At 38.0% G+C, this 144179-nt stretch overlaps 2 pseudogenes; both read left to right on the top strand.

Annotated features, from left to right (window-relative positions):
• The first annotated feature begins 6939 nt into the window (after positions 1–6939).
• On the top strand, positions 6940–57874 carry LOC149207073 (protein unc-13 homolog; annotated as a pseudogene).
• A 271-nt stretch (positions 57875–58145) lies between these two features.
• On the top strand, positions 58146–58999 carry LOC149207074 (uncharacterized; annotated as a pseudogene).
• The last annotated feature ends 85180 nt before the right edge of the window (positions 59000–144179 follow it).

Below are 144179 nucleotides of genomic sequence, written 5' to 3' on the forward strand. Positions count from 1 at the left end.
TCCATGCCAAAAGAACATTTGGACATCTTAACAAATAATTTATGCTTGCGGAGCAGTTGCAAGAGCAGATCTACATGCTGAAGATGTGCGGCCCAAGTGCAACTATAGATGAGGATGTCATCAAAGAAGAGAAGGACAAATTTCCTGAGATATGGTTTGAGAAGGTGGTTCATAAGGATCTGAAAAGTAGATGGGGCATTACAAAGACCGAATGGCATGACTAGGAACTCATAATGGCCTTCAAGAGTTCTAAAAGCAGTCTTTCGAATGTCATCTTCCTTCATGCGAATTTGGTGGTAGCCTGAGCAAAGATCCAACTTAGTGAAGAATTGAGCTCCATTGAGTTCATCCAGAAAATCATGAACAACCGGGATGGGAAATTTATCTTTGACTATTAACTTATTGAGGGCCTTGAAGTCTGGACACATCCGCCATTCCCCATCTTTCTTGAGCACCATGACCACTGGTGATGAATAAGTACTAATGTTGGGATGAATGACACTTGCTTCCAAAAGTTCCTTGATTATTTTTTCTATTTCATTATTTTGGGTGAACGGATATCTGTATGGGCACACATTCAGTGGTTGGGCCCCTGGAACCAAGGTGATGCTATGATCATGTTCCCCTCGCCAACCATTTCTGCTATCCGCGGGATCCAAATCTTCAAGGTACATCAGAGAGGACTTGTTAACTGCAATTCCACCATTTGTCTCTATATTTACAGCCTTTCCCTTATCTTTTATGGTTCGCCAAGCAGCCCATGGGTGAGGTCACGGCATTCGGACCAATTTTTCTTCATGTCTACAAATTTCTGGTAGATCCCTTATCATCGATGCTATACTCTGCACGGTGCCCACAGCTGTCAACATATTCTTCAGAAAGCCCTGCATCTCTATTAGCCATATCACAACCCTCGGGCTTACTCCTTGAGCGTAGATAATGAAGAGTTTCATAGCGACGTGAAGGCACAAAAACTTATGATTCTTAGAAGCATAGCTTGTTCGGTGGATTCCCCCCTGTGATTTATATGTGTTTCAAAATTTAGATTCATTGGCTCCCACCTTTTCTAGTGCCATCATGTTAAGCCTGCGGCAGATCGTTCCAGAGCTGGCTCGTACCCTGTCTCTTAATTTCCCGCCGCTCGCTCCCTTTTGCCATAACTCAGACATCTTTTCATGAATAGTGACAACAACAGTCACCTCTCTGCTTGTCAATGTAGTAGCGCAACCCTTTCCATGAAACTATGACCCTTGTGACAAACCAAATCTACGCGCACCACGGTAGTCACGCAGCTTCCCCCCAGACTGCTTTATCATTCTGTGCTCTCTGTCAACTAGCTGGAGCGGTGAGACTATCCTTTGGTCGGTTAGTTAGGCAGTTGACCCACCCATGTAGAGCTTTAGGCGACTGCCATTTACTCTTCCCGCGAAGGGTTCTCCATTGAGCTTGGCAAGCTGGACCACACCTCCATCTGTAACTTCTTTAACGACATAGGGTCCCAACCAATGCATTCGAAGCTTGCCAGGGAATTTCTCGAACTTGATTTCATATAGTAATACTAGATCATTCTCCTTGAAAGTGTGCACCTTGATATGGCGATCATGCCTCACTTTCTCTCACTGTTTCTATACTTCCTAATGGAATCCGGCCAAAAACTGTTCCTCCTCAAGTTCCTCCAGTTACGCCAGCCATTCTTCCAAAGCCCCGCAGTCTGCCATGCCTGTTATTTCCTCGATTCACAAACTAGGTACAATGTATTCCATGGGCATGACGACTTCCTTGCCATAGACTAACTGGAAAGGTGTCTGGCCCGTCAACTTCTTGCACATGGTTCAGTATGCCCATAGCACAGTAGGGATGTGTAAGTCCCAATCATTTCACTGCACATTACAGACCTTTGTCAACGCAGTCTCCAAAATTTTGTTGAACGCTTCAACAATCCCATTCGCTTGTGGATGGTATGGCATACTCTGTTGATGATATATCTAGAATTCCTCAGTGAGTGCGCTGATAATTTCATTCAGAAAGTTCATTCCCTAGTCATTCATTATAATTTTGGGACATCCAAATGGTGTCAACACGTTCTCGAACAAAAATTTCGTGGCTGTAGCAGCCGTGCAATCCTTAACCGGCTTTTCTTCTACCCATTGGGTCAAGTATTCTATCGTGGTGATGATATAACATGCACCTGTCTTCCCTTGAGGTGTGATAGGTCCTGTAATAGCCTAAATCTACCTTAGGCTGAGAAAGGCAGGTCTAGGGTAACATCAAACCATGCTTAACCTGGTAGCTAGCCCTATCAGGTCGGGAGAGTGCTCTCTCCTTATCAATATCAAAGAAAATATGGCAATTAAGGCTTGAGATGACTGATATGAATACCAATTTTAGGCTAGGTATATGTGCAGAGGAATTTGATTTGATTTTAATGGTTGGTTACTGGATTAGATGAGGAAGGAAGCTTTGGGTCTGAGAAATCAACTCAGATTTGCAAATGTTTCTATGGGGCGAGGTAGGCAACTATTTTAGCACTCTGAAATGAATGTGATGCTGAGTCTAAAGACTGGTGAGGAGTTGGAGAGGGCATGCAAGTTTCATGAGTCCTCTTCAAATAGCAGAAAACAGAGCACTGAACATCAATGGATTCCACCCTTTAATCTTGATTCATTTAGTTATGAAAAAAAAGATATATGATGGCACATATACACATAATATAAACTAAATAACAGAGAAGAAAACAATGCTAATTCACATTACCACAAGAATCCCACAAAATGTTGCAAAACCCTGGTTCATTTCCTTGCCAAATTGCAGAAGTGATTTACAAAGTAGCTCAATGCATCCACAAGAGTCCAACCTTGACAAATGACTAATAAAGTAAAAGATATAGGCATCAAACCACCTATGCTAGCCATTAGGGGTCGAATCCATGAGTCAAGGAGCTATTTCAACAAGATCTAAACTAGGAACTGAAAAATAGGTAGTGGAACAACTTGCCTCTAAAACTATGGAAATTGATTCATTCATCCTCAAACCAACTCTAACTGATGTATCTACCCCCTCAAGTCATTTTTCATCATTTTTACATCATAGTACACAATATTACATCATATTACATCATCAATTTACCAAAGAGAGAAGAAAAAGTCAAACTGATAGCAAACTACGAAAAATTCTGAGTTTTTAGGCAAAATTGGAAAAATTTTGCCTGATGCGCAGTGCTCTGAGTCTGATGGGAAGTGCCACTTCAAGGCTAAGTTTGAAGGCTTTCCACTTCACCAAATCAAGCCCAAGATATCTTGTTGGAAAGATCCACCTGTCTACATTCTAGGATAACTGGAATTTTTGGATTTGGAGTCCATTTTCCCCTTCAAAAATTATTTATCTCAAGACTGGTTCCTGTGGGTCCAAAAAGTGGTAGAGAGGGCAATGTTTAGGTGTTTTTTCCCTTTAGGTGACCAGATCTCCTTCAAATTTCATGAAAATTTTTGGGTTTCATTATTTTTCCACGAGGAATCCAAAAATGCAAGCCATTTTGAAAAATTCCTAGCCAACTTAATGTGCAGCGCCATCAGCTGAAAATTCATGTGTTTTGCATTTAAAAATTGTGAAAGGACAAAATTTTCTCAAAATTGCTTCAAATTTGGCAAGAGGCAAGCTCACTAATTGCTTTGCCAAGCCAAGGAAGCTTCAGCCAAAATTTTAAGTTTGTCTTGTTCCTTTTTGGCTCTCAAGGCTCTCTTTAACTTAGCTTTTAGGCCATTTATCCTTGTCTTGCAAATTTTATTCCAAGCTAAGTAATGATAAGCCATGTGGCGCAACATTTTCTTCTCCTTGTTAGCCTTATCAAGTAGCTTCTGAAGGTGGATATTCACTCTTTCCAACCAATATTCTCGGTTAGCCTCAATTTCTTGCTCTAGTGATGTCATCGTGGTTTTTCTTCTTTTTTCCACTTACCCGTTTTCTCTAATTGTTTGCAGCTCCATAATTGTTTGTTTGTCCTCTAGTTGCTTGTTCTCTTGCTCAAGGAAGTTAAGGATCCATTTAGCCCTCTCAAGGTCAAGTGATAAGGCTTGGATTTCAGCCTCCTTCTCTTTGATGATCACATCCTTTAGTTTTGAGCTTGAGAGCCCAAATCAATGTCATCTTCCTCAACCAAAACAAAATCCCTATCTTTCTCTTCAGTAGGGCCTTCATCATGCACTTGTTGCTTTCCTTTGTCTTTGTCCTGTACCTGTTCAGCTGAAGAAGAAGGCGAAGCCCCTTTCACCCTAGGTGAAGATAGCATTTGCCTGTGATCCGGTGAAGAAAACGAGACCCCTTCCACCCCTGGTGGAGATAATACTCATTTGGCAGCTGCAAAAAGCCTCTTGGTGCCTTTCTCATAAGTTATAAACATAGGAATGTGAGCCTCTTCATTTTTTCTTTCAGGCTCTTTTTCTTGCCTGGGGGGTTCACCTTCCTCTTGGGGATCTGCAAAAATTTGATGCCCCTTGAAGCTTTCATGGGCAATGAAAGTTTCTCATGATACTTCCAATTGAGTGAGCTGATGCACAACAATAATTTTGATGACAACAAAGTGATAACAACTGTTGAGCTGCTGTGGGTATGGTTTTCTTTTTGCAATCACAATCATCCTCTTTATGTTTGTGCATATGAAATATGAAATACTCATCATTCTGATCCTGGTGAAGTGCATAAGTAATCTGATATGGTAGGCATAAATTTTGGAGAACCTACCCTCACATGTGAAGTATTTGATGATAAGTTTCATAAGTGGGACATATCGGTCCTCCAAGAACTTGAAAGCAAACACCCTCCTCAGTTTACCATGATATTTGGCCTTAATATATGGTTCATAATGCTGCTTGCTAATATTCTTCCTTTTGTTCCACTTTTCACCTACATCTGGCATTCTAGTGGCTTCTGCAATAATAGCTAGTGAAAGAGTGAAGTTGATTCCAGCAAGGTGCACCACATTATTATACATGTTTATGACAAATTTCCCTGCTAACTCATGACATGGTATTTAACCTTCTCAACCATCTCACAAAACTCAAAGCAAGACTCGTATCTGAAATAGGTGACAGCAAGGGGGCAAGCAAGGAGTTCAGTCGTGCTAATAGGTTCCTCTCTGATAATTTTTCCACCCTTATGAGGTCTCCTACGTTGTACATTTCTTTCTCTTGAACTATCAATTGGTGTTTCTTCTTCATAGCTTGACTCACTATTTCTTGACATGGAGCTTGGTGCTTGTCTTAGGGAAGTGATGTGATGATAATATGGTGGAAAATGGCAATGAGGGAGAACAAGGGAGATGAGTATGAAGAGATTTTACCAATGGGAAATGGAGTTGGGGAATAAAGGGATAGGTTTTTGGAAACTAGGGTTTTGTGAGGGATTTAGGGTTTGATGAAGGGAATGAGTTGTCTTAGGGGAGTGGGATATGGAAAATGGGATTAATGAATTGATTTAGGGAAATGTAAGATAGAAAAGGGGAAAATGATGCTGGTTTTGGTTATGGAGTGAAATTTGTACAATGAAATGGAAAATGCAGAAGACAAGCTAGGGTTTGATTTTCAAAATGCAAAACTCATGAAGAACACATGTAGAAGATCAAATTCAACTCAAATGCAATGAGGACTTACTTGTAGAAGAGAAATGCAGCATTTTTGAGGGTTATTGAGTGATTTGGAATGTTTTGGAAACTTCTGAACTGATGCACAGTGCCCTTGTAAATTAACACTGGTAGAAACCCACTGTTGTGCAGCACCAGTCTGATGTGCAGTGCACTGCCTCTGATGCACAGTTCCAGGCAGATTTTCTTGAAAAACAGGGTTTTCACCTCCTTTCACTCAATTTGCCTCCAAATCACGAGTTTAGCTCTCCAAGGTTATCTTGCATAATGAAATAGATGAATAGCACTCCTTTGAATTTATATATGGATGCCTTTTAATTTTCACTTATTTCAAACCCACTTTTCTAATGTCAAAGTCACTTTTGCTCATAAACATTTTTTTTCATTTGAATTGACTTTTCTTGATCACTTGATGAAAAAATGCATTGATGCTTTTGATTTTGTTTGCAGTGGCTGGAGTTGGCAAGGTGAGCAAGGGTAGCAGATGGAACTTATTACATTTAAAAAACACTTTAAATTACATAAAGTTTGTACATAGAAATAAAAAAACTCTCTTTTCACCTCAAAACAGAGTTTTGAGGTAAAAACCATTTATTGAGCATATCATCAGTGAAATTTTTATCTTATGAACTTATAAAACCTCCTCATGTGTTTGCTAACCTTTTATTTGAGTTTTGGAGGACCATGATGGCAAACCCTAGACCTAGTGAGAATAAAACCCTAAAACTGACTTTGGTAAATGAAATGAAACAAAATGACAATAAATTACCTAAACATGTGAAAACAGGCCAACAGGTAAATGCCATGAGGTAAATTGACAATGAACCACTACCATCAGTTGATCCGTGACCTAATGGAATGCAGCTGATCAGATGGGACACCTAGTATGCATGCAAAAAGAGAAATTCGATCATTGATGGAGGGATGAAGATATTGGCACTAACAGGTCCCATGAAGTTGATTGGCCACTTATTGAATAGTTGCAACATCATCTATGATATGAGCAGCATTTCATCCCTCCGCGATGGTTTCCTAGTCCTTTGACATATGTCGCATGCCTGACAGTATGCTTTCGAGTCTTGATGTAGAGTTGGCCACCATAGTCCTGCACGAAGAATCTTCTGTGCTGTGGCGTGACCCACATAATTTCCTCCAACAACCCCCCATGTGCTTCGGTAAGGACCTGTACTCACTTGAATTCAAGTACATATCTGCGTAATATTTCATCGTTGCCCATTTTGTAGAGGTGCATTGCAATAACAGAAAAATATGTTGCGCATATCACCAATTCCTTCTTTTGCTGAATGGAATATGCCTATGGGGCGGTTCCTGTGGTTAAGAAGTGGATTATATCCTCAAAATGGCCATTTGCGACGTGCGCTGCATACAAATATGCATCTGGTAGCCCGTCCTCTAAGTTTGTGGGCTCTTCGCCGGTCTCAATTCAGGACAGGTGATCTAGGCCTGCATTTAGACGTCCCGACCTTACAACCACTTCGAAGTCATATTCTTGAAATAATAGCAACCACCTACAAATGCGCCCCCCAACACAGGCTTATTTACTATGTATTTTAGCGTAGAATGGTTAGTATACATCTTAAAGTGTCCTCCGAGCAGATAGTGGTGGTATTTCTAGAGCGCGTATACCATCGCCAATCCCTCTCACTCAGTAGTGGAGTAATTCTTCTCAGCTTTTAATAATTGTCGACTTGTGAATGCAAGCAGGTGATCAATTCCCTCCACTCCTTCTTGAGTGAGTATCGCACCTAACGCGATACACAACGCCTCGACATGCATGTGAAATTCAATGTCCCATTTCAGAAAGACCAATATAGGGGCTGATGCCATCTTTTCCTTAAGCGGTTTCAGACTTTTGTTGCATTCCTCAATCCAGCAATAAGTAGCATCCTTCTTCAGCAACTATTCCATGGGTGTCATGATCTGTGCGTAGCCTTTTATGAACTTCTGATAGTAACCAGTGTGTCCCAGTGTGGCGTGAAATTGTTTGACACTTCGCGGTGCTTGCAAATTGAGTATGATAGTGATCTTTGCCGGATCTACCATTAGACCTTGCTTACAAACCACATGGCCGAGTAGGTTCCCGAAGGGGATGAGGAAATTACACTTCTTTAGGTTTAGCACAATCTGGTGCCATTGGCAAGTATCCAAGATTAACCGTAAGCTCACGATATGTTTCTTAACTAGCCTGAATATGGTCCAATCATCAAGATATACCTCTAAGAACTTATGTCTAAATTCCTTGAATGCAGCTACCTCAACGCATGAGAATATCATCGGCACATTCTTTAGTCCAAAAGGCATCATTGTATAATAAAAATAGCCCCATTGGGTGGCAAAGGTTTTTTTACTCTTTTCCTCTAGCGCAATCTTGACCGGGTGGTACCCTGAGAAACCATTCGTTAAGGAGTAGGCCCACATTTTCCAGTACCTCATCTATAAATGGCGTCGGAAATGGGTCGTTAACACATGCATCATTGAGCTTCCTGAGATCCACGCAGATGTGAATTTCACCCTTCTGTTCCTTCTCTTGCACAACCATAGGACTTACCCAGTTGGACTTCTCTACTGGTTCAATTATTCCTTCTGCAAGCATCTTGTCCAACTCTTTGTAGACCTTCGCTTTGTATTTTGGATTCAATTGGTAAGGCTGCTGCTTAACTGGCCTTGCATCCGGATTCAGGGTTATCTTCATTATTCCCAGGTCACCGAAGATCCTTTTTAACTCCGTGATTCTTGTTGGAAATAAATCTTGATATTCTCAAAGCAACCCAACAACCTTTTCCACTGTGGCATCATCCTAATACCCAAGCGTTGCATACTTCGGCTCTTCCTCCATTCCGATGTTTACTTGTTTTTTTTTTAGTGGCGCGGTGATGTCTAGATCCTCGATTGATGGTCCATGCACTTTGCGACTCCCCTATGTTTCAGGAATGTTGATGTTTCTAGGGTCTTCCTCATCATCTTCTACCTACACATTGTAACATTCCAGGGCCTTGCTTAGCTATCGCGGCCAGTCTGGCTGTGCGACTTCTTCTGGTTCCAGTGGTATTTTCAAAATAGCAGCATTCACAACCTGCAATGTGTCATCCATAGTATCCATTCATTGATATTCAAAGAGGAATGATGACAAAAACCCTTCACGCAAGATATCCCACTCACCTGTACCATGTCGGAGCTCTGTTTCAGTATACTAGTTCCTTGGAATGTCATCCAGGGTATGGTAAAATAAGTGTACCCACTCCAGTTGAGGCTCTTCTCCATAGGCTTGGACCCATCTGGTAAGGTGCATGCGAGTATCATCACGTCCATTGTATTTATCAATTATTCATAGTTCCAGCCCCCAAATCTTATCTGCATCATGCGCCTACAGCCATGCCAGTCTTTGAAGGTTCCTTCATGTGTGCCCCACCATCGCATAGGCATCACACACAATGCTCATCGCAACACATCAAACCGTTGGTGCTCTGGTACCATGCTTTCAAACTTGGTTAGGAATTCATCTACTATTATCAACCCATCAGACATCAATAGTTCACGATCCTGAGTTTTAACGAAAAATAGTGATTTAGTCATCATATTGTAGTGTAACATGGTTACTCCATTCAACCGGTTATGCCATCGTTCATCTTCTTCATCTAAATCGTTAGTGCAGGACTCTGCATGCCCCCATGATATTCTCCCTTCCTCCGTTGGCTTGACCCACTCTTGATTGCATGCAGAAATTTTGTAGATACAATCTAATTCATCGTCACTCCCTTCGTTGTGCACGAGTTCAGTGTAACATGGTCCTTCAGTCGAATCTAGTGGAATGACTACGCAGAGCAAATTCATCTCAAATATCATTTTCCACTTTTTAAATTAATAACCCCATTCATATCGATGGCCCAGTCTATCCCTAACAACGCAGGGTAAGGGCTACTTTCATCCACGATTTCTATTACTTCAAAGTCCGTCCTGGTGCTTGCACCTTCTATATCTACCGTAATTCCTTGCAGTCTTCCCATGGGTAGGATCTTTTGTTGGTTTGCCATTTGCAATTGAATATGAGACCATTGTAGTGTGGGCTTTCCCATGTGCTCCCAAGTCTATCTAGGTAGTACATTTGCATCTGAGCCCAAGTCTAGAATGATCTAATCCATCTCATAGTCAACAATCTGCGCCATTAATCACATTTCTTGCCCAGTACGTGAAGCATGTTTCCCCAATTTTCGGACCACGTGAGGTTCACTTGACCCTACTCACCTATTTATCAATTCTTGTAAGCTCCTAACTGCCATATTATCATGAAGCAATTTCATGCATGTCTCTAAAAAGGTAGTCAACATCGAAGGATCTCTTTCTGGCTCAGATTGATCCTTACTACCTGGGGTAGAGACCTCCACGAAGCTCTCCCTAGCTTCCAAACATGTCTCCTTGTGAACCCCGTCATCGTCCTTGGTTACTTTCCTCTTATCCTCCCCTATAGCTATGCCACTTCTGAGCACCATGTTTATATTGGGGTCTTCCTTGCACGGTTCGACCCTCATCATTTGGACATTTTTCGTTGTCGTAGGTTGTGCTTCCCTCTTCTCACGTATCTGTGCTATCAATGTGGGGAAATATATTATTTCATGATCGAACTGCTCGCAGTAAGGGCACGATATTCTGGTCGAGTTGGTACAGTCCCATGTGTAGTGTCCTGGTCCTCCACAGTTGTAACAGATTATCTACTCGCCATCCCTTCCTGACCCCATTCCTCCCCATCCTCGTCCAAGTACCTAGAACCCACAGTGCGCTATCGCCATGGCTAGAACCTAACCTCATGATTTAGTCTGCATTCTATAGGCAGGTGACTGGTCCATCAATAATTGATAACTACAGGAGTCTTGCTCCTTGTGGCCTACCAATTTGCAAAAGTTGCAAAATAGTTGCTGGGGGGTCTAATTAAATTTTGGTAGTAGATGACAACTATCCGTGTTGTGCTTTCCTCCCACCTGACAGATTGCGCTCCAGAGCGAGGGTGTCATGCTTGGCCCTACTTGTGCCTCTGGTCGTCACAGTGTTGGTCCCTCTGTTACCACATAGTTCGCAAAGACCGGACAGTGATCTTTATCATGGCCCTGGATCATACACTTTATACACCAAACTTCCTCCTCGACTTCTGGGTGGGGTGCCTATTCTTTTTTTAACTTCTGCATTTCTAAACATAGGTTTTGTATTTGCACGTGGATTTGTTGAACTCCCAACCCCGGATCCTATAGCAGAGTTTCATGCAACCTCATTGTTGTCTCTAATGCTTCATCTCGGGCTGAGATCTTTTGCTATGACAACGTCATCCTCAGATGTGGTGTCAATGACGCCACAAACCACACACAATAATACGCATCCGGCAACATCATGTTCGCCTCACGGAATGTACTTTTCAATCTCTAATATAAATCCCACGGAGTTTCACCAGGAATCATCATGATCTCCTTGAACCCTATGATTGAATGCATTTCTGATTTCGGCCGGCTAAATTCTCTTTTCAATTCGGCTTGGATCTCCATTGTTCCCGCATTCGAGTGATCGCTTGAGTACTTTATATACCATGTCAGGGGTTGGTCCTACAGTGCACTAACTAGGGTAGCCTTAAATTGTTCTGGACCTTCACTTCCTGCTCCTTTGAATACCGATAACTAGATCGCGCTCGTCATGGTTAACCTCTGGTTTGCGCATTGGTGGACCTAGTATAAACTCGTACCGCTCTTGATCCAATTAATCCTCAAACTCTTTCTCCATAGGGTTCTAGGGTCCCTACATCAAACATCCCTTAGGCCGATCCCGGTCCCAGCAACGGAATCATTTGTTGGCTTGTTGGGCCTTGACCCAAGTTCAGAGGAGTTATTTAGCCAAACAAATCCCGTAGCTACCAGCCCTTTCGGCAACAGCCCGTAGAGTGCGAACTGAAGTCTCACCCGAGGTAGTAGGGGAGGGTAATGGAACTAGGCTTCCACACCCTTGGGATGTCTCAATGTGGTCTGGAGGGTTCGCGCGCCGTTCTGTGGCCTTGCGGCACTCTACTTCTGCGTAGCTCCAGAACAAGGAAATTCCTTAATACTTATTATTAATGAGTTGTTATAGATTAGATCTACTTTTTACGATCTCTAAGCAAACATTTAATAGGGATAACCAGTGCACGCATCCAGAAAAACTCATAACATAAGCATAAGTGTACAGATCAAATAGATATATCAACCATAAATTAACTGGATCCACAATATTTTAGATTCAACACAGTGTTTCAGAACCATCTTATCTTTATTCAACTATTTTGCCAATACATCCAGATTTGTGCTGCGCACTCAGCTGCAGGGGTCCGTGCACACAGCTGCAAACTCTACCAAGTCTCTGCGCACACAGCTACAGAGCCTCTATCTACCCACCAACACCCTTGACTCAACTTACAGACACCAAAAAATACTGTCTTCACAGACCCATAGCCCTACGATTACTTCAACCCCAAACAAACTATTTTCTATCCTTAGCGCCTCGCTCTATTTATACATTCCCATGGTCCGTGGACCATGGGCAGGCCAACTTACTTCCTATTATTCTATATTATTTCTTGGGTGGACAACCCTTTGACTCAACCTATTATATTTCACGCTCCACATATTTCAAAGTTTTACAATATTTTCATCCTAACTTATAGGATTTAAGCCCCAAAACTGTTACGCGGGACCTTCGCTACCCAACACTGCACTACTTTGTGTCTCTTTATTATTGCATGTATTGCATATGATTATGTAGTTTACCTGTTGTTGCTTCATATTTGTAACCAATGCATACTTTTCACTAGATCACAACATTGTTTTTGTTACTGGTAATGTTGGACCTTGGTACACATAATATGCATGCATAAATGTTAACCTTGGAAGATCTACAAGAGTGGTGGCAGATTAAAATCAATAATTACCTAGAGAATTAGGCAAGCAAAAACAAACTATTATTTTCAAAAACTAGAGCACACTTATTCATAGAAGCATGTGAAAATTTATTGAATCAACTCCAGTTGAAATAACGGAATTCCTCGACCACATCATTAATGCGACAAACAAAACCTTATGATTAACTGAATGTAAAATTAACAAACTGAGGGAGAAAAAACTTTCATGAGAGTGTTGAAAATACATTAGATGACTTATGTGAGGAGCAAGAAATAGAAGAGAAAACTTCTATCGAAAGAATTAAGGCACAATTTTTTGATGATTTCCATGACAATTTCTTTTGCACTAAGCCTGATTTATTACATAAATTTCACCTCGACAAAGAACCCAGGCGTATAGTTGAATATTGATGACCCCTACAAGCACTAGAAAAATTTGACCTAAATAAGAGGCATGCCTACTGGGAGAAGTTTCTCGATACTTGGTGTAGAAGCACAAAAAAAGCATGGGATTAATTTTTAAGAAAGTAAAAATTATCATCGGCTCCACACTCATCGAGCAAAATTAAGTTGGTTTGATAATGGGGGCATAAATATTCATGAGAAATAAACAAAAAAGATAGAAAAAAAATAGAGAAGTATAAATTAAATTGGAAAGTCAAAATTAGAGGAAAACAGTCGATTACAAAGACATGGGAATACATGATTGAGGAAGAAACCCCATGGAGGACCCAAGCATGTTCATGTCAGTATAAACAATTGGTCGATATCCAATTGAGAAGAAATAAGGGACTTGAAATTTAACCAGAGATTAAGAACCAAAGTTTGAGAGCATGAGAGTGATGATGCATGAGACTCCATTGAATGTAGAAGAAAGCACCCATATATGAGAGGTGTAGAACCACCCACTCTGATAGGAAGTGACAATATACATTTAAGACCTGGGAAGCATGTAGTCGATATGGAAATTGATGGCTCTGGGCCAGTAATATTGTGTTCCACATTTGAAATAATATCAGTTATTGTTATTAGAGAATTCCTCCATCAAATACTTCATATTAATTCGAGTCCATCCATAGTTTGGTATAGAAGGGACAAGCATGGAAATTTGAGAGATTTCCTTGAAATAAAAATTCCCACAGCAAACCAAGCCTGGATAGAAAATTTAAAAAACGAGGATATACTTCTTCATATTTATAATATCATGAACCTACCCAATTGCCACAATTACTATATGTTTAAGAAGAGAGAGATATAAGTTGAGATGATGAATTGACATAGCCTTCTACAATTCATTTCATTGAATATATTAATAAAGGGTGTAAAACTAATGATACATTAACAAATTTCATAGTATTCAAATTGGATGAAGAAGAAAGTACTCCACACATAATGCACTTACTGGCTATTGAGACCAACAAGTGAGAGTAGTCAACCAGCCCTAATAAAACAAAAATAGTTCCACCTCAAGGAAAAATAGGGTTGAATCACACCCCTCTCCATTAAGGCAATGAGGACCCAAAGAAGAATTGGTTTGTCTACAGAAAATTCTAGACTTCCAACAATATTATCAATGAAGATAAACAATGACATATTTTTCATATGTTCTTCAAAAGAGAGTCCTCATATGCTTCATGAGCTTCACAAAAAACCAACCAAAAAAATGATATCAGGAACAAGTTCCTTTCCTTCTTCAAAGATCAAGATGTTAAGAATATTGTAGCCTAGAAATTAAAATAAATCAAACAATGTCTAGACAAAATAGTTAAGGAGTACAGTAAAAGGTTTAAGGATTTTCTAAGTCAAATCCTCTATAATGTTGATGAAGTACCACTAGTTCAATGGTAGATTGTTGGTTTGTTATAGAAAACTCGAGGGCCTTTGAGAATGCACAAAGTTCAATATTGTGAAGAAGCCTTCAAAATGGCTCAACAAATTGAGATAGACAAGAAAGGGAATCAATTTCCTTAATAAGTGACCAGGGATTAGAAGAAACTGAATAACTACAATAGTCCTTACTAATGTTATCCTTATAGAAAAATAATATTTTGTGCACTATTTGTATAAATGAAGGGCATACTAAAAACAATTTTAAACTCATTGACTACATTGATTAGGATGTCCAATGAGTCCAGATATATACATATTGTGATTATTTCTAGGTCACCTCAATTAATAACATTGTTGGTGTCCCAAATTGCTCTATTTTAACCCTATTCCCATAAGCCTTAACCTCTGTTTTATCTCTATTTAACCTTCTCATTCCTACACTAGTCCAAGATAATCATCTATTCCTACATATGCTTTGTATTTCATAATTAAGATTTATTAAGTGCTTTATTAATTAATTTAAATAGATTTCATACCTTTTAGTATCTCTTGTAACTTATGTTTAACTTTCCTAAAATTAATTGAAGAACTAAGTGTTAATCATTATTTAACGTGATCAGTGCAGGTAGATTCCTGCACTGCCAATGATGCTGCTTCGTGATCTCTGTGATAATTGAATATTTCCAGCGAACATTTTGGTCCACAACTCCTAGTTCAATTGTGAACTATCTGAGGATGGATATTGGCTACGTATAGTCAAAGATACTTGCCAAGAATATGGTCTACAACCAACAAAGTTTGTGCTTTATTATAACCATCATCCAGTTTTGCAGTGTCGTTTGTTAGTCCATTTGGCCGAAAGGCTTGAATAGGAAATGACTGTAATTAGCAAAATATGGCTAAGGCCAAGAGACTGTATATAATGTAGAATGTAGGTAGAGCCAAGCTAGCCATCTATGAGTTGAAAATTTATTTACTTTGTAATTTTGTATCGCCCTCAGTTCTAGGCTAGACTCGCATTATCATGTATATTTTCTGATCAAGTTAATACAAGGAACGCGCCATGTTTTCTTCACGTTGTGTTTAATTTTTATTTCATGCATGATTAAGTGTTGAACCATCTCATTTCCTAAATGGGAAACGAGATGGTTGGCTAGGGTACAACCAACCCAGCTCATTTACCTTTGTGCTTTCGCCATTTTAAAAGTTTTTGTGAACATTTATTCATTTGCAGTTGCATGGCTTGGATTTCTCTTATGTTTATTTCATAAGTTCCGAGTTAAATTCATTTCACAGTCAAGCGTGAATGGATCCATAGTTTGGAAGTTTAATTAATTTTATTTCTTTCTTGCAATTTCTTTCCTGCAAATGCTTTCTTGCAATTTCCTTCCTGCAATTTTTGTCTTAGTCTGCTTCCGCTTAGGCTGTGCAGGAAGATTCTTCCTGTATCAGTGCATGTAGTTTCCTGCACTCTGGTTTATTCATTTACTTTATAGCAAGTGTTACATTCCTTTTGCTGCTACTAATTTCATTTATTCCTACAATTAAATGTATTATTAATTCAAGTAATCATTCTCAATATACTTCTGAAGGATCTAAGAATGTCTACATGAATTAAGGAAGGACGTTATTACAAACATCATATTTTACACTTGCATTTTATGACTTAAGAAAAAGGGACACAAACATTATAAGTGAATTGTCGAAAGTTATTTGATGCATGCAAATTACTTTGACTACTGCTTGATTATTTCAAATTGTTTTTGCTTTATGATGTTTACTGTCATTGCAAAGTTAAGTTAATTAAAGCATTCTTTTTCATGTGTAATTTATCTTAGAATCTAGCTTGCAATTCCAATTCTTTTAGACACATCTTGTAATTCTTTCGAAAGTAAATCGGAAACTTTGGTGAAGGAAGCTCTGTCTCAATGAAAGAGTTGGTCTCTTGTCACAGGAATAGAGTGATCTAAGCGTTGAGGCTTAGAGCACCTCCATAAAAACATAAGTATTCAGTAAAGAAGGTAAACTATACTTTTTCACATAAGTATTGTGCCTACACTAGTGCAAACAGATTGCAGTAGTACAAGAACAAGTTGCTTGTTGTAGAAGGAAGATCAATTGGGAAACATGTAGTATACCTAGGGGTTAGTATGGGGTACAGAGGGAGTTACCCAAGGGAATAATGTAATAATGGGATGGGCCATAGTAATAAATGAGGTGGTTAACCTATATCATGTAAGGGACCACAAGTAGTTAACAATAATGTAATAAGTCCATGGTATTAGATAAATGGTATTAATGGAACCATGGTAATGACCCATGGTATTGTATGTATGAAGCCTATATAGATGTTAGAGACTCCCCATTGAGAGATGTCAAGGAATATTGTATCAACATGCATATGACTTGTGGAGTGTTCTCCTTCCTTAAGGAGTGAATGTATGGTGTTTCCCTACCTTAAGGTTTTGATATCAATAAAGAAGCATTTCTATCTATTTCCGTCTGATTGTTTTTGGGTATATTTGTATTTTCATATATTTCTGGGTCAGATCTATAACAAGTGGTACTAGAGCACTTTTTTGGGCAAAACAAAGATTTTTTTTAATTTTTTTGGGTGGAAAGTTTGCAGATCAGATCTATACATTCTGGTGCAAAATTTGTAGAATTTAATTGCATTTCTGAGTTTTTGGTGAAAATATACCCAATTTTAAGAAAAAAAATCAGTCGAATCAAAGTCTGGATGAGGGAGATATCGCTGATTTAAAAATCAGCTCTGTTGCAGACATTTTTTGGGGCGGTAAGTTTGCAGATTATATCTGTACATTCTGGTTAAAAATGCATAGAATCTAATTGTAGATCTGGGTTTCTTGTGAAAAAATACCCAATTTGAAAAAAATAATTGGCCTAATAAGAGTCTGGATGAGGGAGATATCGCTGATTTAAAAATTAGCTGTGTTGTAGACATTTTTCGGAGCGATGCCTTTGTAGATTATATCTGTATGTTTTGGGGAAACATTTGCAGAATTTAATTGCAGATCTGGGTTCTTTGCAAAAAAATACTCAATTTCAAAAAAAAAATCAGCCGAATCCAAGTCTGTATGAGGGAGATCTCGCTGATTTAAAATCAGCTCTTTTTTTGAGAAGTTTTTTGTGACAACAGGACAGTTGCAGCACGAATTAGAAATTCCAGTGCCCAGATCCTGATTTTTATCACATGGGAAGAAGAAGAATGGTTGTTTCATTTCACAAAACAGGTCATAATAGGGATTTTGAGCAATATTGACTAAATTGTGGCCATTTCAAATTTTCGCCAAGTAAGTGAATTTTTCTTCAAAACACTCTTCATGGCATTTCCAGATTTTACAGAAAAATATAATGGTCCTACTATTGAAGAACACATAAAAAAAAAGTCATTATGGGAAAAACATTGGAAATTTTGGGTAGTGGCTAATTTTAAAGATGAGGCAGGCACAAGGTAGGAATTACTTAACCAAAAGAAGTGTTCCAACTTGCCCGATGAAGAATTTGAAAAATTCCTTTTAGACAGATGATCTCATGCCAAAAAACAAGATAATAAGAAACATGTGGGGTTATTTCCTACTGATATCTCCTTATTGCAGGTTCATGGATTCATTTAAAAGGATAATATCATTGTGTCTATAAATCCTAGTTGAAAGTATAATTTTATCAATGTTAATTTGGCAAAAAAATTGCAAGTTCCAACAAAACACATTGAAAACACATAGGTTGATAATGAGGATGTTCAAGTTTATAAAGATTTGAAGCTTTCTATGGATAAGTATTTGTTGCATTGTGATTTTTATACTAAGATATGGATAACATGGATATTGTTTTGGGATATCCTTGGATGGAATCCATGGGTATTGTCAATAATAATCTGTAGAAGAAATTCCTGAAGCTCTGGTATAAAAAGAAGAAAATTACATTGCAGGATATTTCCATTAAGACCCAAGCAGAGACTATGCAGGCAGAAGCACAAAGGTCTAATGACAATGACACATCAGATGATGAGCCTTTGATGATCGACAATCAAACACAAACATCAAACCAGGTACCAGAAAAACAGGGAGAATCCACAGAGGCTGAAGCAGAAAATGTTACAGGTACTGATACATCAGATGATGACTCAGTGGTTGAAGTAATATTTGAGTATTAAAAACAACAACAAGCACCACAATATGTACCGGGTACCAATCAGGCTCCATTAGGTGGTGAACTAAAGAAAAAGACACTATTGGTTAAAACTTCAACATATCACCACCCACATCACCCCACAAGAAAACAACCAACAAGATGGCAACAAATTAGCCACAAGGACAACAACCCCTACATGACAGATAGAGAGGGGAAATGATCCACCTACTACACATCAACACAGAAGAGTCGCCAGGGTCAACTTCCATCTCAAGCGAGCGAGGCACCACCTAGATCAAGGGTTCACCTTTCTCTTAGATGACTAGATGCACGTGCATGGTACCAATGGACTACTCTTTTAAAGTAGATCTTATTATTTGTGTTCTTCTTATGTTTCGGGGACGAAACATTTTTAAGGGCGGTGGAATGTAGTATACCTAGGGGGGATAGTATGGGGTACAGAGGGAGGTACCCAAGGGAATAATGTAGTAATGGGATGAGCCATAGTAATAAATAAGGTGGTTAACCCATATCATGTAAGGGAGCACAAGTAGTTAGAAATAATGTAATAAGCCCATGGTATTAGATAGATGGTATTAAGGGAACCATGGTAATGACCCATGTATTGTATGTATGAGGCCTATATAGAGGCTAGAGACTCCCCATTGAGAGATGTCAAGGAATATTGTATGAATAGGAATATGGCTTGTGGAGTGTTCTCCTTCCTTAAGGAATGAATGTATGGTGTTGCCCTACCTCAAGGGTTTGATATCAATAAAGAAGCATTTCTATCTATTTCCATATTTTTATTTATGGGTATATTTGTATTCTCATATATTTCTGGGTCAGATCTATAACAACACATATCTTTTCAAGTGCTCTCTTGTTAAACTGTTAGCCATCTATACTGAAGATAAACATAGTATTTCATTTCAGCATTTAAGATTGCTTCTAGTCGTGTGAAATCTCCTTTGCTTGATTTCCTCGCAAATTATTCTTTTGCATTCTAGCACTAGAACTGCTTTGGTGTCGATTTTCTTTCATATTCTTTTCTATATATTCTACAACATTTCATTTAAGAAGTAGGATTAGGAATAGGAAAAGTTCATACCACTTCTAGCATTGCCTGTGCTTCATTTCTACATTTACGAAACCCCTAGGTTGACAATTAAGTGTTGAGGATTTTTCTTAAATGCAATTCCTGCACCCAACATTTTGGCGTCGTTTCCAGGGAGGTGATTTGAATTGGTAAGAATTCTCCATTTTTTTGCAATATGGGTAAGTCTACTATTGTTTTTTCTACAGTGTGCTTCTATTTGCTTAAAGGAATTTATAGGTGTCCAGTTATATTTAAGTTGCAACATTTTTATTGGAATTTTGTTTTTTCATTTTTTGAAATGAATGCCTAAAAGAGGTAGTGGTCTGAAGCCCATTAGGGGCCAAAGAAATACTGATAAATCTGAAACCAAATCTCATATTGGGCCTTCTTTTGTAGGCATAAAGTCCAAACAAACCCATACTCATCACGCATGAATAGTCCACTTGGGCTCTTGCAGCAGTGGTCTAGGTGTGACACAACCCACAAAGGGAAAGAATTGGACTATTAGAACCCATAGTCAGCCTTCTCAACCTGTTGAGAGCAGTTCGCATGGAAGAACAACAATGGCATATCAGGAAGACCATGTAGAAGGAACTGGTGAAAATCAGGTAAATGAGGAACAGTCCACTTTTGGATTCCTAATTGTGGATCATGATACACAAGTACAAATGAAAAATATTTCACCATCGGCTCTTCCTCATTTCTACGGTAAGGTACATGAAGATCTAGACTCTTTCCTATTTGAGTTTGATATTTTGTGTAGAAGTTATGATTATTCATCTGATTCCCAGAAGTTAAAGTTGTTTCCTACAACTCTCAAGGATGCAGCACTTCGCTGGTTCATGGGACTAGGAGGAAACACTATATCTTCTTGGGAACAAATGAAGAGAGTGTTTTTGTCAAAATATCAGGAATATTGTAAGACTATAGATATTCAAGATGAAGTCTTTACTATTGTGTAAAATGATGATGAGAGTCTAGAGGACTACTTGGAGAGATTCTTGTACATCCTCCAAAGGTCAAAGCACAAATTTGATGTAAGTACGATTAGAGCCTTGTTCTTACGGGGGCTTACTGACGATGCTAGGAATAATCTAAATCTGTTAGGACAAGGGGATATTGCTCAAAAATATTTTGATCAAATATGTGACTTGTGTAGGAAATGCTTGAGGAACCAATATAGATCTGGTAAAGGAATTCAGAATAGAAATAAGAAAACCAAATCTACTGATGCTATGATTATTTGATTAGAAAAAAAATAGACAATATGAAAATTGAAATAATGAATACTGTTAGTATATAGATAGACTCTTTGAAGTTTTAGAAAAAACTTGTAGAAGAACAAGAGTCATTGTCCATTTCTTGTCCAAAATGTAGAAGAAAGCATCTTTTAAGAGAGTGTCCTCTCGATATTAAAGAAACTAATAAATGTGCAAACTGTACAGAGAACCGTGCCATGGAAAAATGTCCCTCCATACTTGGGCTGAAGTCTGTACTTGAAGGAGGACAACTTGAACCTGAATCACTGCATTATATGGGAGCACGAAGAAACTGGCCTTACGTAACTGCAGGTACGGCTCCTGAACCTCCACCACATTTTTTGGTTATAATGCACATTCATATTCCTATACCAACAATAGTCACTCTCAACATTGGCAGCGTGGGAACCAATATCATTATGGATAACCCTCTCAATCTTGGCAACAAGGATGGAGGGGAACAAACAATTCATATCATTCACACCATTCCTATCCTACAGCTATGCAGTCATATCCTCCTACATATGCACCTTACCTAATGCAAGAGCATTTAGCTCAACAATTTAATTGTATTCTAGTAGACATAGGGGGGTGTTGTATTTTCAAGGAAGTTGGATTCCTATGTATGTAATCATTAATGTTTAAGTGATTAGGATAGGAATTAATTAGATGTTGTGAGGATGTTTGTAAATGCTCTCGAATGAAGGAGAACATGAATGGTTAATAATGACGAGAGAGTTAGAAGTCAATTATAACTCTTAAGGTAGTTTCACGATTCGAGAAACTAGGGAGAATTATTAGGGATTAACTGGAGTTAGAAGTGGACTTAGAGGACATTTGGGAGTCATTTCAATAAATTAAGGATTTGAACCAAAATTAGTTCAACAGAACCTTTCTAGTATAAATGTAAGCCTAAAAGGCATAAACAGAGTTAGATGGTTAGGAAGTAGATAGGGTGTGACTATAAGCCTATGGGCAGACTGTAATACAGAGGCCATTGATATTGAAGATCATATCTGAGAGACAAAGAGTCTTGATATGTAATTAGTTGTTGTTATTTATATAATATAGAGTTTTATCTTGAAACTATATAAATGTGTGTGTTTTTCGTATTCAATGATGTTTTATGAGTGAATCGGGATTCTGTATAATATATGTGTGTAGGCAGAGTTCTATAGAATACGCAGAGAAAAGAATGATTCAGAGGAATCATAATGGATCATCGAATCCAATTGAAGGATCAGAGTGAAGCTCTGGAGAGGCAGTGAAGTGACAATTCGTGGGGTTAAGCTCAGAGAGAGTTGAATAGCAGAAGAGTGGAAGATCGAAATCCTGAAGAAAAACCCAAAACCACGGGAAAAACACTCAAAAATGAATTAAAGTCAAAGCAAAGGGGTGAAGAAGAGGCGAGTCATCGATGCACATGAACTATTGGATCTCGGAGATCAACGGAAGAGTTTGTCAGATGATAAGCAATCATGATTAAATAGTGCAGAAGGGAATTAAGAAATGAATGGTGGAGACTAACTGGAAGTGTTGGTGGAAGAAGAATCTGGAGGAGCCATCACAGCCATCGATGGTAGAAGATCTACAGTCATTGGGCGTGAACAAGTCCGGATGTTAACCAAGAGAAAGGCGGGCTTATAAGCATAAGTGGTATTTCAGGTAAGGTAGAAACCATAAGTGCTAAAAAGGAGTGGTTACCCGATTCCTCTAACCATTCGACATGTAGCAGTTGAGGAGAGAGGAAAAACCGCTTTATCGGGTGGTTAACCATCGTGCTATTTTTTCACCCGATATTGTTGTAGACCATCGGATCCTCTAAGTGTAGATCTATGGTGGAGGATTGACGTGTAAGTTTGGTTGATCGGAAAAGCCATGAACCGTCAGATCAGATGGAGGGAGATCTATGGCGAAGAATGAGCCTGATAAAGGTAAGCATCGATAAACACACCAAGGCTATGGAAAAGCAAAAATGTAAGTTTCTATGTGGTTGAGTATATTACCATTACACGAGGGCTATAAGAGAATTAAAGGGGATAAAGTTTTATGGGTTAAGTTATGCATAACCAGAGTTAAGTGTGGGTATGGTTAATATGCGCCGCTAACGTTTAAACTAAGGTTTATGAGGGTGAATGAGTCCCGATAGAAAGGAAAGGATGGATTAAGGGTTAGACTTGGTTAGTCTATAAATTATTCTGCAGAGATTAAGAAAGGGGCCTTAACCATATTATACATGAATATTTGACTCGTTTGTGAGTTAAATTCATGGGGAAAATGTGCTTATGCATTTGACATGCATATTGTGGGTGTAAGCAGGGGTAACCCTATGTCATTTTTGTATCATAGAAGAATTTTAATTAAAACAATTGGTGTTAAAAAAAAAAAAAATCTATGTGAAAGAATTGAGAACAAAGTTATGTGTCAAAGATGTTTATGCAGACAAGGAAGAATCAGATTCTAATCTGATAGAAAGTAGGCACACAGAGGTGACGTGTAGCAGAAATTGCAGATGCAAGAAACAGAGGACAATCCATTCAAGGTAGAGGTGGAATGGTGGAACAAGATAATGCAGAGATCTTGAAGGTGAGGTGATATGTTCTGTTTTGATTTAATTGGAGAATGTGTGTTTGTAAATTGATGCACAAATAACAACAAAAGAAGGTGAGAAGGTTGCAACATCTAGAGCAAGGAGTGTCTAAATTGGTTCCAGAGGAAAGAACCAAAGAAATGCTAAGAGACTGAGCTCAGAAGAGGAGAGAAGCTTAGTGAGGCATATTAGCAAGAAGGAGACTTGTTACTATATACGTATTGTTGCAGATCACAAAAGTGATTCCACAGAGGATTTGGGTAGAATTGCTAAGTAATGAGGAAAGTTGGTGAGACTTTCTAAGTGAAAGAAGCAGTGGTCAGAACCAAGTATTTCATGGTGATTGAAATATAATAGGACAGTTGTGTTCTAGGAGATGCAGATGAGTTGAAGCCTAGAAGGAGAAAAGAGAAGTGCTCAAAAGAGGTTCCAGAGATAGAGAACCAAGGGCTTGCCAAAATACCAAGTACAGGGGAAATCTTGGTGAGGTAAGAGGCGGCAGGTAGAAATTGCTGTTGCAAAGGCTTTAATGTAGCTCATAGTAAGTGAGTAAGGAGCTCATTAAGATAGAGAAGGAGAAGATGGCTATTGATAGTCATAGCAAAGGTTTTGAGGAATACCACAACAAAAGAACTATGAAGAAAGAGGATGCCAAGGCAAATAGCAAGAGGATGAGTCAAGAGGAAGTTGATAAGGAAATTGCAGAGATGAAAGAACAACTCGATGTATTAATGATGATACTAGAGGAATGCTAGAGACTAGGTTGTGTCTTGACGAAGAATCCAGTGAAGTGACATGAGTTGTAACGAAGGCTACAACAGAGGCAAGTAAGGTAGCTGATGAAAAAACTCAGAGAAGCTGAGTTGGAAATGAAAATGGAAGTGTCTATTTGTGAAGCAGAACAGGGTGAAGTTCTAAGTGAAGATGAAGACTTGAAGACTAAAACTTCAAGTGAGGCCAAAGGGATACATGGGTTTAAATCTGATAATTTGTGTATGTTTGCAGGTGAAACATGTAAAGAAGGAAAATTTGCTGATATTTTCATAAAGGAGGAAGAAGACAAGCAAAATCTAAATTGTGTTCTAAAAGAAGATGAGATAGATAGGTCTCATATATAGTTGGGGAAACATATCAAGCAACCAAGTGAAGTGCTTGAAGAGATTGAAGAGGAGACCATCCTTGAATTTCTGAGTCATAAAGAGAACATGGAACAAAAAGGAGATATGATGACTAAAGTATCAAGTGAGACCACAAGGTCTTATGTTTTTAAAACTGATAGTTTGTGCATGATTGCAGGTATTGCAGAAGAAGAGCAACCTTTTGAAGATATCTTCAAAATAGATGAAGATCTAGAAGTAAAAGGTGACAAAGAAAACTTCTCAGAAGAAGAAGAATTTGACTAGATACAACAGAAAGAGTCTATGGATGAGTCTATGGAAGTTGTCATAGAGATGAAAGATTAGGATCTTATTCTGATGAAGAATGAAGGAATATTGTCTCAGGAAGGTAATCAAATGAATTTGATTAATTTTATTGATGAAAAACAAATGCAAGAGAATATTAATGCAGATGGTGAGACAAGGGTAGCTCTTAGAGAAGGTAAACAACAAGAGATTAAAGGAAAACTTGAAGAAGAGACTATGTTAACTGAAAACATAGTAAAGGATCGCTAGTTCACCATGATGATAGGCACAGTGGAAATAACCATGCAAGCTATTGAGATAGTCAGAAAAAAGAAGGACATCTATTAAAGGATGTTAAGAGGGAAGAAACCTATGCAAAGGATTTAACCTTGGGAGAATGGACATCTGATGATTGGTCACTAACAAAGAAGGGTTTTGCAAAGGATGAGAAACCTTTTGAAGTTGTCAAAAGTATGGAAAAGTATCTTTCAGAAGATGAATACTCTGGGGTAAAGGATAAGGGAGAATATCTCTTGAATGAGGAAGGCAGTGACTTATTACAGTAGAAAGAACTTAGTAATGAAACTGTTACAACACAGGTACAATTTCTTGTGGGAAAAAGAGATGAAGATCAGTTTGAAGAACTGATATGTGAAACAACAGTTGAAACTGTTGAGATTTGTAATTTTCAAGCTGACAATTCATTTGTAAATGGAGGGATTATAAGTGATGATGAAATACTTGTGAAGTATCATAGAGAAATTGGATTCTTGGAATATTTGCTGGGAAATTCAGAGTATGACAGTGTGATTGCAGAGGAAGGAGTTCACTACAGTGGACAAGAGTAGAGAGACATCATTAGAGCAGATGATGTGGAAGAGAGACTAGCTGGTAGTCTTAAGAGTTCTTTAGAGAATTCTTTAAAGAGGTTGAATCAACATATTGATGTGCTGACAGAGGAGAAAGAAATAGAGTAACAAACTAAATTGTTGCCAAAGGAAGATAAGGCACAGAAACCTTATGTTTTTTATTTTAACAAGTGTTTTATGAGTGTAGGTTTTGTTGCAGATGCTAGATTAAATTTGGCACAGATGAGCAACCAAATAAAGATGAAAGAAGAAGGATCTATGGAAAAGTTTTATCCATGGAACAAAGATATTATGCTACTGAGAAAATATGTTGGGATTGATGAACAACATAGTGTTGTATTTGAAAGGAGTCAAGTACAGAGGAAATTGGAGGACTATTTACTTTTTGAAAGTAAATTTACATAGGTGGAACAGAGGTTGTTTGGAACACAACAAGAGGGTAAGGATGAAAGGGTGGTGGTAAGAATCCAACAAATTCAAAGAGAAGACATAAATTATCAGTTACAAGATATACTGGATAGAGAAATTAAACAAATAAGAAGGATAATGATAAAAGCATCTCAGAAGAAGAGAGCAACAAGAAAGCAAGGGAGAAATAGAAAAAGAAAGACAACAACAGACTGTGAGAGCATAGCTAGTGGGGCAATGCAACATAAAGTATGGAAACTCAGAGAATGAAAACAAACAACAGTAGCAACCAAAGACAAATTACAGAACAAAGTATGGCTTCCAGGAAGACAAAGATCAAAAACACACGATCAAGAGATCATGATTATTTTAACCTTGGGAGTCTGATGCAGGAGAATTCAGCTCAACAATTTAATTGTATTCTAGTAGACATAGGGGGTCTTGTATTTTCAAGGAAGTTGGATTCCTATGTATGTAATCATTAATGTTTAAGTGATTAGGATAGGAATTAATTAGAATTCGTGAGGATGTTTGTAAATTCTCTCGAATGCAGAAGAACATGAGTGGTTAATAATGACGAGAGAGTTAGAAGTCAATTATAACTCTTAAGGTAGTTTCATGATTCAAGGAACTAGGGAGGATTCTTAGGGATTAAATGGAGTTAGAAGTGGACTTAGAGGACATTTAGAAGTCAGTTCAGTAGATTAAGGGTTTGAACCAGAATTATTTCAATAGAACCTTTCTAATATAAATGTAAGCCTAAAATGCATAATTAGAGTTAGATCGTTAGACAGTAGATAGGGTGTGACTATAAGGCTATGGGCAGAAATACAGAGGCCATTGATATTGAAGATCAAGCCTGACAGACAGAGAGTCTCGATATGTAATCAGTTGTTTATATTTATATAATACGGAGGTTTTTCCTGAAACTGTATAAATGTGTGTGTTACGCATATTAAATGATGTTTTATGAGTGAATCAGGATTCTGTATAATATATGTGTGTAGGCAGAGTTCTGTAGAATATGAAGAGAAGAAGAATGATCCGAAGGAATCATAATGGATCATTGAATCCAATTGATGGATCAGAGTGAAGCTCTGGAGAGGCAGTGAAGTGAGAATTCACAGAGTTAAGCTCAGAGAGAGTTGAACAGTGGAAGAGTGGAATATCGAAACCTTAAAGAAAAACCCAAAACCACGGGAAAAACACTGAAAAATGAATTAAAGTCAAAGCAAAGGGACGAAGAAGAGGTGTGTTGTCGATGCACAGGAACCGTTGGATCTCGGAGATCAACAAACGAGTTGGTCAGATGATAAGCGATCAAGATTAAATCACATAGAAGGGAATCAAGAAATGAATTGTGGAGATTAACTAGAAGTGTTGATGGAATAAGAATCTAGATGAGTCATCGCAGTCGTCGATGGTAGAAGATCTACGATCATCAAGCGTGAAAAAGTCCAGACGTTAACCAAGCGGAAGTGGTATTTCGGGCAAGGTAGAAACAATAAGTGGTAAAAAGGAGTGGTCACCCGATTCCACTAACCATTCGACACATATTAGCTGAGGAGAGAGGAAAAACCGCTTTATCGGGCGGCTAACCATCGTGTTATTTGTTCACCTGATATCACTATAGACCATTGGATCCACTAAGTGTAGATCTACGATGGAGGATTGACGTGTAAGTTTGGTTGAACGGAAAAGCCATGAACCTTTAGATCTAATGGAGGGAGATCTACGGCAGAGAATGAGCCTGATAAAGGTAAGCATTGATAAATGCACCAAGGCTATGTAAAAGCGGAAAATGTAAGTTTTCATGTGGTTGTGTATATTCCCATTATACAAGGGTTATAAGATAATTAAAGGGGATAAAGGTTTATGGGTTAGGTTACACATAACCAAAGTTAAGAGTAGGTATGGTTAATATGCACCTCTAAGGTTTAAACTAAGGTTTATGAGGGTGAATGAGTCCCGATAGAAAGGAAAGGATGGATTAATGGTTAGATGTGGTTAGTCTATAAATTATTTTGCAGAGATTAAGAAAGGGGCCTTAACCATATTCTACATGAAAATTTGACTCGTTTGTGAGTTAAATTCCTGGGAAAAATGTGCTTATACCTTTGACATGCATACTGTGGGTGTAAGTGGGGGTAACCCTGCATCATTACCCAATGCCACAACCATGATTACCTCAGCTGAGTCAGCCAACACCACCATTTCCTTTACCTCAACTGTTTCGACCTTCTCAGCTTCCTCCCCAACCTTTACCCAACCCCAATAACAAAACGATATAGATGATCCATTCTATGAACCTGCTTTCCTCATCCATATATCGGTCCATCCCAGTTGGAGTCAATGACCTCCAATTGATATCAGGGAAGATAGTAACCTTAGAAAATCAAAGGCAGCCTATGGTGATTATCAATGAGAGAGGTGAGGAGGAAACTCCTAACCATTCTGAAAAAGATGACACCATCTAGCCTATCCATGTACCTTCTGAGCCTTTTCCACCTTCTTCCAAATGACCTCCCTATCCAAAGAGGTTAGTTGTGGAGAAGAAAGACCCCATTCCTGAGTCTAGCTTGGATTCTTAGCTTAGGAACCTTTTCATAAAGGTACCTTTGCTCCAAGCTATTAAAGAGATCCCCACTTGCACAGAAATCATTAGGGAACTTTGTCTCAAGAAGCCAGGAAGGAGAATATTAGGACCTCAAACCATTCAATTTGTTGGTAGAGTAGTAGAGTTAATGACGGGGTGTATGCACATAGAGAAATATACTGACCCCAGAAACCCTGTTGTCTCTATTCAAGTAGGTTATGTTCTTGTTTCCAATGTACTTATAGACATATGGGCATCCATTAATGATATGACCAAGCAAACCATGGATCAACTTGGATTGGTCCATATTCGTCCGACTCCCACTGTGCTTGAACTAGCAGACAGATCTAATATCAAGCTAGAAGGGGTGTTGGATGATGTGGTCATTTCTCTAGACTCTTGGGAATACCCCACACACTTCATTGTGCTTCAGCAAAAGAACTCTGTGGGAGGAAATCCCTTGATCTTGGGATGACCATGGATTGTTATGACTGATCCTTATATCGGATGCCATTCTAGTGACATGTATATTTCCCATGGAGATTCCAGGAAGAAGGTCACCTTGTATCCACCTGCTAGATCCATTCAGGAGCTTCGAGACACTTTATGGTTAGACTATAGTAGTGATGAGGAGACTCAGCCTATTTCCTTGATACATCAGAATGTTGAGTTCTCATAGAAGGGTGAGATTCAAGGCTTCCTTAACAATCTAGACGCCATGCCCAATTTTGAGTCATTAAGTCAAATTTTTATTCTAGATTTTCAAGAAAGATATGCCTCTCTACCTCCCTCGCCACCATCTCTAGCGACACCTCTATGTACTCTTGAGCCTGATACCACTCTTGTTGAGATTAGTCTAGGTAAATCCTTGCATATCATTTCAAACTTGGATTCTTCCCAACAAGAGAAGCTTGTGAATTTGTTGCAAAACCATCTTGATACCTTTGCATGGGGCTATGAAGATATGAAAGGAATCGCTCCTGAAACTTATACCCACCATATCTATATTCAAGATGGAGCCTAACCTATCTGACAACCCCAAAGGTGAATGAAACTAGCTCTAAGAGATATTGTAAAGTAAGAACTGCAAAAACTCTTAGATGTTGATTTTATCTATCCTATTTCTGACAACCAATGAGACTCTCCATTGGTCTTAGTCTCGAAAAAATATGGGAGATGGTGCATTTTTATTGACTACAGAGAATTGAACAAAACCACTCTCAAATATTACTTCCCCCTTCCTTTCATCGATGAGGTACTTGATACCCTTGTTGGTGAGAAGTACTTTTCTTTTCTAGATTGCTTTAGTGGGTATAACCATATATAGATTGCACCCAAGGATCAAGGAAAAACCACTTTTACATGTCCATTGGGTACATTTTCTTACTGAGTGCTTTCCTTTGGGCTATGTAATTCCCCAGCTACCTCTCAAACAGTGGTCTTGTCCATTTTTGCTGACCTTGAGTGTGTGGAAATCTATATGGATGATTTTTCTGTGTTTGATGATTCATTTCAGGAAGTCCTCAAGAATATAGAAAAAGTGCTTCTTCGTTGCCGAGAAGCTCATCTCGCCTTGAGTGATAAAACATGCAGATTAATGTGCAAGGTAGGGGTGGTTCTTGGCCATCTTATTTCTGACAAAGGTATCTAGGTTGACCCTACAAAAATAGAAATTATTTTGAGTCTTCCTATATCCAAAACTGAAAGGGAAGTGAGAGTGTTTCTAGGACATGCGGGCTACTATAGGAGATTCATTGAGAATTTATCAAAGATAGCTACCCCCCTTTTCCTATTTTTGGCCAAAGATAGTGAGTTTTTTTGGTCCACAGCTTGCCAATGGTCCTTTGAGACATTGAAGGAAAAACTAGTCTAGGCACAAGTTTTGAGAGGACCAAACTAATCCCTACCATTTCATATTTCCTCTAATGCCTCAAATACTTCTATTGGCGTAACTTTAGGACAAGAAGAAGACAAGCAATCTTATGATATTTATTTCATTAGTAAGAACGTGTCACTCACTGAACTAAATTATACAGTTACTGAGAAAGAGTTTTTATCTATATTTTTTTCCATTAATAAATTCAAACATTATATTACAAGATATGAAGTCTTTGTGCATACTGACCATTCTGCAATAAGATATTTTATGAGTAAACCATTAACTAGTGGTAGAGTGACTAGGTGGTTATTATTGTTACAGGAATTTACTATTACCATTCTTTATAGACCAAGAAAATCTAATGTAGTAGCAGATTATATTTCATGATTAAATAATCCTGGTAAAGCAATTCCTGTTGATGATGATTTTCCTGACGAACATATGTATATTTGTCAACAAAATCCCCATGGTTTGCTAACATAGCTAACTCTTTAGTCACTGGAAAATTACCACCTCACTTATCTGCTCGTGGAAAGCGGAATATCATATAGAAAATCACTGCATATTCTTGGATTCAAGGAGACCTCTTTTACACCGAAGCATACCTCATTATCCGTAGATGTGTAAGAGAGGAATAAGTGTTTGATATTTTAAAATATTCCCATGATGAACCTTGTAGGGGTCACTTCGACGATAAGCAGACTACATACAAAGTGTTATGAGTTGGTTACTTTTGGCCCTCCTTGTTTAAGGATGCCAAACAGTATGTCAAGCAATGCGACAACTGTCAGCAAATTAGCAAACCTAATCAAACCAATGAACTACCTTTATGTCCTCAAGTTATGATTGAGCCTTTTGAAAAATGGGCCATTGATTTTGTGGGACCAATAAATCCAACATCATTAAATAAAAATGATATTTTGGTTTGTATAGTTTTTCTTTACAAAATGGGTAGAAGATAAAGTTGTTTCTTTTGCTAACTAAAGAGGTGTTGTTGATTTTATTTCTACTGAAATATTTTCTAGACTTGGTGTGCCTAGAGAAATTGTTTCCAGCAATGGACAACAGTTTATTTCTAATCTGGTACAGGATTTGATGGAGCAATACAAAATATGGCACAGGAAATCTACACTGTATCACCTGCAAGCAAATGGTCAGGTGGAGTCCACAAACAAGGTGATTGAGTCCATCCTCACAAAGACAGTAAATATTCACAGAAAGGATTGTGCTAAAAATTAACCAGAAACATTGTGGGCGTACCGAACCACTTGGAGGAACAACACTGGACACATATCATATGAGCTAGTGTACGAGAAAGAAGTCCTCTTGTGAATAGAATTCCAGATCAAGACTTTTCGAACTGTAGTCCAATTGGGGCTAGATCTCTCTGAAGCACAACAACAAGGTATTCTACAGCTGAATGAGTTAGTTTAATTCCGAAGGGATTTTGTTTAGCAGAACATCTTAGTTCAACAACAATGCAAGAAGTGGCATGACAATTCCATCCAGAAGAAGCAATTCCAACCAGGTGATTGGGTTCTCCTTTACGATTCTAGATTCAAATATTTTAATGGGAAATTCCATACACGTTGGATGGTACCATATGAGGAGGTCAAAGCATTTGAAAATGGAGCGGTAGAGATTAAAACTATTGATGGATGGGATTTTTGTGTTGCTGGTAAATGGGCATAGATTGAAGGTATATTTTCAGCCCCTTACTAAAGGAGATTTTATGCAGAAAATCTAACAACAATCTGAAAAGGAGTTGGTAGGTGGTAACACCAACCTATTAAATATTTTATTCTTTCTTTTCCTCATTAATAATAATAATAATAATAATAATAATAATAAAAAAGAAAAAATGACAAAAAAAAATCCTGTAATTATGAAAATCAGTTAACTGACATGATGGCAGAAGGATCAACTTGAAAACTAACATGCTGGTAGGAAGATCAAAATTTCAATAAAAATGGAATGTTACTTGATTTTTTGATATGTTGGCTACCACCAAGAAGAATCAGGTTCAAGGAACCCAGCGCTTACCCAACTTTGGGGTAACTAGCATGGAAATTTTTATCCAAGTAAACGCCTAATTCCCGCTGCAATTACTTTTTCTGGCACCAGTGTAAGCAGACCTTGAAGATAAAATTATGCCTTTCATCTTTTTTCCCATTTTGTAATTCCCACTATTTTTATTTTACTAAATCCCCAATGAATTACCCTCATCTTTCTTCTAAGAAACTACCCTTAACCGATCTCATAAAATCCCTCTGTCTCCCCTGATTTTTTTTTCCACATCCCATTCTCATTTATCCCCGTAGGTGATATTGTTATTGGAATCCCTATTGTAATGTTCCTTCCCATTATGAGAATCACCCCTTTCCCACTTCTTTATTCCCTCATAAATTGATTGCAGAATTTGATGCAGTCAATCCATAAGGCATGCTCATGAAACACCAAAAGATGGTGAATAATTTTTTTTTTGTATATTGAGGCAAACTTTTTTCCAGCTACAGAATTATGTTCTATTAGAATTGTTATTCTGGTAAAATCCCTAGTGCAAGCAGTCAGTGCAAGCACAATACAGTGCAAGGGTGAGCCAACTGTGGAAGCAAGTGTAAAACAAATTTCACACAGTATAGGAGTGTCTTATGAAGAATGTTTATGGAATTTTATTACTCTGTACATGAGTGATTCCTGCACTAATAGATCATAGCATTATATATTTTAATTGATACTTTGTTTTATCATTTACTGACTTAGGAAATTTTTTAATGTAACAGATATATAGGGTTTTGAAATCTAAGTTTTTTAATGGTTATTGAAATATGTCTTAATTGAATTATGATGTAGACCATGGGATAGTACAGGTTGTCCGAAAACTCATAACTCACCTCCCTTTGAAACAATCTCCCATCACTTGTTCATCATTGTATTACCTCCTAACACAATCATTATGACCGTTACACCGCCACCACATAAACCTCCGCCACATCCAATCATTATTACTCACCTGTAGTAGGATGATACGTATCTGCATCTAATCCAAGGAGCTGTTCTTTTATCATTAAACATGATTGGTTGTATGGGACTGAAAAGGAAAAGGATGGATGTACCTCCAGGATAAAATTATCAACAATAATTGGTATCGCTCACAAAAATCCTTTTGATGTTGTGATAGGGAATTGTGGAAAATTCTAACATGGCACCCATAAGGAGTGAGCCATCATCCTTGAAGGAGATAGAATAGACTGCAGAATACTAGAACAATCTTACACTATTTCAAGAATTCAGATTCCTTCCATTTTTGCAGAAGTTCAATGGATTCGACATGGCTGTGGTGCTGGGGGGCTTGTGAAGACGTTCGAAGGAGGCCGAGCTAGGGTCAACTCATTAGAATTTGAAGTCACTAAGGAGTCCATTGTGTGAGCTACAGGCTTGCCAACTATAGGGGAGCAGTGGTTGAAAAAGGAGTGGCTTGAAAAGAAATGATGGTGTCAATTTGTGAGTGACAAAAAACTCAAAGTTAACTGGAAAAAAGGGCTTCCGTAGAGCACCATGTGTTGGCTTGATGGGGCCTGACCTAGGATTGGAGTTAATTAGGCAAACAAATCCCTGTACTACTAGCCCTTTCGGCAATAGCCTGCAGAGCGCGGACTGAGGTATCACCTGAGGCAGTATGGGGGGATGCTAGAACTAAGTTTCCGCACCCTTGAGATGTCTGAGGGGTCAGTTTAGTCAAACTATGAATACCTTCACGCAGGTTACTTCGCACACTTTCCTGGCCTGCGAGGCCTTCGCGCTCTGTTACATTTGCCTTCGTGTAGCCCTAATCAGGGGATGAGGTGATGTCACACTACTAAGGCAATGATCTCTGCTCTTTTCCTAAGTTACACTATGAATCTTACTTATCTTCTTATAACTGTTAACTAACTTCGTAGAATAAATACTTATCTTATACTCACTTATTCAACATATTCCTATAATTTCACGTAGCATATAAACAGTAAACTTGTAATTCATACCCAGTATACTTCAATGCATAAAACAAGAAAAAGACACATAGAATGATAAGAAACTTCTCTTTATTAATTTCTCCATGGCTACAGACTCGACTCACCCTGCGCACTCAGCTGCAGGGTCCTCACACTCCACTGTAGACTACTAGGCCTCTGCACACTTAGCTGCAGAGCCTTCTCCTATTCTACGACCCAAAAGACAACTTTACATGTTGGGTGTGGAGCCTGATTATCTTCTGTATTCAAAGGTATCGCCGCATTGGACCCCAGTTTGTAATGGGGTGGAAATGCTGCCCGTAAAATATTCGCTACAAGGGGGTTCGGGGGGCGGCTGCGACCTTTGGGGAACCCCCCCCCCCCCCCCGCCCCCCGAAGCTAAGAATAGGTGTAAAAGTTCCTTGTAAAATGTTGTAATTTCGTAGTCAATCTAGGTCGTTTATTAGGCAGAGATATAATGGTAGAAGTTATGTTTAATTTAGGGTTTCTTGCCCTAGAAGGCTACCCCTCGCTATATATGAGGGAATTGTATTGCATATATATATATATCTGTATTCTGAGCGATGAAGAGAGAGAATATTGAGAGCGAAGAGGGAATTACAACGGATCTGTTATAGGTTGTATCTCTTCAGTTCGCTGGATAATAAAAAGAAGGACTGGCTATTTCTCCATGGACATAGCCCAAATTGGGTGAACCACATATATCCATGTCTCTCTTGTTTTATACGTTTTCTGTGTTTATATTTCTGCAATATTTTATGTGTTCCATTTCTACGTAATATATAATTTTCTAACAACTGGTATCAGAGCCGAACGTTTATTTGGATGATAAACTCGCAAGAGAGAAGGGTTCTTGGTTCGAGTGGGAGCAATGGCAAAAGATGGTAGGTTTAGGGTCGAAAAATTCAACGGCCAAAACTACCAGCTGTGGAAGATGTAGATGGAATATTATTTGTACCAGAGAGATCTGTACCAACCATTGAGTGGAAAAACAAAGAAGTCGACGAGTATGACAGGCACAGAATGGGATATTCTTGACAGAAAAGCACTTGGAACAATACGACTATGCCTAGCGGTGTCAGTAGCATTTAATATTTCAAATGAAATGACAATAGAGGGTTTATTGTCGACATTGGACAAACTATATGAAAAACTCTCAGCCTCAAATAAGGTATTTCTTATGAAGCGTTTATTTAATATGAAGATGTCAGAAGGTGGATCTATTGTTGATCATTTAAATGAGTTTAATACAACTATGTTGGGTCCCTATAATACTAGTGATTACCCCATTACTATTGTAGTTATACCCCTTATTTATATTGTTGTGCCCCTATTACCACCATATTGTTATTTCTGTGCCCCATAGAATCCCTCTATTGGTTTTTTTGTGGCTTTATATTATTATTGTTAGGTCAGCTGGATTATATTGTGACTCCTTAGACTCCTATATATAGAAAGGAGGTTTTGTCATTTGTATCATCCAAGAATTGTTCATTTATGTAATGTAAAGGAGGTTTCCCCCTCGAAGAGGCTGAATTCCAAGGCGTGGATCTCTCTTTTCTATCTTTTCGTGAGCTGGTTTCATAACATTTGGTATCGGAGATTTGGATTCTAGGGTTTCGCTGCTCCAAACAGGTCATCGTGGCATTTTCGCTATAACTTTTTTTATGTGACATTCCAGAAGTTGCAAAAAAAACCCATTTGAGAACAAATCGCACTGAACCATGGGTCCGAATTTCAGAGCTTTTCGCACGATATTTGCGAAGATATGATCTGAGGAAGTTGGTCTTTTTGCAGACTCCTGAATTACATTCAAAACAGGTGACCTGGGGAAAATCGTCATAACTTTCTTTCTAGGGATCGGATTGAAATTTCGTAAGAAGGTATAGAAAGAGGACGGACTTTAGTTTCTTGTGTGTGTTTTTTAGATTCAAAGGTTGAAACAGTGACGCATGGTATGTCGTACAATTTCGCTCTACTGAACCAGTCTAAAAGAAATTCATTGTGGGAGATTTCACATAACTCTTCCTTGGAGAATCCAATTTGTCTCAGACTTGTGGCATTGGAAAGAGGACGCAGAAGAATACTACAGGTAGCAATTTCAGAACTGGATGATCTGAAATTACAGAGATACATCAGATTCAATATCAGGCTTCTATAAAGTGAAAAAAGGTGTGTAGTTGTTTTTTTAAATTTTTGTGTAAGCTTGGTTTAACGGAATTCAAAGGAAATAGTAAAGCATTATTATCAGTAACTGATGCCCCGAGGAAAGAAAATGCAAACACCTAGTAAGGAACCTTAAAGCTCTAGCATGACTCATGAAGAAGAGGAAGAAATGCTACATGATATATCAAAATTACAAGAACAAGTGCAACAAATGTCACGCTCACAAAAGCTAACATAGGCTAAGATAAGTGGTGTGGAATCTAAGATAAATAACATGGAATCTAAGGTAAAGGGCATGGAAGCTAAGATGGATGATTTGAAGATAGATTTGAAGACAGACATGGAAGAATTGAAGAAGTTGCTACAAGAAAGGGTCACTAATGGTGAAAAGGTAGTAAAGGAAACTCATGATGAGAACAAAAGAAATGTTAATCATGATTCCATAGATGCTAATGTTGGATCAAAGAATCACCATATTCCAAAAATTGATATGAGGAAGTTTGATGGCAAGGATCCCGCCACATGGATATTACATATGGAGCAATTCTTCGATCTCAATAATGTGCAAAATGCACAAAAGGTACGTATGGCAACTGTATATTTGGAACCAAATCAGTTTGTATGGTATCAATGGCTTTGCTCTCGTAAACAATATATCACTTGGGCAATTTTTACGGAAGAATTGATAGCACATTATGAAGATATAAAAAGCAACACTTTTTTTAGCCAATTGATAAGTCTCAAACAAAAGGGTTCAGTAATGGAGCACATTGAGGAGTTCCAAAAATTGAACATAAGGGTAAAAGATATTCCAGAGGAGCATAGGATTGATGTGTTCATAGGGTCTTTAAAGGATAGTATCCAACATGACGTTCGCCTTTGGGAACCTGATTCATTAGAGAAGGCATTCAGGTTAGCAAGAAAATTGGAAAGCAAAATTATGGCAACCAGGAAGCATACCACTCACAACTATAAAGATGGAAGTGTTGTTGCCCCTAGTCTTCCACAACCTATAAGGTTGACACCACAACAATTGGAAGAAAAAAGAGAAAAAGGGCTTTGTTACAGTTGTGATAGCAAATACACTAAAGGTCATAAGTGTGCTGAGAAGAAATTATTCTACATAGATTGTGAAGAAGAAGAAGAAAAGGAGCAAGAAAGGTCAAAAGAAGAAGATATACTCCAGGAACAAAGCCTAGATGAAGAAAAAATAAATCCGACCATATCTTGTAATGCATTGACGGGAATTACCACTCCTCAAACCATCAAGATAGAAGGACAAATCAAGAAGAAAAAGGTAATAGTGTTGATTGATTCAGGAAGCACCCACAATTTTATTCATTGCAGGGTAGCAAAAGAATTGAATTGCTTCCTATATCCGGCACCAGAGTGTCAAGTGATGATTGCAAATGGAGGAACAATAAATTGCTCTGGAAAGTGCCATAATATCAAGCTATCCATGGGAGAATATGTATTGACTGGCCCAATGCTTTCCATTCCAATGGGAGGTGTTGATGTTGTACTAGGAGTCCAATGGCTACAATCCTTGGGTACAATAGCTTTTAATTTTCAAGAACTTTCATGAAATTTTCTACGGAAGAAAAGGAAGTTGAATTAAGGGGTATTGCAGGGAAACCAGGAAAGATAATCAGCTCTAATGGCATGACAAAGCTTCTAAAAAGGAGCAAAGAGGTGTAATTGCACAATTATGTTCGCTAGATGTTTCCACATTGGAATCATCTATTTCTACATATCTCCAAAAAGTCCTGGACAATCATTCCAAGGTATTTGAGACTCCAAAAGGTCTCCCACCTATGCGTGATCATGATCATGCTATTCATTTGATTCCAGGAAGTGTTCCTCCAAACATCAGGCCGTACAGATATCCCTATGCCCAAAAGAGTGAAATTGAACGTATGGTTGTAGAAATGCTAGAGGCGGGTGTAATTCAACCAAGTCAAAGTTCTTTCTCAGCTCCAGTAGTATTGGTGCACAAGAAGGATGGATCATGGCGCATGTGTCCGGATTATAGGGAGCTCAACAAGCTCACTATTAAAGATAAGTTCCCCATTCCTGTTATTGATGAATTACTGGATGAATTGCATGGATCAATTTACTTCACCAAGTTGGATCTTCGTTCGGGATATCATCAAATCAGAATGAAGATTGAAGACATTCCGAAAATGGGATTTAGGACTCATGAGGGTCATTATGAATTTTTGGTCATGCCTTTTGGCCTTACCTATGCACCTTCAACATTTCAAGGTTTGATGAATTCAATTTTCAAACCATTCCTTAGAAAATTTGTGTTAGTATTTTTTGATGATATACTAATCTACAGCAAGTCTTGGAAGGATCATGTTGAACATGTTGACAGGGTGCTACAACTTTTGGAGGAGAAACAATTATATGCAAAAAGATCCAAATGTTTCTTTGGAGTCCAGGAGGTGGAATATTTGGGTCATATTGTATCTCATGAAGGAGTTAAGGTAGACCCTAGAAAAATTAAAGCCATTAAGGAATGGAAAATACCCACATCCATAAAGCATCTACGAGGATTTCTTGGGTTGACAGGGTATTATCACAAGTTTGTTAAGAATTATGGGAGAATAGCAACACCTCTAACAACATTATTGAAGAAAGATTCATTTTCATGGACTCCGGAAGCAACACAGGCCTTTGAACATCTTAAATAGGCAATGTGCCAAGCACCGGTCTTAGCTACACCGGACTTCACAAAAACCTTTATTGTGGAATGTGATGCTTCAGGAAATGGAATTGGTGCTGTTCTAATGCAAGATGAAAGACCCATTGCTTTTGAAAGTCGTCCAATCAAGGGAAAGTTTTTAAGCAAAGCTATTTACAAGAAGGAAATGTTGGCAATACTCCATGCACTTAAGAAATGGCGACCCTACCTAATGGGAAGACACTTCAAGGTAAAAACGGATCATGATGGCCTTAAATACTTTTTAGAACAAAGATTATCCTCTGAAGAGCAACAAAAGTGGGTCACAAAGATGTTGGGTTATGACTTTGAAATCATCTACAAGAAAGGGAAGCAAAATGTGGTGGCAGATGCACTCTCAAGAAAGGATGAGGATGTGGAAGCATTGTTGTGTGCCATTTCTATTATCCAACCAGATTGGATAAACGAAGCAAGGGAGGAATGGAAGAATGACGAAGAAGTGTGGGCACTTATTCGAAAGCTACAACAAGATTCCAGTATTTCTGATACATTTAGCTGGCAAAATGATTCGTTATGGTACAAAGATCGCTTATACCTCTGTAAGAATTCCCAGCTAAAACAAAAGATTCTTATGGAATTGCACACTTCTCCCTTAGGAGGGCACTGAGGATTGTTAAAAACTTACCACATGGTTAAGAATAAATTTTTTTTGGATGGCCTTAAATCAGATATTCAAAAGTTTGTGGCAGAATGTTTGGTTTGCCAGCAAAATAAAGTTGAAAAAATTAAGACACCGGGTCTATTACAACCTTTATCCATTCCAAGCCAACGTTGGGAGGAGGTTTCAATGGATTTTATCATAGGTTTACCCAAGTCTGAGGGAAAGAGTGTCATCATGGTGGTAGTTTACAGACTTACCAAGTATGCACATTTTTGTGCACTATCACATCCATTTAAAGCCAGTACAGTTTCTACTGCATTTATGGAAACAGTTCAAAAGCTACATGGAAACCCAAAGATTATTGTAAGTGACAGAGATCCCATTTTCACTGGAAGTTTTTGGACAAAATTATTTTCTTGTCTTGGTACTCAGTTAGCTCATAGCTCATCTTATCATCCTCAATCTGATGGGCAAACTGAGATAGTAAACAAATGTTTGGAAGGATATCTTCGTTGCTTTGTATCTGATAAACAGACACAATGGGTCAAATGGTTGGCTCTGGCTGAATGGTGGTATAACACTTCCTTCCATACAGCAACAAAAATGACCCCATTTATGGCACTTTATGGGTATCAACCACCATCCATCACATCATATTTAAGAGAAAATTCTAAGGTTCAGGTAGTGGAACATCACATCAAACATCAACAACAAGTCCTCCAACTCTTAAAGGATAACCTCGTGTTGGCACAAAATAGAATGAAACAACAGGCAGATCAACATCGTAGTGAAATAAGTTTTGATGTAGGTGATTGGGTATTCCTACGGCTACAACCATATAAGCAAATGTCCCTAAAGCAAGCTAAGAAGGATAATAAATTATCACCAAAGTATTATGGTCCGTACAAGGTGTTGCAAAAGATTGGTACTATGGCATACAAATTGGAGCTTCCTGCAGCTTCTCGATTGCACCCAATTTTCCATGTTTCATGTTTAAAGAGGGTTATAGGTGACAAGCTCCCAATTCAAACAATATTGCCAGAACTTGACGAGGAAGGAAAAATTATATTGGAACCAGAAGCAGTCACAGAAACAAGAACTCGACAGCTACAAAATCGATCAATTTCAGAGTATCTTATCAAGTGGAAGAACTTATCCGATGAAGATTCCACATGGGAGGATGAGAATTTTATGCAGAAGTATCCAGAACTACTCAAGCGTTGAGGAAAACACTTTTTTGAAGGAGAGGGTCATGTTGGGTCCCTATAATACTAGTGATTACCCCATTACTATTGTAGTTATACCCCTATTACCCCCATATTGTTATTTCTGTGCCCCATAGAATCCCTCTATTGTTATTTTTGTGGCTTTATATTATTATTGTTAGGTCGGCTGGATTATATTGTGACTCCTTAGACTCCTATATATAGAAAGGAGGTTTTGTCATTTGTATCATCCAAGAATTGTTCATTTATGTAATGTAAAGGAGGTTGCCCCCTTGAAGAGGCTGAATTCTAAGGCGTGGATCTCTCTTTTCTATCTTTTCGTGAGCTGGTTTCATAACAAGCTACCAGTCAGTTAAGTTCTATAGGGGCAAATTTTGATGATGAAGTTAGGGCTTTGTTATTTCTGTACTCATTGACAGAAAGTTGGAATGGTTTAGTTATGGCCATTAGTAACTCTGTCTCTGGATCTAGTACTTTAAAGTTTGATGATGTCATCGGTGCAATCCTTAGCCAGGAAATGCGATGGAAAATCTCCAGTGAGACATCAGGTAATGCTTTGACTGCAAAGACTAGGGGAAGAAAAATGGAAAGAGGAAAGAGCCCTGGATATTGTAGTAAGTCAATAAAAGGCATATCCAAGTACAGATCAGGGATAGTGTGCTCAAAATGCGGGAAGAAAGGACACCTAAAGAAAGACTGCAAGTCTCGAAAGGGAAAAGAAGGAGATGGGCAGTAACAAAATAATCATGAACTGAATGTAATAGGTGATGTGTTGCAAGATGCTTTGATTCTTTCTTTAGAAAATATTATTGATGCCTGGGTGGTGGATTCAGGGGCCTCATTCCATGCCACACCTGATAGGAAACATTTTCGTGAACATGTTCGATTGGGTGATGATAAACGCTATAAAATCATTGGAATTGGTACAGTTTTCATAAAATAACAAAATGGAAATCAATGGCTATTGAAGGAGGTAAGGCATGTTCCATATCTGAGGAAAAATCTGATTTCGATAGGGTAGTTGGGAGGTGAAGGTTGTGTAACTACTTTCACAGATAAAACCTAGAAGGTCACTAAAGGATCCCTGGTAATAGCGAAAGGAGGAAAGGTTGGTAAATTGTATTTATGCAATGGTATTTCTAATTTTGTTAATGCTTTAACCTCTACAGGAGAAGATACGACATTGTGGAATCATAGGCTTGGGCACATGAGTGGGAAGGCGATGGAGATTCTTCACTCAAGAAATTTTTGTCAGGTTTGAAGCATGTTGATTTAAAATTCTGTGAGAATTTTGTTTATGGAAAACAGAAGAGAGTCAAATTCCTTAGAGTTGGGAAAGAAAATAAGAGCGGAAAATTAGAGCTTGTGCATATAGATGTATGGGGACCTGCTTAGGTATCATCTCTTGGTGGCTCTCGTTATTATGTTACTTTTATTGATGATGCAACCAGAAAAACCTAGATTTATTGTATTCGAAATAAATTTGATGTATTTGATACTTTCAAGAAATGGAAAGCTTTGGTTGAAAATGAGACAGGAAAAAGGTTGAAGTGTCTCAGATCAGAAAATGGAGGTGAATATTGCAGCAAAGAGTTTGATAGGTATTGTTCAGAGAATGGGATTCGTAGAGAGAAAAAAGTTCTAGGAACACCACAAGAAAATGGTGTGTCAGAAAGGATGAACAGGACAATCATGGAGCGTGCAAGGTGCATGAGATTGCATGCAGGATTGCCTTTACAATTTTGGGCAGATGTTGTAGATACTACTGTTTATCTAATAAACAGAGGGCCTTCAAGTTCCTTGGATGGTGGCATTCCAGAGGAGGCATGGATAGGTAAAAAGGTAAACTACTCATTTTTAAAGACTTTTGGTTGTGAAGCCTTTGTCCACATTAATAAAGAGAATAGAACAAAGCTTAAGGCAAAATCAAATAAAAGTACCTTAATTGGATATGGTGTTAATGATTTTGGTTATTTCTTTTATGATTATGAAAAAGACAAAATCATTAGGAGCAGAGATGTCATATTCAATGAAAAGGTTTTGTATAAGGGTCAACTACAAGAAAAGAAATAGGAAAAAGAAAATAGAGAATACATAGTGCTTAACGAGATCATAGGAAAAGTGATGGTGCTTGAAAATAATAATGGCCAATAGCCAGAACAACAACTACAATAGCACCAAGCACCTCAAACACCTAAAAGTGGTGTTAGAAGATCTACTAGGATAAGTTGATCACCTGAATGATACTCTCATTCATTATATTATGTATTGTTGATTGATTCTGGTGAACTAGAATGTTATGAAGAATTAGTGCAGGTATAAACCAGGAAGAAGTGGGAGCAAGCCATGAAAGAAGAGATGGAATCCTTAGCACATAACTAGACTTGGGACTTAGTCAGGTTTCCTACAGGTAAAACAACATTGCAAAATAAATGGGTTTATAAGTTGAAGGAAGAAAATGGAAGTAGAAAAAGGAATAAATCCAGACTTGTGGTGAAAGGGTTTGCACAGAAAAAGGGTATAGAATTTGATGAGATATTTTCTCTTGTTGTTAAAATGACTTCAATCAAAACTATTTTAAGTCTAGTACCATTTGAAGATTTTCATCTTCAGTAGTTAGATGTAAATACAACCTTTCTCCATGGGGATTTGGAGGAAGACATATATATGCAGTAGCCAAAAGGATATGAGGTAAAAGGGAAGGAGAAACTAGTGTGCAGGTTGAAGAAGAGCTTGCATGGCTTAAAATAGGTTCCAAGGCAGTGGTATCTAAAATTTGACAGGTTTATGTCTGAACAAGGTTATACTAGATGTCACTCTAATCATTGTGTTTATCTCAAAAGGGAAGATGATTACAGCTATATTATATTGTTATTGTATGTAGATGACATGCTTGTTGCAGGTTCTAACATGCAGGAAAAAAGTGTGCTCCAAAGAAAATTGGCAAACTCATTTGCAATGAAGGATTTAGGTGCTTCAAAACAATTCCTTGGTATGAGAATAACTAGAGACAGGAAGAATCACAAATTAACATTGTCTCAATGTGAGTACATACAAAAGGTGTTGAAAAGATTTAATATGCAGAATGCAAAAACAATTAGTATACCTTTTGCTAGCCATTTCAAATTAAGTAAGGAGGAGTGTCCTAAGACTCAAGAAGAAATGGCTCATATGTCTAAAGTTACATATGCATCATCAGTTGGAAGCTTAATGTATGCAATGGTCTGCACAAGGCTTGATATTGCACATGCAGTGGGAATTGTAAGCAGGTACATGAACAATCTAGGAAAATAACATTGGATGGCGGTGAAGTGGATTCTCAGGTATTTGGGAGGTACCACAAATCAAGCATTATGCTTTGGTGGTTCAAACATTGCTCTATAGGGATATGTTGATGCAGATATGGCAGGTGATAGAGATAATAAGAGACGCACAACAGGGTATGTGTTTACTATAGGTGGAACATCTGTCAGTTGGGTCTCAAAACTACAAAGTGTTGTTTCACTCTCAACAACAGAAGTAGAGTATGTTGCTGCTACAGAGGCTATTAAAGACATGATTTGGTTACAAAGGTTTCTAGATGAATTGGGTAAGAAGCAGGAGTTGGGCAAGTTATACAGTGACAACCAAAGTGCCGTACATCTTGCAAAGAACTCTTCATTTGATTACAACACTAAACATATACATCTCAAGTACCATTTCATACGGTCAGCATTAGAAGATGGATAGTTGAAGCTGGAAAAGATACACACTAGCTAGAATCCTACAGATATGTTAACAAAATTTGTAACCAGGGAGAAACTAAGAATTTTCTCAGTTTTAATTGGTCTTCAAGTATGATGAAGAAGATGAGAAAGAGCTGGGTCCAAAGTGGAGTCATTGTCCAGCAAATGAAGTAGCGGTGGAGTTGTTATAATAAGTCTCCAAGTGGGAGATTGTTAGGTGTGGAGCCTAATTATCTTCAGTATTCAAAGGTATCGCTGCATTGGACCCTAGTTCATAATTGTGTGGCAATGCTGCCCATAAAATATTCACTAAATGGGGGGTCTAGGGGGGGGGGCACTGCAACCTTTGGGATCCCCCCCTGGCGGGGGGATTGGGGGCAGCGCCCCTGAGGCTAAGAATATATGTAAAATTGCCTTGTAAAATGTTGTAATTTCGTAGCCAATCTGGATCGTTCGTTAGGCAGAGATCTGATGGTAGAAGTTATGTTTAATTTAGGGTTTTTTTTCCCTAGAGGGCTACCCCTCACTATACATGAGGGAATTGTATTGCGTCTATATATATATATATCTATATCTATATATATATATATATATATATATATATATATATATATATATATATATATATATATATATAGATATGTATGTATGTATTTTGAGTGAGGAAGAGAGAGGATATTGAGAGCAAAGATGGAATTATAGAGGATATGTTGTAGGTTGTATCTCTTCAGTTTGCTAGATAATATAAAAAGAAGGACTGGCTATTTCTCCCTGGACGTAGCCCAAATTAGGTGAACCACGTATATCTGTTTCTCTCTTGTTTTATGCGTTTTCTGTGTTTATATTTCTGCAATATTTTATGTGTTCCATTGCTACATAATATATAATTTTCTATCATTACACTTCCACCGAGACTCAATTCGTCATCGTTATATCTACATGCATCTTTCTCCCTTTACACTTAGAGCCTCGCCCTATTTATACAATCCCATGGTCTGCGGACCATGGGTAGAACTCTCAAGCCGACATTACATTACAATAAGAAAGGGCAGACAACCCTGTAACTCAATTACAACATCACGCTCCGTGCCCATACTTTGCAGAGTTTTTACATCAGACATAGTCAAAACTTGGGCTTTAAGCCCCAAAAGTTGCCTTGGGGGATCCCGAGCCCAACAGACCCCCAACACAAACATCGTGACTTTCCCTCGAGTCACTCTATCTGTGCATAGATCTACGACTCCTGTCGTGGTGTTTTTCTTCGATTTCATGAGCTGTGCAGTCGCCAAGTGAGGGAATTTCTCATGGTCGGAAAGATCCCAATCTTTGAGCTTCAAACTTGGCACCCATCCCAAGTGTGCTCCTTCGAAAATGATATTTTCAGGTAGCAGCGGAGTCTGTAGAGAGATTTTACTCTCATCAATATCCTTGGGCACCTTCGCTTTCCACTTCCATAGAGGAACATACGGAGGAAACTTGGTTAGAGGGTCTACACCCTCGGTTTATTACTCCATGTATTCATCCTTGTCTTCTTCTATCAGGATGTCCTCGCGGTCTTCCTCCTCCTCATCGATTTCCAAATTAATAGCTTTCCCCTTTTCTTCCATTGTTAACTTAGTTCGCAGCAGGTTTCAAGGGGACATGCGCACCAGAATCATGGGAAGCTTATCTTTCTTGGTTCTCAACATGCGTAGTGATTTGGGGATTTTCGCAACTATCCTGACACTCTCAGGGGCATCCTCTATTGTCATGGCCTGCGCGGTCTCTTTGGCAGTCATTTCTCTGATTTCCCTGGCTTCTTCAAATGCTGCCATTTTTTTCATCCAAAAACCTCTCAACTGCTCAACTGGGTGCTCAAACAATGCTCGCAAAAGGCTAAACAAGTCTTAGTTTGGAATACTCTCGGCACACAACAGCTCAATTCTCAACTGACCAAGTGTTGTTTGTTGGGAAGCCCTTTGTAATTTATAGCACCTTTTGAATTCCAATTCAACTGTTCCCCCCAAATCCAGTCCATTAATGCTCCTGTCATAGGAAATTTTCCCAAATCTTACCCATAAAGCTCGCCTTAAATGCTTGTCGCCCACTCCATTTGTTCTCAAACCAATCATCACATCATGAATAGTGACTATAATGGTCACTTTCCATCTAACCCGTGTGGCAGCGCAGATACCTTTGTGATGTCATGGACCCTATGACACTTCACTTCTGCGCGCAGTCCTAACATCACGTAGCTTTTAGGTAGACTAATTTATAGTCCCGTGCCTCCTTTCAACTGCTTGGAGTGCTAAGACTATGCTTCCCATGGCTAGTCAGGTGGTCACGCCACCTGTATGTGGATTTCCACAGTCATCACTTACTTCTTCTTGGAATAGTTTGCCTTTTAACCTTACTACGTGCATCGTACATTTTACCATTTGCGTCGTGCCAACATCTCGGATCCTTTTAGTAATACGCAGTCCAATCCAAGGCATCAAATTGATCAACTCTTGGTGGTAGTCTTCAAATTTATCAATGCAATAGTGTGCATCCTGTTTTATCACCACAGTCCTTTTATCCAGAAAATCCCTTTTCATTCCTCCTTCCAGCTTCTTGACTTCTTCTTCTCCCATGGCACTTTTCTCCCTGAAATGAGCTTTTTCATTCAAGAGTTCTTAGAACCTAAGGTTACCCCCATGGATCTCTTCATCAGGTCCCAAGCATCCTTCTTCTTCCAGCTGCACAATCCCTTCTTTCAGGGCTTCATCAATATACTTCATCGGTATTTCAGTGCTTGCTTCATAAACCAACCTAGAAGGCATCCATCCCATCAGTTTCTTACACGTCACCCTATAAGGCCATACAACTACGAATACATGCAGGTCCCAATCACTTCGCTACCCATTACATACCTTGTTCAGTGCTTCACACACCTTATTAAATGCTTCCACGTGGATAACCATCTGCGTTGCCGTTCTTTCCACATTTTGTCATTCCAATTTGAGGAGCTAGTCGTGCATTTACCCCCCCAACACATGCTTATTGATCGTACCTTCCATTGTGAAGTGTATGTGCATCCACGCAGGTTCTTTATCATATTCCTGTGCCCTCCTGGACAGATGCATGCGTGGACCAAGAAATCATCTACCTCTCCTAATCCATTGTAGTTAGGTAAATCCCTCATTTCCATTAATACACATCGAAGGGACCTTTTCATCATGTTACAGTTCAATGTGGTTACCTCGTGTAACCAGTTCTGCCATCGCTCTATCTCCTCATCCGAATCTGAAGTACAGGAGATTTTGTGCTCCCATGAAATTCATCCATCTGCAATGGGATTTACCCAGTATTTCTCTGACACAGTTATCTTGTAGATGCAGTCCAAATCATCGTCACTTTCATAGTCGCACACTGGCTCAGTGTAGCACGATCCTTCAGCAGAGTCCAATGTTATTACTATGCGCAAAGACTTCTTTTCGAAAATCATATTGCGCTTCTTCAAATTAATCACCCCATTCGTGTCAGTGAACCAATCAATTCCTAAGAGTGCAGGGTAGGGATTGTTGTCATCAACAATCTCTATCCCTTCAAAGTCTACTACTGCGCTCGCTCCCTCAATATCCACAGTGATTCCCTGCAATCGCCCCGGGGTATTATCTTCTATTGGTTTGTCATGTGCAGCTAAATAGGAGACCACTGCAACATAGGCCTCCCCATATGCTCCCATGTCTGCTTTGGCAGAACGTTCACGTTTGACCCTAAATCCAAAATTACTTGGTCCATCCCATATTCTCCAATCTACGCAGTCAACCTCATCTCTCTCCCTATCCTGGTCTTATGCTTTCCAATCTTCTGGACTATGTGCGGTTCTCGTGGCGCACTCCCAACGCATCTGTTAATGAGTTCTTGCAATCCTTTTACAACCTTACAATCACGAAGTAGCTTCGTGCATGTGTCCAGGAACATTGTGACCATCAATCGGTCCATTTCTGGCTTCAGTCTATCTTTGCTTCCTAAAGTGGAGGCATCAGCGAAGCTCTTCTTAGATTCCATAAAGGTTTCTCAAGTGCACTCCAAATCAAACTCTGATTCTTTTTCTGAAGCTTTACAAACCCAAGTACTTTCTTCAGGTTGTTTTCCTTTATCATCTCTTGTCATAATTCCACTTCAGAACACAATATTTACATTTGGATCATCCTCGCATAGCTCAGACCTCATCATTTGTAGGTTCTAAGTCGTGGAAGGCGGAAGCTCTCCATTGTCGCATAGCCTAGCTATTAGCATAGGACAATCCTTCGTCTCATGATCAAATAAGGTACTGTATAGACATGATGGACGTGTCAGATTTGTACAACCGTGAGCATAATGTCTTAGCCCTCCGCAATTGTAGCATATCATTTTTCTAAAACCTCTCCCAGGTCCTCCTCCACCTCGGCCTCGTCCACGCCCCTGGAATCTAGTTCGTTCCATCCTTTCTCCTTGGTCTAGGGGCCATGTTTCGGCCTGAACCCTATAGGTGGGAGTTCTATCATTCATTAGCTCATATTTTATACATGTGCGCTCATCGTGTCCCACCAATCTACAGAAATTACAAAACAAATGTTGCGATTTTTGTGTGTACTTTTGCAACAAATGGCAGTTGTCTGTAGCATGCTTTCCTCCTATTTGACAAATCGCACACCACAAAGCAGGTGTCACGCTCGGTCCTGCTTGCGCTTCTAGCCTTAACGGCATCGATCCCTCTCCTGCGAGTGTTAAGTTTTGGTATGTTCTATGCTAGAGCAATTTATTTAAATTTTCACAGTTAGCAATCACATCAGCATTACGATAAACTGCAAATAGAACATAAATATAAAACGCAGAAGACAATCCAAGGCAAGAGGACACAAGATATTGCGTGAGCCAAGGACAAACCCCACAATGTGTGGGGAAACCCTTTGATCAATTCTTCTTTTATGTTCTTCAAAGTTCAATAGAGAAAGCAAGAGAGATAGTACATTTACAATAGAAATCAACACTTTGACTTTTGATATCTGTCGAGATAAGTTGAAGACATATTGCTTCAACTATTTCTCTAAGGTGACTCCTTCACCTATCATAGTACTACATCTCATCCATTTTCCGCACCTTACCGTGTAGTATCATGCTGCCTCATCACCATGCTGGACCTAGGTGACTGAGCTGCTCTTATCTTCATGCTACTCATCTTGCTGCATCTTCCATGGTCTCATTCATCATCAAGTTGCCCATGCTTACGATTACATTCACCATGATGTTGCCCATGCTCCGTGTATGATTGTGCTGCCCATGCACATGATCTCATACATCATGCTACCCATATATATCAAGTTGTCCATATATATCATGTTGCTCATGATCTCATCTCTATGCTGCATTATGCTTGATCTACATCATGATGCTGCTCATGCCATATATGTTTTCTGCCATATTATACATAGTGTGTCTTTCATGCCATGTCATGCCCTAACATGTCAATGAATATGCTGATACAATTCCACTGAAGATTGTTACAGTCATGCCATTGACTACTATATTAGCATTATTGTCCATCAAGTATGCACTGTGATAGATGACAACGTATAGTCATAGTTGTGCGTATATAGCTCATTGTTGTGTGTATAGAGCATTTCCAATGAAGTAGATATTTCCATACCTGATTGCGTGTTATATCATTACAGAGTGCTCTGCATATATGGTCATGGCATTCTTCATAATGCATATATATACAATGGATTAGGGTTCATGTAGTTGTGTGTTTGCTATCACATGTAGCTGTGCGTTTGCTCCATGACTGCGTGTGGAGTTCCTTTGACTATGTAACAATATCTATCTATGCAGAAAGGTCTTTATGACTGCATATTTATGCCTTGTATATTAAAGTCTACAAGATAGTGATTGAGTGCGTATAAACTGCAACTTTCTTCATATCACAGCGGCTCCTCTTCCAATCTCTGAACCATATGGTTGCTTCTGGACAACATTCCCTTGACTGTGTTAATAAATTGATTGCTAGCTCAGTGTATAGGGTTTCTATTGACTGTGTAATTGTCTTCAGCATGAACAACATGCAGGTTGTTTCTGGACATCGTTCCCTTGACTACATTACTAACTTCATTGTCGGCTCAACATATAGGGTTTCTATCCATAGCATAATAGTCTCCAACATGAATCAGCGTGCAAGTTGTAACATTTCCTTGACTGCGTTGAATACCAGCCTATAATATCCTCAACGTATCCATTATGAACAGTGTAATCATGAACAGATCATGACTGCGTTGGATGAGTCTTTATTCACTGCGTCGAATATCTCCCATGACTGCGTATAAGGTCTTACATTCTAGCATATGAGATATCTTCATTTGACAATGTGTAAGTGTCTTTGTTTGCTGCATAGATCGACCTGCGGCTATGGCATCACCATAAGGCCAGCGTATCTTTTGGTTTTCTCCTTCCAAAAACCCAGACGTGGAGAGGAGATCACCTCAAGGATACATCTTCAAAATGACATCAAATACTCATCTATTTATACTAAAATGAGGATGATGAATAGACACGTCGGTTGGGCTTCTAGATCCTACATAAGAGCTGGTCAGCTTGATAATAATTACATAGACAAACTAAATTCATATCTCCATAAACACTTATCGGAATCGGATGATCTTTGGATCAATCCTAGACCTCTCGATGAGAGGGATCCAATAAAAATACCAGCTGCCATAAATAAGCCTACCCACATGGAGTTTGGCCCTAGTTGCCAATTTAACACTCCCTCTCAACTAGGGAGAACTCCATCCATTGATCCATAAGTCCGACTGTACTATCTCTGCCATCAGTGCCCTGTACTATTCTGCCCAACTCTACTCAACTCTGTTGGCTCTGCTCAGCTCTACTGGATCTGCTAGCTCTGCTTTGCTGGCTCTGCTAGCTCTGCTCTGCTAAGCTCTGCTCAGCGTTGTTGGCTCTGCTAGCTCTGCTCTGCTCAGCTCTACTGGCTTTGCTAGCTCTGCTCTACTCTACTCTGTTGGCTTTGGTAGCTCTGCTGAACTATGAAGAAGAAGAATTGATCGAGAATGAGTCATATCATTCTCCACTAACCCGAAGTTAGTCTCAGAGTGCATACCACTGGTCCCAGACTAGTCTCAACTGACCCAAAGTTAGCATCATAGTATGTACGACTCTCACTGGTCCCAGACCAGTACTACACAGACACGAAGTCAGTCTCGGAGTATGTACCACTAGTCCCAAACCAGTCTCAGCCGACCCAAAGTTAGCGTCATAGTATGTACAACTCCTACCACTGGTCCCAGACAAGTATCATTGATCCCAGCTCAATGGAGGTCATCCTAGCATAGGGAGTATGGTAGATACAACGATGCATCCATCGGTACTACTATGGTCCCTAACTTCATTTCCCTACTCATTGATCAGATGAGAGGTACTTCCCATGAGTCCCAGACTGCATGGGTAGGATGCCTCGACAGGAGAACTTAATCAATCCTTTCCTCACAGGAGAACACATCAATCCTGCTACAATCACCATGGAGAACACATCAATCTAGGCCTCACATGAGAACACATCAATCTTGCTACAATCGCCATGGAGAACACATCAATCCAGGCCTCACAGGAGAACTAATCATCCTGCTACACAAGAGAGCGTATCATCTTGTCCCACAAGAGAGCGAATCATCTTGTTACAGTACGCACCACCAGGGGAGGGTGAGTCACCCTGTGGTCGTATGTTGCTCCAGTAGAACTGCAAGCCCCCCAGAGCTCCCAGAGCTCAATGTATGCAACATGCAGGACCCTTTTACAAAGGTCTCTCGATGACTCCAAGTCGTTCGGGAAAATCACAAATTTGATCTTTCCTCAGGGCTTTGTCTTGTACATCATCTCAGTGCGATGGAGCCTCCTTGATCATCGACTTACCATATCCCAGATAAGGCAGCATTTGATGTCTATCTGCTGGAGCAATTATCGAGTACGAGATTCCTCAATAATCGAATCCCACCTCTAGTTGTCACAGAGAATCACAGTGGTATTCATCATGTGTACAAAAAACTCACTGAAGAGTTTCAACAACCAGACTGCCTCACAGAAGTCCATGCTATCAGTAATGTATTATGCTCAGAGTCACTGACTTCTGCTTCCTGCTCACCTAGGATATCGAGGCAAATTCCAAAGAGAAACAACACTGGGAAGTGCTCTAGTGATCCTCCATACTTCTTGCCCACTCATCATTCAAATAATCATGAGGTTTCATATTTCTGCTAGTGTATCTCAATCCATGAGAGATTGTACCCTGAAGATATCTCAGAAGATTCGTGGCACCAATCTAGTGAGGCTCAAATATGAGCTCACCATGCTAACTGCATCCCATATGTCCAGACGGAGGTTCTCCAAGTACATCAATGTGAATGATTTTATGAAACTCAAAGGCATTTCCCAAATCTGGTCCGACATCATTACCATATAACTTCTGAAAGTTAATATCTTCGAGGCAGTCACAAGCTTGCAGCTTATCTTCTCACATTCAGAATCCAACTCCCTCTGTCTCCTATAAATGAGAGGGTCTGCACCTGTCAGACATAGGTGCCGGTATGAGAGGTTTATCATCCACAACCTTCGAGTAATGGTTTGGATCGGTTTCACTCCTAGTGAATCTCAGCTGCATTAGACAACTATCAATCCTCTCATACTATGCCCGAGGTGTTTTTCTTCAAGCCATAGAGGGCTTTCTTCCATCAAACTCCTCGGGTTGTTCCAAACTTGTGAACTTTCTGCATGAGGGGAAAGGTCCCCTTATAATATTTTCCTTCGGTACATTTCAGACATGTACTTCATGCTTCTTTTTGAATTCAGGCATCCTAGTCACCATCTGACTCATAGACCTCCAGTGCTGAGTCAATGGACATGGTCCCCAGTGGACTTCCTGCAAGTTGATACAACCATGAACTCAAAACATCTTTAAAATATCTATTTTCAAACACGTACCTTTCCATCGATAAGTGCCACCCTGTAACCTTTGACTCCCATTTCGAGATGGACATCAGGTTTGATCAGGTACATAAAATAGATTTTGGGGTTCCTTGCTTTCCTAGAAGAGTTGACCATTTCCTTGATGACCTGCATTACTAGTCATTCTTTTGATCATTGAAGATGTCCCAGGAATGATTGTTATCTTCATCAAGAGATGTGTCTCTGCCATTCGAACACTCCTTCGCATAACGGCCGAACTTATTTCAACAAGGCATCCGCCTTTCCTTCCACCCTTAGATCCGAACTTCCCAATGAAGTGATCATAATCTTCTGTTGTGCTATTCTGATAACATTCTCTGCTTTGACTTCACCCTGGGTGAATTATGAGGAACCCATTGATCCTTCTATCTTGTCCCAACTGTCTTCGGTGATTGCTCTTTCACTCTTGCTTGGGCATTGTCTTCACCTTAGCTCCGATACCATGTTAAGTTTTGGTATGTTCTATGCTAGAGCAATTTATTTAAATTTTCACAGTTAGCAATCACATTAGCATTACGATGAACTGCAGATAGAACATAAATATAAAACGTAGAAGACAAGCCAAGGCAAGAGGACACAAGATATGGCGCGAGCCAGGGACAAACCCCACAATGTGTGGGGAAACCCTTTGATCAATTCTTCTTTTATGTTCTTCAAAGTTCAGCAGAGAAAGCAAGAGAGATAGTACATTTACAATAGAAGTCAACACTTTGACTTTTGATATCTGCCGAGATCAGTTGAAGACATATTGCTTCAACTGATTCTCTAAGGTGACTCCTTCACCTATCATAGTACTGCATCTCATCCATTTGCCGCACCTTACCGTGTAGTATCATGCTGCCTCATCACCATGCTGGACCTAGGTGACTGAGCTGCTCTCATCTTCATGCTACTCATCTTGCTGCATCTTCCATGGTCTCATTCATCATCAAGCTGCCCATGCTTATGATTACATTCACCATGATGTTGCCCATGCTCCGTGTATCATTGTGCTGCCCATGCACATGATCTCATACATCATGCTACCCATATATATCAAGTTGTCCATATATATCATGCTGCTCATGATCTCATCTCTATGCTGCATTATGCTTGATCTACATCATGATGCTGCTCATGCCATATATGTTTTCTGCCATATTATACATAGTGTGTCTTTCATGCCATGTCATGCCATAACATGTCAATTAATATGCTGACACAATTCCACTAAAAATTGTTACAGTCATGCCATTGACTACTATATTGGCATTACTGCCCATCAAGTATGCACTGTGATAGATGACAACGTATAGTCATAGTTGTGCATATATAGTTCATTGTTGTGTGTATAGAGCATTGCAAATGAAGTAGATGTTTCCATACCTGACTGCGTTTCCCATATAGACTATGTTATATCATTACAGAGTGTTGTGCGTATATGGTCATGACATTCTTCATAACGCATATATATACAATGGATTGCCAATGAAGTAGATGTTTCCATACCTGACTGCGTGTTATATCATTACAGAGTGATGTGCGTATATGGTCATGGCATTCTTCATAACGCATATATATACAATGGATTAGGGTTCATGTAGTTGTGCGTTTGCTATCACACGTAGCTGTGCATTTTCTCCATGACTGCGTGTGGAGTTCCTTTGACTATGTAACAATATATATCTGCGCAGAAAGGTCTTTATGACTGCATATTTATGCCTTGTATATTAAATTCTACAAGATAGTGATTGAGTGGGTATAAACTACTGGTTTCTTCATATCACAGCGGCTCCTCTTCCAATCTCAGAACCATATGGTTGCTTCTGGACAACATTCCCTTGATTGCCTTAATATATTGATTGCTAGCTCAGTGTATAGGGTTTCTATTGACAGTGTAATTGTCTTCAGCATGAACAACGTGCAGGTTGTTTCTGTACAAAGTTCCCTTGACTACGTTACTAAATTCATTTTCGGCTCATCATATAGGGTTTCTATCCATAGCGTAATAGTCTCCAGCATGAATCAGCGTGCAGGTTGTAATGTTTTCTTGACTGCGTTAATAACTTCATTGACTGCGTTGAATACCAGCCTATAATATCCTCAACGTATCCATTATGAACATCGTAATCATGAATAGATCATGACTGCCTTGTGTTATCACTTAAGAATTCTAATTTCAAAACCGCTCACATTAGTTTGATGGTAAAAAAAATAAAATTCGGTGCTAGTCTAGTTTTGAGTTTTTGTTTGCCTTAGAGTCTGAGTCTAAGGAGTCCACTATGCATCCTCATTCACCACTAGTCTCATAATTTACATAATTTCCATGTGTCAGTTTTGTTCAAAAGTTATTATGTGCTACAAAGCTCCTTAGGTGATTTCGTAGCGCATAAGTCAGTTTTAGGTGTTTTCGCAGCACAACATGTTTCATGTGATTTCGTAGCGCAGAAACCCGGTCTAGGTGATTTTGTGCTGATCCATAGCAAATCTCACCCAGCTGTCATACTTATCAGAATCCGCTGTGTTTTAGGTCGTTAGGTGTCATTTGATCAGGGTCTGCCAAGATTTGAAGCAGTTCTTGTCAGGTGTCATAGCATTGACACCTAAAAGTGTTCATGTATTGGAAGCTGCAGACAAGTTAGAGAAGGACCTTGTGTAGATCGCTGTTGAAGATTCAGTGGACTGTGAAGATGGAGGAAAGGGGGTCATAAGGGAAATGCCCCCGTATGAGGTTGACTCTATTCTGGCAGAATTGTCAAGAACATGGATCAAAGAAAGACTAGAGAGACTTCGCGAATGGGCGGACAGGAGCTTGCAACAAGAAGACTGGACTCCGGTGGCAAACAAGGAGAAATATGCACCCTCAGCAGCTGAAGTTTTAAGGATTGTTGAAGAGACACTGGATGCTTTCTTTGAATTGCCATTATCTCAACATTCAGATCCATTCCCAGGTCTTGTGGCTGGACTTGACAGAGCTCTACAGCGCTATATTTCCCAAACTAAATCTGGATGTGGATCCAAGAACAGTTATGTTCCTCTTTTGCTAGCACTTACTAGATGCTCAACTGGGTCAAAGTTTTGGAAGGAAAAGGAAATCTCAGATAGTGTCAATGAATAGTTCTGAGCCTATGACGCTGTCACAACTGTGTGTTCGGATCAACACCTTACATCACATTCGGACTGAAACAGAGCAACTGGAAAAAAGAATATCCTATGGTTGGAAGATGGATCTTTTTGCCAAAGATAATGAGAAATCAAAAGTTACTCTCGCACCCATTGGAAGTGCGCCTGAAGCCAAGTTCGAATTTTCCCAGGCTGGCAGTAAGGAGGTCATTCAACAGCTTTGTGAATGTACTGCATACAAGGCGGTTTTCCATGATTTGAGTATTGTGCTCTGGGATGGTTTATACCTTGGGGGAACAGCGGGTGCAAGGATAGGACCATTTCTTGAACAACTTGAATCAAACCTAGAAATTATAGCTGATACTGTCCATACGAGAGTTTGTACTCCTGTTTTTACAACATTAATGAAGGCCTGTTTTGATGGTTTTTTGTTGGTATTGCTGGGGGAAGGTCCTTCTCGTGCTTTTTCAAAGTCCGATTCTGAAATAATAGAGAAAGATTTCATGGCTCTCAAAAACCTGTTCAAAGCTGAGGGGGATGGTCTTCCTGGAGAGTTGGTGGAAAAAGGAGTAATGCCTGTGACAGATATCTTCCCCTTGTTTTCTACTAACACAGAAGACTGATTAAGAACTAGCTTTTCTGCGGGAATGTGATGAGGTGTGGAATGTCTATGGTGTGCTCAACTATTTACAGGCTCTTGTTGAGAAGTCTGTGATCATCCAGATCCTAGAGGAAGAAAAAGAAGGTAATTTAACATTTACTGCAACTGATGGATATGACTACAATGGAGGAAGCAATGTTCTGAAGGTTCTGGGATACTTTAGTATTATTCGTCTACTTCGTGTACATTGCCTTCTTGGAGATTATTACAGTGGAATCAAGTGCTTGGCACCTATAGATGTTAACCAGACATGTGTCTACAATTCAGTGATTGGAAGCCATATCACAACTATTTATTATTATGGATTCGCCAACCTTATGTTGAGAAGGTATGTTGAGGCAATACGGGCCTTCAATCAAGTTCTGTTGTATATAATAAAGACCAAACAGTTCCATCAAAAGTCTCCACAGTTTGACCAAATTCTGAAGAAAAATGAACAGATGTATGCTCTATTGGCTATATGCCTCTCTATCTGTCCACAAATGAAGCTTGTTGAGGAAAATGTGAACAATCAGCTGAAAGAGAAGTATGGAGAGAAGATGGCAAGAATGCAGAGAAGTGATGAGGCTGTGTATGACGAACTTTTTTCATATGCCTGTCCTAAATTTATTACTCCTTCAGTACCAAACTATGATGAAGCTCTTGTAAATTATAACCAGGATGCATATAGGCTTCAGTTGAAGCTGTTCTTATCAGAAGTAAGACAGCAACAACTTTTGTCAGGTCTACGAAGCTTCTTGAAGTTGTATACATCCATCTCAATGGAAAATCTCATGAATTTTATGGACGTTGATGAGTCTACCTTAAGGACAACTCTTATGACATACAAGCATAAGACTCATGCAATTGATCATGATGGAAGAATTATACCAAATGCGGATGTTGACTTTTATATTGATGAGGATATTGTTCATATTGTTGAATCAAAGTCTTCAAAGCTATACGCTGATAACTTTATGCGTCACATTATCAAGTGTGAAGAGATTATTAGTGATTTGGACAGAGTAAGCTTGAATAAGATGGTTGCTGTTTTTGCATTATGGAAATGCCAGCTGTAATGAGGTCAAACATCCAAATTTTGTAATTAGAGAAGAGCAGTGTTAAGCCATGAACAATGGCGATCATTTAGCTATGAATGGAAGACTGTGCTTTTGAAATTACACAGCAGTTTCGTAGCGCGCTACGAAACTGCTGTAGCTGCATGTTACAATTAAGTTGATCAATTATGATTGACAAAGCGGCAAATCTTTTTGAAAGGTTTTGTCATCACACAGGTACATGAAAACGGTGGACAGCACATCAAGGACATGGCAGTCTGCTCTATTTTGGGTAATTAAAGGATAAAGGCATGCTTCTTTGGATTCGAATATTTTGAGGCAAACCAAGGACCGACAAACAGGGGCAGTTTCCTATATTTCAGGGTATTGGAAAACATGTGACATTGAAGACAAACATGGAGCCTTGAAGACCCATCACAGCCAAACTAGAAGGGGACCAGATGTCCAAGAACGAAGATGATTGTAGACCAAGACTATCACGGTGTTAGAATCCTACTTGATTTAGATCTCTAAAAACTCCAGTCAACAATTTGTTGTATTTATTAAGTAGTTAGAGTTTAAGAGTGGTCAGTATTAGAAGTAGTTTTCGAATTCCCCTCATGCTGGAGGAGGAATCTCGATCAGTTAGAATAAGAGCTCTATATATAGCTGAAACAACAATGTAATCAGGGTTGGAAAATTTTATGATACAGCTTGTATTTGGCTTATGTAAAGACTCATTTTCAGTAATATAATTTTGACTTTACTTCTCAGGATTCATGAAGGATTTCTGATGTTCAGAATATGTGATCTTGTCCTTTCCATAATTTTTACAGTGGTATAGATGTATAATCACTCAGAATTCATTGAATGTGCTCTGATTTCCTGTATGCATTTATAAACTGTGGTCCCATATGAGTTATGTTTTGAATGTCTAAATGTTGAGTGCCCTGACTTCTATGTAAGGTTGAGTTCACTGTTATATTGAGGTGTTGTTGACTCTATAAGCCCAATGGATAGTTGTTTAATGTATTTCCAGCATTCATATTTTTCACAGTTGTTCTATAAGAGTTAGCCATCTTTTCTTTAATCAAGATCATTAATCCTTTAAGAGAGAGCCCTCTCAGGTTGAGGAGGCTAAGCCTCAGCCTAAAGTAGGTCTGAAATAGTTACTTAGAGTCAACCTGACCAGCAGCCTATCAGGATCTGATTTTGAGATAACACCTTGGATGAGTCTTTATTCACTGCGTCAAATATCTCCCATGACTGCGTATAAGGTCTTACATTCTAGCATATGAGATATCTTCATTTGACAATGTGTAAGTGTCTCTGTTTGCTGCATAGATCGACCTGCCGCTAGGGAATAACCATAAGGCCAGCGTATCTTTTGGTTTTCTCCTTCCAAAAACCTAGACATGGAGAGGAGATCACCTCAAGGATACATCTTCAAAATGACATCAAATACTCATCTATTTATACTAAAATGAGGATGATGAATAAACACGTCGATTGGGCTTCTAGATCCTACATAAGAGCTGGTCAGCTTGATAATAATTACATAGACAAAATAAATTCATATCTCCATAAATACTTATCGGAATCGGATGATCTTTGGATCAATCCTACACCTCTCGACGAGAGGGATCCAATAAAAATATCAGCTTCCATAAATAAGCCGACCCACATGGAGTTTGGCCCTAGTTGCCAATTTAACCGCGAGGTGATTCATGAATACCACGCAATGGTATTTATCATGGCACTGAACTTTCCATCTCACACACCACACCTCTTTGCATGCTTCTAGTCGAACTATTCTATCTTGTTTTAGACTCTGCATCTCGAGGCATAAGTTTTTCAACTGCGCATGGATCTTCTGAACTCCCAAGTTAGGATCCTACTAAAGCCTCTACTTGAGTTGTTAACCTTTGTTGTGACAACTTGTTCCTAAAATGTGGCGATAATGATGCTACAAACCATTCATGGTGCTATCCATCCTTCAGAGTCATGTTAGCTTCGCGAATTGTGCACTTCAGCCTCTGATCCAACTCCCAAGGAGTCTCGCCTAGTAGCATCATGATCTCTTTGAACCCAATGATCGATTGTGCTTCTGAATTCAACCTGTTAAATTCCCTAGTAGTGTAGCTTGGATAACCGCAATTCCTGCATTCGGATTATCACATGAGTGCTTGATGTACCAGGTCAGCACGCGATCCTACAGAGTTCTAACCAATATCGCTTTCTTGATATTATCATCTATAACTCCTTTCACTTCCCATACGGCTTTTACAATGAACCAAAAATGGTCCGGATCTTCACTTCCTACTTACTTGAACACATGAAACTTTATCAAGCTTACCATATTAAAATGCGGTGGTGGCAGAGGTGGTACGGGTGAATATGGAGGTGATGACAGTAAAACTAGCGGTGGTGTGGGTGGAGGTGGTATGCATAGAATCATTTTCCTTATCAAATGGATCACACTTCGTGGAGATACCTTCGCGAGCTCTTCATCGTCCCTTAACGGAGGTGAAATCAAGGAGCTAGTCTCTATTCCCACACTTCCTTCATTTTCGTAAATTCTCCCACTTCGCGTAGCCTTGAACATCAATGTAGCTGCCTAATCCTCTTTTTACACAATAGAATTTTGATCGAAGTGTTCATAGAATTTACGTACTTACCTCATGGTCCCTTGAGAAAGCGTCACTCTGCCTTGCTGTAGCTGACCGAAGCATCCACGCGAACTCAGTAATGAATCATCCTATAATCCGATCGAGCCAGGGATCAACAACATGCACAATCTTATCCTCTGATCCTTCCAATTTATGCACCAACTCTGGTGTCCACACAATAGGTCTATTGAGCTTCCACCTTCCTTGGCTATCTGCTAGCTTCGCGATCCACTCATACAGCTCAGTAGGGAAAGATGTGAAGAAAATTTTGTGGATCTTTGTGTATAGGTATAAATCTAAGCACTCTTCCTTTGATATTCATGGATTCCTATTCTCCTGTGCCACAAATTCGTGAATTTTCGTATCCAACCACCCTTCAATTTCCTTCTTAATTGGATTTCAATGATATGACATCAAACATCTCTATGCAGATTCTAGTCCCCACAATGGAACCATTTGTTGGCTTGATGGGGCCTGACCCAGGTTTGGAGTTAATTAGCCAAACAAATCCCTATACTACTGGCCCTTTCGGCAACAACTCGTCGAGTGCGGATTGAGGTCTCACCCGAAGTAGTATGGGGGGATACTAGAACCAAGTTTCCACACCCTTGAGATGTCTAAGGGGTCGGTTTAGTCCAACTATGAATACCTTCATGCAGGTTACCTCGTGCAATTTCTTGGCCTACAAGGCCTTCGTACTCTGTTATATTCGCCTTCGCGCAGCCCTAATCAGGGGCTAAGGTGATGTCGCAATACTAAGGAAATGATCTGTCTTCTTTTCCTAAGTTACACTACAGATCTTACTTATCTTCTTATCACTGTTAATTAACTTCGCGGAAACAGATACTTATCTTATACTTGCTTTTTCAACATATTCATATAAGTTCATGTAGCATATAAACAGTAAACTTGTAATTCATACCCAATATAATTCAATGCATAAAACATGAAAAAGACACATAGAATGATAAGAAACTTCTCTTTATTAATTTCTCCATGCTTATAGACTCAACTCACCCTGCGCACTCAGTTGCAGTGGTCCTCGCACTCAGCTGTGGACTACGAGGCCTCTGTGCACTCAGCTGTAGAACCTTCTCCTATTCTACAACCCAAAACATGACTTTACACTTCCACCTAGACTCAATTCATCGTCATTAGACCTACCTACATCTATCTCTCTTTACACTTAGATCCTCACTCTATTTATACAATCGCATGGTTTGTGGACCATTGGCAGAACTCTCAAGCCGACATTACATTACAAAATGTAAGGATGGACAACCTTGTGACTCAATTACAACATCGTGCTCCACACCCATAATTCGCGGAGTCTTTACATCAAAGTCAAAACTTGGGCTTTAAGCCCCAAAACTTGCCTTGGGGGATCCCGTGCCCAACACCATGCTTGGAAAATGGCGAGACCTCTTGTACATACTACATAAATTTTTGACCTGCGAGGTATGTTACAAATTAACATTCGTGTACCATATCAGGTTGTTGTTACACTTTGAGTGAGGGAAACTTATTAATTTTCCTTACTACCTTCTCAGAAGTCTCGAGAAAATGGTGAAAGGTGTGCAAAGTGGGAATGCAAGTCAAGTCATATATAAGCTATATCATCAAGGGCTTATCGCAATCCTTGTCAAGAAAGCACTGGAAGAGAAGGGAGTGATCTGGAAGGCATTCCTGAAGGAGTTTCGGGCAAGGAGTGCAGGGAAGTCTATTGGCACGAGTACAAGCAAGAAAAGGATGGCAGAGACACTATCCCCTACCAAGAAAAAGGGTAAAAGCATGACAGTGCAAGCGGAAAAGAACTCTGTTGAAGGCACTCTGCCCTCAACAAAGAAAAGGAAAATCAGAAACTTAACAAGGAAGAAGACTGTCTCTCTAGGGACGAATCAATATCGGTTAAGCTCTCCGGTTGTGATTGATGAATCACCTCAAGTTTCATCTAAAGACCATAACCTTTCAGTGCTTGTAGATGCAGTAACCCACACCATGGTAAACGAAGAAAACATGGAAAAGGAAGATGACATATTGTTGTCTACCCTTGTTCATAGATTAAGAAAGAATAAGATGACACCGAGTGCAGGAAAATTTTAGGCATCAGGTCATGAGGATGATGAGGCACATCACATGGAGATCCTCGACTATTTCGATGAACAAGACATTGAAACCCTCAATGTTTTTTATGTAAAGGGTACTGAAGCCCCTACTGATTTAAAGGAATAAGGTACTAAATCCCCTGAAGAATTGGAAGAACAGGGCATTAAAAACCCTATGGAGTTAAGCGAGGAAGGTACTGAAACCCTTGGCATGAAGGCTATGGAGGGCATCAAAACCATCGGTGATAAGGAAACCCCAGGTGTAGAAACGTTTGGTGATGTCATAATGTAAATGTTGGATGACCTTAATCTTGACAATGACGGGACTTGCCTTAAGTCGGTTGCAGAGAAGGTATTTACATGAGAGGATCCCAGGACATAGCCCTCTACCCTCTACCTCAACAACCAAATAGTGGAATTAGAGTAGCAAGTTCATGACCAGGAATATTTGAACCAGGTCATGAAGGAGCAAAATTGGCTAAAGAAAGGAGAGGTAGAGTTGCTCACAGAAGTTAAGAAGCAGAAACAACAAGTGAAAGTTTCGAAGTATCAGGCTTCCAAGTGCTACAAACGCCTCAAGAAGGTGACTAATCAGCTTAACAGAGCCCGAGGTGAAAAGCCAAAGGTAGTGAAAGCAAGGATAAGTATTGAAGTATAGGATTGAGAGCTGGCCACCCGTTTTTGAAGACTTTTTGCAGAAGGTAAAATGTTGTGTGAGGACACACAACAACTTAGGGATGCGACGATGTTGGTGTCCCAAATTTCTCTTTTTTTACCCTATTCCCATAAGCCTTAACCTCTGTTTTATCTCTACTTAACCCTATAATTCCTGCACTAGTCCAAGATAATCATTTATTCCTACATATACTTCATATCTCATAATTAATATTTATTAAGTGATTTATTAATTACTTTACATAGATTTCATACCTTTTAGTATCTCTTGTAACTTATGTTTAACTTTACTAAAAGTAATTGAAGAACTAGGTGCTAATAACTATTTAGCATGATCAGTTCAGGCAAATTCCTGCACCACCAACTATGTTGCTATGTGATCTCCATGATAGTTGAATCTTTCCATGCAGGCGTTTTGATCCATGACTCCTAATTTGGTTACAGACTCACTAAGGATGGACATTGGCAGCATATAGTCAGGGATACTTGCCAAGAATATGGTTTACTACCAGAAAAGTTCGTGCTTTATTATAACCATCAGTCGATTTTTCAATGTCATTTGTTAGTCCATTCGGACGAAAGGCTTGAATAAGAAATTACTGTAATTCACAGGATATGTCTAAGGCTGAGAGACTCTAGTTAAATTTAGATTGTAGGTAGAGCCAAGCTAGTGATCTTTGAGTTCTAATTTTATTTACTTATAATTTTGTATCACCCTCGATTCTGGGCTGGACTCGCATTATCATGTATATTTGTTGATCAGGTTAATACAAGGAACATGCCATGTTTTCTTCACGTTGTGTTTAATTTTTATTTCATGTGTGATTAAGTGTTGAACCATTTCGTTTCCTAAATGGGAAATGAGCAGGTTGGCTAAGGCCCAGTCAACCCATCTTGTTTACCCGTATGCTTTTGCCATTTAAAATTTTTGTGTGAACATTTATTTATTTGCAGTTGCATGGCTTGGACTATTCTTATGTTTATTTCAAAAGTTTTGACTTAAAGTCATTTCACAGTCAAGCGTGAGTGGATCCGTAGTTTGGAAGTTAAATTAAGTTTATTTCTTTCTTGCAATTTATTTCCTGCAAATGCCTTCTTGCAATTTCCTTCTTACAATTCTTTTCCTGCAATTTTTGTCTTCGTCTACTTCCGCTTAGGTCACGCAGGAAGATTCTTACTGTATGAGTGCATGTAGTTTCCTACACTCTGGTTTATTCATTTACTTTACAACAAGTGTTAGGTTCCTTTTCATGTTACTAATTTCATTTATTCTTGCAAGAAAACACATTGTTAATTCAAGTAATCATTCTCAATATACTTCTGAAGGATCTAAGAATGTCTACATGAATTAAGGAAGGACGTTATTACAAACACCATACTTTACAATTGCCTTTTATGACTTAAGAAAAATGAATAGAAACGTTATAAGTGAATTGACGAAAGTTATTTGATGCATGCAAATTAATTTTACTGCTACTTTATTAGTTTGAATTATTTTTTCTTTATGAAGTTTACAGTCATTGCAAAGTTCAGTTAATTAAAGCATTCCTTTTCACATGTAATTTATCTGAGAATCTAGCTTGCAATTGCAATTCTTTTCAACACATATTTTAATTCTTTCAAAAGTAAATTGGAAACTTTGGTGAAGGAAGCTCTGTCTTGGTGCAAGAGCTAGTCTCTTATCACAGGAATAGAGTTCTCTAAGCCTTGAGGCTTAGAGGACCTCCATAAAGACATAAGTCTTTAGTAAAGAAGGTAAAATATACTTTTTCACATAAGCATTGTACCTGCACTAGTGCAAGAAGATTGCAATAGTACAAGAACAAGTTACTTGGTGCAGAAGGAAGATCAATTAGGAAACAGATCTTTGCAAGGGACCACTTGTTAAATTGTTAGCCATCTATACTAAAGATAAACATATTATTTAATTTTAGCATGTAAGATTTCTTCCAGTTGTGTGAAAGTTCCTTTACTTGATTTCCTCGCAAATTATTCTTTTACATTCCAGTACTAGAATTGCTTTCGTGTCGATTGTCTTCAAGATTGTTTTCTGTCTGATTCTGCAACATTTCATTTAAGAAGTAGGATTAGGAACATGAAAACTTCATACCACTTCTAGCATTGCCTGTGCTTCATCTCTAAGTTTACGAAACCCTTGGGTTGACAATTAAGCGTTGAGGAGTTTGCTTAATTGCAATTCTTGCCCCCAACAAGCATCAAATAATTCTAATATAATATAATGAAAATAAACCTAATTGGCATGGAATTTGTGAGGATAACACTCATTCTACACAAGAATGTTAGTTATATGCTAAAAATAATCCTAGTGATCATGATATCTTTCATACTTCGATAGCAAATCAATTTAATGACCCCACCATGCAAGGAAGAAGAGGAAATGTAGAGGTGGATTTGGTGAACATCAAGAAGGTTCTAATGGATGAGGTCAAGGTTGAAGAAAATTATGTTGATTTATGTGTTGGAAAGAAGGAAACACAATGCCTAGATTCCCTAGCTATGTGGGTGATCATTCTTTAGAGGATTGCCACAAAGTTTTGGAAAAATAATTGAATAAATGAGTTGTGAATATTCTCCAAACTTTCCCTAAGAAGGGGTTCCCAAACTAAAAAAACCTCCATTTTGTAACCATATTGAGATTGCGTCAAGATAATTCATTAAGTAATCAAAAAATCCTTCAACTGCCCTATTGGGTTCCTATACCAATAGGAGTCATAACTTTGAATGACTAAGGTGAAACCTTGTAATATTGTACATACCTTTGCTTTCTGCAAATGTTTTCCATATTAAAAAATAAAGAAATGTAAAGAGGGTATGTCCTAAAAGAATAATCAAAGGACAAAAGAATAAGAAAAGGTCAAAAAGGAAAGATATATGAACCCCAAAAGACAAAAAGAGATATGAAAGTGTGCAAGTCAAAATGCCAGTGCTATTTACTTTTATTTATAACAATGATCATGTGAAACTTGTTACTCATGCCACAATCCATGGTAACCAAACTGTTTAATCTTAATTATATCATGCTTTGAATTTTATGTTTATAGTTGGTGAACAAAATCTGACCAAACAGTGTAATCTTGGAAGATCATTACATAGGTAGAGTAAATGAAAGGAGCTCATCAGTTTAATCTGAGCGCTTGAATGTGATAAGGTTAGAATTAGATAGTTTACTTTGTAAAAGAAAAGAAAAAGATTGATAAGGGTTTGCTAGCCTAAATGCACCCAGATAAAATGAAGAAAAAAGGGCAAGATGAGTAAATGGGTAAGTAGTAGAAAGGTTGCAGAAATATCATGTGATTACACAAAAGCATTTATTTCATGGTTTTAAATGCATCTTTCAAATGAGCATAAGCAGTAAAAAAAGCAAATACTATGGTTCACAATGTGGTTTATTTAACATCCCGTCATTCATTTCACCCCTTTACTTCACTAATTTCCCATAAATAAGTTCTAGTGCTTAAATCCTACAAGTCAAAAAAGCTTAGAGCATTTCTCTAACTTTTGGAGGGACTGGACCCTTGGCTTAATGACTTAGGGCAGAAAAGTACTAGAACCCCATCATGAAAACACATTCCCCCTTCATTTCCCCTCATTTCCCTAATAAAATCACACTTTCCTATGGCTGACATCATTTACCTAGGAAAAGTGGGAACCCCCTTGTAACACCCTTTCACACAAAAAACCCACCAAAAGTTTTTATCCTAAGTATAAATCTAAACGCGCAATCACATATACTTTACCCCTTTTTACCTTAGGAGAACCCACTCTGCCATCACTTTCATATTAATTAACTAACTCTATTATATAAACCCATTATAACCCTTTTCCCATAAATAATTAAAACCCTATATAGAATATCACAACCCCGTAGTTTTAAATAAAAGCTAGTATAAATTACCCCTTGTGCAGATATAATCTCACTTAATTTACCTAACCCCGGTAAAATTTAAGTTAATCCCGCGTCAGCCTCACCCGACTCCCTAATCCCTCATTAAAGCCCGACCTGATTAGTTAACCCTGGATTAGTCCCTAAACTAATCCCAAACCACCATAACTAAATCCCTGGCCCCCCATCAACCCCTGCCATTTTTCCCCATGCAACTTTGCCTCTTGACTACCGTTGATCTTCCCTCCCCCACATCCAACGATGCACAATCATATCGACCGTGCCCGATGGATGAACAATAACTACCCGATAAAGTGGTTTTCCTCCCATTCCTTGATGTTACATGTTAGATGATGTATGGCATCGGGTTACCCCTCCCGAATACTACCCACACCACGAAAGCGGTCTAATGGCCCTCCAAAACCGCTTCCCCCGCTTAACTGAAAAACCATTACTATTCATCTGAAAGTGAATCTGCCAAAAATTAACTGTTTTCTCTATAAAAGACCTCGAAGCGTTCTTTTGCCCTTTTTTGTGCATTCTTTGTGTAAATTCTAAAAACCATTACCAACCACTACAAACGCCTAATTTACCCATAGACTTCCAATTCCGCTCCAAAAGACGTTGCAGATAGCTAGCCAACCTTTTCAAATTGTACCAGGACTACGCCAACCACTGAAACTGCTGTGAACTAGCAATTTTAGGACCAAATCGCCTAGTTCTAGGTATTTCACCACGAAATACCTCATACCCCTGCAAAATTTCAAAACCTTTCACCTGTGCAATATTTTTAATTAAGAAATTGAGTAAAAATACTTTCAATTAAGGAAATTACTTTCCCGAAACCTCTAATAAACCCCATAGAGCATAATTCAAATCCACAAGAATTGAATTATGGCTGCCCCTGTTTCTATGGATGTTAGACCCATTACTACTCCACATTTAGACCTGGACCACCTTCCCTTGGCTAACAAGGATTTCCAATTCAAGGACACAACTGCAATAAAGCTCCTACTTAAAATCCATTGCTCAAGCAAAGACAGATACCTGAACCATACAAATGATATTGGCCTTTGGTAGTCTAATTTACCTAGATATAAGTTCCCCCAAGTTCACATATTTCCAGAAATCATCCATATGTGTTATGCATGCTATGTCCCAAGCCATAGAGCCATAATGTCCTCATGACTAGAAGGTTCTATTGACTATCACAGCTAAGTCAATTAATGAAATGCTTCTGTTTCAACCAGTGTCAAACCTAACCCCACTCTCAATTGGAGACCTGTTGGACCAGTATCCTAAGCTAAGCCCATCAAGATTGGCCCAGTTGTTTCAGACCTTCATCAGAGAAGAAAAGCATATTTCTAAGGACCTCCCTCCATAGTACCAACTTTTTTCTCTCAATGGGGCTAGAACATTGTAACCATGATATCCTGTGTTTTGCGTTACTCTACTAGTGAATACATTGATGAACTCATTCTTGCTTTCATGTCTATCTATACCTCGGGGTAGCCTCCTACAATCATATATGACTTTTCTAGTTTCATAGATGATAGGACGCATGAGAAATTCACAAGAATGGGAAACGAGAGAGTATTCAAATACTCATATGTTCTGTACCATATATTTTTGTACTATCAATCAGATAAGTTTCCATTTACTCTCCAGAAGCTTGACACCAGGACGAGCCCAGATCTGTCATCTTTTGGACCCCACTTTTCCATGAGTTTAGATCAACTTATACATACTATGACTTCATATACTCTTTTGTGCATCCAATCATGACTATGCTCACTGGGAATCGACCACCTAGGATAAGCCAAGAGATAAAGAGAGTCCTCCAACTTTCCAAGAAAACCAAAGTGGGTGATTGGTATATTTACCAAAACCACACAGAAATCAGAATATATGGTTGCCTACTTGCACCATATAAGTTGAAAAGATACCTCCCCATGAGGTTGTTTGCCTTAGAATATTAAAAATAGATCATCAATATAGATGAGGTCAACTCTACCAATTCCAAGAAGAAGGCCAATTTCAAAATCAAAGATCAGTTAGGTCCCTTCATATGCAATTCCAGAGAGGCAGGGAAAGAGGCAGACCTAATCCTGCAAAGCCTGAAATTCCAAAGAAGTTTCGTATGGAGATATGACCCTTTAGAATTCATTACCAAGAAAAGGCAAAAGTTCAAGCTATAACCTTCTATCCACCACCCCATACCAGAGATAGAGGCATATGAAAATCAAACACAATGGGTGGAAAATACCCTAGTAGACAGTGACAGTACAAGGGTAGATGTAGAAAATGATCTGATTGATTTGGAAAAGCAACTTGATGAGAGAACTTTCCTGCAGGTACCAGAAGAGCAAGAAAGAGCCATGAGCACCCCTTCAATCATAAACAACTTAGAATGAGGAGAAAAATCCAAAAAGAAACAGAGAGGGAGCTTCCACTTTAGGAATGAACACCTCTAATTTGCAACAGGAAACAAGTCACAACAAGAGGAAAAGGCTCAATCCAACCTCTGAACAGGAATACACATAAGGATCAGCACAGGTTATCAACACAAATGTAGAAAGAAGTAGGCCCACTACTCCATCTGAAGACATTCAAGAGCCTTCCACATCAAAGACTCAGATGTTGGAAAGGCAGCTTAGCGTGGAAGTGTCTTCCTTCAGTAGGCCTGCTGATAAAGACCAGGATATAAAGGACAGGTATAAGGAAATCAAAATGAGGAATGAGAGGCTTAAAGCCGAAGCATATGCCCAATACCTAAACCTCACTCCCTCAAGTCAAACAATGCTAATTTCTACCGTTGACATCAAGGAGGGAAAGCTGCAGATGTCCTTTATCAAACCTACATCTCAATAGCCCAAAACATCATCAGATTAGAAGAGGGTTGACTTTCGAAGTGATGGCAAGGGATATTCATCCCATAGACCAAATATAACCACACAAACATGCTATAGAGATGATATACTCCACCCTAACAGGTAAAGCCATAGCTGTCCATCAGCTACAAAATTTAGTAAGCAACATCTCAGCCCAGTTTTAGTTGGAGAAGGCCTCCTCACAGGCCAAGGATATGAGGATTAAGTCTTTGGAAGACTTATTTAATTGGGACACGCTCCCAAGGATATTAAAGCTACTAAGCAACTGATAAAGAAGAAGAACGATGATATTACTACACTGAAGAATCAATTGAAAATTCCTTAGCTGCAACGTCCTCAAACACTGGAAGTCATAGAGAACTAAACCAAACATGAAGAGTTGATGGACTTGGCTCTAAATCTCAATGATCAACTCAAGGAGACAGAGAAAGAATTGGATAGCTTGATCCAATTGAAATAGACTGACATTGCATCAACTTCTGCGAGTGTCATCCCTACTGTGTCTACAACAATCCCTTCTACACTGGTAGCTTCACTTGCACAAACAGCTCCACCTTCTACAACATTGCCAGTAACAACAAAATCTACCATAGAAGCACATGTATCAGGAGAAAAGGCCACAGAATTAGTTAAAGCCATGGAAGAGATGTCAATTCAGGCTACAGAAATGAAAAGAATAAGGAAAAGGTGGCAAGTTTAGAGACTGATTATAAACTTGCACAGATAATGCAAAAGGAAGAAACTCAGAAGGCCAACATAATGAGTGAAAGGGTCAAAGCCTTGGAGAAAGAATTGACATTATGGAAACCCCTTGGGCAAGCCAAATAACTGTTATGGGCCAATATCATTGACTCCGTCAAGGATATTTAGCCATCTATTCAAGTCATTTTTGAGAAAACAGAACTGATAAAGAGGAATTGGGGATAAGCCAGAGGATGCCAACAGACTCATCCATTTCCTTAACAGAAAAAACAAATATGAGCTTCAGGAGATCAATATAGAAGACAAGACTAAAACCATTTTGGAAATAAGGAAGCTCCTTTCCAAAAGAAACCTGATGCTGAACTTAGAAGAAAAGTGCCATAACATGTAGGTGGCCATTGATAGATTTATGGCCAAATTCCAAATTTTGAGGGAGAAAGGATTGCCTAGTCCATTGGTCATCAATGAAAAACTTATGACACAGCTGGACTATGATAACATATTAAGGCAGTTGGCTAAGGAACAAACTAGCACTTCATCTATAAAAGAAATGCCAATAGGAAAATTTTTGTATAGCATTTTTGAGAACTTGTTTTTTCTCCAGCATGAGATTAAACACTTATTCATAACAAAGCCCAATTTTTCCAAGTATACTGAGGCCGATGAGATATATGGGGGGATGATGAATGTCAAATTACCTGATGCAGAATTGTGGGAGACAATGACTGATTTACTGTGAGAAATTTACAACAAAAATTTACTGCATAGTAAAAATAGAATAGCCAGGTAAAATAGATGAAAACAGGACAGCAGGGTCAAAGAGTATCAGGTGAAAGATCAAAATTGAATAATATTCCAGCATGAAAAGACCACAACTACAAGCCAGCATAAAGGGCTACAAATCCAACCATAAAAGGCAGCAGTACCACAATAAAAGGGACAACATGAAACAATTCAATAGCTGTCTCTATCTTCTTGCAAGAAGATACTTGTATTTCCTAGAATAAATCTCAAGATTGTTTCGACATATTTTGTAACAGTTTTCGTATAAATACTTCACCATTCAAATTATGTAGGGGGGATTCTTAGATATTTTTATAGACTTTCTTGATCAAAAGATTGTAAGCTATTGTATCACTGTTTGGACAAGAAAGCTGGATTAATGAATAAAGTCAAGACATTTCACTGGATTCATGCGTAGTGTGAAGTAAAGACAAGTATTTTCTCTTATGTTGTTATCTTTCTTTAATAGTTTTTCCATAATATTTAATGTACCTCAAATCTGAATGCTATAATATGGAATGATATCTTAGAATTTGCTTCATTGCACTCTATTTTAACTATTATGCACTTTAATGTTTTCTGCAAATTATCAAATTAAGGAATTCCTAGTTGCTCCTTAGTTTAGGTAGTCACCATGTTGGAAATAATACTGAGAGGGGGGGAGGGGGGGGTGAATCAGTATTATCAGATCAATAAAACCTTTTTTTTTCCATATTCAGATACATATACGCTACTTCATTCAAGGGAACCTGCGTGTATACGCATCTGTGTCTAAAGCAACTAGCGTATATCCAAAATGCTTATGATTCAGTTAATCCATTAAATCTTGACATTAGTTAGTGCATCAGAACTTCATTAACCATATGAACTGTAAGCAGGTGCAGTAAAAATAGAACAGATCATCACACACAAGAAGCACACATGAACACCATGATATAAGGTAGAAACCCAACGTGGGTGAAAACCACCTGCTGCAATTCGTTTCTATCTTCCTTTATTAAGAAACTTCTTTTACAATGTACTGGTGTAGTCCTTTACCAGCACGCAGGCTACAACCTGCAGAAGGCTACAACCTTCTCTCGTTCTCTAGACTCTCCTGGAAGGGAGCTCCAACACCCTTTGCTCTTGTACTAGCTAAGATACTAGTACGTAGGTGCCGGCCTACAATCTTCTCTCCTCCAGGTACCACGTTCCATACATTTTCAGACTGGATACTCCTGGAGCACAACACATAATCTGAAAGGTCACGTTTCATCAAATTTTCATACTGGACCCATAACTATCATTGAAACACAAAACAATCAATACTAGCATCATCAATCTCTGAATCACTGAAACACTAAAACCCTGTCAACAACACAGTCACCAGAACACAGAGCAGAACTCTGCAATAACAATCAGAACCAACTGTACCATCAAAATCATGCATCAGAGTGCATACGCTACTTGGAAGTGCCGAAGCCGCATGTATACACAACTTCATCAAGATGAACCAGCGTATATGTCATTAAACACTTATTCATAACGTTGCTGCACTCCCTAACTTCAGACATAACCAGATCATTACATATACAAGGATAATATATGTGTTAGCACCCAGATCTAGTCCATCGGATCACATAAATATGAGTCATTATGATCTTGATCCATATTAGTTCTCATCCATCAATACACAATCATCCAACCAAGATATGCAGAATACTGACACCATTAACAGTCATAAGAACTCATCAACAGTCAGAACCACCCGTAACTTCAGACATCATAGCTCAAATGGTATATGCTACTATGATGAATCAAACCCGCGTACATACACGGTTTTTCCAAAGACAAGCCGTGTACAAATCTAAAAATATTTTCTCATAACTTGCAGCTGTACCAGACATCAGTTATATTCATAACACTTATAGAACAATACATGCGTCAGTATGCAGATCTAGAATAAGCATAGTCAACTATATAAAGATAGTTCATTTCGAACCATTTGATCTCGATCTCTCCTTAGTTCTTGTTCTCCATCAACTAGTGAGATCCCTCCTTAGCTCAGATCAAGCAATGCATCATCAACCCATAACCTGCATACTGGATCTCATACTTCTTCAGATATTCAAGACTTTTTCTGATCCCCTTGCCTAATGATCTTCTTCTCCTTTTATAGTCTAGGCCTTGCTCAATACCACGGTCGAAAACCATAATAAATAAAAACCAAGAGCCCAATACTTGGGATCAACACACTTGTCGAGATATCATGGTCCAAAACCATAGGTTCAAATACCGAGGACTAACTACCACGGACCAAAAGTAAGCTTTCCGACATGTACACGCTTTTCCGTGCATGAAACTGTGTATACCCTACTTGGTATATAGCGAACCTGTGTATACGCGACTTGGTATATAGTGAACCGGCATGTATACCCTACTTGGTATATAGTGAACCTGCGTATATACTCTTCTTTCTTCATTCTTTGTAGTCTGATCATCAATTCTTTGCTACTGATCTGTTGCACTATGATCTACCATCTGTGTGAGTTGCCATCAAGGACAACACTTGTCTCATAATGCCAACAATCTCCCCCTTTGGACTTGATGGCAAAGCTAACTTGTCACACTTAGAACTTGATCTTCTTATTCCTTTGAGTTGTCCTACATCCCATGCATTTAGTCACATCTGTAGATTGATCTAGTTATATGTAAGTGAGATGTTGTTCTATGAGAGGGTTGCCATCAAGTACAACACATGCATCATAATGCCAACAATCTCCGCCTTTGGACTTGATGGCAACAACACCAAATCACTCTCCCCCTTTGACATCAAGGGCAAAGGGTGGACCAAGATATTCTCTTTCCTTGATAAACATTCTGATGTCCATACTCCCCCTGAGTACTTGCTGAAATCTCCAAATGTGCTCCTCCTTTGTATATGCCAAAGTGTACCAATCTGTCCATGCTCCCCCTGAGTACATGCCAAGTCTCTATACTGCTGAAGTGTGTTGTTCATGCCCTTCCTGACTGAAGGCAAGATCTACAAAAAGATGTTCTTCAACAAGAACCAAGACATATACATTATGAAAGACCTTCCTATCACCAAAAGACTCAATACATACATCCATTTCCCAACCAAGTGGGAATGACTCATCCACCCAACCAAGTGGGAATACATCAAAAGTTTACACATGATAAAACAAGAAAATTACATCTTCATCCCAGGAATAGTGGGGAAACCAATATAGGCCGTTACATGACCTTGAAAAAATAATATACATGACATAGAGATGAAATATCAAGACTTATGCAAATGACCAATAACTACTATCAGCAGCTTCTGACAATCACTGTATATATCAGCAACCATGTTCTCCTTTTGTTCTCCTTTCTGCAGCTGATCCCCCTGAACCAAAAACAGCTTGAGTACTAGAACCAAAAGCTTCTAAGGTAATGTCAACAATGCATTAGTAGAAGATTATCTGCTCCCCCTGAACCTGTGCCAGATGGACTCTAATAGACCCATATCAGACTCTCTGCAACCAGAGTCTGTCCCTGCTGATTTCCTTCAAAACTCCATATACATGTATGCACCTGCATAAATCAGCGTATGTACGCGGATACCCCTCATCCAACTTGCGTACACTAATTTCCATATCAACAACCTGTAAATGTCTCATCATCATGTCTCCAACAAAGCGACTTTGAGTAGTCATCCATGTATCAGCACTATGTATCTTGAGCTCAAGCTCTTTTGACAAAACTTCTTGATATCATCAACAACAACAATCCTTATCCACAAGAGTGCCTGCATCATAACTGTATGATCTTTATGCATATGAGTGACTCATCATCAAGTGAGGAAGATGTGTATTCAAGCTTTGTACTTCTCCTTATCCTTATGAAGATCACCATGTAAGCACCATATATGCATCATCAAGAATCAACCATAAATCTGATCTGAACATCGACTATGTAACCCCAAGAATCATATGAGATTTTATCATGGATAATTCATAACCACATCATAGCAAGATATATCATTTAGCCATATACGCATCATCACCAAGGACTATTAACCATAATGCCAACAATGAATTATTAAAGGCATATTCTCCCCCTCAACTTGTGCCATCTGTTAGATCTGATCATGCATATTTCAGCAATAAGCATCAAGACATCATCATCATCAAGTTAGGATCAAATCACTTCTAGACATCTGACAAGTATGAAGATATTTCCACACATCCTCAGCAGACTGTAAATATTTTCAAACAGAGAAAATAATGGACTGAAACATAACACATCCTTTTCCTGAACCTGTCCCTACTGCATTTCTTCAGATAATCATATATGCGATTGTGCAACATCCAAATTGCGTATGTACGTGACTTCCCTTTATGGAATTTGCGTATGAGATTCAGGACACTGAAGTTTTATACTTTCAGCTCCCTCTGAGTCTGTTATGTCTGTGTTGTGTTGTGTTTGAGTACATTGTGCTGTGCCACATCTTTCTGACTGTACTTCCTTCTTCTTCCATATCTTCAAGTGTGATGTTGTTTTCTCCTTTTGGTGTGATGTCCGTGCTTTGTTCCTGCATTCCTTTGCTATATGTCCAAGCTTGTTACATGCATAACATTTTACATGTTTCATATTTCTCCTATAGCAATCAACAGCTTTGTGACCAAACATATTTCAAGCAAAGAAATATCCATTAAAGTACCATGAATGTGATGATATTTCTACATGATGGCCTTGAACCCTTCTTCTTCCACATCTAGCTGCAACATGTCCAAGATTATGACATACATAACATTGAACATTATTCATAGGAGGAGTAAAAGATTTTCTTTGAAGAATTTCTTTCCTTGGTTGATGATGAGATTGACCTTTCATCTCTCTTATCTCCTTGTTGATCATTTTAGATTTCTCTTTAGAGTTCCTTGCCTCACCTTGTGAACTAGATTCACCTTCAACAGATTCATGAAAACCAAGACCAGTCTTGATAGCAGGAGACCTTTGACTACTAAGAATATCATCCAAGGCTTTAATACTATCTTGAAATCGTAATAGTTTATCCTCTAATTTACCTTTCAAGATATTTACCTCAACTTGAAGTTGTTCTTCCTTTTCTAGAAATTGCTTCTTCATGTCTTCTTCCGCTTTCCTTCCTTCTTCCAACTGATGCCTCAGTTTGAGAATCTCCTTTTCTTGTTCTTCATTCACATTCTGCTGCATTTGATGAATTCTAAAGGCACATTCCAGTTGAGATTTTAAGCTGATAACTTCGTTTTCCTGTTTTTCAATAGCTTGGAGTAGATCTTTATTCTGCTTCTTTGTTTCTTCAAGTTCTTCCTTTAGCGAGAGGGTCGTAGCTTCAAGACTTTCATAATAACTGGATCGACCTCTAAGCTCCTTGATTGTTGTGTTCTTTTCAATGACTTCATTTCTTAGAGATGTTACTTCATCCTGTAACTTTTGATATTTGTCCTTGAATAACTCTCATTGGCCCTTTAGTCTAGTAACAACATCTTCGAGGGCACCAGACTTTCTGTTCAGAAGTGTCTCTTGTTCACTAATTTTGTTTGTCAGCCTGTTAAATTCTGCCTCTATTTGATATCCTTCTTCCTCACCCATAAGAGCACATTCAGTTGTTTCATTATCACTTCCATCTTTTCCAAATGGATAGATAGCTGGAGCATCAGAGGATAGCAAATTCATACCTGATAGTTCATCTTCATTCTGAAATGATTCTGAATCTGAATCTGAATCTGAAGAGCTTCTTATACCTAATCCCCAATTGATTCTCCCACTGTCATAGCTCTTCTGAGATGTCTTCTTCTTCTTACGTGCTTTCTTCTTAAGCTTCTTTCCCATCGTTCCACGGATCTCCTTCAAGCGATCAAGCTTCTACCAAAGGACCTGCTCTGATACCAATTGTTGGAAATAATACTGAGGGGGGGGGGGTGAATCAGTATTATCAGATCAATAAAACTTTTTTTTTCCATATTCAGATACATATACACTACTTCATTCAAGGGAACCCCGTGTATACGCATCTGTGTCTAAAGCAACTAGCGTATATCCAAAATACTTATGATTCAGTTAATCCATTAAATGTTGATCTTTAATTAGTGCATCAGAACTTCATTAACCATATGAACAGTAAGCAGGTGCAGTAAAAACAGAACAGATCATCACACACAAGAAGCACACATGAACACCATGATATAAGGTGGAAACCCAATGTGGGTGAAAACCACCTGCTGCAATTCGTTTCTATATTCCTTTATTAAGAAACTTCTTTTACAATGTATTGGTGCAGTCCTGTACCAGCATGCAGGCTACAACCTACAAAAGGCTACAACCTTCTCTCGTTCTCCAGACTCTCCTGGAAGGGAGCTCCAACCCCCTTTGCTCTTGTACTAGCTAATATACTAGTACGTAGGCACCGACCTACAATATTCTCTCCTCCAGGTACCACGTTTCATACATTTTCAGACTGGATACTCCTGAAGCACAACACATAATCTGAAAGGCCATGTTTCATCAAATTTTCATACTGGACCCATAACTATCATTGAAGCACAAAACAATCAATACTAGCATCATCAATCACTGAATCACTGAAACACTGAAACCCTGTCAAAAACACAGTCACCAGAACACAGAGCAGAACTCTGCAATAACAATCAGAACCAACTGTACCATCAAAATCATGCATCAGAGTGCATACGCTACTTGGAAGTGTCGAACCTACGTGTATACTCAACTTCATCAAGATGAACCAGTGTATATGTCATTAATCACTTATTCATAACTTTGCTACACTCCCTGACTTAAAACATAACCAAATCATTACATATACAAGGATAATATATGTGTTAGCACCTAGATCTAGTCCATCGGATCACATAAATATTAGTCATTGTGATCTTGATCCATATTAGTTCTCATCCATCAATACACAATCATCCAACCAAGATATGCAGAATACTGACACCATTAATAGTCATCAAAACTCATCAACAGTTAGAACCACCTGTAACTTCAGACATCATAGCTCAAATGGTATACGCTACTGTGATGAATCAAACCCGCGTACATACGCGCTTTTTCCAAAGACAAGCCGCGTATAGATCTAAAACTATTTTCTCATAACTTGCAGCTGTACCAGACATCAGTCATATTCATAACACTTATAGAACAATACATGCGTCAGTATGCAGATCTAGAATAAGCATAGTCAACTATATAAAGATAGTTCATTTCAAACCATTTGATCCCGATCTCTCCTTAGTTCTTGTTCTCCATCAACCGGTGAGATCCCTCCTTAGCTCAGATCAAGGAATGCATCATCAACCCATAACCTGCATACTAGATCTCATACTTCTTTAGATATTCAAGACTTTTTCCGATCCCCTTGCCTAATGATCTTCTTCTCCTTTTATAGTCTAGGCCTTGCTCAATACCACGGTCGAAAACCATAATAAATCAAAACCAAGAGCCCAATACTTGGGATCAACACACTTGTCGAGATACCATGGTCCAAAACCATAGGTTCAAATACCGAGGACTAACTACCACAGACCAAAAGTAAGCTTTTCGACATGTACGCGCTTTTCCATGCATGAAACTGCGTGTATACCGTACTTGGTATATAGCGAACCTGTGTATACGCGACTTGGTATATAGTGAACCGGCGTGTATACCCTACTTGGTATATAGTGAACCTGCGTATATACTCTTCTTTCTTCATTCTTTGTAGTCTGATCATCAATTCTTTGCTACTGATCTGTTGCACTATGATCTACCATCTGTGTGAGTTGCCACCAAGGACAACACTTGTCTCATAATGCCAACAATCTCCCCCTTTGGACTTGATGGCAAAGCTAACTTGTCACACATAGAACTTGATCTTCTTATTCCTTTGAGTTGTCCTACATCCCATGCATTTAGTCACATCTGTAGATTGATCTAGTTATATGTAAGTGAGATGTTCTTCTATCAGAGGGTTGCCATCAAGTACAACACATGCATCATAATGCCAACACACCCTTTGGTCTATAATAAAGGTTTCTTAATTTCCCTTCGCTCGTGATTAGCATTTTCTCCTCATTTTAATCCCGGTCTGAGAATTCTTAAGTGCTCTCCCACCTTGGTTAAGATTCATTCCATCCATCTGGACCAAAGACCTGCACTTTACTCTACTAGCTTGCCCTTTGAACACTTCCTTTAATGAGTTAATTCCAGTTCTTCGACCCTTCTTTGACTCCATAGCCAATAGTCCAGAGGCATCATTCTATCCATCTGTTTTAAGGATTCCACCATCCAACCTTCAATACAAGTCAAAACCCCCTGAGCTTTGAGAACTAGGCTAAAATCCCAGCAAACAAAGCTAAATCATATAGAGAGAGCTGTCTCTGAGTCATAGGTTGGCTAGAGCCTATACTTAAAAGATTGATTTGTGGTTACCTCAGTCTTTTCCTTCTTCTGATAATTTCTAGGGAAAATTTCTGAGTGATAACATAGTGGCAACCATACTAGGGACTTCGAATCCTTAGCCTCAATAAAGCTTTAAGAAAATCCTAAATTTTTATTTTAAGCCTCTTAAAGTCATTTTGTTAGAAGTTCTTTCAAAAAAAATAAAAATCTCACAAAAACAGTTAAAAAATTTGAAATTCTAGCTTCGAGGAACACTCATTTTACTAGGGTTAATCCAGACCCAAATCCTGCCCCAGTATTTTATAATCCCAACCTGATTCCAAGAAAATCTAAAAAAGCAGAAAGTTCATTTAATCAAACCCCTTTAGTTAAAGCTAATTCATGCCTTGATGAATGGTTATTTCTAGAAGAACTTGAATTTCATGAGTCATTTGATCTTTCATTATTTAGAACAAAATCTGAAAGTGCACTCAGTGAAACCGTTCTAGATCCTGAATTCGTTGCAGACCTTGAAGTTCAACAAGCCAACAAATCCATTGATGAATACATTCTGAAATCTCCATAGTCATCTGTTAATACTTCCACAACCCCTGATTTTTTTGAAAAATCTTCCATCACTTTAAATTCACCATTGTTTCCATCAACTTCATCAATAATAACTTCCGAAGTCCATTCTTCACCACCATTTGTACCTACTTTTCCTCACCAACCTATCATATCCCATTCACCACCTACTAGTCTTGGTTCTTCATCCATTCTTCATCCAAATCTTAGCCCCTCCCAACCTACAGCCATGGAAAACAGATATGCTCCTCTTGTTTTACTTGCCCCACTTGGTGCTATGCTAGCAGACTACCAGAGCAAAATTGTTCAATTTCATGGCACAGGACATTACACTACACAACACCATGTCAATAGGATGACAGATTACTTTGAACTACATGAAATTGATATTGTGGATGTTCAAATGAGACTGTTTTCTCAGAATTTAGTTGGTGATGTTAGGAAATGGTTTAGAGCATTGCCTGATAATAGTATTGATAGTTTAGAAGCATTTCATCAACAATTTTTGAACAGATGGGAAAAGAAGAAAAATCCCCTACAAATTCTTTCAGAATATGAAAATATATAAAGGGGACCTAATGAAATTGTTCAAGATTACTGCACTAGATTTAACAATATATATAACGAAATCCTAGTTAATCTTAAACCCCCACCTGACTTAGCCTTAATAAAGTTCCCTGATAGTTTTGACACAAATATGGCATTCCAACTTAGGGAAAGAAACCCCCCAACATTAGAAGAAATGCAATGTGTAGCTGTTAGTGTTGAAGCTAATTTGTTAGCTAAAAGAGCTAGAGTTAGAAATGAAAAGAGAGGAATTGCTAAAGATGAAGCTTCACCATCTGACATCAAAATAGATGGTTTAGACAAAAGTATGGGAAGACTAATGGATAGAATAAATAACATAGAAAGGAAACCCCAATGGGATAATCAACAAGCACCTCCAGTTAGAAACCCGAACTTTAGAAATAACCAAAATCAAAACGTTGGGAAAAATGGACTAGATCAGAACATTAGGCCTTCTTTTCAAGAAAATCATGTAGAAACATCCCATCCTAAAGACCCAAAACAAGACACACAAATCAATTTAACTGGATTAGGTGATGAGGATACTATTTTTCTAACCCAACATGAGCAGGAATTGCATATGTTGCAGCAATTGCAAATCCAGTTTGGAGAGTCATTTAATTATAAAGAAGGATATGATTCTGCCATCTTTGAATTGCATAAACAGTATAACCTAAGAAGCAGAAAGAACACTGATGTCCCTAACCAAACCAAGAAAACAGTGCAAAATCAACCTAAGAAAATCAAAGAAGCCCCAGTTTCTAAAAGCCTCTAGATTCTCCCCAGACAGAACTAGAATCCTTCTGGCCCCACCATTGTAGAAATAACCCCTAATCAACCTTCCGATGATTAACCATCCACTTCAATTCCCCATAAAGAACCAGTGGACAAACCTCCAAACACCAAATTTGAAAACCCACAAAAAGAGGTCCCCAATAAAATAAAAGAAGACCATCCTACTCAAATCCCTGCTGTGAAAATTCAAAACAATCCAACAGAAAAAGCCCCTTTGTCATTCAATCTGGGAGTAGAGGTGGCTAAGCTAAAGATTTCAGTCCCTTTAACAGAACTAATCAATAATGAAACTTACAAATCACAGATAAACCAGACCTTAAACATTGCTCAAAATGAGGATTTTGTTAACCTGTTTGATGACCAACCAGAACTCATATTTGGTCAATATGTTAATGGAAAACCACTAGAAGGAGGAGTACCACCTTTTTACATCAACCTTGGTATCCATGATAAAATTCTAGACAATTCAATGTTGGATTCTAGGGCCTCTCACAACTTAATGCCCAAATCAGTGATGGAGAAATTAAACCTAGACATTACAAGACCTTACAAGGAGTTATTCTCATTTGACTCAAGTCAAGTAAAGTGTCTAGGACTAATTAAATATTTGTGTGTTACTTTAGTCCAATATCCTGCCAAAATAATCCTTATGGATATTGTAGTGGCTGACATCCCACCAAAGTATGGCATGCTATTGTCCAGATCATGGAGAGCAAAACTTCAGGGATCCTTACAACTAGATATGTCATATGCAATAATTTCTGTTTTTGGACAACCTAAGAAACTATACCAAGAAACCTTAATGAAATACATGGTAAGTAGCCAGGATCAGCCTCAAAACTTTCCCGTCTACTCCGTACATTCATACATTGATTCTTTTATTTTGTATAATGCTGATCACACACAAGAAATTTTAGACAATTTTAATACAGAACCAAAATAAATTACAATTTCAACACAGATTGAAACTAATCAAACTTCAGAATTTTTCAATGAACAAAGTGGCCAAAATGCTGTAAATAATGAAAAGTTTGTTGCACCAGATAGTGAAAATTATGAGCATGAGATATTATGGCATCTTGAATTTGATGGGTTAGTCAATAAGTTTGGAGTAGGAGCAGGAGTGTGGATATATAATTTGGAGAGTAATCTCTCAGAAGACCATGCATATAGACTGAATTTTAAATGTACTAACAATATGGCCGAGTATGAAGCATTAATTTTAGGTCTTAAGTTAGTTAGGAATCCTAGAGCTAAAAGAGTTTCTGTCATGGGAGACTCTGAACTAGTTATAAAATAGATTGATGTTGTATATATGACAAAGGACCCTAGATTAAGTTGTTATAGAGGAACTATTGTAGAAATACTTAATACTTTCTTAGAAACCAAGCTTGTAGTAATCCCCAGAAAACACAATATGCAAGCCCATAGTTTAGCAATGTTTTCCAGCACTTGCAAGTTACCCTTCCAACATAACCATCAATATACTACTAAAGTTAGGCATAGACCTGCAATTCCAGATAATTTGAAAAAATGGCAAGTATTTTCTAATGATAAACAGATAAATAACATTTTAAATTTAGAAGAAGAGTTTGCAAATCACAACATAGATACTGATACCTCCATAGATCCTGACTCTAAGGATGAGTTAAATTAATGAGATAGAACATGATGAACTAGATAGATTTAACCCAACTAAATTTACTAAATCAAATGTAGATAACTTAGAGTGAATTGAGATTGATGAAATAATAAGTGAAGAAACCGAAGTAATTAATCTCAAGGATAACTTCTTACCAAAGGGATTAACCCCTCTGGAAGATTTATTTGATTCAAATGATGTTCCTAGGAAACCTAAAATGGAACCAGTAAGGTCTAATATAGAGGAATGTAATATAGGCACCGGTGAAAATCCTAAACTAATCAAACTTTCAAAATCATTACTTCCCACTTAAAACGTAAAATACATTGAGTTGTTGAAAGAATTTCAGGATGTTTTTTCTTGGAGTTATGAGGACCTCAAATCCTATGACACCAACATCATCCAGCACACAATCCCTATTAAAGAAAATCAAAAGCCTTTCAGACAAAAACTTAGAAGGATCAATCCTGTCTTATTACCTTCAATTGAAAAAGAAATTCAAAGGATGTATGATGCCAAAATAATTGCACCAATAAAATTTTCTGATTGGGCCTCAAACTTGGTGCCAACTAGGAAGAAAAATGGTGAGATTAAACTCTCTGTGGATCTCAGAAAACTCAACAGAGTGTCACTAAAAGACAATTACCCTCTCCCCAAGATGGATCACATTTTACAAAGGGTAGTTGGATCAATCAGAATCTCATTATTGGATGGGTTTTCCAGTTACAATCAAATTTTGGTTCATCTAAATGACCAACCTAAGACTTCCTTCACTACTCCTTGGGGCACATTTATGTATGTGAAAATGGCTTTTGGGCTAATGAATGTAGGAGCAACTTTCCAGAGGGTTATGGATATAGCCTTCGCAAAAGAAATTCATGATTTCCTTGTGATATACCTAGATGACATTACTATTTTTTCAAAATTGGACAATCAACATTTGGATCATCTAAGGCAAGTTTTTATTAAATGCAGGAAATATGGAATCTCCTTAAACCCCAAGAAATATTTGTTTGGGTTAGAAGAAGGAAAGTTGTTTGGTCACATAATCTCAAAAGATGGCATAAGAATAGACCCTGTGAGAATATAAGCCATCTTCCAAATACAAAACCCAAGGAACATTAGAGAATTACAGGCTTTTTTAGGAAAAATTAACTTTCTTAGAAGATTTATATCTAATATGGAAGAATTATTTAGATCACTTAACAATATACTAAAGAAGGATTCGACCATAAAATGGACTGTTGAGGCAAAAAAAACTTTTGAAGACATTAAACTAGACTTAACCAAAACACTTGTGTTAATCAGTCCAAAATTTGACAAAGATTTCATCTTATTTTCCTTTGCTTCTAAGCACACAATAACTGCAGTTCTATTACAGAAAAATGACTAGGGTTATGAACAACCTATTGCTTTATTTAGCAAATCCCTGAGAGATGCCGCCTTAAAATACAATATAATGGAAAAACAAGCATTGCCTTTCGTCAAAGCCATTAAGGATTTCAAGGTATACATTTTATATTCTCATATAGTGGCCTATGTTCCAAATTCAATAGTCAAAGACATCCTAACTCAGGAAGGTCTAGATGGAAAGAGGGGAAGTGGATTGCTACTATTCTAGAGCATGATATAGAAATCAAACCAACTGAGTTAATCAAGGGCCAAGGTTTAGCTAAACTTATAGTTGGATCAAACTATCAGGCCTTGGATATAAAATTTACTACAACAATAGATGATGGACAGGAGATGGTGACTCCATTAATCAGCCATGCCTTTATTGAATCACCTTGGTATGCTGATATTATTTATGTTTTACAGAACTTACAAGTGCCTCCCGAATTATCTAGAACTAAAAGCAGGCTTTTAAAGATGAAATTCTTAAAATTTGTATATTAGAGAATGCTTTGTTTTGGAGAGATAATGAAGGCATTCTTCTCAATTGCTCATTAAAAGATGAATCTGATAGAGTTTTGCAAGAGTTTCGTGCAGGTGACTGTGGAGGACACCTTTACTGGAAGACCACTACAGATAAGATCCTTAGAGTTGGTTTCTACTGGCCTACCTTGTTTTCTGATGTCAAGAAATATGTGGCCTCCTGTCATAAATGCCAAATTTTTTGAGAGAAAGAAAAAGATTTTACCTTTACCCCTCAAGAAAATCTATGCCTAAATACCTTTTCAACAATGGGGTTTAGACTTCATTGGTGAAATTCACCCACCCTCCTTTTCCCAACACAAATGGATCCTCACAGCCACATACTATTTCATGAAATTGATAGAAGCCATACCTTCAAGGCAATCCACAGACATTGTTATCATAACCTTCCTTGAAATCAATATTCTATCAAGATTTGGATGTCCAACTAAGCTCTTTACTTATAATGCAGTAGCCTTTAAATCCAAAAGAATGATAGATTTCTGCAACAAGTACCATATAACCCTGGGCCATTCCACAACTTATTATCCTCAAGGAAATGGATTGGTAGAATCCTCAAACAAAAGCCTTGTAAACATCATCAAAAATTTTCTATAGGACAATAAGAAAACATGTAACAAGAAGCTAGTCAATGCCCTATGGGCAGAGAGACTAACCACTAAGAAATCAATTGGTACTTCTCCCTATCAACTAGTTTATGGGGTGGAAGTTGTTTTTCCATCGTCCTTGGGAACACGAGTGATGAAGTTGCTTCAAGAAATGTAAGTTGAGTCAAATAGTATCCAAAGAAGAATCAACCAAACAATTCATCTTCAAAAAACTAGGGAAGAAGTCTATATCAAGTCTTAAGCTGTGCATGAAAGGGTTAAAAAGATTTTTGGTAAAAGAACCAAGGTTGAAGATTTCTACCATGGTGACAAGCATGGAAAATTTTAGGGGCGAGTTTTCGCCCTTAGGGGGGATTAAGGGGTTTTAAATTTTTAGTGGGTGAATATTTTGTATCATAGTACATTTTTACAAATCGCCTCAAATTTATTTTATAAAAAAATGAGGTATGGAGGTTAGCCCACCTTATTTTAAGGGAGAGGGTAAAAAAGGTAAATTTAGCCCGTGAAATTAGGAGTTACAACCTTTCATTTGCCCTAATTTTCACGAATAGGTTTTATTTAAGTGAATCATATGGGTCAAATACCATATTTATAAAAGAGCTATGGTAAATTAATAAAAATACAAATAAATGAGAGGTATGGTAAATAAATAACACATTTTTTATATTTACTTCATAAGTCACCTTATATACATGCAAGGGTGTAAACAAATAAAAACACAAATAAAGTGGAGGTACGGTAAATAAATAAAACATCTTTTTATACTTACTCAAAAGGTATGGTAAATAAATAAAACCTCTTTTTATACTTACTCAAAAGGTATGGTAAATAAATAAAAATATAAATAAACTAGAGGTATGGTAAATAAATGAAACCTATTTTTATATTTAGTCCATAACCCTCTTTCTATTTATGAAGGCTCAAAAAAGAGGTTTTATTTAAGTGAATCCTATGGGCCAAATACCATATTTGTAAAAGAGGTATGGTAAATTAATAAAAATATAAATAAATGAGAGGTATGGTAAATAAATATAACATTTTTTTTATATTTACTCCATAAGTCACCTTATATTTAAGAACACTCAAAAAATGCGTTATATTTAGGTGAAACCTATGGGTAAAATACTATGGGCCAAATACCATGCGATTAATTATTATTAATACCATGCAAAAAAACATTATTAACCCTAATATTAGTATTAATAAAAATAAAAATGGCACATGGTATTGATCCATGGTATTCACGTGGAATGTAGCCTATTTAAAGGGGGGAATTAAACCAACATAGATCCATCTTTACTCTGGATCTACTAAGCCCCGAGAGGGAACAAATATCGTGACATGCAAACTAGCATAGGGTGAAAAAATATTTCATCCCTCTCGGGGCCTGGTGGATCAAGAGTAAAAACGGATGTTGTAATTTAATGTATGTTAAACATTTTAACTTGGTTAAAATAAAAAATAAAATAAAAATCAATTATTAATTTTATTAATTTTGATAAATTACTAATAGTAATTTTTAAGCTCCAGGTTTATGATAACCCATGGTATTGACCCATGGTAATACCATGGTATTCATGTGAGCATAGACTATTTAAAGGGGAAGTTTTATCATCTTAGATCCATCTTAATTCTGGGTCTACCAAGTGCTCAGAGGGATAAATAGATTTCATCCCTCTAAGAGCGGTAGATGTGGAGTTAAGATGGATATAGGTTGGTTATTATAATAATGAAGATATTAAATAGACTTAGGAAATTATATTGTAAAACATCTTAAGGTGAATGGTAAAAGCTACAATTAGTCACTTCACAAAATTTAGTAAAAAAATACCAATATCTCCATTAATATTGGTTTTTCTGATTTAACAAAAAAAATTCAAACCAGTGAAACCTTATCACTCTTTCCGCATCACCCTCGCAGAAGATTTCCCACCATTTTTTAGACATTATAAATATGATATCTCCATGAAAAAGTTTAGGTACTGATGTTGGTTTAGTTGCTTGAAAAATAAGTTGGTTTGTACAACCTTTCATCTTTTGTGCTATTCTTAGTTTGTCCTAATGATCTGTAGGGGTTGGAGCCACTGCACCATATTTTCCTAAAAGGTGGAGATTGTTCACGAAAAGGAAATTATTCTGCATGTTACAACGCTGTTAAAAAATGCGAGACGTATGAGGGTGGTGAATTATCCTAATAAGCAATTTAGATTGGGAGAGACGTAATTAAATTTTATTATTTAATTGAAGATTTCCAATTAAAATAATAATAAATCTACATTTATATATTCATATATTGATTGGAAGGCTTCTCACAATGGTGACTTCTTTCAATTAGATCCCCTTCAAGCCTTTGGGATACCTAATACTTTCTTATATAATATAGTTGGGGCTTGCTACTTGTTGGCGTGTTGGGTTAAACAAACTCGATGTGTTTTTTATCTCACAGTTGGAGTCTATGGAATAAGAAAGAAATTTGATAACTTGAAAAAAGTGGTAGCTTGACAAAAGTTGTAGAGAAAAGATTAATCTCTCCTACCTTGACAGAACTCGTGGTCAATATCAACACCTACAAGAACTTTGTTGTGGAATATTATCAAAACTAATAGAAGGATATGAAAGAGTGTATTGTAAGAACCTTGACAAACACAGCCACTGAAACTTGGAACATTTTTTGTAGGAAGAGAAAATTATGTTTCTTTTTTCCAAACATGTATGTTAGTATATTACAGTTTAATGAATATGTTTTCTTATTATCATATATGGTTTCATTCTTTAACAAAACATTCGTCAAGACTTCACAATGTTTTATTATTTAGTAAAAGATTTGCCAACATCTTACAAGATTTTATAATTCAGTGAAATATTCTCCATCACTGTACAAAATAATATAATCTGGTGAGAGATTCGCCAAAAATTATATATACAAATTATATTATTGATAAAATTTCCTCCCATTTTTCCTATGTATCATGGGGATTAGCCCATTTATTATACATATAAATTTAGGATGGTTCTTAAAATTTTCCCTGGTGACAAGGTGCTCAAGTGGGATTCAAGGAGGGAAGACAAATATAAACATCAGAAATTATTTCCTATGGAAAGGCCCATATGTCATTTATGCTTTCAGAGGTAATAATGATTTCTTCCGGAGAGAGCTTGATTGTACAGAAGCAGAAGGTGGGCCAGTGAATGGTCGAATGTTAAAACATTATTTTGATCCTAGTTACTAATTTTTCATTTCCCATTTGTAGATATTTTCAAAAGTCTAGTTTGGATTGGATGGTGATTTTTGAAGTTGAAGCCCAAAGAGAAGGCCCTAAGCTTTAAAATATCTACTATCATAAGTATCAATAATGCAGAGGCATAGAGGAAAATTTTGCAAGGAAAGATCAACAACAATTCAGAGGCTACTGATCTAGAAAGTTCTTGACATTTCACTAGAAAATGCCATCCCCAAGTGGAGCCACTGAAAGGTTCTTATACAAATAGGAGTCATAATTTTGAATGACTAAGGTGAAACCTTGTAATATTGTACATAACTTTTCTTTCTACAAATGTTTTCCATATTAAAAAATAAATAAATGTAAAGATGGTATGTCCTAAAAGAATAATCAAAGGACAAAGAATAAGAAAAGGTCAAAAAAGAAAGATATATGAACACCAAAAGGCAAAAAGATACGATGAAAGTGTGCAAGTCAAAATGACACTGTTATTTACTTTTATGCATAATAATGATTGTGTGCAGCTTGTTACTCATGTCACAATCCATGGTAATCAAACTGTTTAATCTTGATTATACCATAATTTGAATTTTATGTTTATAGTTTTGAATAAAATCTGACCAAATAGTGTAATCTTGGCAGATCATTAGATAGGTAGAGTAAATGAAAGGAGCTCATCAGTTTAATCTGAACCCTTGGATGTGATAAGGTTAGAATTAGATAGTTTACTTTCTAAAAGAAAAGAAAAAGATTGATAAGGGTTTGCTAGCCTAAATGCACCCAAATAAAATGAAGAAAAAAGGTTAGGATGAGTAAATGGGTAAGTAGTAGAAAGGTTGCAGAAATATCATGTGATTACATAAAAGCATTTATGTCATGGTTTTAAATGCATCTTTCAAATGAGCATAAGCAGTAAACAAAGCAAAGAAAATGGTTTACAATATGGTTTATTTAACATCCCCTCATTCATTTCACCCCTTTACTTCACTAATTTCCCATAAGTAAGTTCTAGTACTTAAATCCTACAAGTAAAAAAGGCTCAGAGCATTTCTCTAACTTTTGGAGGGACTAGACACTCGGGTTAATGACTTAGGGAGACAAGTACTAGAACCCCCTTCATGAAAACACATTCCCCCTTCATTTCCCCTCATTTCTCTAATAAAATAACTCTTTCCTATGGTTGACATCATTTTCCTAGGAAAAGTGGGAACCCCCTTGTAACACCCTTACAAACAAAAAACCCACAAAAATATTTTATCCTAAGTATAAATCTAAATGTGCAATTGCATATAATTTACCCCTTTTTTTACATAGGAAAACCCACTCCACCATCACATTCATATTAATTAACTAACTCTTTTATATAAACCCATTATAACCCTTTTCCCGTAAATAATTAAAACCCTATATAGAATATCCAAAACCCTTAGTTTTAAATAAAAACTAATATAAATTACCCCCTATCCTGATATAATCTCACTTAATTTACCTAACCCCAGTAAAATTCAAGTTAATCCTGTGTCGGCCTCACCCGACTCCCTAATCCCTCATTAAAGCCCAACCTAATCACTTAACGCTGGATTAGTCCCTAAACTAATCCCTCAACCCCCCATCAACCCCCGTCATTTTCCCCCGCGCAGCTTCACCTCCCAACTACCATTGATCTTCCCTCCCCCACATCCAACGGTGCACAATCATATCAGCTGCGCCCAATGGATGAACAATAACCACCTGATAAAGTGGTTTTCCTCCTAGTCCCCGATGATACATGTCGGATGATGTATGGCATCGAGCGACCCCTCCCGAATATCACCCGCACCATGAAAGTGGTGCAATAGCCCTCCAAAACCGCTTTCCCCACTTAACCTAAAAAATGTCACTATTCATCCGAAAGTGAACCCACCAAAAATTAACTGTTTTCTCTATAAAAGACCTCGAAGCCTTCTTTTTCCCTTTTTCGCGCATTCTCTGTGTAAATTTTAAAAACCATTTCCAACCATTGCAAAAGCCTAATTTACCCACAAGCTTCCAATTCCACTCCAGAGGATGTTGCAGACAGTCAACCAACCTTTTAGGACGTCCCAAGCCATAAAGCCATAATCTCTTATGACCAGAAGGTTCTATTGACTATCACAGCTGATTCAATTAATGAAATGTTGCAGTTTCAACCAGGGTCAAACCTAACCCCATTCTCAATTGGAGACCTGTTGGACTAGTATCCTAAGCTAAGCCCATCATGATTGGCCTAGTTGTTTCAGACCTTCATCAGAGAAGAAATGCATATCCCTAATGACCCCCCTCCATATGTAGCAACTATTTTCTCTCAATGGGGCTAGAACATTGTAACCATGATATCCTATGTTTTAGGTTACTCTACCAGTGAATACATTAATGAACTCATTCTTGCTTTCATGTCCATCTATAACCCAGGGAAGCCTCCTGCAATCATATATGACTTTGCTAGTTTCATCACTGATAGGATGCATGAGAAGTTCACAAGAATGGGAAATGAGAGAGTATTCAAATACTCATATGTTCTGTACCATATATTTTTGCATTATCAATCAGATAAGTTTCCCTTTACTCTCCAAAAGCTTGACACCAGGGGCGAGCCCAGATCTGTCATCTTTTGGACCCCACTTTTCCGTCAGTTTAGATCACCTTATACATACCCTAACTTCATAGAATCTTTTGTGCATCCAATCATGACTATGCTCACTAGGAATCCTCCACCTAGGATAAGCCCAGAGATAAAGAGATTCCTCCAGCTTTCCAAGCAAACCAAAGTGGGTGATTGGTACCTTTACCAAAAGTACACATAAATCAGAATATATGGTTGCCTACTTGCACAATATAAGTTGCCTAGATACCTCCCCATGAGGTTGTTTTCCTTAGAATATTACAGACAATTCATCAATGCAGATGAGTTCAACTTTGTCAATGCCAAGAAGAAGGCCAATTTCAAAATCGAAGATCAGTTACGTCCCTTCATATGCAATTCCAGAGAGGTAGGGAAAGACGCTGACCTAATCCTGTAAAACCTGAAATTCCAAATAAGTTTTGTATGGAGATATGACCCTTTAGAGTTCATTACCAAGAAAAGGAAAAAGGTCAAGCTAGGACCTTTTATCCACCACCCCATACTAGAAATAGAGGCATATGCAAATCAAACAGAATGAGTGGAAAATACCCTAGTAGATAGTGACAGTACGAGGGTAGATGTAGAAAATGCTATGATTGATTTGGAAAAGTAGCATGATGAGAGCACTTTCTTGCAGGTACTAGTAGAGCAAGAAAGAGCCATGAGCACCCCTTGAGTCACACAGACTCCTCAGAATGAGGAGAAAAATCCAAAAAGAAACAGAGAGGGAGCTTCCACTTCAGGAATGGACACCTCTAATTTGCAACAGGAAAAAAGTCACAGCAAGAGGAAAAGGCTCAATCTGGCCTCAACAGGATTACACAGAAGGATCAACATAGGGTTACCAACATAGAGGTAGAAAGAAGTAGGCATACTACTCCATCTGAAGACATACAAGAACCTTCCACATCATAGACTCAGATGATGGAAAGGCATCTTAATGTGGAAGTGTCTTCCTTCAGTAGGCTTGTTGACAAAGACTAGGATATAAAGGACAGGTATAAGGAAATCAAAATGAGGAATGAGAGGCTTAAAGACCAATCATATGCCCAATACCTTAAACTCACTCCCACAAATCAGACAAGGCTAATGTCCACCTTTGACATGAAGGAGTGAAACCTGCAGATGTCCTTTATCAAACCTATAGCTCAGCAGCCCAAGACATCATCAGATTAGAAGAGGGTTGACTTTGAAGTGTTGGCAAGGGATATTCATCCCATAGACCAAATAGAACTGCACAAACAGGCTGGAGAGATGATATACTCCACCCTAATAGGTAAAGCCATAGCTGCCCATTAGCTACAAAATTCAGTAAACAACATCTCAGCCCCGTTTTAGTTGGAGAAGGCCTCCTCACAAGCCAAGGATATGAGGATTATGTCTTTGGAAGACTTAATTATTGAATTGGGACACGATCCTAAGGATATTAAAGCTACTGAGCAGCTGATAAAGAAGAAGAACGATGATGTTGTTGCACTGAAGAAGCATTTGAAAATTGCCCAGTTGCAACATCCTCAAACACTGGAAGTCATAGAGAACCAAACCAAATGTGAAGAGTTGATGGAATTGGTCCTAAAGCTCAATGATCAACTCAAGGAAACAGAGAAAGAATTGGATAGCTTGATTCAATTGAAATAGACTAACATTGCATCGACTTCTGCAAGTGTCATCCCTATTGTGTCTACAGTAATCCCTTATACACTGACATCTTCACTTGCACCAACAACTCCACCTACTACAACATTCCCAGTAACATCAAAATCTACCAGAACAACAGATGTATCAAGAGAAAAGGTTGCATAATTATTTAAAGCCATGGAAGAGATTTCAACTCAGGCTACAGAAATGAAAAGACTAAAGGAAAAGGTGTCAAGTTTAGAGACTGATTATAAACTTGCACACATTATGCAAAAATAAGAAACTCAGAAGGCCAACAAAATGAGTGAAAGGGTCAAAGCCTTAGAGAAAGACTTGACATTAGAGAAACCCCTTGGGCAAGCCAAGAAAATGTTATGGGCCAATATCATTGACTCCATCAAGGATATTTCTCCATCTATTCAAGTTATTTTTGAGCAAATAGAACGGATAAAGATAGCTACAGTAGTTATTACTAAATTCAAAGAGAAATTGGGGGATAAGCCAGAGGATTCCGATAGACTCATCCATTTCCTTAACAACAAAAATAGATATGAGCTTCAGGAGCTCAATATAGAAGACAGGACTAAAACCATATTGGAAATAAGGAAGGTCCTTTCCAAAAGAAACCTCATGCTGAACTTAGAAGAAAAGTGCCATAACATGCAAGTGGCCATTGACAGATTCATGGACAAATTCAAAATTATGAGGGAGAAAGGATTGCTTAGTCCATTGGTCATTAATGATAAACTTATGACACAACTGGACTATGATAACAGATTAAGGTAGTTGGAAAAGGAACAAACTAGCACTTCATCTATAAAAGTAATGCCAACAGGCAAAGTTTTCTATAGCACTTTTGAGAACTTGTTTTTTCTCTAGCATGAGATTAAACACTTATTCATCATAAAGCCCAATTTTTCCAAGTATACTTAGGCCGATGAGATATAAAGGAGGATGATGAATTTCAAATTACCTTATGCAGAATGGTGGGAGACAATGACTAATTTACTGTGAGAAATTTACAGCAAAAAGTTACTACACAGTAAAAATAGAACAACCAGGTAAAACAAATGAAAAGAGGATAGCAGGGTCAAAGAGTATCAGGTCAAAGATCAAAATTCAAGAAGATTCCAGTGTGAAAACACCACAACTACAAGCCAGCATAAAAGGTTATAAATCCAACCATCAAAGCCAGCAGTGCCATAATAAAAGGGATACCATGAAACAGTTCAATAGCTGTCTCTATCTTCTAGCAAGAAGATACTTGTATTTTCTAGAGTAAATCTCAAGTTTGTTTTGAGATATTTTGTAATAGTTTTTGCATAATTACTTCACCATTTGAAGTATGTAGTGGGGATTCTTAGACATTTCTATAGACTTTCTTGATCAAAATACTGTAAGCTATTGTATCATTCTTTGGACCAACAAGATGGATTAATGAATAAAGTCAAGACATTTCATTGGATTCATGTGTAGTGTGAGGTACAGACAAGTATTTTCTCTTGTGTTGCTATCTTTCTTTAAAAGTTTTTCCATAATCTTTAATGTATCTGAAATATGAATGCTATAATATGGAATGATATCTCAGAATTTGCTTCATTGCACTCAATTTTAACTATTATTCATTTTAATGTTTTCTGCAAATTATCTAAATTAAGGAATTCTTAATTGCTCCTTAATCTAGGTAGTCACCCTCTGATCTATAGTAAAGGATTTTTAATTTCCCTTTGCTCATGATTAACCTATGTTCCTCATTTTAATCCCATTTTGAGAATTCCTAAGTGCTCTCCCACCTTGGTTAAGATTCATTCCATCCATCTAGCCCAAAGACCTACACTTTACTCTGCTAGCTTGCCCTTTGAACACTCCCTTTAATGAGTTAATTCCAGTTTTGCTGCCCTTCTTTGACTCCACAGCCCAATAGTCTAGAGACACCATTCTATCCATCTGTTTTAAGGATTCCACCATCCAACCTTCAATACAAATCAAAACCCCCTGAACTTTAAGAACTAGCCTAAAATCCCAGTAAACAAAGCTAAATCATATAAAGAGAGCCCTCTCTGAGTCATAGGTTGGCTAGAACCTATACTTAAAAGATTGGTTTGTGGTTACCTCGGTATTTTCCTTCTTCTGATAGCTTCTAGGGAAACATTCTGAGAGATAGCACTCCCATAAACACTACTAAATACCCAGATATGCAAGAACAGTGTGATACCATGGAGAAGGTAGTTCATTTCTTTAAGCATGAAGTTGGTTAGCATAGATCTATGAAAGGCATTATAATTAAAGAATTTTTGGAACTACTAAAGGAAGAGAACTCAGTTGGTAATTTGATCTAACTTCTAAACATATTAAAATATTAATATGAGGAGAGAAATTAGTGTAGAAATTTGTGCCAACTATATCAAGGAAAACACCTAGAAAACTATGATCCCCAAGTATACTTGGAGATAGAGAGATACACAATAAAACAAGTTGTAGTAGACTTTGGCTCGCAAGTGAATATCATTCCAAGGGAAATTTAGATATAGTTACAAAGTGTAACTCTCCAAAAAATGACCAACTACCATAATATTACATATTAGGGATTGATGGGGCCCATTATAATGCTAAGACAAGTTAAAACATCAATCATGGGGATTCCAAAATTCATTAGTTTTGAAATGATTGAATTTGTTAATGGAATACCTACCTACCTAGCTTTGGTCAAAAGACATTGGGGTCAAAGGATGAAGGCGATGATTTCCATGGAAAAAGATAGAATTAAATTGAAGGGGACTAACAAAAATATCATAATACCTCTTGACTCCCATGAAGGGAAACCCTATTTTTAACCTTAGGGAGATGACCTGAAAATAAGGAGGTTGTACAAAATATTGTTCGAGGACAATGACAATGTGGAGCCTAATGTGTTTTGAGAAACCTTCTCAGGCTGCCATCTCTCCATTAGAAAAAAATCAAACACTAAATTGTATGAATGGAAAAATTAAAAATATGAATTCAAGGAAAAGGAGCATTGGTTGATTGAATTTGTACTAACCAAGAATACCTAACCTTTATTTACTATAAGATAAATACCTATCATTCAAGAAAATAAATTAAATAAAACTCCAACACTGCCGCCATCTGTCATAAGCAAGGAATTTACTGCACCATTCATATTTTAGGAATGAGATTCCCCTACAAATCATGTTGAGAAAATAAATTAAGATATTCGAGAGCAGGAAATACTTTAAATATTAGTCTACACCTTCAACAAAAGAGCATCTTAGTGACGGGACACCTATGCTTCTCGTCTACAAACTTGAACAACAATAACAACAACAACTTAATTAATACAAATTGTTGGAACAAGTGAACATACCAACATTTAATCCTAAATAGGACTGTGTACAACACATACAAAATTATGATTCAAAAGGGAAAAAAATCAGGTACAAGGACAAGAGAGTGTGGCCACACATGTTTCCCAACACTCTTGATGATTTCCCTAACTAGTGGTACAAGCTAGAAGAATCTCAAAGTCATTCACTCCAATGGAGAGAGTTAAAAGGTAATTTTGTTAAATATTTTGAATTTTGACTAGAAGAGTGAGAATTCGTTGAGGTAGATCACCAAATTAAATGTTTTTTGAAAAATCGATCTCCTACTTAGAAATGGAAAGTATCCATACTCTAGGAAAATTATTTTTTTGGAAAAATGAGCATCCTGAAAATATTTAAAAAGTTAAAACAATATTTAAAGTAAAAAGGGATGAAGGTGAGAAACCTCACAACTAATACTTCCCACTTTTTTATCATGAAATAAATTCTGAGACCAAAGACTCAATGACTTAAAGGCCCCTCACTAAATGAATTGAAAAATACATATTATAGAAGTTGATATCTCAAACGATGACCGTCCAAAAATGGTTCAACCTGACGACTATTGTTCTGATAGATAAACAAAAAAAAAAAAATCGAATTGCTTAAAGAGTACCAAGATGTATTTTTATTCCACTACAAATATCTCAAAGGACTTGTCAAATAAATGGGGGAAATGAAAATTGACCTCATTCCAGGAGCAATGACAATAAATAAAAATACCTTACAATCTCGCTCCTAAATGCAAATTGATTGTGCAAAATGAGATGGAAGGAATTCTAGTTGTTGGCATCATATATCCCATTGAAAAATAAAAATGGGAAAGCCACATGGTCATGTAACCCAAGAGGAATGACTTGACCAGACTGAGGATTTGCATTGGTTTTGTGGGTTGAATAAGTTGACAATATTTGATTTATTCCCAATGTTGTTTTCATATGCGATCATAAATGAAGTGGCAGATCGTTAAGGTTATTCCTTCATAGACAGTTTCTCAGGGTACAATCATGTACCCAATGGAAAACAAGACCAAGAGAACACCAATTTTGTTACAAAATTTGGTTCTTTTGCATATAGAGTAATGCCTTTTGGTCTAAAGAATGTGTTATACTATTGGCCTGCGAGAACATAATTATCACATGAAATGAGAACAACTAAAAAGTAGTTTATTATTGAGAAGAAGGTTCAATGTTCACTTGCCTCTTCGAGGGAGAAACCTCCAATAGAGTGGAGCTTAAGAAAAATAAGACTCGATGATCTTTTCCTTACTAACTAAGACTATTTATAACTAGATGGCATACAAAGCCTTAACTGCTAGTGGTCCCTTGTATAACAGGGGTTAGCCACTTTATTTATTAACTATGGCCCATTTAAAATTAACTATGGTCCCTTTTATCTAATATAGGTCAACCACTTATAATTATTGATGTGGGATTTATTGGCTTTCTAACTAACTATGAATCTAACTCAACCAATTGGGCTTATTACATAAATAAAGGGGTTAGGGTTGGACTCTAACATGCCCTCCCCCATCAAAAGCATCCTATTCCTCAAGGTTGAAGTTGCAAAAACTACTGAAGAATAGTGGTTGGTTCCCAGGTCGCATCTTTTGAAGAGGTTTCTTTCCACTTGATGAGGACTTCCGTGATTATGTGGTCATGGAGATTTCTTTCATGAGCATCGAGGGCCTGCTTTGGTTGGAGCCAAAGTGAGCCTTCCTCATCCAATTCAAGTAGAGTTTTTTGAACTCTTCAATTGTTCCTCACCACTTTCTTGAGGCATGATACATGGAAGTCTAGATGAATTTTTCAAGTAGGTGGCAAGGCCTACTTGTAGGCGACTGCTCCTATGTGTTGAAGTATCTGATAAGGACCATAGAATTTTGGTGCTAGTTTCTGGCAACCCTTTCCTTTGAGAGATGTTTTCTTATATGGTTGGAGTCACAAGAATACATGATCCCCTTCTTGAAATGAGTGCTCAGAATGATGTTGGTCAACCTGTTGCTTCATTTGGTTGTGAGCTTGATGTAGATTATCTTTGAGATGAGTGATCATGGCAACATAGTTCTTTAGGAGTTGATCAACTTCCTGTACTTTAGAACATTCAGGGATATAAGAAACAGGTGAAGGTGGGAGTTGTCCATACACTGCCTCAGATGGTGTCATCTTGGTAGCTTCATGATAGTTATTATTATACCACCATTCAACTAAAGGTAGAAACTATACTGATTAGTGCTTCTTGTTTGAAGTGAAGCACCTCAGATAGGTCTCTAAACATTTGTTGACTACATCTGTTTGACCATCAGTTTGGGGATGATAGGTGGTACTTAGTTGGAGTTGCATTCCCTCTAGATTGACAATTATTACCAAAATTTGTTGGTGAAATTGGGGTCGTGATCAGAAACAATGGAAGTCAACATGCCATGCAGTTTGACGATCTGGTCCAAGAAAAATTGAGCCACGAAAGTGGGGGTAAATGGGTGTGGTAGAGCACAAAAATGGGGATATTTAGAAAGTCTATCAACAAACACCGTGATGACGGATTTGTTTCCTGAATTTGGGAGATGAGTGATGAAATACACGGAAACATCCATCTAGACAGAAGAAGGGAGTGGCAATGGTTGTAAGGTTCCAGGTAACTTGACTATTTCCCCTTTGTTGTGTTGGCACACATCTTATTTAGCCACAAAAGTAAGAATGCCATTTTCCATTCGAGTCCATAAGAAAGAATGACATGTGAAAGCATAACTCTTCTGAAATCCTGAATGTCCTACAATTGGGGATGCGTACAACTCATCCAAGATGTGGGTTTTGAGGGTAGAGGCAGGGGATATCACTACATGATCCTTGTAGTGAAGAATCTCATCCTTCCAAGAGTAGCCTACTGAGGAATTAGGATCTTCTCTTAAGTTATTAATGAGTTGGAAAAGAAAGGGGTAGGAGAACCATTCCTTGCAGGCATCTTCAATCTAATCTGGTATGGGAAGAAAGAATGATAGAAGGGTGCTCTCATTCTCAAATTGGCACGATAAAGCATCAACCACTACATTTTCATGACCCTTCTTGTAAATTATCTAATAATCATATCACGACATTTTGTCCAACCATTTATTTTTCTGTGGCGATGATAGACTTTGCTCTAAAAAATATTTTAGGCTATGGTGGTCCATGTGGATTTGGAAACGTTGTCCCAATAAGTATGGCTGCTATATGTCTACTACATGTAAGATGGCCATCAATACTCCTCATAAGTAGATTAACCCAGATGTTTTCCAATGAGTTTATGACTGGTGAAATCTAATGGTATACCGTCCTGCATTAATACAGTGCCAATACCTGTACCTGAAGCATCACATTCAATCACCAAAGATTTGGTGAAGTTGGGTAGGGCCAATACGGGAGTGGAGCACATGGCCTGTTTGAGTGTTATACAACAAATTGACCTCCTCATCAACTCAAAGGAGAAAGACATGATAGTTGAAGCAAAGACCACAATCACAGGCCTTGATTCCACACTAACGCTGGTTGTACACTAACAACCTACCTTATAAAGCTTGTCTGCAAGCCTGAGGGTGCATTAGTGACCCTACTAACTCAAGTTGCTAGTAAGGGAACAACGTTAGTGAAACATGGTGAAGTTATAAGGGTGAAAGGAATGAATTGAATCATAAATATCTAGATAATTGTTCCTAAAATTACTCAAGGAAAGGAAGGAAACATCCAAAATCGACCTATTTGGAGGATTTCTAATCTGAAAGAATGAGGCAAATGGGAAAGAGCTGAAAAGCATGGCAAGTTCGTTACTTTTTCCCTACTGAACTCAAGGAGGAACTTGGCAACCCTAACTCAGTTGCTACATAAGCAGAGTTAGGGCTATGGTGATAGAGGTCAGAGCATTTGAAAGGATAGCATACTTGACTATTGAGCATTGTCTCATATCATAAGAAATGAGCAAGAATGGAGAGAGAGAGAGAGAGAAGCTGGAGGGGTAAAGGAAGGTTTATGCAACAGATGGTTGTAATCACTCTTCCAATATTAATATAGAACTGCAGTTGTATTGTCTACTCCATGGTGTTGGTATTATCATTCATTAAGTTGTTTGTCCAATACCTGTTTGCATGAGTAGCTTAGTTATATGTAATTAGATGTTCTTTATGTATTCAGGTATTAATGATCAAATTTGTATGTTATGATTATGCTTGTCTCTTCTATGTGCAGGACTTGATCTGGAGCTGGCTTAGGGGACTTCCACATAGCTGCATTGCACTCTCCAACAAATCTACACAAAGGCTTGAGGTATTCTCCTTCTCTTACTTTGATAGTTAGTTATTGTTTATGAACATGCATGTAACTTTGTGATGGTTGCAGATAATCTTACAGTCTGTCAAAGGTCTCGGGAAGACCTTTGAGGGTATCTTCATTATCCATACACTGTGCATTTTACCCCATAACATTGAGAGCTAAGAAGGCCTTCTAAGTTGCATCAGTCCAGACAAATGAATTTTTCTTGAGAATATTAGTGAGGGGTATAGCAAAGCATCCATAATTGCAAACAAATTTGTGATAGTAGTGAGACCCAAGAATCCCCTCAAACTCTTCAAGGTTTTTGGCTGGGGCCAATCTTGAATTGTCTGAATAATTTTCAGATCAACCCTCACTCCTTCACGACCCACAATGTGTCCCAAATACTAGAATTATGTTATGAAACCAGCTCACAAAAAGATAGAAAAGATAGATCAACACCTTAGAATTCAGCCTCTTCGAGGGGGAAACCTCCTTTTACACAAATGAATGATTCTTTGATTATTCAAATGACAAAACCTCCTTTCTATATATAGGAGTCTAAGGAATCACAATATAACCCATCTGACCTAACAATAATAATATAAAGGCACAAAAATAACAATATGGGGACAATAGGGGCACAACAATATTAATAAGGGATATAACTACAATAGTAATGGGGTAATCACTAGTATTATAGGGACTTAACATGACCCTCTCCTTCAAAAAAGTGTTTTCCTCAACGTTTGAGTAGTTTTGGATGCTTCTACATAAAATTCTCATCCTCCCATGTGGAATCTTCAGTGGATAAGTTCTTCCACTTGATGAGATGCTCCGAAATTGATCGATTTCGTAGATGTCGAGTTCTCGTTTTTGTGATTGCTTCTGGTTCCAATATAATTTTTCCTTCCTCATCAAGTTCTGGAAATATTGTTTGAACTGGGAGCTTATCACTTATAACCTTCTTTAAACATGAAACATTGAAAACTGGGTGCACTCGAGAAGCTATAGGAAGCTCCAATTTGTATGCCATAGTACCAATCTTTTGCAACACCTTGTACGGACCATAATACTTTGGTGATAATTTATTATCCTTCTTAGCTTGCTTGAGGGACATTTGTTTATATGGTTGTAGCCGTAGGAATACCCAATCACCTACATCAAAACTTCTTACGCTGCGATGTTGATATGCCTGTTGTTTCATTCTATTATGCACCAACACGAGGTTATCCTTGAAGAGTAGGAGGACTTGTTGTTGATGATCGATGTGATGTTCCACTTCTTGAACCTTAGAATTTTCTCTTAAATATGATGTGATGGATGGTGGCTGATATCCATAAAGTGCCATAAATGGGGTCATTTTTTTTGTTGTATGGAAGGAAGTGTTATACCACCATTCAGCCAGAGGCAACCATTTGACCCATTGTGTCTGTTTATCAGATACAAATCAACGAAGATATCCTTCCAAACATTTGTTTACTATCTCAGTTTTCCCATAAGATTGAGGATGATAAGATGAGCTACGAGCTAACTGGGTACTGAGACAAGAAAATAATTCTGTCCAAAAATTTCCAGTGAAATGGGATCTTTGTCACTTACAATAATCTTTGGGTTTCCATGTAGCTTTGGAATTGTTTCCATAAATGCAATCGAAACTGTACTGGCTTTAAATGGATGTGATAATGCACAAAAGTGTGCATACTTGGTAAGTCTGTCAACTACCACCATGATGACACTTTTTCCCTCATACTTGGGTAAACCTGTGATAAAATCCATTGAAACCTCCTCCCAACATTGGCTTGGAATGGATAAAGGTTGTAATAGACCCGAGGTCTTAATTGTTTCAACTTTATTTTGTTGGCAAACCAAACATTCTGCCACAAACTTTTGAATATCCGATTTAAGTCCATCCCAAAAAAATTCCTTCTTAACCTTGTGGTAAGTTTTAAAAAACCCGAGTGCCCTCCTAAGGGAGAAGTGTGCAATTCCATAAGAATCTTTTGTTTGAGTTGCGAATTTTTACAGAGGTATAAGTGATCTTTGTACCATAACGAATCATTTTGCCAGCTAAATGTATCAAATGTACTAGAATCTTGTTGTAACTTTTGAATAAGTTCCCACACTTCTTCATCATTCTTCCATTCCTCCCTTGCTTCGTTTATCCAATCTGGTTGGATAATAGAAATGCCGCACAACAACGCTTCCACATCCTCATCCTTTCTTGAGAGTGCATCTGCCACCACATTTTGCTTCCCCTTTTTGTAGATGATTTCAAAGTCATAACCCAACATCTTTGTGACCCACTTTTGTTGCTCTTCAGAGGATAATATTTGTTTTAAAAAGTATTTAAGGCTATCATGATCCGTTTTTACCTTGAAGTGTCTTCCCATTGGGTAGGGCCGCCATTTCTTAAGTGCATGTAGTATTGCCAACATTTCCTTTTCATAAATAGCTTTGTGTAAAAACTTTCCCTTGATTGGACGACTTTCAAAAGTAATGGGTCTTTCATCTTGCATTAAAACAACACCAATTCCATTTCCTGAAGCATCACATTCCATAATAAAGGTTTTTGTGAAGTTCAGTGTAGCTAAGACCGGTGCTTGGCACATTGCCTCTTTAAGATGTTCGAAGGCCTTTGTTTCTTCTGGAGTCCATTAAAATGCATATTTCTTCAATAATGTTGTTATAGGTGCTGCTATTCTCCCATAATTCTGAACAAACTTGCGATAATACCCTGTCAACCTGAGAAATCCTCGCAGATGCTTTATGGATGTGGGGATTTTCCATTCCTTAATGGCTTTAATTTTTCTAGGATCTACCTTAACTCCTTCATGAGATACAATATGACCCAGATATTCCACCTCTTGTACTCCAAAGAAACATTTGGATCTTTTTGGATATAATTGTTTCTCCTCCAATAGTTGTAGTACCCTGTCAAAATGTTCAACATGATCCTTCCAAGACATGCTGGAGATTAGTATATCATTAAAAAAAACTAACACAAATTTTTCTAAGGAAGGGTTTGAACATGGAATTCATCAAACCTTGAAATGTAGAAGGTGCATTGGTAAGGCCAAAAGGCATGACCAAAAATTCATAATGACCCTCATGAGTTCTAAATGTTGTTTTCGGAACGTCTTCAGTCTTCATTCTGATTCGATGATATCCTAAACGAAGATCCAACTTGGTGAAGTAAATTGATCCATGCAATTCATCAAGTAATTCATCAATGACAGGAATGGGAAACTTATATTTAATACTGAGCTTGTTGAGCTCCCTATAATCTAGACACATGCACCACGATCCATCCTTCTTGTGCACCAATACTACTGGAGCAGAGAAAGAACTTTGACTAGGTTGAATTATACCAGCCTCTGGCATTTCTACAACCATACGTTCAATTTCACTCTTTTGGGCATAGGGATATCTGTACAGCCTGATGTTTGGAGGAAAACTTCCTGGAATCAGATGAATAGCATGATCATTATCACGAATAGGTGGGAGACCTTTGGGATTCTCAAATACCTTGGAATGATTGTCCAAGACTTTTTGGAGATCTGGAGAAATAGATGATTTTGATGTGGAAACATCTAGCGAACATAATTGTGCAATTACACCTCTTTGTTCCTTTTTTAGAAGCTTTGTCATACCATTAGAGTTGATTATCTTTCTCGGTTTCCCTACAATACCCATTAATTCAACTTCCTTTCCTTCCGCAGAAAATTTCATGAAAACTTATTGAAAATTAAAAGCTATTGTACCCAAGGATTGTAGCCATTGGACTCCCATTGGAATGGAAAGCATTGGGCTAGTCAATACATATTCTCCCATGGATAGCTTGATATTATGGCACTTTCCGGAGCAATTTATTATTCCTCCATTTGCAACCATCACTTGACACTCTGGTGCTGGATATTGGAAACAATTCAATTCTTTTGCTAACTTACAATGAATAAAATTGTGGGTACTTCCTGAATCAATCAACACTATTACCTTTTTCTTCTTGAGTTGTCTTTCTATCTTGATGGTTTGAGGAGTGGTAATTCCCACCAATGCATTACAAGATATGGTCGGATTCATTTTTTCTTTATCTAGGCTTTTTTCATGGAGTATATCCTCTTCTTTTGACCTTTCTTGCTCCTTTTCTTCTTCCTCTTCACAATCTATGTAGAATAATTTCTTCTCAGCACACTTATGACCTTTAGTGTATTTGCTATCACAACTGTAACAAAGCCCTTTTGCTCTTTTTTCTTCCAATTGTTGTGGTGTCAACCTTATAGGTTGTGGAAGAGTAGGGGCAACAACACTTCCATCTTTATAGTTGTGAGTGGTATGCTTCCTGGTTTCCATAATTTTACTTTCCATTTTTCTTGCTAACCTGAATGCCTTCTCTAATGAATCACGTTCCCAAAGGCAAACATCATGTTGGATATTATCCTTTAAAGTCCCTATGAACACATCAATCCTATGCTCCTCTGGAATATTTTTTACCCTTATGTTAAATTTTTGGAACTCTTCAATGTGCTCCATTATTGAACCCTTTTGTTTGAGACTTCTCAATTGGCTAAAAGAAGTGTTGCTTTTTGTATCCTCATAATGTGTTGTCAATTCTTCCATAAAATTTTCCCAAGTGATAATTCGTTTACGAGAGGAAAGCCATTGATACCATACAAACTGATTTGGTTCCAAATATAAGTTGCAATACGTAACTTTTGTGTGTTTTGCACATTATTGAGATCAAAAAATTTCTCCATCTGTAATATCCATGTTGCGGGATCCTTGCCATCAAACTTCCTCATATCAATTTTTGGAATATGGTGGGTCTTCGATCCAAAATTAGAGTCTATGAAATCATGATTAACATTTCTTTTGTTCGCATCATGAGTTTCCTTTACTACCCTTTCACCATTTGTAAGTATTTCTTGTAGAAAATTTGTCAAATCTGTCTTCAAATCTGCCATGTTTGTCTTCAAATCTGTCTTCAAATATGCCATGTCTCTCTTCAAATCTATCTTCAAATCATCCATCTTAGTTTCCACACCCTTTATCTTAGATTCCACACCATTTATCTTACCTTCTGTTAGCTTTTGTGAGAGTGACATTTGTTGCACTTGGTCTTGTAATTTCAATATATCATGTAGCATTTCTTCCTCTTCTTCATGAGTCATGCTAGAGCTTTCAGGTTGCTTACTAGGTGTTTTCATTTTCTTTCCTCAGGGCATCAGTTACAGATAATAATTCTCTATTATTCCCTTTGAATTCCTTCAAAATAATTTTTCAAACCAAGCTTAAGCAAAAATTTAAAAAAATCTACACACCTTTTTTCACTTTGTAGGAGCTCGATATTGCCTCTGATGTATCTCTGTAATTTCATATCATATAGTTCTAAAATTGCAACTTGAAGTATCCCTCTATGTCCTCTTTCCAATGCCACTAGTCTGATCCAAATTGTATTCTTCAAGGAAGAGTTATGCTAAATCTCCCACAGTGACCTGATTATAGACTAGTTCAGTAGAGCGAACTTGTACGACATGCCACGTATCCCTGTTTCGACCTCTGGCTCTGAAAAAATTATACAAGAAACTACAGTCCATCCTCCTTCTGTACCTTCTTACAAAACTTCAATTTGATGCTCAGAGAGAAATTTATGATGATTTTCCCCAGGTCACCTGTTTGGGATGTAATTCAGGAGTCTGCAAAAAGACCAACTTCCGCAAATCATATCTCTGTGAATATAGCGCGAAAAGCTCTGAAATTTGGATCCAAGGTTTAGCGTGATTTCATCTCAAATGGTTTTTTTTTTGCTTCTAAAACATTGTAGAAAAATTTATAGCGAAAATTCCACAATGACTTATTTGGAGCAGCAAAACCCTAGAATTCAAAGCTCTGATACCAAATGTTATGAAACCAGCTCACAAAAAGATAGAAAAGATAGATCAACACCTTAGAATTCAGCTTCTTCGAGGGGGAAACCTCCTTTAAATTACACAAATGAATGATTCCTTGATTATTCAAATGACAAAACCTCCTTTCTATATATAGGAGTCTAAGGAGTCACAATATAACCCAACCGACCTAACAATAATAATATAAAGGCACAAAAATAACAATAGAGGGATTCTATGGGGCACAATAATAACAATATGGGGACAATAGGGGCACAAAAATATTAATAAGGGTTATAACTATAATAGTAATGGTGTAATCACTAGTATTATAGGGACCTAACAAATTATCCCAAGCCAAAAGAGAACTTGGATAGTTTGACAGCTAATTTGTGATCTCAGAGTAGTTGCGATATCTGGTCTACATGTTGAAGATGTTTGTCCCATGTTATGTTGTAGATGAGAATGTCACCGAAGAATACCAAGACAAATTTTTGGAGATATGGTTTTATAATGTTGTTCATGAGGTTTTGAAAATTAGATGGAGAATTACAGATACCAAATGGCATGACTAGGAATTCATAATGGCCTTCATGAGTTCGAAAGGCAGTCTTGGGAATGTCTACATCATTCATGCATATTTGGTCATAGCTCGAGTGGAGGTCTAGCTTGGTAAAGAATTTAGCACCATGCAGTTCATCAAGTAGATCATCAACAACCGCAATAGGAAATTTTTCCTTGATAGTGAGCTTGTTAAGGGCTTGGAAGTCCAGACACATGCACCATTCTCCATCTTTCTTTAGAACCATGACAACTGGTGATGAATAAGGGTTGATGTTGGGATGGATGAAATTGACTTCGAGGAGTTCCTTGATGATTTTTTCAATTTAATTCTTTTGGGCCAAAGGATATTGATATGTGTGGACATTAGGCAGCTGGGAACCCAGGACCAAACGGATGTTATGATCATGTTCACCCATAGAAGGTAGAATCTCTTTAGATTTGTCAAAGACCCACTAGTAGAAATCTAATACTTGTTGCATATCAGGATGAATATGAGGAGTAGTTGATGTAATGGCTTGGATGGAATTAAATTGGGCAACTACTCCATGATGACCCTTTTATAAAAGCTTCTCCATTGTATGTGATTTGATGATATTAGGAGCACCTTCCCAAAGTCCCCTTAATGTATGAATATGGTTTACTGCGTAAAGCTCATATATAACTCCTAGAAATCCATTGTGATAGGGTCAAATGTTTGAATCCATTCAGCACTCGGGACAATGTCACAACCCCCCATTTAAATGGAAAACATGTGGGGTCTTAAGGTGGTAGTCTCCCATCTAAAGCTTAATATTTTCGCAGTGGCCTTCACATTTCATGGTGCCCCCATCAACGATAAGGACTTGGAAATTAGATATTTTCAGTAAAAACAAATAAACAACTTCTGTGAATCTCTTATGGATAAAGTTATGAGTGCTACCACTATCAATCAATACCACTACTAGACAACGTTTAATAAAGCCTCAGATTTTGAGAGATTGAGGTGAAGAAATTCCAACCAAGGTATGTAGTGATATAACCGACTCATCAAGCATAGTTGTAGGATTATTGTCGATTTTGGTTTCCTCCACTTCTTTCTCAGGCACCTAGAGGGATGTAGTTTCCTCTACTGAGTTGTTATCAGTAGCATCAATTTGAAAGAATTTCAGTTCCTTGCATTTATGTCTGGGGGAGTACTTATCATCATAGTAGCAGCACAGTCATTATTTCCTTCTATCATCCATTTTCGTCGATGACACCTTTTGAACCTTAAGTGTTTGGGTGGGGCCCTAAGCCTGTGTGGGACGTGCCTTGGCCATGATATTTGAATGATTGGACTAGGAATTTAAGGCAATTTCCACATATAAGGCTTTGAGGCATGCGTTCCACCAAGTATTTGGGTGGTGCATCAAGACATGGGATTGGATGGCACCTTTTAGGCCACTGATGAAACATTCCAAGTAGAAGTCATCACCAAGACCATATATTCTGATGGCCAATTGTTCAAAAGATGCAATGTAGTCCTTTACTGTACATGTTTTCCTAAGCTTAGTGAGATGACCCAAAAAATTAGAATCCCGGTCAAAGTGATCACATATGGATTTTTAGAACCATGTTCCAAGTTTCTCACCTTGGATAACATTTCTAATGCCACTACCACCACTTCCATCTCTCTTGGTCCAAGTAAAGGGCTCCCACATCTATTTTAGTTCCAAATTCACATATATCATTAAGGGAGAAATACCATTACATTTGTGGTACCCGTACTATAGGGTTAGAGCCATCAAATTTGTATATGTCCAGCTTGGGTGTCTGGTGGTTTGAAGAGTGGTGATTTACATGGAAGTGAACGTCATGGTTGCATTATCCTTCTATGTGTGCATAAACACTAGGATCCTGCCTATGAGAATTTGTTATAAGGGTTGCTAGTTGTGAGATATGATTGGTAATATTCACATGGAACGCCTCAAATGTTTTCTCAAGTTCGTCGACCCTCTCAGCTTCCCTTTTCGCAACTATCACTTGAGATATTGTACCTAGCGTAGACCAACCTCAGTTAAATTTTTGATCTTACTTAAGAGTATTCTGCCTGGAAATAGGGAAAGCTCGAGAGGCTAATGGCGTGGGTCACTTGAAGCTACATCAGGAAAATTTTGGGACCGCCGAAAAACTGGGGGCTTACAAGTGAATGGTACCACTACGATTAGTTTGTCATCCTGAAGATTATGGGATAAGTCTCTTTCAAGTGTCTCGGGATGGTCTCAAACTGCTTTTTTGTTTATTTTACTTCGAAAGGATTTTTTCTCCCCACTAATCAATACTACAGTGGTTGAATTCTAGAAATCTTGATACTACCTAATGTCCTGCAAAAATCATTCCTAGACTATAGTAAAAAAGACTCCAAGGTATTGATACAGCAGAAGGTGTTGCAACAATCCGATCTAGACTATGGAGGCCAAAACCCTCACTACACATAGAGCCTGATCTACACTATGAAAACCCCAACTACTAAATCTGAGTTGTGTTATCACCTAGATTAACCTCAGGCTGAAGGGAGGCAATGCTAGGGAAACCACAAACCAAGCTTAGCCAAGTAGCTAGCCCTACTAGGCCGGGAGAGGGCTATCTCCTTATGGATCTCAGTCAAGGTGACTGGATTAGGTAAAGGATCTTAGGCTAGGTATAGTAGCTTGAGAGTTTTGATTGGATTTTGTATAGATTTTCTTGGATCAGGAGGAGTTGGGCAGTTTAGGTCTAGGAAATTAGGTCAAAAATGTAGGGTGTTCTATGGGGCAAGGTAGGCATAGGATTTATCACTTTAGGGCTTGATGAGGTGAGATGTTTAAGAATAGTGAGAAGCTAATAAGGGCATGTGACTATCATGTATCTCTCTTGAATAGTAGAAGAGATATAAATGTGAATATTTACCCAAAGCAGAGCATTTTTGTGATGGATTCTACCTATCAACTTGAAGACATTCACTAGGAAGCAATGGAATGATTAATGAAACATAAAAAACATTCTAACATATGATCACAAAAGAATAAAATGTACTAAAACTCCATACCACATGGATCCCATAAAAATAGCTGCAATTCTTATTAGTCTCCTGCCAAATTGCTTACAAAGATGTACAATCAAGGTCTGAGCATCCAACTGAGTCCAACCCTTTACAATGAGGAAGAAGAAGAAGATATAGACATTGTTTCAACCTCCTCCCATCCTCAACGGTCGAATCCCCAAGATGAGGAGCTAATCTAATGAACACTGAACAAGAAAACAGGAATATAGGCATCTCAACAACTTGCCTCTAAAAGTGAAAAACTAATTCATTTGAGCTCAAACTAACTCCTAAAGCAATGAATCTACTTTATTTTACTATTTATCCATCATATTTACAAGCCATGACATCATTTACATAGGTAAATTAGAAAAACAGTCAAAAACTCAAAAAATGATCATCCTGAGCAAAATTGCCCAACACGCAGCTTCACTGGCCCAACGCGCAACGCCACTTTCAGGTCCCTTTTCGAGACCTTCCCAGCCTCCAAATTTAGCCTATCATAGCTCATTGGAAAGGTATTCAAGTATAATTTCTAGAATACCTGGAATTTATTCATTTGGAGCTCATTTTACCTCTCAAAACTTGATTCTCCCAAGACTGCTTCTGTGTGTCCAAAAAGTGGCACAAAGGTCATTTTTAGGGTGTGTTTTGACCTTTTGGTGAACCAGTTCTGCCCCAAAAACTTTGAAACTTTATATGGTGCATGTACTCACTACTTTGAATCCAAAAATGCAACCCATTTCCTCATTGGGTTCCCCTAGGAAAAGCATAGTGCCACCTGTCGTTTTCCTGTGTGTGCAATTTTCAAAATTTGTAAATGACAAAAATTGCTCAAAACCTATCCAAAATTGGTGATCAACACCACCATCAAGCATCTTGATGAGCCAAGGAAGCTTCAGCAAGCAACCTAAGCCTATCCTCCTCCTTTTTTCCTTTCAAGGCCCGCCTTAGCCTAGTTTTCATTTTCTTGACCCTCATATTGCAAATCTTATTTCGGGTCCTGTAATGATAGGCCATGTGTTTGATGATCTGATTGTCTCTATTGGCCTTCTGTAGAAGCTTCTCAAGATGCAAGTTTACTCTCTCAAGCCAAGTCTTTCTATCATCTTCAATCTCCCTCTCAATAGGAGTCGAAGTGACTTGTGCCTCTTTGCCACTTTGTCGTTTCATCTTGAGCATTTCTAGCTCCATGAGGACTTGTTTGTCACTCAATTGCTTGTTTTCTTGCTCCAAATATGTGATGACATATTTTTCCCTCTCCAAATTGTCTGCTAAAGCCTTTACCTTAGCTTCCCTTTCTTGTATGATAATGTCTTTGATGGTTTCTTCGTGCTAAGCCTCTAAGTCAATGATTTCAACTCCATGACTAGTATAACACTGCTTCGGCTCATCATGCTCAGTCAAGTCAAAGTCCCTTTCCTCCTCATCATCAAGACTCTACTCTAGCATCTTTTCCTTCCCTTTGTGCACCTACTTCACTTGTACCTTTTGTTTCAAAGAAGAAGTCAAAGCCCCTTCCGCATCCTATGGAGCTAGCATTTGCCTATGAGCTGATGAAGAAGGCAAGGTCACTTCCACCTCCCGTGGAGAAAACACTTGCCTATCTGCTGCAAATAATCTCATTGTGCCCCTATGATATGTCATGTAAATGAGCACCTCAATTGTTCTAGTCTCCTTGGCCTCCTCATTCACCTGAATACTGCTAGAAGGTCCTCCTACTTCTTGAGACACTGGTGGAGGAATTTCAGGACCCCTGAAGATATCACGAGAGATAAAGGTCTCCCAAGAGATTTTGAGGAGACTAAGATGATCAAGCACAATGATCTTGACCATGGAGTAATGATAAAGATTTCTCATCTTCTAAGGGTATGGCTTCTTCTAGAAAAAATGAGCAATCTTCTCAGTATTCCTAAATAAGAAGTATGGGAGGTTTAACATCCTCACCCTGGTAAAATGCATGAGGAGCCTGACATGATATGTGTACATCCTGGAGAATCTACCCTCACAAGTTAAATATTTCATTATGATTTTCATCATGGGGACATACTTGCTTTCAAGAAATCTGAAAGGGAATAGTTTCTTCACCTTGTTCCTATATTGGGGTTTGATATAAGGCTCATAATAGTGTTCATCTAGGTCCTGGGCCTTGTACCACTTCTCACCAACATTAGGAATCCTGGTTGCATCTGAAATGATGGAAGGTGAGACTGTGAATGTCACCCCAGGAAGAGTGACTTTGTTGTTTTGAAGATGAGCTACAAAGGGTCTGGTGAGCTCCGGGTGGTATTGGACTCTCTCTACTTGTTCAAAAAACTCATAGCAGCCAAGATATCTAAAACATGAAACAACCAACTGAGAAGCTTGCAATTCCCTAAGGTTTAATGGCTCTTATCTAATAATCCTGCCTCCCTTATGAGGTTTTCTGTGTTGTCTAGCTCTCTCTACAGAGGTATCACTGTTTGTATTTTCCTCCTCATAGTCTTGATCCTCTTTGTCCATGTTTGCAAGGTCTAAGGTTGTACACTCCTTGAAAAGGGATAAGGGGAATGAATAGAAGTGTTTTAGGAGTGAAGGGATGTGTTAGGGTAGACTAGAAAATGAAGGGTAAGATGTGAATTATGAGAGTGAGGGAGAGGGGTTTTAGGATAAGGGAGTATAATGAGTGGATATGTAGTGATGTAGAGAGGAGCTTTAAGTTTTAATGATAGGTGATGGGAACAAACAGAGGGGGTTAGGGTTTTTAGGATGATATGGAGTGAAACTAGGGTTTAATTTTTAGCATGGAGAATGATGCTTATGATTTCAATATGAAAACCAAAAATGAGGCAAAGGAGGTAAAATTACTTGAAATAAGGGTAAGAGAGAGAAATTTGGACATTTCTTGAAGTTTTGAGGGCTTTAGAACCCTTCTCCTCAACACGCAGCGCCGGCCTCAATGTGTAGCGCCAGTGTAAAAATACAGTGGGGAAATTTTCCAGACACATAGCGCCGACCTCTATGGGCAGCGCCAGGTCCTCAACGCGCAGTACCGACTTGCCTTGCCCAGAAGCGCAACGCCACTCTGCCAACATGCAACGCCAAGCTTCCAATGCCTAGAACTCCCTCAAGCTTACCTCTTCTTCTCACTTTTTGATTTCTTGTTTGCTAAATGAGAATAAGGATCAACCGTACCCTTAGCCGTACTACTCGACTACCCTATTGTCTATGCGAGTAATCTCCCTGAATGTTGTTCGCATTGTACTGTAGTAGAAAGATGGCCAAAATCTTATCTAAGGTTAGGTTTTAGGTGATCCTAGGGGTCTTCCGATATACCCAAGGGTACGTGGAGGTGAAGTCCTTGCACAGTTCTATCTAATGAGCTACTATTCAAAGGGGTACCCACAGGGGTTACAAGGGAGTCCAACCAGAATGATCACCTTTTGTAGTTCCTACATGAATGCCTCCCCAAATCCACAGGTTTATGCGCTCAATGACAGATCTCATGGTTTAAATATGTTGGAACATGTCTCTAGCCTAAAAAAAATTCTGCAAAAATTAGAGGTAATGTTGGCCCTGGAAAGTGCTCTGATACCACTTGTTATACTCTTGACCTTTGAGAAATCCAAAATACCATAAATATGAAGAAACATAGCCCAAACCACAAAATTATCACATGAAATGAGAAAAACTACAAAGTATTTTATTATTTAGAAGCAGATTCAATGTTCACTTGCCTCTTCGAGGGGGCACCCTCCAATAGAGAGGAGCTCAATTACAATAAGACTCAATGATATTTCCCTTGCTAAATAAGAATATTTATAGCTAAATGACATCCAAAACCCTAACTACTAGTGGTCCCTTTTATAACACAAGTTAACCAATTTATTTATTAACTATGGCCCATTCACAACTAACTGTGGTTCCTTTTCTCTAATGCAGGTCAACCACTTACAATTATTAATGTAGAATTTATTGACCTTCTAACTAACTATGACTTTGACTCAACCCATTAGGCTTATTACATAAATAAATGGGTTAGGGTTGGACCCTAACATAATGCACCAATGACTTTCTTTATAAAAATAGTTAAGGCATTCTAAGAGTACATCTATAAGACAATGGTAGTCTATTTTGATGATTGGATTATGTACACACTATTAAAAGACCATATTCAATGGTTAAGACTCATGCTAGAAAGATGTAGACAAATAAAATTGTGTGCATCACTTATTGATCCCTAGACCTCTTCACCTAGAATTCTAGAAATGTACTCATTTATCGACCTAACCATTATTGAAAGTGAAATTTGACATCACTCTTTTCTTATGAAAATTTCACTAGATTCCAAGAGAGGTGTCTATAAAAGGATGACAAGGACTAGAGAAGGATTTCTTCATGTTCGAAACACCCAATTATGTTCATAACATTATCTTTTCAACGAAATTTGATTCCATATTGATTTATATGGCTTCATATGATATCCCAAAAGATTGGAAAGACTCATTCCTGTTAAGGGAATTGTGTGGAATTAATACATAAAAAAAATTGAAATGTAATTGTCCCATTTGAGAAGAAGCCTCGATAAATCTAAGGCTCATTCCAGTTAAGGAAATTGTATGGACTTGATCCATAAAATATTTTTGAAATGTAATTTTCCCATTTTAGAAGAATCCTTGACCACTCTACCTTAGAAATGCTTCTCATCTAGGTGGTCATTCCCGCTACGGGAATTCCTAGCTTGTTTAAACTTGTATTGCTTCCTAGCTTGTTGAAACTTGTATTGCTTCCTAGATTATTCAAACATACATTGCTTCCACTAGACATGATTAGTCTTTGTGCAATGTAACCTAGATAGTTTTTACAAAATCATCATCCTTATCAAATTACTTCACCTATCCAGGTTGCATGTTGACTAATGAATAATGTAACACGTGCAATTCTATATTTTACACGTGTCACATTTCCAAATTTTATCAAGTCAATTGGTGATAATGAGGAAAGTCACAAGGAATTTTTGATAATTTGGAATATGAACAAGGATATATTGTTTATGCATTAAAAACATGACCTTAGTATGATCATTGAGAAATAATTGGATCCAACATGGATGCAACTTGAATTGAAATTTGACGTAGAAACATTGCTTTGAATCCTCACTTCAAATTCAAAAGATTTGTAGAAGCATTTATGTGTACTCATATTGTATCATGTTTTGCATCCAGATATTTCTATAGTTCACATTCATTTCCCTATGTTGCTTAGTTATTTTGGTTCTCTAATAGAATGGAAAATGTTTATGGGATTGCCAATTTTGGTCAACTGCGATAACATTATAATTAAAAGATAAAAAACTTGGATCTCTGATCTTCTCATCTTTGATATGATTCAAAATGGTAGATTTTATTATAGATTTAATTTAATGGCCTTGGCCATCATCTTGAGTCCATTAAAATTATGGACATTAGATTACAGAGTAAGGTTTTGTCATACTTTGTGGACCTCTTATGATACCATGAAATTGTATTATAAGAATATCCGAAAACCTCAAATTGGAGAGTGCAAGATACTAGGCATAGTTCGATAAAATGATGATAGTCCAAATGGAAAATTAGAAGTTCCTTTAAATATTATATTCTAGGATAGATGACTTTTAACCATAACTCAGTGGTTAAATTTTATCTTCATTCTTATTAATTAATTGATGTCTTGTCTAGTTGCAAGACAATGTACAATGATGCTTAAATATTATCTTCATTCTTCTTAATTCGTTGGTGTCTTGTCTAGTTGCAAGAGAGAGGACAATGAAGTAAATGGATGCAAGGTGGCTTGGTACTTCAGGGAATACATTTCAAGAGAATTTTCATGGCCTTTTGTTGGTTAGCTTTGATGGAATGGTGCATTTCTAAGATACATTTAGATGATCATAAAAAAAGAAAAGGAATTTATAGTATCATTGGGCTTATACCCATTTCTTCTTGTAGAGAAGAAAGTATAAATCTACATTCAGATGAGGACTCCACCAAGTTACAATTTGGATAGAGAAAGAAAGACTTTTGACGTTTGAAGGAACCTCTTCTCTCGCACAAAAATTTTCATACAATTATCATTATCATGAAGGTACACTTCCATCAAGTCTTTTATGGACTGCTATATTTGGACATTTAAACTATGACAACCTTCATTTGTTGAAGAAAAATGGTGTTACTAGTTTTCCAACTATTCCTAGGAAACTTAAGTAATTTGATGCTCTTATCTTAGGAAAGCACAAAAAACAATCATTTCATGATTCTCATTCCAAAGCACATATAAATATTGAACTCATTCATTCTCATTTGTGTGGCCCTACGTGTATTACTTCCGCAAATGGAAATAAATATATGATGAAATTTATTGATGGCTGCACTAGAATGTGTTGGGTTTATTTATTGAAGGACAAATCTAAAGAATTTTAAACATTTAAAAAATTTTATGCATGGATTGAAAAGGATGCACAATATCATATTAGCTCTATTCGTTCTGATAATGGAAAAAATATACTTCAAATAAATTTGAAAAATATCTTCACCAGGATGGGATCAAACATCAAATAGTCATGCCTTATAATCCCCAACAAAATGAAGTAGTTGAAAGAATGAACATGAAAATCTTAAATATGGTACATTCAATGATATTTTTCAAGAATTTTAAGCTGATGTTTCAGGCTGATGCGGTTCTATGTTCGGTGTATATTAAAAATAGGTTTCCATCTCATGCTATTAGAAACACGACTCCCTATAAAATGTGGTATAGCCACATTCCTTCTGGTGAGGTTTCTCATGGTTTTTGGTTCCACGTGTTATGCCTTCATGCCTAAGAAATAGAGAAACAAACTCGTTGTAAGGAGTCACAAATGTGTCTTCTTGGGGTACTCAAATACCTTAAGCATATTGTTGGGCAGCGGGTCCCCCGCATAAGGGTTTTGGGGCTCAAAACCCACAATTTTGGGTAAAAGTATGGTAAAGGTTCCATGAAGTGCGCGAAGCGTGAACTGTAATGGGTCAAGTCAAAGGGTTGTCTGCTCGAGAATAATGTAAAACAATAGAAAGCAAGTCAGCCTGCCCATGGTCTGGGGACCATGGGAAGGTATAAATAGAGCGAAGTTTTAAGGATAGAAAGCCGTTTTTTGGTAAGTTTTGACTAAGACCCGAAGTATATGGGTTTGTAAAAACAATATTCACTCTAAGTCTGTAAGTCCGAGTCAGGTTTGGTAGTAGTTAAAGTAGGCTCTACAGCTGTGTGTGCAAAGGTTTGGTAGAGTCCGTAGCTATGTGCGCGGACCCCTGCAGCTGAGTGTGTAGGGTGGAATAGATTGTATTAAACAGAAGATTAATAAAGATAAGTATTTTCAAATTACTGTGCATTTGGTTGCAGATCTATATGTTTATGCTTAGGCTTTGAGTTTATGCATATCCATAAGATTTATGGTTGCGGGCGCTAGTTATAACTGTTGAATGCTTGATTAAAGACCTTAAGAACGAGATTAGATCTGTAATAACTGCAATAATAATAAGCATCTAGGAAGCATCCCATTACGGTTCTACGCAAAGGACAGACAACTGTATAGAGCAGCACTAGTGAGCCGATTAGTGCACGACCCCTCCAGACCTCATCAAGACATCCTAAGGGTGTGGAAACCTGGTTCCAGCACCCTCCCCTACTACCTTGGGTGAGACTTCAGTCCGCGCTCCATGGAATCTTGCCGAAAGGGTTGATAGTGTGGGATTTGTTTGGCTAAAACACTTTCGAACCTGGGTCAGGCCCCAACAAGCCAACAAATGGTTCCATTGTCGGGACAGGGATCTGCCTAAGGGATATCTAATCTTGGAACACTGGAACCCTACGAAGAAAGAGATTGAAGATTGGTTGGATCAGAAACTTCACGAGTTCATGGTACAGGAAAACAAAAACCTGCAAATATCTTAGAAGAGGTGGCTGGATCACTACATATATATGGAGATCCATGAAATCTTCCTCGCGACCTTCTCATTAGAACTGTATGAGTGGATCACGAGGCTAGCTGACAATCTGGGAAGGTGTAAGCTTGATCACCTGATAGTGTGGACTCCAGAGTTGGTGCATAGGCTAGAGGCATCTAAAGATAAGATTGCATGAGCAGTGGGCTGGATCGGATAATAGGAGGGTTTATCACTGAGTTCACAATAGACACAACTGTGAGCTACAACAAACTTGAGCGGCATTTTCTCAAGGGACTATGACGTCAGTACATCAAATCCCTGAATAGCTGGATTAAGATGTTGTTGTGTGAAAAACAGTCGACGCGAATCCATTAATGAGTGGAACGAAATGAAGCGGAAGGGCCTACAAGGGTATCGAAGGGCTAGGAAATAGTCCGTTAATTTCACCTCCATGAGCAGCAAGGAAGAGCACGATTGGGTTTCTATGAGGAGTGTGGTTAGTTTGATACAAGAGCACATTCCACCATTGTCACCTCCACTTACGCCATCCCCCACTTCACCTTTGTCTCCTCCATCTTCAACCACCCCACCTCCACCCAACCCGCCGTTCAGCATGACGAGTGTGATCAAGTTGGCTATATTCAGAGGAGTAGGGAGCGAAGATCCATATCAATTTTGGTTCATAGTAAGAGCCATGTGGGAAGAACACGGAGTTACGGATGATAACATTAAGAAGCACACCTTGGTAAGTGCATTGCAGGATCGACGCTGACTTGGTATATCAAGCACTCGAATGATCATCTGAATGCAAGAATAGCGGAAATCCAGATTGCGTTGAACAAAGAATTTAGTCGGCCGAAATCAGAGACACCGTCCACATCATCAGATTCAAGGAGATTGCGATGCTTCCGGGTGAAACCACGTGGGACCAATTCTATTGAGACTAGAGGCACAGGTAGGTCCAAGCGCAGTGCCCGCACTCTAGTGCGTATCTGTCAGGTGGGAGGAAAGCACACAACGAACAACTGTCATCTATTGGAGAAGTTTACACAACCCCCCCAATAGCTATTTTGTAATTTTTGTAGATCAGTGGGCCATGACGAATGAAATTGTCAAAGTTATGAGTTGCTGATGGATTAGACACCTGCTTACAGGATGCAAACCGAGGCACGAGGTCAGGATCCAGCTGCAGCGATAGCGCGTGGGGGATTCCAGGGATGCGGGTGGGGACGAGGAGGAATGGGACCTTGATGAGGGCGTGGACAGTTAATCTGCTACAATTGTGGAGGACCTGGGCACTATGCGCATGACTGTATGAACCAGACCAGAACATGTTGCCTGTACTGTTACCAGTTTGATCATGAAGTGGTAGATTTCCCCACACTAATCACGCAAATGCATGAAAATGGGGTGCTTCATTCCTCCCCAACACAGAAAATCCAAATGGTGAAGGCTAAACCACGTGAAGAGGACCCCAATGTGAAGATGGTGCTCAGAAGCGGTGTAACCATAGGGGAGGATAAGGGGAAACAATCTAAGGAGAATACATGGTTTCACAAGGCCCCTATAAAGCAACCTGAGTTTGATGTGGAATGTGTAAGGGAGGCATTTATGGAAGCTAAGAAGAGCTTCGCAGAGGCCTCTACTTCAGATAGTAAGGATCAAACGAAGCCAGAAATGGATCCTTCTATGTTGACTACCTTTTTAGATACATGCATGAAACTACTACAGGACAGTAAAGTATTTAAGGGATTGCAAGCGCTGATAACTAGGTGCACAGGGCCGGGTGAACCGTCGATGGTCCAGAAACTAGGCAAGCATGTGTTGCGCACTGGGCGAGAAATGTGATTGACTGAACAGATTGGTGACTATGAGATGGATTAGATCGTTCTGGACTTGGGGTTGGATGTGAATGTGCTACCTAAACAGACCTGGGAACGCATGGGCAAGCCCGCACTACAATGGTCTCCTATTCAATTACAGATGGTGAACCAATAGAAGATCTTTCCCATGGGGAGATTGCAAGGAGTCAAAGTGGACATCGAAGGCACGAGCATACAAATAGATTTTGAGGTAATAGAAATTGTGGATGACAGTAACCCTTACCCCACTTTGTTAGGAATAGACTGGGTCATGGACATGAATGGAGTCATCAACCTAAAGAGATGAAAAATGATATTTGAGAAAAGTTCCCTCCATGTAATAGTTCCACTATATTCGGCCAAAGGAGTGTGCTACACCGAACCTGTGCACAACGAAGACAGTGATGATGAACTAGACTGCTTTCACTAGATTACTGTGCAAGACTAGGATTGGGTGAATCCCACGATGTGTTATCGCTCAGTTTTTCCTAGAATTTGTAAGAAGAGGAAAGGGGTCTGAGGTAACCACAAACCAACTTTTGGGTATAGAATCTAGCCAATCTATACCTAGAGAGGGCTCTCTCTTTATGATTTAGCTTTGTTTTATAAGGTTTTAGGCTAGTTATTAGAGTTTTGGGATTTTGATTGAGTTTGTTGGTGAAATTCAGTAGCAGAGGGGTATCACTGAGTACTTTAGGCCATTGGGCTAATGGAGTCAAAGGAAGATGGCTCAACTAGATTTGGTTTCTTTGCAAGGGGTGGCTTCATAAGGCAATATAGCTAAACAGGGAACAAATGATGATTCAAAAGGATGAGATGGGCTCAAAAGTGAAGAAGGGAAATTAAGAATCCTTCCACATGTCTTGAGAGAAAATAACTTGACTAATCACCAATAAAGAGCAATTAAGAATTCTTTACTAAATGATCAAAATGAGTAAACTAGGAAACAAGAGCAATTAAGAATTCACTGCTTATCATAGTTTAGAGGAAAACATTGAGAATGAAAATGATTGAAAACAGATTGCACTAAAGCACTTTCTGAATTAAGATTTTTCGTTTTAATATTTAGATATGGAACACAATTGAAATATTTAAACAGGGAAACAATAACAAATGACTTATAAGATACTTATTTGTTCGATGTTTTGCACTTGAATCCTGTGAAAAGTCCTTTGTATCAATTCTACATCCAGCTAGCCATGAAAGATTTGGTCCAACAACACTTTATTCCAAAATAATCAGTTTTAGAGCAATGTCTAAGAATCCACCCTCAATACTTTGAATGAGGGAGTATTTATACAAAAAAACTTACAATAAAATATCTCATAAAAAAGTGAGATATATTCTCATATGAATAACTATATATTACATGAAAATAGAGACAGATGGTCTCGTAGATAGCAGAGAGAGGCAAACTGATAGTTTGTTGACAGTATTCTTGTGAATGTGCTGGAGTCAAGTCCTATGATTGGGCATCTTGTTGTCTTTGATGTAATTTTGTGCTAGCTGCTCTACTTTCTATCTTCTTACTGATACACTTTGACCTGCTTTGATACTCTTTACCTATTTGATCTTTGTTTATCCTCTTTACCGTTATTGACTGTAGTAAAAACCAAATTTTACTTTTTACCAAGGACTAGTTACAAAATTTCTAACATTTCTTCCCACCATTTTGGCTATGGTATTCTAGTTTTCTGAAGTTTTCTGAGGGTTTCATCAGTTTCGGTGTAGCTGAAAAAGGTAGGCTGAATGGGAAACAAGTGCTTTAGTTGATGCTCAACATAGAATAGGTTCTCTAGACTATCATAGAGAACTCTGCCTGTAGGCAGTGCCTTTGATGCTGATGCACTTGTTGATGAACTTGCCTAGTTGCCCGCATATTGATTCAATTAGTCAACATAGTCTATATGCCTAATCAATTTATCATTTATAACTAAAGGACTGGGTAGCCCTTTTCTCTGCAAAATACCGAACTTCTCCATAAAAGCATTAATTTCTTCCTACATGTCATGGCATCTTCTTTCTAAATTTTGCATCAAAGTCCTTTTAGTTAATACCCTTTTGATTTCCAAGATAGTCCCTGTTCTGTCTTCATTTCCAAGTTCTTCAAGTTGGTACTTATTCTTATTATTCAAAAAATTTATGAGCCTGGTGGCTTCCTCAGGCATCTTTCCTAATTCTGCTAGTATTTTATGAATTTCTTCTGGTGCTACCTTTACCAAATCAATCTACTTAAAAATTATCTGTATCGATGGCCAAACATCATTTATTGATTGAGTATTTTGGCCTAAAGAAACTTTCTAATATCTACCAAGGGCTTGTCAAATGTGAGATCTTTTTATAATGATTTTACCTTGTTTTCTAATCCTTTAATTTCCCTTGTCTTTCTGCAACATTTATCTTTGAAAGATCATACCTCTATTTTAAGGTAACATATTGTTCTTTTACCTTTTGTAACTCTGAAACTTGGAGTTTCATTTCCTCCATTGATCTAATCAGTTCCTCTGTGCTCAAATTTGAAGTATTTTCCTGTGTTGTTCCTACTGTTGCTGTACCTGTGACCACCTCTGCTGTGGCTGCTAGAATGTTTGGTGCAAAAGCTGTTCCAAGAGTTGAAGGGACTACAGTTGAGACTACTGGTATCACATTGGGAGGCTGAGAGGTTGACTCTCCCTGTTTGTCCTCCAATGATTTTTCTAATTCTTGCTTTGTCTCATTCAGTCGTTCATTAAGTTTTAAGAGTAAGTCCATCAACTCCTCTTCAGACTTTTGCTTTATGATCTCAGCAGTCTGTGGATGTCTTGAAGGAGGAAATTTTAGTTGCTTTCTTAAGGCAGCTATGTCTTCATATTTCTTTTTAATTAAGGCTTCTGCAGCCTTCACATCTTGTGGATCATGACCCAACCTAATGATCAATTCTTCTAAAGATTTTATTCTATTGTCTTTAGCCTGTGAGGAGGCTTTCTCTAGTTGTAATTGGGCAGTTGTATATTCGAAGAATCTTCAAGTATTTGGGCCATCATGGCCTTAGTAGTCAATGTAGAATAGATCATCTTCCCAGTTTGTTTATGCAACTCAATTTGGTCCAAAGGATGAATGTCCTTTGCCATGACCTCAAAATTTGTTCTAAGGTAGTCTGCTACTGATTGGGGCTATTGCACTTTAGGTTTGAAATAAATCATTATCATTTTACCTTCTTTGACGTCATAGGCTAACATCAATCTGTTTTAATTAGTGGGATCCATTTTCAAATACTGATTGTAAACCTGAATCCTCAATGGATCATTTCTGGCTTTTATTTCTATAAACTTCTTTTTGATATCTGGAGTGTCCTTTCATGGTTTCCTAGAAGATGATACCTCTACACTTTGTTGTCCCTCTAGCTCCTGTCTCTGTGAGCTAGTAGATGTCCCACCTACTAGAAAAGTTTGATGGCTATCCACACCTTCTTTTCTTTGACTATCAGTAGTCTCCTCAAAAAATTCCTTCTGTGAAAGAGGATTTAACCTATGCCTTTTAGCACCAGGTTGTTCTGAGGGTCCATTGGTAGGGGTAGCTACTTCTTATCTCTCTTTTTATTATTTTCTTCATTCAGAGGAGTCTGCAGGACTGGGGGTTCTCCCAGATTTCTTTGAGTTGGAGGAGTGTGCATTTGGGCCTGTTCCTTAGAAGTTTCAGGCTGTTTAGACATTATAGATTGCTTTGTGGCTTGAGTGCTAGTCTCTGGTCCCTTTCCCTTGGATGTTCCTGTAAATGGTGTGCTGGTATCCTATGAGTGCTGCTGAGAGGTTTTAGTTGTAGAAGCACTAATCCCTAACCTCTGAGAAGACTCAAATCATACCTAGCCAAAAGGATCTAGGTTAAGTGTTTTCTCAAGATCTCTCATAACATTTTCTATATTGACTTGTTCACTATCAGTTTCTACTAGGGTCCCTTCCCTCCATTCATCCATATTGGCAAATTGTTCAATATCTGGGATTCTATGGTGTATATATGGTGACAGCCTATTCTTCATTCTTCTACCACATATGAAACTATGAGGGGCATATGGCATCCACCCAAAACTTTTTTGTAACTTAAGGTGATCTTATAAAATTCTTTTTGCTTCTCTCCATGCTTGCCTCGTGTTGCAGACAAAAGGGCCTAATTGGTTCCTGATTCTGAGTTGTGCTTTCTTTTTGGCTTTGCAAAAATGAACCATGTCTGAAATATTCCAATGCAAACAGTCTCATTGGAACGTATTTTGGTAACTTCAAAGGGCAGAGCTCACACCCATATATCTTGATTTCTGTATGGTTCTGATATAGATACCAATCACCTATTCTGTACTGCTTGGAGAGCTGTAGGATCCTCTTAATCTCACCACTGATCGTGAGAGGGGAAATCTCTGTCAATAAGGTGGTTGCTGGATGAACAAACTGATCTATGAACTCATTATAGGAGTAAGGGGAATCAGGGGAATAATGGAAAATGGAACTCCAAAAGATAATAGGCCTTGGATTGCCTTCAGTATCAAGTTTCATGATAGGGAAAGGGAAGTTTTCTGACTGATAATACAACATGAGATGATAAATGAAGGTGGTATACTTGAAAACTCCTTCATTTTCCTGTCTCAAGAACTGGTCATGAATCTTATTAGAAATAAATGAGGCATAATCATACTTAACAACAACGGGTTGTCCAGGAGTGAATATTGACAACAATGCTAGGGTTAACTCATCAACAAACTCACTAGTGTTGAATCCCATAATCAAAGATATCATATCAACAATGAGTCTTCCCATATCTGTGAAGAAAGTTTGTAGATAAGGAGGTGGGCCTTTAGGCCGATGTTTAGGCAACATGAAAGTCTGACAGAGGCGATTGAGCTCTGATTGGGATAATTGAGTTGATTTCTTAAGTAAATATCCAATGGAAATGGGAGTGATAGCTTGACTGGAGTGAAATTGCAACATCTCATTTATGGATTTAGCAGTTATTGGGAAAAGGATTGTTTGGCTGGGAGACATAACTGCTCTATGGTTAGTGTCATAATTGGCACAACATTGATGAATTATATCAAGGAAAACATGGACTGAGGGGATAAAATACCTGGGAATATTGGATTCCCACAGTCCCATCACATTAGAGCCATTCAGATAGTTATCTCTACTTTGGTAAAATATTTTGAGGTGATTTTTATCAGTGGCAAGGTCTTTTATTTGGAAGTCCTGGTCTGCCAAAGGTAGGTAGTCCAAATCTTTATTAGGGGCATTTATAGGTGCAACATTCAAAGCCACCGTGGTTTCCATTTCTGGTTCTTGTGGATTCAAAGAGGGAATTTAGGTTTTCTGTGGGAAATGGGCAAAACAGAGGTCTCGGAACTTATATGACGAAAACAAAGACTGAATTGTAAGGAATTTGGGTTCTTTTTTGTCAAATTACAGTGGAAAACAAGAACTTGTATGGTTTTGTCGGGAATTTGGATAAATACCTGTGTTCGGGAGATGAACAGTGAAATTCAGGCACTGGTTGTGGCTAAAAGGCTCTGGCTTGTGTCGGCTACAAGTTTTGAGCAGGTTGGTGGCCGAAAACTTTGAACTAGTTGACCTCAATGTCCTTTTGCATGGGAGCACAAGTTTACAGTATGAAGTAGTGAAAATGACTATTTCTTTTATTTACAAAGTTAGGGTTGGTGGGGTTTTTTGGTTTAAGGATGGATGATGTCAGCGAGGAGTGATATGACCTTTTTTTCGTATGCGGGAAGGCGGTAAGCGGTTTCATATTGCACCACTTTTGGGGACGAGCGGTAATAAGCCAAAAGCCAGCAATTCCACAGATCTTACGACGCATGGTGGAGGCACTGTGCAAAACCGTTTTGTGATCGCGCGCTAATGCGCAGTCACAAAGGGTCGCGCGATATTGATAATGGCCGTCAAATCTTGAGGACCTGATTGGACAGTTGACGGGAGGCACGATATGATGGGGTTTAACAAAGGCGGGCCCGACTTAATTAAGGGTTAAATTAATTATATCAGGAGTGGCGTGATAGGTCGGGGAGGTTATTAATTAACCATGAGGGTTAATTAATCCCATGTCGATGCGGCAGGGGATTAAGGGCTGTTAGTTAGTTGCGGATCAACTAATTAATCCCGATTAAATATGATTTAGAGTTATAGTTAACCAGGGGCTGGATATACAGAAATTGGGGGTTTTTTATATATTTAAATAATACGGGAGCGTGTGTAAATGTTATGAGGGAATTATATATAAGATAAGTTAAAATTTAATATGGTAATAAAATGAATAAAGTGCCAAGTATAAAAACATTTAATAAATGTATTTAAGTTAGGCTTAAGTGAAAGAAGGGTTTTTATGAGAAATATATGCAATTTTCCTAAGTAAAATGGGATTTTACTTTAGGAAAAGACTTGTGAAGGTGAGTGAATGATTTATGAATGATTTTAAATACTTAGGCTTTACAAATTATTGGGCCGACGGTCCGGTCCCTCCAAAAGTCAGAGAAATGCTCTGAGCCCCTCTAATTCAGCAAATACCTTAGCACTTAGGGGAAATTAGTGAATAATTGGGGAAAATAAGAAGGGGAGTTAATTATTCTGACTTTGCCTTGCTTGAGATGCTTTCAATGTACTGTATGCCTTGGCCTTATGGTGAAAGTAAAATATTAACATACTTAGAGTCATCATTAATCACATATAATTCTGCAACATCATCTACCTACCCTACCTACTTTAACCTAACATTTTTTCTTCTTTATTAGGGTGCACTTAGACTAGAAAACCCTTATCAAATTTTCCTTTTCTTTTACATGGCAAAGCCTATCTAAGTTTGCACTTATTACATCTGAGGGCTCAGATTAAACTGTTGAGCTCCTTTTTATTTACCCTACCTATCTACTTATCTACCAAGATTACACTATTTGGTCAGATATTTATTCTCTACTTCCACAACATGAAATTGAAATATGAACTAGCCAAGTTTAAACAGTTTGACTATTCATGAATTGTGGCATAAGTGACAAGTTGCACACAATTGTTTATTACACAAAGTGAAAAAGTAGTGGCATTTAGACTTGCACACTTTCCTGGTCTATATTTTGTTTGGGGTTCATTTTCTTTCATTTTTTCACCATCTTTTATTTCTTTTTACCCTTTGATTTTTCTTTTAGGGTATACCCTCTTTACATTTTTTAAATTTTTTGATTTTTTGAAAATATGGAAAACCTTTGCAACAAGAAAAGGTATGAACATATTACATAGCTCATCAAGTCAATCATGACATATGACACCTATTGGTATAGGGGCCTAACAGTGGCTCCACTTGGGGATGGCTTTCCCTTGTGGAAAGTCAAGAACAGTAGATCAGATGCCCTCTGAATAACTTTGACTATTCTCTGCAATCTTCTTCTCCTGCTGTTTTATTATATGTATGATAATGATACCTCTGAAGCTTAGGGCCTTCTCTTCGAGCTTCAACTCCAAACGTTATTGTCCAATCAAAACTATGACATTACAAAGGATATAGTATTTACATGTTAATCATCATGATATATCCTAATAAGTAGGATCAAAGTAATGTTTTAACATTCGACCATTGACTGGTCCTTCTTCTGCTTCTGTGCCATCCAAGTTTTTTAGAAAATATGTGTTGTTTCCTTGTAGGGCATGGATAATGTATGGTCCTTTCCATAGGAAGTCAAACTTCCCATGTTTCCCCTTATCTTCTCTTCTGGAATCCCATCTTAGCACTTTATCTCCAAGGTGGAAATCTTCTGCCTTGGTTCTTCTGTCAAATATCTTCTTGAGCTTTTCCTACCATATTTGGGATCTTTGGTACACCTCCTCTCTAGTATGCTATAAATTGATGATCTCATTTATCCTCCTTTGTATATCATTAGGTTCCACTTGAGCTTCTTAGAGTAATTTCATAACAGGAACTCCTAATGATGAAGGAAATACAACCTCCATATCATACACCAACTCATAGGTACTGGTGCCAATGTATTTTTTGGTTGTCAACTTGTTTGCCCATAGTGCATTTATTAGTTTCTTATGGCAAGTCTTTTTATTTTCTTCCAACAATTTTTTAAAGATATTAATGAGGATCTTGTTGGAAGATTCAACTAAACCATTCCCTTGTGGGTAATAGGTTGTGGAATGGCCTAGGGTAATGTGGTACTTGTTGCAGAAATTGATCATCTTTCTTGACTTAAAGGCTACATCATTATTAGTTATGATTTTATTAGGGCAGCCAAATCTGGACAATATATTGGTTTCTAAGAAACCTATGATTACTATGTCATTGGCCTGTCTTGAGGGGATAGCCTCTATCCATTTGGTAAAATAGTCGGTGGTAGTGAGTATCCATTTATGTTGGCCAGAGGAGGGGGGATGGATTTCTCCAATGAAGTCAAGGCCCCATTGTTGGAAGCATTTCTCAGTAGAGATGGGTTTTAGGGGTAAAGGTAATAGTTTTCTCTTGCCCTAAAAAATTTGGCATTTATGGCATGATTTGACAAATTTCTTCACATCAGCAAACAAGGTTGGCCAGTAGAAACCAACACTTAAGATCTTATGTGCAGTTGATTTCCAGTAGAGGTTTCCACCACAATCTCCTGCATGAAACTCTTGGAGAGCCTTTTCAACTTCATTTTTAACAAACAATTTAATAAAATTCCTTCATGATTCTTCCAGAAAAGAGCATTATCTAAAATACAAAACTTTAAAGCTTTCATCTTTAAAAACCTGTTTTTTGTTCTGAATAAACCTGGAGGAGCTGTAGGTTTTGTAGCACATAAATTATATCAGCATACCAAGATGAATCAGAAAAGGCATGGCTGATTTGTGGAGTCTCCATCTCCTGTTCGTCATCCAGTTCATTTATATCCAGGTCTTCACAATTTGTTTCTGCCATCAGTTTGGCCAATCCCTGTCCTTTTAGTAGTTTTGTAGGTTTTATTTCAATATTCTTTTCTAATATGGGAGCAATCCATTTGCCCCTTTTTCCCTCAATTCCATCTTGAGTTAGGATGTCCTTGACAACAACATTTGGTACATAGGCTATCACATGAGAATATAATATGTAAACTCTGAAGTCTTTAATTGCTTTAATAAGTGCAAATGCTTGTTTTTCCATGATATTGTATTTTAGTGATGCTTCTCTGAGTTCTTTACTAAAAAAGGCTATAGGTTTTTCACATCCTTGGTCGTTCTTTTGTAGTAAAATAGCAGCTATAGTGTGCTCTGAGGAAAAAAGAAAAAATTATGAAATCTCTATCAAATTGGGGACTTGTAAGGACCAATGTTCTGGTTAAAGCCATTTTAATTTCTTCAAATGCTTGTTTGGCTTCTACTATCCATTTTATACTTGAATAATTTTTTAACATGTTATTAAGTAACCTAATTATTTCTGCTAAGTTAGATATGAATCTTCTTAAAAAATTTATCTTTCCTAAGAAAGCTTTAAGTTCTTTGATACTTCTAGGATGAGGTATTTGTAAAATTGCTTCTATTCTGGCAGGGTCAATTCGAATGCCATCCTTGGAAATGATGTGACCCAAGAGTTTACCTTCTTCCAGGCCAAACAAGGACTTCTTAGGATTTAAAGAGATACCATATTTTCTACATTTGAGAAATACATGTCTGAGATGGTCCAAATGCTGCTTATCTAACTTAGAAAAAATAGTTAGGTCATCCAGATATATGACAAGAAAATCATGAATTTCTTTAGCAAATGCAATGTCCATTGCTCTCTAGAAAGTAGCTCCTGCATTTTTAAGTCCAAATGGCATTTTGATATACATAAATGTGCCCCATGGTGTGGTAAAGGAAGTTTTTTCTTGGTCATCAGGATGAACTAGAATCTGGTTATACCCTGAAAATCCATCTAACAAAGAAATTCTAGAAGAACCTACTACCCTTTGCAAAATATGGTCCATCTTGGGTAAAGGGTAATTATCCTTCAAAGAAACCTTGTTCACATTTCTCAGATCTACTCATAATCTGATTTCCCTAGTTTTCTTCCTAGTCGATACTAAGTTAGATACCCACTTTGAAAATCTTATAGGTGCAATTATCCCTGCCTCATACATACGTTTAATTTCTTTTTCAATTAGTGGTAGTAATACAGGGTTGATTCTTCTGAGTTTTTGTTTGAATGGTTTCTGGTCTTCTTTCAAAGGTATTGTATGTTGAATTATTGAGGTATCATATGATTTCAAATCCTCATAACTCCAGGCAAAGACATCTTGGAATTCTCTCATGAGTTCAACATATTTTAACTTTTGGTCAGGAGGTAAAGACTTTGATAGTTTTATCATTTTTGGATTTTCTTCTATCCCTAAGTTATATTCTTCAATGTTTGCCTTCAATGGTTCCATTTTTGGTTTCTTAGGAATGTCATTGGAATCAAAGAGGTCCTCTAGAGGGGTTAATCCCTTAGGTAGATGATTGTCCTTTAGATCAATGACCTCTGTTTCTTCTTCATTTATCTCATCAAGGTCCATCTGTTTTAAGTCTTGAACTTCCTGCTTGGTGAAAGTTGTGGGGTGAAGCATTTGAATTGAACTTTCTTCTAAAATGTTGGCATCTACCTCATCTATTTGTTTAGTGTTATTGTCTGTATCAACATCTATGTGACTGTGAGAAAATTCTTTGTCTAAAGTTAGAAAGTTATTAATCTGTTCATCACTTTCAAAAACTTGCCAGTTCTTCAAATTGTCAGGGATAGCTGGCCTATGCCTAATTTTAGTAGTGAAATGATGATTAGGTTCGAAAGGTAATTTACAGGTGCTGGAAAACATGGCTAGACTGTGAGCATGTAAGTTGTGTTTCCTAGGTACTACAGCAAGCTTAGTTTCCAAAAAAGTATTAAGAATCTCTATAACTGTTCCTCTATAGTATCCTAATCTAGGATCCCTAGTTAAATACTTCTCGTTGATCTATTTTATGATTAACGCCAAATCTCCTACGATAGATACCCTAATTGCTCCTAATATTTTTACAAGTTTAAGTCCAAGAAAAAAAGCTTCATACTCTGCCATATTATTAGTGCACTTAAAATTTAATCTGTAGGGATGGCCTTTAGCATGGTCATTTTCTAAGTTATGCACCCAAATTCTTGCTCCAGCCCCTAATTTATTGACTGAGCCATCAAATTCTAAATGCCAAAGAATTTCATGGACATAATCAGTGTCAGGGGTGGTGGGAATTTGTTTAGCAGGGGGATTTAGTTTTTTGTTTTCATCTGATTTTTCTTTGCTGTCCGAATCATCATTGGTATCTGAGATTTCCTAAATCTGAACACTTGTTTTTCCTTTTTTAATTTCTTTTGGTTCTGCTACTAAAACTTGTTCATTGTTGGCAGGATTGGTTTTGGCATTGTACAAAATGAATGAATCCATATCAGAGTGTACTGAGTAGATAGGGAAATTTTGTGGTTTCTCCTAACTACTTACTACATATTTCATTATCGTCTCTCTGTATAGCTTCTTAGGTTGGCTGAAAACAAAGATAGTAGCATAAGCCATGTCCAATTGAAGTGATCATTGAAGCTTAGCACTCGAGGACCTGGATAATAACATTCCATATTTTGGAGGTATATCTGCTACTACTATATCCATTAGGATTGCTTTTGCAGGGTATTGAACTAAAGAAACACACAAGCATTTTATTAATCCTAAACATCTCACTTGACTTGAATCAAAAGAAAAGAGATCTTTATATGGTCTAGTAATGTCAAGATCTAATTTCTCCATTATAGACTTGGGTATTAGGTTGTGAGATGCCCCAAAATCAAACATGGCATTGTGAAGGATTTTATCATGAATATTCAAGCTCACATAGAAGGGAGGAACACTTCCTTCTAAATGTTTCCCATTTAGTTCAGGGCCAAAGATTAATGCTGGTTGGTCATCGAAAAAATTAATATAATCTTCAATTCTAGTGATGTTCAGTGACCTGTTGATTTGACTTTAGTAGACATCATGTTTAGCTAATTCTGACAATGGAACTCCAATATTTAGCTTGCCTACTTCAGTTTCCAAATTAAAAGGCTTTTCTATTTGGGCTTTGGTGTTTTGAACACTCGGATTCTCTTTGCTTTCTATATTTTCTATATTTTTCTCCTTTTCACGAGTAAGGTTATGATTAGCAATTTCTTCTAAATCAACTGCTAGAGGTTCTTCCACATTTCCTTTGGAAAGAGGAGGAGTGGAGGAATGTCTATTATTTGGTTGACTGTCAGAAACATCTTCAATTATAGGATTAGATGGGTTATTATTTGATCTAGACAAAATTTGTACATGTGGAGGGACTACTTTACCTTTGATAGGCTGTTTTGGAGCTTTCTGTTTGTTGTTTTCAGGAACATCAATTCTTCTACTCCTTAAGTTATACTGCTTGTGCACTTCGTAGATGGCTGTGTCATATCCCTCCCTGAAGTCAAACGATTCTCCTGACTGAGTTTGAAATTGTTTGATAATGTGGGCCTCTTGATCATCTTGAGTTAGGAAAACTTCTCCTTCATTGTTAAGTCCCATTAGATTTATCTGAGTGTCCTCTTCAAGTTCTTTAGAGTTGGAAGTTTCTATATAATTTTCCTAGAAAGGGGGTCTAATGTTTTGATTTGGGCCAGTCTTTCTAGGGTTTTGGTTTTGATTCTTTCGGAAATTTGGATTCCTCCCTGTGTTGGCTGGCTGACCATCCCAAGGAGATTTTCTTTCTATTGTTTCCGCTCGATCTCCCAGTCTTTCCATCCCTTTGATTATAGCATCCAATTTCTGTTCAATAGGTGAAGTTTCTTCTTTCAATGGTATCCTTCTTTCACTCCTAACCTTGGCACATTTAGACATCAAGTTGGCTTCCACACTGATAGCTATACTTTGCATCTCTTCTAAAGTTCTATAGGGGCTTTTTCCCTTAGCTGAAAAGCCATATCCAAATCAAATCCATCTAGGAATTTGATTAGGGCCAAATCAAGTGGGGGTTTGAGGTTTTGAGGAATGGCATTGTAAACAATGTTGAACCTAGTGCAGTAATCTTGCATAGTTTCTTGCGTTCCTCTCTTGAGGTTTTCATACTCGGATAAGATCTACAGATGATCTTTCTTTTTCTCCCAACAATTCAAGAATTGTGTATAAAGGGATTCTAGGCTATCTATGTTGTTTGATCTTAGAGCCCTAAACCAGGTTATTCTTCACCAGTTAGACTCTGAACAAATATTCTCATTCTTATATCATCGGTATCAATCTCATATATTTCAAAGTAGTAAGTCATTTTCTTGGTATGTTGTTGAGCTGTGTGGGTACCAGTACCATCAAATGGAATGATTTTACTTTGATAGTCTTGAGGCATGGCCCCTAAATTGGATGGTAAAACCATATGGGTATACCTATTTTCCATGGCTGCAGGTAGTGATGGAACAACTGGTGGGGTAGGGGTAACAATAGAGATTTGGTTAGTTGATGGAGGGGTAGAAGGAGGGGTCTGTGGTGGAGTGGTTTGGGGTTGAGATATATGAGGGAATGATGATGAACTTGCAGAAGTAGCAGTGATTGTAGAGGGATTAGGTGTTCCTTCAGAAGTAAGCTCAGATTGTATTGAACTCTGTAAATGTCTATCAATTAAGGAACTTACAGCTTCAAATTGTAACTCTTCAATAAATACTCGGTTTGGAACCAAGCGGATCAATTCAGAGTCAGAAAAGGTTACAAATAAAGAAGTCTCAAATTGCTCTTCAAAGGGTTCATCCTCGAGATAAATCCACCTAACAGGATAGGATCTTGATCGGTAGATAGGCCGAGAACTAGCAGTACTTTCTTGACTTTCCTGTCTCCTAAGAATTCTGGGAATCGGGTTGGGATTCTCAAGCATAGGTGGTGGATTCGGATAGAATTTGACCTAGTGTAACGAGTTCTTTCTGAAGCCAAATTTCTTGGTTTTGATTTTCTAAATTAATGTCAACAACAACTTCTGTGATTTCATTAAGATGTATTAGATTTGAATTTAAAAAATTCCTAAAGATTTGTTTGACTGAGGAACTTGTTCATGTTCAATTCATAAAATAGACCAGAGATAGACTAAAGCAACATTCATCTACTTATGCTCTTGTAAAGCAAGAGCAGTTTGAAGTCTACCTGGCTAACTTCAGGCTTCATTTGTAGTTTATAAAGTGAACAACAATAACAACAAATTTTCGTTCCCCAGTGGAGTCGCCACTATGTTATCACTCAGATTTTCCTAGAAGTTGTAAGAAGAGGAAAGGGGTCTGAGGTAACCACAAACCAACTTTTGGGTACAGAATCTAGCCAATATGTACCTAGAGAGGGCTCTCTCTTTGTGATTTAGCTTTTTTTTATAAGGTTTTAGGCTAGTTATTAGAGCTTTGGCATTTTGATTGAGTTTTTTGGTGAAATTCAGTAGCAGAGGGGTATCATTGAGTACTTCAGGCCATTGGGCTAATGGAGTCAAAGGAAGATGGCTCAACTGGATTTGGTTTCTTTGCAAAGGATGGCTTCACAGGGCAATATAGCTAAACAGGGAACAAATGATGATTCAAAAGGATGAGATGGGCTCAAAAGTGAAGAAGGGCAATTAAGAATCCTTCCACATGTCTTGAGAGAAAAGAACTTGACTAATCACCAATAAAGAGCAATTAAGAATTCTTTACTAAATGATCAAAATGAGTAAACTGGGAAACAGGAGAAATTAAGAATTCACTACTTATCGTAGTTTAGAGGAAAACACTGAGAATAAAAATGATTGAAAATAGATTGCACTAAAGCACTTTCTGAATTAAGATTTTTTTTTTTAATATTCAAATATGGAACACAATTGAAATATTTAAATAGGGAAACATAACACATGAGTTATAAGATACTTATTTGTCTGATGTTTTGCACTTGAAACTTTGGAAAATTCCTTTGTATCAATTCTACATCTAGCCAGCCATGAAAGATTTGGTCCAACGGCACTTTATTCCAAAATAATCAATTTTATAGCAATATCTAAGAATCCACCCTCAATACTCCGAATGAGGGAGTATTTATACAAAAAACATTACAATAAAATATCTCATAACAAAGTGAGATATATTCTAATATGAATAACTATATATTACATGAAAATATAGATAGATGCTCTCGTAGATAGCAGAGAGAGGCAAAATGATAGTTTGATTTCCCTATTCTTGTGAATGTGCTGGAGTCAGGCCTTATGATTGGGTATCTTGCTATCTTTGATGTAATTCTGTGTTGGCTGCTCTGCTTTTTATCTTCTTACTGATACACTTTGACCTGCTTTGATGCTCTTTACCTGTTTGATCTCTGTTTATTCTCTTTACCATCATTGACTGTAGTAAAAACCAAAATTTACTTTTTACCAAGGACTAGTTACAAAATTTCTAACATTTCTTCCCACCATTTTGGCTATGGTATTCTGGTGTTTTGAAGTTTTCTGAGGGTTTCATCAGTTTTGGTGTACCTGAGAAAGGTAGGCTGAATGGGAGACAAGTGCTTTAGTTCATGCTCAACATAGAATAGGTTCTCTAGACTGTCATAGAGAACTCTGCCTATAGGCAGCGCCTTTGATGCTGATGCACTTGTTGATGAACTTGCCTGGTTGCCTACATATTGATTCAATTTGTTTGCATATTCTATATGCCTCTTCAATTTATCATTTATAACTAAAGGACTAGGTAGCCCTTTTCTCTGCAAAATACCGAACTTCTCCATAAAAGAATTAACTTCTTCCTGCTTGTCATGGCATCTACTTTCTAAATTTTGCATCAAAATCCTTTTAGTTAATACCCTTTTCATTTCCAGGATAGTCCCTGTTCTATCTTCAATGCCCAGTTCTTCAAGGTGGTACTTATTCTTATTATTCAAAAAATTTATGAGCCTGGTGGCTGCCTCAGGCATCTTTCCTAATTCTGCTCTTGTTTTCTGAATTTCTTCTCGGGCTGCCTTTACCAAATCAATCTGCTCAAAAATTATTTGTATTAATGGCCAAACATCATTTATTGACTGAGTGATGTTGGCCCAAAGAATCTTTCTAATATCTGCCAAGGGCTTGTCGAATGTGAGATCCTTTTCTAATGATTTTACCTTGGGAGGCTGAGAGATTGACTCTCGTTGCTCGTCCTTCAATGATTTTCCCAATTCTTGCTTTGTCTCATTCAGTCGTTCATTAGGTTTTAAGAGTAAGTCCATGAGCTCTTCTTTAGACTTTTGCTTTATGATCTCAGCATTCTGTGGATGTCTTGAAGGAGGCAATTTTAGTTTCTTTCTTAAGGTAGCTATGTCTTCATCTTTCTTTTTAGTTAAGGCTTCTGCAACCTTCACATCTTGTGGATCATGACCCAACCCAATCATCAATTCTTCTTAAGATTTTATTCTATTGTCTTTAGCCTATGAGGAGGCTTTCTCCAGTTGTAATTGGGCAGTTGTATTATTCAAAGAATCTTCAAGTTTTTGGGCCATCATGGCCTTAGTAGTCAATGTAGAATAGATCATCTCCCCAGTCTGTTTATGCAACTCAATTTGGTCCAAAGGATGAGTGTCATTTTCCATGACCTCAAAATTGGTTATGAGGTAGTCTGCTGCTGATTGGGGTTGTTGCAGTTTAGGTTTGAAATAACTCATTATCATTTTACCTTCTTTGATGTCATAGGTTGACATCAATCTATTTTGATTAGTGGGAGCCATTTTCAAATATTGATTGTAAACTTGAATCCTCAATGGATCATTTCTAGCTTTTATTTCTATAAACTTCTTTTTGATATCTGGAGTGTCCTTTCTTGGTGGCCTAAAAGATGATACCTCTGCACTATGTTGTCTCTCTAGCTCCTGTCTCTGTGAGCTAGTAGATGTCCCACCTACTAGAAAAGTTTGACGGCTATCCACACCTTCTTTTCTTTGACTATCAGTAGTCTCTTCAAAAAATTCCTCGTCTGAAAGAGGATTTAAACTATTCCTTTTAGCACCAGTTTGTTCTGAGGGTCCACTGGCAGGGGTAGCTACTTCCCTGTCCCTCCTTTTATTCTTTTCCTCATTCAGAGGAGTTTGCAGGACTGGGGGTTCTCCCACATTGCCTTGAGTTGGAGGAGTGTGAATTTGGGCCTATTCCTTAGAAGTTTCAGGTTGTTTAGAAATTATAGATTGCTTTGTGGCTTGAGTGCTTATATCTGGTCCCTTTCCTTTGGATGTTTCTGTAATTGATGTGATGGTATCCTGTGAGTGCTACTGAGAGGTTTTAGCTTTAGAAGCACTAATCCCTAAGCTCTGAGAAGACTCAAATCGTACCTACCCAAAAGAATCCAGGTCAAGTGTTTTCTCAAGATCTCTCATAACATTTTCTATATTGACCTGTTCACTATCAATTTCTAATAGGGTCCCTTCCCTCCATTCATCCATATTGGCAAATTGTTCAATCTCTGGGATTCTATGGTGTATATATGGTGACAACCTATTCTTTATTCTTCTATCACATATGAAACTATGAGGGTCATATGGCATCCACCCAAAACTTTTGTGTAACTTAAGGTGATCTTCTAAAATTCTTTCTGCTTCTCTCCATGCTTCCCTCATGTTGCAGACAAAAGGGACTAATTGGTTCTTGATTCTGAGTTGTGATTTCTTTTTGGCTTTGCAAAAATGAACCATGTATGAATTTATCATTTGTCGGAAATATTCTAATGCAAACAGTCTCATTGGAACATATTTTGGCAACTTGAAAGGGCAGAGCTCACACCCATTTATCCTGATTTCTATATGGTTCTTATATAGATACCAATCACCTATTCTGTACTGCTTGGAGAGCTGTAAGATCCTCTTAATGTCACCACTGATCCCGGGAGGGAAAATCCCTGTCAATAAGGTGGTTGCTGGATTAACAAACTGATCAACGAACTCATTATAGGAGTAAGGGGATTCAAGGGAATAATGGAAAATGGAACTCCAAAAGATAACAGACCTTGGATTGCCTTTGGTATCAAGTTTCATGATAGGGAAGGGGAAGTTTTCTGACTGATAATACAGCATGAGATGATAAATGAAGGTGGTATACTTGAAAACTCCTTCATTTTTCAGTCTCAAGAACTGGTCATGAATCCTATTATTAATAAATGAGGCATAATCATACTTAACAATAGGGGTTTGTCCAAGAGTGAAGATTGACAACAACGCTAGGGTTAACTCATCAAAAAACTCACTAGTTTTGAATCCCATAATCAAAGATATCATATCAAAAATGAGTCTTCCCATATCTGTGAAAGAATTTTGCAGATAAGGAGGTGGGCCCTTAGGCTGATGTTTAGGCAACATGAAATTCTAACATAGGTGATTAAGCTCTTATTGGGATAATTGAGTTGATTTCTCAAGTAAATATCCAATGGAAATGGGAGTGAGAGATTGACTGGAGTGAAATTGCAACATCTCATTTATGGATTCAACAGTTATTGGGAAAAGGATTGTTTGGCTGGGAGACATAACTGCTCTGCGGTCAGGGTCATAATTGGCACATCATTGATGAATTATATCAGGGAAAACATGGACTAAGGGGAGAAAATACCTAGGAATATTGGATTCCCACAGTCCCAGGACATCAGAGCCATTCAGATAGTTATCTATACTTTGGCAAAAGATTTGGAGGTGATTTTTATCAGTGGCAAGGTCTTTTATTTGGAAGTCCTGGTCTGCCAAATGTAGGTAGTCCAAATCTTTACGAGGGGCATTTATAGGTGCAACATTCAAAGCCACCAGATTTTCCATTTCTGGTTCTTGTGGATTCAGAAAGAGAATTTAGGTTTTCTATGGGAAATGGGCAAAACAGAAGGTCTAGGAACTTATATGACGAAAAAAAAGACTGAATTGTAAGGAATTTGGGTTCTTTTCTGTCAAATTATAGTGGAAAACAAGAACCTACAAGGTTTTGTTGGGAATTTGGATAAATACCTATGTTCGGGGTATGAACAGTGAAATTCAGGCACTGGTTGTGGCTAAAAGGCTCTGGGCTGCGTCGGCTACAAGTTTTGAGCAGGTTGGCGGCCGAAAACTTCGAACTAGTTGACCTCAATGTCCTTTTGCATGGGAGCGCAAATTTACAGTAAGAAGCAGCTAAAATGACTATTTGTTTTATTTAAAAAGTCAGGATTGGTAGGGTTTTTTGGTTTAATGACGGATGACATCAGCAGGGAGTGATATGACCTTTTTGTCGTATGCGGGAAGGTGGTAAGCGATTTCATATTGCACCGCTTTTGGTTACGAGCGGTAATAAGCCGGGAGCCAGTGATTCCATAGATCTTACGACGTGTGGTGGAGGCATTGCGCAAAACTTCTTTGTGATCGTACGCTAACGCATGGTCACAAAGGGTCGCGCAATATTGATACTGGTCGTCAGATATTGAGGACCTGATTTGACAGTTGACGGGAGGCACCATATGATTGGGTTTAACAAAGGCAGGTCCGACTTAATTAAAGGTTAATTTAATTATATCGGGAGTGGCGTGATAGGTCGGGGAGGTTATTAATTAACCATGAGGGTTAATTAATCCCATGTCAATGCGGCGGGGGATTAAGGGCTGTTAATTAGTTGCGAATCAACTAATTAATCCTGATTAAATATGATTTATGTTTATAGTTAACCAGGGGCGGGATATATAGAAATTGGGGTTTTTTATATATTTAAAAAATACGGGAGAAGGTGTAAATGTTATGAGGGAATTATATATAATATAAGTTAAAAGTTAATATGGTAATAAAATGAATAAAGCGTAAAGTATAAAAACATTTAATAAGTGTATTTAACTTAGGCTTAAATGAAAGAAGGATTTTTATGAGAAACATATACAATTTTCCTAAGTAAAATGGGATTTTACTTTAGGAAAAGACTTGTGAAGGTGAGTGAATGATTTATGAATGATTTTAAATACTTAGGCTTTACGAATTATTGGACCGAGGGTCTAGTCCTTCCAGAAGTCAAAGAAATGCTCTGAGCCCCTCTAATTCAGCAAATACCTTAGTACTTAGGGGAAATTAGTGAATAATTAGGGAAAATGAGAAGGGGAGTTAATTATTCTAACTTTTCCCTGCTTGAGATGCTTTCAATGTATTGTATGCCTTGGCCTTGTGTTGAAAGTAAAATATTAATGTACTTAGAGTCATCATTCATCACATATAATTCTGCAACATCATCTACCTACCCTACCTACTTCAATCTAGCATTATTTCTTCTTTATTAGGGTGCACTTAGACTAGCAAACCCTTATCAAATTTTCTTTTTCTTTTAAATGGCAAAGCTTATCTAAGTCTGCACTTATTACATCCAAGGGCTCAGATTAAAATGTTGAGCTCCTTTTTATTTACCTTACCTATCTACTTATCTGTCAAGATTACACTATTTGGTCAGATATTTATTCTCTATTTCTACAACATGAAATTGAAATATGAACTAGCCAAGTTTAAACAGTTTGACTATTCATGAATTGTGGCATAAGTGACAAGCTACACACAATTGTTTATTACACAAGGTGAAAATGTAGTGGCATTTATACTTGCACACTTTCCTGGTCTATATTTTGTTGGGGTTCGTTTTCTTTCATTTTTTGACTGTCTTTTATTTCTTTTTACCCTTTGATTTTTCTTTTAGGGTATATCCTCTTTAACTTTTTTAAATTTTTTGATTTTTTGAAAATATGGAAAACCTTTGCAACAAGAAAAGGTACAAACATATTACATAGCTCATCAAGTCGATCATGACATATGACACCTATTGGTATAGGGGCATAACACGACAGACGGAATAATTTCATGGGAATGCGACAGTTCTTGCACATCGGATTCCAATGAAGAAATAGAGTGATGGTAGAACTGATTGCTTGAGGTAACAACGCTGAATTGTAATATAAAGGTTAGATCACTATGCCACGTAACAATAGAAGCAAGGGAACTTCCAACAGATGCGGGTGCAACAAACGTGGAGGAATCTGTAGAGCACTCTGAAAAGGCGATACTGGAAAAAAAGTGGTAACGTGTGAAAAATGGGTGTTGCATGCGACAACTGCATAAGGATGGAGTACACGTGAAAAGACTAGAAGGAACTAGCACAAATGTAGAAAGCGGGTGTGTGTACGGGTTGGAGGACAAAGCAGTTTGAGCATCCACCAGTGGCGAGGGATGCAGATGTATGTTGTGCAACCGCCTCCCCAACGAAGAATCAAAAGTCAAAATCCACCACGATAGTAGGTAAAGCGATGCATTCCGCTAGCTGTTTATAATGAAGCAATCAAAAAAACAGGCGAGATCCTGAACAGAGTTCGCTCGATAAAGAAAACCAATAGGAATCTGTGTGTACCAAGGATTCGAAGGACCTATAGGACCATAAGCAAGACAAGGAGTGTGAAGGTGATCCTATCATTGAGGAGACGAGATGAAACCACGAGGATAGAGGAACCTCCACATACTCTAGCCCCCGTAATTCAGACGGGACGTGAAGACTGGGGTAAAGGAATTCGGTAGTTACAGGAAGCCATGCAGCATGAAAGCTTGTAACTTCACGAACTCAATGAATAATGGGCACAACTGAAGAGCAAAGGTGTGATATTGAGTGAAGAAATCAGTAAACTGAACATTGGAATCGTATAAGTAGGCCGCACGGAACTAAGCATAAGGAGATCAGGCCTGGACGGCCCCACTACTACATTGGAATAAGTTGCGACCTTGGTATCATGGCTGTGAATGCACCTTATTGAATAAGGGAGTGTAGAATGTGATGTACTACTAGATACTAAGGTACTCGAAAGGTGCCTGCAGCCTAGACTAGCAAGGAAGCGGAAGTCTCACATATTGGGTGCGACCACCTAACTATTTGTGGAAAGCATAGTCTCAGTGTTCCAAGCAGTTGAAAGAAGGCGTGGAACTATCAATGAGTCTGTAGGAAAGCTGTGTAGAAAGGAGGTTCCGCGTGGAGCTAGTTGGTCATCAGGATTGCGGTCGTGCATAAGAGGCTGCACTACCACGTGGGATGGCTGGGAGGTGACCGTTAATGTCACTATTCATGACAAGAATCTCGATTTATGGCAGAGAGGAGCAGGTGGTGGGCCATTAAGACAGGTGTTCCGAGTTAGATACGGGAAGATCTGTCGCCAAGAAGGCATTAATAACTCATAAGTGGAGGGAAGGGTCAAATTCAAATTCACACATTCCTATAAAAGCCATTGGGGTAGCCCCACAATAGCACTTGGATATTTGAGATTCGAGACAGTACAGAACAGCAAACACCGAGCTACCTGGCCATCCATGAGTACGTACCCGAGCGGATCCAGGATAGAAACCATGTCTAGAACCATAGTAAGATTCATGGAAGAGCTATATCTGACCTAGGAGGAACCAGGAGAGGCGGCCGTTGCCCCAAAAGTTCCAAAGTCCCCATGCACGCTGCGACCCCAGAAAGACAAACAAACTATGGGGCTAGTCTGGGTATCATTGCGATTCAATAGATTGTCGATGGCAGAAAAGGGAAAAGTAATCACCATTGA

The sequence above is a fragment of the Pinus tabuliformis genome, chromosome 1_2 (assembly GCF_031772625.1).
Source record: "Pinus tabuliformis cultivar Carrire ecotype Pingquan chromosome 1_2, CPIR1, whole genome shotgun sequence".
Classification (NCBI taxonomy): Eukaryota; Viridiplantae; Streptophyta; class Pinopsida; order Pinales; family Pinaceae; genus Pinus; species Pinus tabuliformis.